Here is a 144,179-nt window from a genome sequence, read left to right on the forward strand (position 1 = left end):
ATCTTGGGACATCATTGGGTCCAGTAAGGAGGAATTCTTTTAAGCATGACGTATTCTGGGGTTGTTAGCCAGAGCCTTTGGCTTGGCTGAGCACTTTCTCATGTAGCTTTATAGCTTTACTTCTTTTTATGGTCCCCAAATATTATCAATTCCCAGAGATCAGAACTTCTAGAAAGAGCTATGATTATTTAAGCAAAGACTAATTTTCAAATTTAGGGGCATTGGTGGAACAAAAGCAACGGTTATTGCATAGAAAACTGAAGAGCACTGATGGCCATAGGTCATCACTGCTAGCAGGTGGTCAAGAAAAACTTTGATGATATGAGCTCTCTTATAAGGAAACTAACAAAATTGGGTATTGGTTCAGAGAAAAGTGCTGTATTATAATTATTACTCAAGTTCTTGCTATTCCTTCTAACTGGTATGCTCTGGAGGCAATGAGAGTCTATTTCCATCCTCTTCCTCCTTCTCTCTCTTCTTTCAAAATGCATATTTGTACTTTGCATTATCTCTTTGCACATGCCTTAACCCCATTCCCTCCCACCTGAATCTGATCTTTTTAAATGCCCTATTATTAGTTGAAAGTAACAGGCATCTTGATAAAGTAAATAGGTTTACCCCAAAAGACACATTCCTTGATAGTTTGAAAAGATAAATTCATTAATATCTTCTAATTTACTTTCCTTCATTGTGATGTATTTTGGGACTTGGGTTCATGCTAATTTTTATAGCCACACTAGGAGGCACTGTTGAGTTATAAACGCTCTCAACAGCGTTTGCCTGTTTTATATTAATGCTGAACTTGCAGCTCCTTTCATTTATGTCAGTATTTCACCTTCTGTGCTAACAGTAGGATATGAGAAAGATGTGTGGATCTGCTTCCAGTGCAGAAAAAAATAATGATGACTTAAAACAGTGCTTGTTGAAAGTTAGGGAAAGAAAAAATGCATCTTTGTAAAGGAGTAGTGATTTTTTTTTCTTTTGGCATTTTTGGGTTATAAATTCACATTAGTGATACAGCCAATATACAAACCACAGTTGTAGCAACCAGAGAAAGAAACAGGATATGACCCCTTTTGTAAGATGCTCATAATATTCCCAAGGAGGCAGGAGAAAACTCCATTCATCTGTAGTTTATTCAGAATGTTCTTTTCTGTTGCTTGTCATTTTGGAATGGATTTAACTGTTGCTAAAAAGTTGCAAGAACAGCAGCCTCATAGCTAGAAATCATCTGTTTCTTCACAAAACAAGTTCACCCCAGATCAGCCATGTGACCTGCCCCAGCAGTGCCCAGCCCTCTGACCTAAGTCTTGCTGGGACAGCCTCTCTTTTGGGACTGAGAAAGAATTTATGTTCTCAGTCCTTCCTGCTATTTCTCTCAAGTTTGGTGCCTGCTGTGTTGGAGAGTCCTTTTTCCTTTTAAACCAGATACTGAAAAGGAAACCTAAAAGCCCAAATTCATTCAACAGAGAATTAATTGTGCAGATTTGAGATAAAATAAGCTGCAAATATTTGACCACTATCATGATATACCATTGCAAAAATTTTTAAAAATTAATTAGGATGATTTGAGTTTTCTCATTGGTAACACTAACATAGCATTTAAACTGTTTTCTACATTATTTAAGCTGCACCTCAAAAGATTCTTACATTTATTTTTCATCATTTGTGTTAATAGGATCAGATCTAAGTCCGGTTTTTCCCCTCTACACTTAATACAATCATATCATTTTACAAATATTTTAGGAATGATGTGCCCTCATCAACTTCCATTAAAAAGTATTTATTAAAAGCACACATTTGTTTATATAGTTGTTGTGCACAACTAGTTATCTGTGATTCTTGTTGGCCTGACATCCACTGTCCACTAAGGCACCAAATATGCCTGGGTTTGCATCCCAGCCCAGCAGGTTGCTCGCTGAGCCTCAGATTGGTGAGGATAATAGTATCTTCATCATAGTGGCTTTGTATGAATTAAATGATGCATTAGTGTAAAGTGGCCACGTTGGCAAAGTATTCAATGGAATCTCCCTTTTGCATCCACTTAAGACCAACAATGATGTAATAAAAACAATGAGTCTAAACTGCTGCATTGTCCTGTGTTCCCACGTGATCCTGCAAAGAAAATACTAAAAAGGGGATTCACATTTCTTGCATTATGGTGTCAAAGGAAAACAATATCTACAGTCCAAAACCTAGAATAAATTTGAGCTATTTGTAATATAAGCTGTACTCTAGAATATTTTAATCAAAGTTTTGTGTATGACTTTGGATCAAAGATATGAATCAAATAATCAACAGAAGTACAGCCTACATTTCTTTAGTGTTTCATGTTCATACTTAGAATATGATTGTGAAGTTCCTCAAAAAACTAAAAATAGAATTACCATATGATCCAGTAATTCCACTTCTGGGTATATATCCAAAGGAATTGGAATTAGTATGTTGAAGAGATATCTGCACTCCCATGTTCACTGCAACATTATTCACGATGGCCAAGATATGGAAACAACTAAAATGTCCATTAACTGATGAGTGGATAAGGAAAAGGTGGTACATATATATACACAATGGAATGATATGTGGCCTTTAAAAAGAAGGAAACTCTGTCATTTGGACAACATGGATGAACCTAGAGGATGTTATTTTAAGTAAAACAAGGTAGGCACAGAGTGACAAATACTGCATGATCTCACTTAAATGTAGAACCTAAAAAAATTGAACTCGTAGAAATAATGAGTTCAGTAATAATTACCAAAAACTAAAAAATAAAAAAGGGAGGGAGACGGGGAAAGGGGAGAGCTTGGCCAAAGGGTACACATTTCACTTAGAAGGAATAAGTTCTGGTGATCTATTGCACAACATGGTCTATCGTTAATGTATATTTCAAAATATCTAAAAGAGAGGAATTTAAATGTCTTCACCACAAAGAAATGATAAATACTTGAAGTGATGGATATGTTAAATGGCCTAGTTTGATCATCCCACAGTGTACACAGGTATTGAAACAATACGTTGTACCCCAAAAATATATACAATAAAAAAATAAGAAAAAAATGGTTTAAATTTCTATTTTCATTAATTATCATGAAGGGAAATTTAAAAAAGGAAATTGTAATATAAATAAATTTTCTTAATTAAAAATTATATGAAAAATAAATTTTGAGAAGGTTTTAGGGCTTAAAGTTTAAAAGGTACAAATGAACATACTGTAAATGGACATAAGGGAAATAGTTTCCCTTTCTTCCTTGTACCCCACCATTCATTGCCCTTCTCGGAGGCAGCCTTTGCTACATTCTTGGACAGATTTGGATTGATAGTGCATAGATAGACAAACCGATGGATGTAGATATAGATGTAGATATAATCTTTTTAAACATGTGTGATATATCTTTAGGATAAATTACTAGAAATTATTGATTGAAGACTTTGTGCATTTATAATGGTTACATGGCTACATTACCCTCTGGCTATTTAGACATATAATCATTATAAATATGTATATATCTGTGTATATTTCAGTATAGCTTCAATGAGTACTTCCATTATGAGTGATAGTAATCAGCTTTTAAGAGTCATTTTCACTTTTTTTCTGTGAGCTGTCTTTTCATATCCTTTATTTTTTATTTGCATGAATTTAAGGGATACAAGTGCAGTTCTGTTGCATGGATATATTGCATAGTGGTGAAATCTGGGCTTTAAGTTCCTTTATTCATTTTTTATTGGACTCAGTCTTTTTCTTACTGATATTTCAATATATTAGGAAAATAAGACCTTTTCCTATAATCTCAGTTATATATTTTTTTCAGTTTTCTATTTACTTTTTGGCTTTTTTATATGAATTTTAATATGCAGGCATTGAAAATTGTTTTGTAACCAAATCATTCTAAGATTATAAAAACATAGAATTTTCTACATACAAACGTCGTATGTGTATTTTGATGGGTTTAGTGTTTAGAACATTGCATTTTAAGAGAATTTTTTCTTCTTTTCTACTGGAATTATTATCTTTTATGGTAAAGGCATATAATAAAAATATCTCTACAAGGGTGAGGGGAAGACCAGTATGAATTATAGAAATGGATTGTGTTAAAGAACACACAATCTCTAAGACTTGAGTAAGGCTCGATGAATAGAGATACATGATTTGAATGAGCATGTTAATTGTATTCCTGTAAATGGAGGCTTCTAAAGAGCCTAAAATTAGTCCTTCTTTTGATTGTTTTCTTTTAAAGACAATCTTAGTTTAGGGGGAACCTGTGTGAGGTATTCTGGCACTGGCTTTAGAAGTATCCCATTCACATAGCCAATTGCTTTTTAGCATTCCTGGGCATATCTGTTATATATGACAGGTGTATCTTGCCCTGCCCAACAGCACCAAGTTACACTCTTAATGTAAGTTTAGGGAAATGTTTTATTAATGACCTTATTTGCATTATTGATATGAGTTATCATGTGGATACATACAGACACATGCACTGTCACGCACATATATATTTTTCTCTAAACGACAATGCTGAACATCAGTGATTTCTAAAATATTTCTTAAAAACAAGCAGAGTGCAACCCGATGAGGTTTCTCTACATTACTTGCAGAACTTCAAACTACTATGTATTATATTTGTAAATATTTAAACAACGTCCTTGGGAGAAGTTTTGGTTTATGAAAAGTTGTAGAAATGTGCTTGAAAAACATTTACATGATTGTAAAAAGAGTTTCTCAGTGATTAAAAATGGTTAAAGAAAGGTGAGGGGTTGGTTCTCTTTTCTGGCTTCTTCTCAGCTCCTCTCAGAAGTGTCTGGTTTGTCTTACTAAGTGGCTACCTACAGCTTTATTCAACACATGTAACTTAAGACTGTCAGGGCTGGTTTCTTTGAGTGAAGGCTGCTGAACTGCTCTTTTCCCAGTAAATATAGAATCTAATTTTTTTTATGTTAAGCAGACAAAGATTCCCTTTGAGACATGTAGTCTGAGCACCAAACACTGGATCCATTGTCTCTGAAACAATAAGTGCCACATTCAGTCATGAGAAATGGTGACCAATTTGCTTGTATTCAAGAACCATAGAAATTTTACACATCTACAAAAGTGTTGCACAGTGAGTTTTCAATAATGCTAACACTGCATGTACGAGTGTGACTCAACACTGTGATGGGTACAGTATTGTACCCTGACAGTTATTTGCCTGCCACTCACGGATCAGCTTTGGACTGCTCACGACATGTGAGCATTTATTGCTTATAATAATAAACCAATTTTATTATAATAAACTTTCATTGACTTCAAATGAAAGTAGAAAGGATTTCTGTGCATGTTTAGTTTTGCATATGAGTGTATAGAATTAGGTATATCTGCCATACACATTCTGAATGTAGCGTGATATTCAAAATTAGGAATTGCATTGTGTGAGTTTCTCTAGAAGCAGACACTGAATCGAGGATTTATGTGCAAATGATGTTAGTGAATTGCTCCCAGGGTCCGGTACCAATAGTTGTTTGCTGCAGGGATTATTGATTAATTCTAATGAAATGCTTTTTAATAATTAAAATAATTTTTTAGTGATTCTGATACATTTTCTTTTTAAAAGAATCCTTAATAGGTAAATGATTCTGATCAGATAGTCACTTAGTCAGGGGCTACACTATAGGAAATCTTACTCCATACCTATTTCTTAAATACACCACACATGCTTCTGTTTCAGAGACTTCATATTCATTTTTTCTGCCAAGTTCTAACCCCACAGATTGATTTTTGGTTAAAAGCATAACTTTGCAATTGAGGGATTTGGCTGTTTCACCTGGATCCAGTCTTGCCATCGTTGACTAGATGTTGTGTAGCTCTTAATGTGATGCACAGTGAAGTACACAATATCCTCACGAAGTATTCTTGCCCAGAATGATTTAAACAGAATCTGACCAGACATTTCCCTAACTTCCGGTTGATAGTGCACGTATTGTTTTAGGCAGTCGATGTTCCTTTGGAACATTGAGTCAACCCACGCATTTACCACTTGCTTTGCTCATCATCCCTCCTTGCATCTCAGCTCTTCCATTTGGAATCATTTTCCTTCTAACTGAAGTATATGCTTTAGCATGGTGCTGACCTATAGGGTGACTGCTAGTCCCGAGGATACTGAGCACATGAAATATTACTAGTCTGAATGGAGATTTACTGCAGTATAAAGTACATCCTGGGTTTCAAAGACTTAGTACAAAAGCTTAGTACAAAAAATATAAAATATCTCATTAATGATTTTATATTCATTATATGTTGAAATGATAGTATTTTGAATATACTGGATTAAATAGACTTATTAAAATTAATTTTACCTGGGGTTTTTTTTGGCTTTAAAAAATGTGGCTATTAGAATATTGAAATTTGCATATTTTTCCTATTATATTTCTATCAGACAACTCTGTCTTGGAATTTTCTTTAATAATGGCAAATTCTCATATTTTGTTTTGTCTGAAATGTCTTTATTCTGTAGTTGCTGTTGAAGTCTTTTTTCATTGGGTAAACTGCACTAGATTGAGCTATTTTCTCTCATCATATTGAGGGTACTATTTTACTGTTTTTCACTTCCATTTTTGCTGATAAGACATTAGTTAACATTGTCACTTCTCTGACATTACTTTGTCTTTCTACTCTGAAAATCTACTCCTGTTCTTTAATATTCTGATATTTCCTTATGAGGAATCTAGGTATGCTGTTATTATTATATGTACTGTTTTCAAGTCACTGGAACTGTATATTGATTTCTTCTGTCAGTTTTAGGAAATTACAGTCATTATTTCTTCAGATATTACCTCTTCTCCATTCTATTTCTCTCCTCTGTGTGAAACTCCAATTGCATGTATGTTAGACTCTTACTTTATCTTCTGTGTCTTAACTTCCCTTTCATGTTTTTTGCGTTTTTTTTTTTTTTTTTTGGTCTCTCTAAGGGGCAGGCTGAATTAATTCTTCATAACTATCTAACATTTTGTTAATACTTTTATCTGTGTCTCATCTTCTGTTTCAATTTCTTCATGGAATTTGTTTCATTTCAATGACTTTATTTTATTTTTGTTACTAGGAGCACAGTTTGGTTCTTTTTCAAATCTGCTTATTTTTACAACCTCTTGTTCATTAATAAAATTTTAAATATTTCATCAAATATTTTAAACCAATATACTTTTTCATATTCTATGTCTAATAATCCTAACATCTGAACTCTTTGCAGGTCTGATTTTGTTGTCTATTATTATTGTGGGGTTTCTCATATGCTAACTTCTTTCCTTGCATATTTTGAGATTGTTTTTGACTGTAAGCTGTTCAGAGTCTTCAGAAATTCTTTTGGTAGGAATTCTTTTGAGGACTGTGTTAAGGGTTGGTTCATTGAAAAAGAATTTACATTTGCTTCTTCCAGAAGCCTAGGGGCACTGAAAACCCAAGAGGACAACTTGAAACTAAATTCTCAGCTTCAGGTTTGTTGGATCGTCTAGTTAGTGAAAATTTCAAAGTCCTGAGAAGGTCAGTTTGTGGAATAAATTTGCATACTTTCTGTATTCATCTTCAAAGTTTCAAACAGGCAATTTTCTCTGCTGTCCGCTTGGTGTGTGAGGTGAGTTCAGTTCTGCTCATCTTACATTGATGTCTCTGTAGCCCTTTGGGAACCTATTTGTTATTCAGGCAGTCTTCCCTGAGACTGCCCTCTTAGGTGAGCTCTGCCTTCTGTCCTCTGCACCCTGTGAGACTGGGAAAACGGCAGTCAGGGTCACCTGGATTCAGAAAATGCCTCAAAATGAAGCCAGATTGAGTTAACCACTTATTCTTTCAGGTTTTTTGTTCTCTTTAGTTTTTGTTTTCCAAAGTTTGTTCATTTTGTTGTCAGTTTTTTGAGTATTTAACAATAAATTTTAAGAAATACATATTTTATCTAGTATTTTTAGTCATTTTCACCAGGAGGGTCAATCATGGTTTTTAGTCCAAAGAATGGAAAAACAAGCATCACATGTACTCACCAGAAAACTGGTTTCCCTGATCATCACCTAAATGTACATCGGGGAAGGATACCAATTGGATATCAGACTGGGATGGGTGTACGCCTACATGATGAGTGCGTTGCACACCCTCTGCGGAATGGTCATGCGTGAAGGTGCAGACCCGGGGAGGTGGGGGGGGAGGGGATGGAGGTATGACTACATGATGAGTGCCAGGCGCACTGTCTGGAGAATGAGAATGGACGCGCTTGGGACTCTGACTCGGGGGGATGAGCGGGACATGGACAATGTATATGACCTGAACTTATGTACCCCCATGATGAGCTGAAATAAAAAAAAAAAAAAAAAAGATACCACAAATGGTGGTCTAATGTTTGCTTTGAATGAAATTTTAAAATTATTAATATCTTTACAACGGGTTTTGTAGTTATTTTCTTTCTTTCTTTTTTTTTTTTTTGAGACAGAGTCTCACTCTGTTGCCCAGGCTAGAGTGAGTGCCGTGGCGTCAGCCTAGCTCACAGCAACCTCAGACTCCTGGGCTTAAGCGATCCTCCTGCCTCAGCCTCCCGGGTAGCTGGGACTACAGGCATGCGCCACCATGCCCGGCTAATTTTTTCTATATATATTTTAGTTGGCCAGATAATTTCTTTCTATTTTTAGTAGAGATGGGGTCTCGCTCTTGCTCAGGCTGGTCTGGAACTCCTGACCTCGAGCGATCCACCCGCCTCGGCCTCCCAGAGTGCTAGGATTACAGGCATGAGCCACCGCGCCCGGCCTGTAGTTATTTTCTATGCTATTTTCCATGTTATGTTATGCATACTGATACCAGTGCCTTTCTATCTTGAGTTTTGACTTCTTGAATCCTCTTTCAACTACTTTAGCTGTAGAATGTAGTTCAGAACTTTTCGACCAAGGCTACATTGGTGGCGTTCTGGCTCTATCCTTGCATGAGAAGTTTTTTCAGTTGCTTTTATTTGTGAACAAAAAGTTGACTAAGTTTAGAATTTTGGTTCTCTACGTTTTTTCCCCTCAAAATATTGTATATATGCCTCCATTTTCTTGTTGAATTTATACATGTAATGAAGCTTGGATGTTTTCATTTCTTTCTCTCTCTATGTGCATGTGTATATATTTCTTCTTGTATCTTATAGTATTTTTCTTTATCCACATAATGAAAATAGTTTGTCCTTTGTGTTGAAGTGGTTTTTATTTCAATAATTTTTTCTGGAACATGGTAATCCCTGTTTTTGAATAGACTCATGACTCTGAATATTTTAATTCCAGAAAAATTTTCTTCTTTCTTTTTTGTTTATGTTGTTTTTAAGTCCTAATATTTCTGACACCTTTTTTTGAAGCACTGTAATTCTTAGATTGGATACTTTATACCCTGTCCTTAAAAAATATTTTTCCTGTCACAATTTAACTTTGTTCCCATGTGCTCTCTGTGCAGTGATAGCATCCCGAGTATGTCTTCAATATCACTGAAGTTCGAGTTTTATTCAATGTCACTTCTGCTCTTTACCTCCTTCAATGAAGATTTTAATTTTGTTATGATATATTATATTTTCTTGTACTTTTTTCATATTTCAGCTAGTTCCTTCTGCATGTCTTTTTTCATTTAGCCATATTCCTCATTAAAGATTGCAGTTTCTGTTTTACAGTGGTCATATTCTCCTTATATCTTTGGGAACATCAGTCAACTAGTTGCCAGAATTTTCTTGTGATTCTTCTGGAAGTCACTTTTATTATTTTTTAGAGTCTACTTTTCCTCTGAGTTTTCATGCCTTATGGTTGGCACCCTTCTTTGTTGCAGTATTTAGTGGATTCTATATTGACTTATTTATTGTTCATTTAATTTGGAATATTTAGATCTATCTAGGCATGGCATAGTCTACAAATCAGGATAGAAGTTATCTACCTATCTACATATATATGTGTGTGTATATATGGTATTTAAAGAATTCAGATTTTTTTGCACAAGTGTTTTTTAGATTTCTGGAAAGGTCCTACTGGGCAGCCTCAGGGATCAGGAATGAACAGAGGCCCACCTATCTGAGTTCTTTTACCCTGAAAATAGAGGTACTCCATTCTTACCTGTTTTATACATCAAACTTTTGCATTACAACTTATTTGAAGAAAGGAGCTAGCTGTTTAAGACATTTCTGAAAACTATTCTTCTGATCTATGAGTAATACCTTAGGTTAAGTTTGTCACTTTTGGAAACTTCACTATTTCAGGATATTAGAGTAGCAAAAAGTATGAAAGCTGAAGGAAATAGGTCCCAAGAGAAAGCAATGGACTAATACCACCTAAAAGGACTTAAATGGTGTAATAAGAGGAAATGGATGTAAATCACTTTAACAAAAATGAGCCAGCTACCATGAAGAAGTGCTTAACTAAAATGAAATATGATTTGTATCTGAACTCTGAGATGATGAATGGGTCTGCTTAGAGGTTGATGAAGTTTCAGCTCGTTGGCTTCTACTCATTCCTTGTAACAGTGTCTAAAATACTACTGTTCCTCCACTGAATGCTCAAGGATGCTGGTAATTTCTGTAAAGGGAAACTTTCTGTAAAGGGCACTGATTGGCTTGAAGGAGGGCAGACAACTTGAGAATGTTGACAGTGGGAACATTGAGGGCATATGTGGGATTGAAGTCCCAAGATGAAATTTTAAACTTAAGGAACATCCAGTTCCACTAAGAAAGAAGATTTTCATATCACACATATTTTTATAAGTGTGTTTATGTGATGGGGATTGAGCAGATTAAAAGTACAAGATAAAATTTGAGTTAGGAACTAGAATGAACACTAGTAAAGGATTTGGACACATGGTAGAAGGTGGAGATGGATGTAGTTTTGGGAGCATGATAATTTTCTGTTTGGCTCTTGTCATTGATTTCTGCTGGGATCAGTTACATGTTGGGAGTAAAAAGCACATACTGCTTCTCTTCCCCCTTCTCTGTTTTCTTCTGTCTTGTTACCTAATATTTTATCTTATAGATAATCACATGGTATTTTCTTATATAAGGAATCACATGCTATCTTACATAATCACATGTTTTTGTTGAAGACCTTCCCTTTCTATGCAAAGGACTGATTTTTTAAAAAAGGAATGAATAATCTAACATATCACTTTTAGACTATATCTGTAGACACTACTTATCTGTAGTTAGTTTATGGATTCTGAGATATGTTGTGACTAAGTGACAAGAAATGATTGAGCCACCTTGAAGGAGTTGACTGAAGGTTGCTTTGAGGCATAGAAGAACCTCTGCTATCCAAGACGACCCTGGCCCCTGTGTTGATGCATTCCAAACCTCCCAGCCTGAAGCAATTGAGGCCTGGTGAGAAGAATCATCAAAGCGCCTAGAGATGTGGGCTTCCCTCTTTGAGATTATTTGACTTCTCTATAGGAGTCTGTGAAGCCAGCCAGGCCCTCTGTCTCTCAGGCTGTATCATCATCAGGAGAAAAGTGAAGCTGCCCCATCTTGAGCAACCACTATCTCAGGTGAATACCCTGCCAATGTCTCCAGAGGTGGCTCAGGATGCCAGAGGGTCCTGCTCAGCTGGAGTGGTTTGCACCCTTTGGCAAGCCACATTGGCCCAGGCAAAATTGCACCACAGTTTTTGATGGGTTTTAGTGGCCTTCTCTGATATAGCACCAGCTAGAACAACGTGCTCAAACTGTGGCTGCACTTAAGGATTGCCTGGGGAGACTATTAAAAACATGACTCCTGGGCCTCACCACAGACCTGCTAAATCAGGATTTCCAGAGACAAGATTTAGGAATTTGTACTTTTGATAAGTACTCTGGCTGATTCTGATGTGGAGACCAGCACTCATTCAAAAGAGGTAGTTTGGGAACCACTGATTTGGCACATAGGCAACTGTGATATTGCATCTGCAGAAAGGACAGCCTAGAGCCTTCATGGGGTTTGCCCCAGTTTTGGATTTATGATTTTGGCACATTTCCTATCTAGCGTGCTGCAGTGAGCTTGTAAAATTCAGGCACAGACAATGGCTCCTGTCTCAGGTGTTTGCTTACGACTATTCATTGCTTGACTTTTGACACTTGTTCCCAATTCTCTGACTTTCATACTCAAGCTCTAGAATTGGCTCCTGGTCATCCCCTGTTTGGGTGACCCATTCAGACTCCCTTTCTCTGGTTTCCTGATCCCACTGTCCTGCTCTTGTGTCTGGGTGCTTGACTGCAGTTCTGGGTTAGGAAACTTCTCTTGGCTCCTTAGGACATCCACTACTCAGACCTCTATCAACAAGTGGCATTTAGATGTTGAAACTGCTTTGGGGAAGTAATGTATCCTCCATATTCCTGGTTTTCTTAAGAGAGGTTTTTCCTAAACACTCTCTTGGATTCTTTCCTCTGACCTTTCTCACACAGTCGGGGGTGGAGTGAATTACCTGATTTGAGATTTTGGGAAGGAACTGGGCATGCATAGCTCAGCCTTTTATTCCCTCCCTTTTCTTAGGAGCAAACTGCTTGAAGGAAGCCCATATACTGGTGAGCTCCTCCACGCTGGACACTTCACAAGCACAGGCCCCCAGGTAGAAAGGTTTTAGATGTTCTAGTTGGCCTGTGGTGCATAGTCAAGTCTGCCTAATTCTGGGGTACATATTATATTAGCAAGCCCACCCAGCTAGTAGACCTCAAGCCATGCGCCTGCATTTGGGCTTTATCAAAAATAAGGGAGGTATTTTGGCCTCAATCTGCTCATTTCTTTGTCTCTCTCAGTGGGTTCAGAATTCAGGTGGGAAAAGAGGGATGCCACTTATTTGTGTTCCCTCAACCTACCCCAAATCTTTCTTCCCCAAAGAAACTTAAGTGTAAACAGCACTTTAATACTTAATAGTTGAGTGACCTTAGACATTTTACTTAAACTTCAGAGCTTCAGTTTATTTCTTCTTAAAATGAGAATAATAATACCTACCTCTTAGACTGTAGTGAGTGATATTAAACAGTATACTTGAAAGACCTGACATGTGGAAGGAGATCACAAAGTCTAAATTTCCTCCTCCTTTTTTGTGGATCTAAAAAAATAGATCTCCTAAGTTTCACTGTAACTACACTATACTGAATTTAAATTTTTTCTAAATAATATTCTACCAAGTTCAGTGAGAAGTTTGTGATATTCTGTTTCACCCCCATTGTATTACAGAAACTACTCCCCTGAATGTGTTTTTTTGTTTTTGTTTCAAATGATTTCCCAAGGTGAAGGAGTAAAAGATATTCATTCATCTGCCAAGCAACTTAGCTGAATACTATTGTTGTCCTCTGTGCACGGCAAATTTTATGAGTGAATTTGCAAAAATAGATTAAAACTATGAAATGCAAAAAAGTTTCTTTAAATTGATCTAAAATAAGTTGGACTTAGCTGTGTTTCTTCATATGCCAGGAGTTTATAGACTTTTCAAGTTTGTAATGCCATTTTTTTCCCACTTCAGACTGAAAGTTGTATTGTAGGTATCTATCAGTGAAAAGAATCACTATGCCATATTGATTTACAGACTCTGCATAAAATTTGCAGTCCTCCACGATTTCAAGTCTCTCAGATTGGAAAATACTGTCTTTGGGCAGACAATTGGGGTTGAAAGAAACTTATTTAGGTCAGAAAATTCAAATCCTTTCCTTGTTTTTATGCTGATTTATTTTTCAGGACGTGGAGCTTTCTCCCATTCCAGATGAATCCTTTACATCTGGGTAATGGGCACCAGTTTCAGCACCCTGCAGCTTCAGCATTCAGTTGAGGTCAGATGGAAGGGCATTTTCACATCCTCATTTTTTTTTTCTATCACCATCTATGATGAGCAACTTCTCCCAGATGTGTTGGCCAGACAATGGGACTACAATTTGCTGTTTCCTTTAGTAAAAAGGTGAGTACAGCGTTACGAATGTCAGGTCAAAGTAATGACTTATACTGTGTGTATGTGTGTGTGTGTGTGAGAGAGATAGAGAGAGAGAGAGAGAGAGAGAGGATGTTGGAGGGGCTGTACTTTGTGCTTTGTCTAATTTTGGCCCTATGGTAATAGTGACAGTGTAAAAGTGTTTTTCTTTTTGTTATAACCCAAATGTTGGCACTCATCTGAAAAATCTATACATTTAAAAATCAATGCATGATACAAGTTTAACTCAAAAATATTAAAGATGATGTTGATTTTCATTTTTTTTTTTTGTGGAGATGGGGGAAGGGGTTTCAATGCCTGCCTCGGAATAAAACTTCCTAAACATTCTCTTTAAGCATCTTTCTTTCCTAAAGTTAGTGTCACTCCATGTGGCAGCTGCTATATTTCTCTTCTTTTCTGTTTCTCTTTCCCACCCTTTGCCTGAAGCTCCTCATCTCTTTTCTTGTGCCTCCACAAAATTCTACCAGTGTACCTATTTAGACATTCATCAAGAAAAAGGCCAGCCAAAGGCAGTCAGCCAGACGAGAACCCTGTCTTTGGCCACAGCCCCGACCATCCTTGTCCCTGAAGCATGCCCACTGAGGGCCCCCATCCATCTTACCAGTCTATTATGGGACAGCACAGTGGAATGGAAAAAGCACTGAATTAGGACTCAGAAGACTTCTGCTAACAAGAAGTGTTGTGGCTTCGGTGAGCTTATTTAATGCGAGCCCCAACTCCCTTGATCTAAAATGGGGCTAGTAATACCTACCTTACCCAGCCTGAGCAAGAGCGAGACCCTGTCTCTACTAAAAATAGAAATAATTAGCCGGTCAACTAAAAATAGAGATTAAAAAAATTAGCCGGGCATGGTGGCTCACGCCTATAGTCCCAGCTACTCGGGAGGCTGAGGCAGAAGGATTGCTTGAGCCCAGGAGTTTGAGGTTGCTGTGAGCTAGGCTGACACCACGGCACTCACTCTAGCCCGGGCAACAAAGCAAGACTCTATCTCAAAAAAAAAAAAAAAACCTACCTTACCCAACCATTTTGGCTGTAAGAAGGCCAAATTCAATGATGCAGGTGGTGGAAAGTACTTTAAGAGGTGAAAACCACTTTGATACTACTGTTTTAGAATAAGAGTGTGATAGCTGGCGGGGGTATTAGAGTTATCTAGTCCTACTCTTCACTTTAACAATGGAAAATTTACATCCCATAAAGTGTTTTAACTCACTCCAGGCCATATAGGCAGGGTAGAAGCAAAATCAGGTTAGAGCTAGTTTTCCCAATATAATAGGCTAAGTTAGAATCAGTTTTCAACTGTTCAATAATGAAGCAAACACAAATTGATACAAATGGCTTTCAGTGTTGGAAATGATGCTAGCAGGTCAAGGCTGAAATGGAGGAACAGAGTCAGGGAGATTGCTGATAGTGGGCAGTGAGGGAAAACAACATGAGACCGTGTTCCCGTGCGGAAGAGTGATGAGTTGTTAGTTAAGGACATAGAAAGTCTGCAGCATTTGTTATCCTACCTATTCTAAAATGCTACACAAAGATGCGTTTTGTTTGGAGTCTTTATTTTGAATGATTAGTTATAGGCTATCTACTCAAATGGAACTCCCTAATTTCCAGTTTTAAGTATGGCTATACAACAGCTCTAGATATGTGTCAGGAATTCATTTACAGGAATGAGAAAATTTCCCTTACCCATGAGTCATGACTGTGCTTGCCACTGGAGTTTTATTTTAATGAAGCCAATGATTAAGCAACTGGTAAGTTATTTGGTTCATGATGTCCAAATTCTCACAATCTGCCTACACGTGCTGCTTATCTTTTAGTTTTGGGTTTTCTACCACTTGGGTGAATAAACCTCAGATAAGGCAAATGGCCCGAACATTCTCTCCCCGTGCCTAGCAATGTCATGAGAGACCTGATGGCCAGATGGTGGCTAGGCGAGGAGCTGGCATTCTCCAGGTATCAGATTGGTATGCATTAGACATGAAGTTGGCTAGTTTGCTCTGTCTTTGCTTTTGTGTTTTTCCGCATTTACATGTCACATGATGTGTGCTCTTAAAGATTACTGTTACCAAGTGTAACTATTTTTCTCAAGCAATTTCTTCAAGGGAAGTTTCATTACCTCTTTTTTTTTAAATGATACCCTCCATCTGTTTTTGTTGGCAACATAAGGAGCAATTTCCAGTACCCAATTAAAGTTATGCAGGCTGACTTTTATTAATATGTTGCCCAATATTTCTAGCTATTGTGTATTAGGGAATAAAAAAATCAAGGTCCTATCATGGTCACTTTCTGAACTTTCTAGAGCTTCCATGTGTTCTTCTGAGTCTCCTTTTTGGAGGTACTAATGCTTCTTTCTTGCTATGGAGACAGCAGTTTTTAATGTGAGGGACAATTCCTTGAAGAGCTCTGCTTAATGCTCATTCAGGTTCTTACCATGTGCAGTGGACCAGAGTATGTGTACATTGCTGTAGTAAAAGTATGTAGCTTTAATATGCACTCACAGTTTTGATTATCTTCTTGTACAATATTGAAATTCTCGTGTCTCAAAGCAAGTTTTATCTCATCACATCTCAAACTCTTGAATCTATTCTCAGGATGGACTTGAGTACATATATGAATTTATCTGCTTATTGCTATATTTCCAACTCAACACAATTAATTTCATTTGAAACAAAATAGATTCTGAAAGGGATTTTTAAAAAATTATAACATAGTTGGATATTTCCTATAAAAAATTGCCATTCACACGGAAGATAGAAAGAGGGGACAGGTTTTGAGAATGGGAAGAAATGGTATATTCTGCTCTTAGGCTGGTGGGGGGCAGGAGAAGAAGGAGAGAGGGAGGGATGGCAGTAGAGAGAGAGAAAGAGAGGGAGAGAGAGTGAATCTGAATCTTACACAGCAAGTGCTGAGATCTGAAACCCCCTTGGATCTAGTCATTCTGGTGCTGAGTATGTATGTCTTGGGGAAAATGACTGCTTGTGGGTATGTATAAGGCCAAAGTAAGTGAGGCACAGAGTGGAGTCTGGGCTGTTGGTTGAGAGGTCTAGGAGCCTGTGAGCCCATGTGATATGGATCAAGATAGCATAGCATGTGGCTGTGTTTCCTTTTATCTCTTTGCCCCTGGAGTTTTATTTTAATGAAGTTGGTGATTGAGTATGTGGTAAGTTATTTGGTTTATGATGTCCAGAGTCTCACACTCTGTCTACCTGTGTTGCTTATCTTTTAGTCTCGAGTTCTCTATTAGCTGGGTGAATAAACTTCAGGTGAGGTCTGTTTCCATTAGTAGGAAAGCCTAAACTGAGGGGTCTATGGCTGGTAGTGGACACAGGTATCACAAAACTGATGGGTTGCAAGATTTTGGTGGAGGTGTGGACCCATTTTGCCATAAATCAGCAGGAAAAAAGCTGGTTCATGCCCAGGTTACTGAACCATCTGGGCTTCAGCAGTGGACCTCATATGGCAGTGTCAGCACCAGTGGGAGTAGAGAATGGAGCCGCCTGGTGGGCAAAATTTTCTCTTTAAAAGGCACTTATAACCGGGAATGAAGCCTTGAACTGAACAGTCAACTCTTGGGGTTGGTGAACTTGTCTTGGAGGTGGTGGTGGTATGTTAAAAAGGAAGAGTAAAAGACATTTATTATAGAGAGATGAAGGTTTTAAAAAATGTTACTTTGCTTTATATCCTAAACTACTACAGCAGGAAATTTCCATTGCATGATATTAATTCTATGAGATTTTCCTTATATTTGATCTATAATATATAAAAATCTCATACATGGGTGCAATACCACTATTCAGATGACAGAGGTCATGCTATTACGCAAAAGTGGTGAATCCTAGAAGCCTTTAGGTAGATCTTCTCTCTCCCACTTGGGAGAAAGAGCACATTCTAACAGTCTCTGGTCAGTGTTCTTTATCTGAAAGCTGAATTTTGACTTGTTTTGAATGAAACACATATATCTAGGACACACTTTGGTAGAAAGAAACAAAATTAACCATGCTAGGGGCTTGGTATTTCCATGGTATTTGTCTAATTAGAACCTCATTTCACTTCACATATTCCCAAACTAACATATAATTCTTTTTTTTAAAGCCATAAAAATTATACATCATATTATAATTATACATTATACTTGGGGATGATTCAGCTTTTTTCCTGCTGATTTATGGCAAAATGGGCCCACACCTCCGCCAAAACATAAATTCTGAATATAAGACTTGCAGAGGAAATATGAGTTTTATGACCTTTGAATTCTTTCATGTGACTTACCCTGAAGCTCACTGGTGAAGAAGAGCATCATGGGAAGACCATGACTTTGAAACATTCTGACCAGGGTTTGTGTTGCTGCTCTAGCATTTACTAGCAGCGTGACCTTTAGCCTCAGTTTCCTTATCTATAAAATCTATTTAGTTATAAGGATAAGAAATCTTTTAAACAAAGTTTCTGGCACCTAGTAGTTGCTCATTCAATGGTAACTATTATTACTATGCATGTTTTTTATTCATGAATTGTACTTTTATGTGTATACATTCACATAAAATGTATACATAATTTTTTTAGGTTCTTACATATTTTGTCATCTTGTTCAGAAATAGCATGTATCATATTAGTAAACATCGACAATTGATTATATCAGTAATAAAATCCCCCTTGTCCAATAAGACAGTATAAGATGATAAAAACTATAACTTATTTTATGCATTGTTTATATAGATATCATTTCACACTCATTTATAACTTATGATTCCTTTTCTATTTGGATGCAAAGTTTAAAAATTGTATTCAGAGTTATCTGAAACCTGAATTAGAGAGGGCAGAGTTAAATAGACTTTTAAGGGGCAAAGGAAATAAGATAATTTCAGAAGATAATGAAGTTAAATAAATGTGAAAAAAAATCTCCAATGGAAATCAAGGAAAAGGAAACAATAAGATGCCACTCCCCACTTAAGGAAATAGTGACAGAAAGAAGGAAAATGATACACTAGAAGTTGAAATTTTTAAAATGATAATACCCCAAATTGGAAGAGAAAACGATGATAATTTTTGGTTTTTATTTTTGGTAAGAGTATACTTTACAGGAAAAAAATCAAATTGGAAAGCTAATTTGCTTATGTACAATCTATTGAGCATCAAAATTGTTTATGCACTTTGACACAATATCTAACCCCTTCTGGGAATTTAAAATGCTTTGAGTCAGGAAAAGGCTATTGATGATACATTTTCCTAACAATATTAGAAATAGCTTAAGTGTTTAAGTTTTGAGGATAGTTCAACAAATCTCAGCATATTCACTTAATGGAATATTATGAAGCCAGTGGAAAATTATGATGACTATGAAGTACATGAAAAATTGCTAATGGTAAACATTTAAAGAGAGAGGAAAAACATAAAAATTTAACACACTTAAGATAACAAGTACATTATCTATCTATCTATTATTTATTTATTTTGAGATAGGGTTTTGCTATATTGCCCAGGCTGGTCTTGAACTCCTAGGCTCAAGTGATCCTCCTACCTCAGCCTCCAGAGTAGCTGAGACTAAGGTGTGTGCCGCCTTGCTTGGCGACAAGGACATTTTTTTAATGGCCCTGCTTTTCTGTCCTGAGAGGAGGCTGGTCTGGCTTATTTCTCAAGTCACTGGCATTCCCAGATCTAGTGAGGGATGTTCTCCGACTCCCAAAGAGTTGGGAGTCCTCTTTCCCTACTCCCAAAGCCAGCTTGCTGCTTACAGAAAATGCCTTTTGCCCTCTCTCCCATTTCTTTGACCCACACTTCATCACACAGGCTAAATTCTTTAAAGAGCAACTCTGCCTTGTGCCTCAGTGTCCTCAGAGATCTCTGGATCCAGTCCTTTCCTGTTTACCATTTACTGTCCACCAGGCTCCAGCACATGCCCTTAGGGGAAAGGGATCATGCTGGAGAAAAATCTGAGTGGTGTATACAACAATATACTCAAAATGACGCCTTCCTTCTGGTCCTGAGCACTGTGCTTTGTCGAAGCATGTGGGCCACATGTTCCCTTTTCTGATGATGGATTTTTTGGGGAGGTGGGTGAAGGAACTTACGAAAGGCATTTTATAATAATTAAAATTTCCATCCACCAGGAAACTATAACAACCTTATGGATTTTTTTATTGTTGTTGGAGTTTTTTGGTAAGAACTGGAAAATCTGGTAGACAAATTCTAAAGAAGTTGTAACACTAACTTTATGTTTTATTGTAACTCATAGTATTTCTTCAAAACATACAAAGCAGACATTGAAAGAACTATGCGAAGTAGAGATTTTTAGAAACATAGATCGCTTAATAACAGTGGAAAACAAAAGTTAATGGGTTTTCACAAGATTTGAACAACAGAATTAATAAATTGACCTGGCCGAGTGTGGCAGCTCACACCTATAATTCCAGCACCTTGGGAGCCTAGGCCAGAGGATGCTTGAGCCTAGGAGTTCAAGACCAGCCTGGGCAACATAGTAAGACCCTGTCTGTACAAAAAATAAAAAAATTAGCCGGGCGCAGTGGTGTGTGCCTATAGCCCCGGCTACTCGGGAGGCTGAGGCAGCAAGATCTCTTGAGCCCAGGAGTTCAAGGCTGCAGTAAGCTATGATCGCACCACTGTATTCCAGCCTGTGCAACAGAGAAAGACCCTGTCTAAAAAATAAAGTAAAATAATAAAATAAAATAGTAAGCTGCTTATAAGGCAGTAAGAATAAGCTTATAAGATTAAGTTACTTATAAGGCAGCCTGAGATAGCTGCTACTGTCAGATCTGGTAATGCACTGTATTTTTAGTTTGTTTTCTAATCTGTCATATATTGTTTCCATCCATCCATCCATCCATCCATTTCATATTGAATCTCACAACTTGCTAGTTAGATGTGAGTAAGATTCAATTTCTGTTTTCAATGAACTTCCTTGCCTAACAAAGGAAGCCAAAAATGTAAAGGAGTAATGTACTGTTTAATGTGATAAATATAACAATATAATCACGTACAAAACAAAAGGGGCAGCATGTTGGAGAGAGCAATTAACTCCAGAAAAGATTTCAGAGCGAAGATGATATTTGGCTAGGTTTTAAAGAAGCAAAACATTTTTTCCTCTATGGTGATAAGGAAGTACAGAGAAATTCCAGGAAGAGGAAATAGTATGTGTATGAGCACAGATAGGTTAGGGCCATAATGAAAAATCAGCTCAGTGAACAGAGGTTGCATCATTAAGAGCTTTGAGAATCTTTTTTTTTTTTTTTGAAACAGAGTCTCGCTTTGTTGCCCGGGCTAGAGTGAGTGCCCTGGCATCAGCCTAGCTCACAGCAACCTCAGACTCCTCGGCTTAAGCGATCCTCCTGCCTCAGCCTCCCGAGTAGCTGGGACTACAGGCATGCGCCACTATGCCCGGCTAGTTTTTTCTATATAGATTTTTAGTTGGCCAGATAATTTCTTTCTATTTTTAGTAGAGACAGGGTCTCTCTGTTGCTCAGGCTGGTCTCGAACTCCTGACCTCGAGCGATCCACGCGCCTTGGCCTCCCAGAGTGCTAGGATTACAGGCGTGAGCCACCGCGCCCAGCCAAGAGCTTTGAGAATCTTGATAAAGAGATTGGATTTGATCCTTCAGAGAATGTGGAGTCGTTGAAGAGTTTCAAACAGAGGGAAATGTGATCCAGTTTGTGCCATGGAAGGATGGATTGGCTGTAGGCAAGCCTAGAAGGCATGAAGAAAGCTATGAAGATGTCTAAGCACGAGAAGATGGATATGGTTAGTTGGGCTAAGAACAAAGACAGACTAAAAATATTTAGGAGGTAAAATTGATATTTTTGATATTGGGAGTGAAGAAGAGAAAGATGTCAGGAATGACTTATTGGTTCTGTCTTGGTAGACTCTGTGACTTTTATGGTCATAGTTTGGAGGCACGGGAGAGGCAAGGACCTTGCATTATTAGTTAGGGTTCCTGGTTAAAGAACTCAAAATACAGTTGCTTAGAAAAAAAGATAACATTTATTTTTTAGTCCTCTAGATGTCAGAATACGTGGCTTAGGCAAGGTTAAACTTTTGAAGACACAGGCTCCTTCTATTTTGCTTTTCTGTCATTCTCAATATGCAGTTTCCATGTCAAGATCCAAGGTGACTACTCCAGCCCTGGCCACCATAGACACCTACTGCTCACACACCTTTCCTTTAGGGATATGATCCAGAGGCTGGACTCATTATTTCTGCTTACATCCAGCCTGCTCACATTCATTGACCAATCTTTTTTTTTTTGAGACAGAGTCTTGCTCTGTTGCCCGGGCTAGAGTGAGTGCCGTGGCATCAGCCTAGCTCACAGCAACCTCAAACTCCTGGGCTTAAGCTGATCCTACTGCCTCAGCCTCCCAAGTAGCTGGGACTACAGGCATGCACCACCATGCCCAGCTAATTTTTTCTTTTTCTTTTTTTTTTTTTGAGACAGAGTCTCGCTCTGTTGCCTGGGCTAGAGTGAGTGCCGTGGCATCAGCCTAGCTCACAGCAACCTCAAACTCCTGGGCTCAAGCGATCCTACTGTCTCAGCCTCCCGAGTAGCTGGGACTACAGGCATGCGCCACCATGCCCGACTAATTTTTTCTATATATATTTAGTTGTCCATATAATTTCTTTCTATTTTTAGTAGAGATGGGGTCTCGCTCTTGCTCAGGCTGGTCTCGAACTCCTGAGCTCAAACGATCCACCCGCCTCAGCCTCCCAAGTGCTAGGATTACAAGCGTGAGCCACCGCGCCCGGCCCCAGCTAATTTTTTCTATATATATTTTTAGTTGGCCAGATAATTTCTTTCTATTTTTAGTAGAGACGGGGTCTCGCTCTTGCTCAGGCTGGTCTCGAACTCCTGACCTCGAGCGATCCACCCGCCTTGGCCTCCCAGAGTGCTAGGATTACAGGCGTGAGCCACCGCGCCCGGCCCATTGACCAATCTTAATCACAAGGTCATAACCGGATGTAAGGGAGGCTGGAAATGTTTTCATTTGGGCAGCGATGTACCATTTAAAATTCTGGTTTTCCATTATTAAAGAAATATGGGGAGATTGAATACTGGAGGACATAGCAGTGTTTTCACATGTATGCTGGGTTTCAAGTGCCTGTTGGATATTCAAGTGGAAACATCCTGTGTGTATTTGGAATATATAGGCCTAGAGATCAGGAGTGAGGTCTGAATTGAAGGAAAGGAATTTGCATTCAGGGCATTAACTCTCTTCCTTCTCCCACCATGGTGGAGACTGTCAGCGCTCCCGAAATATCCATTCTCTCCATCTTCCTATTAGCAACAGGAGTGGTAGACGGGCGAGTGACTGCTTAGCTACAGGCTGTACTTACCAGCTTCTCTTGCAGATGGGTGTTGCCATGTGATGAAGGAACGAACTTTTTAATGAAAATCATTAAAAAAATTTTTTTTTCTGAGATTCTAAATGAACCAGGAAGAGAGAGCTTAGGTCAGCACAATGGAACAATAGAGGGGAGAGAGTATTGACAACTCGAGGCCTTGCACAGTTTGGCCCAATGCCCCCAACCTTCACATTTAAATTACTTTTCTTGAACTTTCTTAGTTCTTTTTCCAATTTTCAAACTGAGAAGGTCTTAGAGTCACAGAGTTACATTATTCCCTATTCCCTCTCTTAACCAAGAGCAGTGCTTTTTTTTTTCTTTCTTTTTTTTTTTTTTAGTATAAAAACAGTTCTTTAATGTAACTCACTTAAAAAAGTACCAGGAAAATAATTCTAGCTTCCATTTCCTTCTGCTTTGTTCTGTAGTTATGTATGTGACAATTTCCACCACAAAATTGCAAGCCTTAGAGCACATCTTATTTATTTGTCATTGTACCTTTATGTTTATCATGTTGTAGACTCTGTATAAATGTATCTTGAAGCGAATAAAACCAACACGATCCCTGGCTCAATCGGCTGGTCAAAATAGCGGCTCTCCTAGTCCACTTGTCCTCTCTTTTCCACCTCCATTGCTGTCATAAGATCATCTGTGGAAAAAGGCAAAGTGGAGATAGATATCTAAAAGACCGAGAGAAAATGCAGAAAGCTGCTTAAGAAATTGCTTTGAGTCTGCAGGAGGGAAGAATAAGGGAGGTGAGATAATGAGTTTATACACTGCATGGTAGGTGTAATAAACTCCAGGCTGGGAGGACAGCAAGGGCACTCTGTGTGGGTTAATTGGTGCTCTGCCTACAGTTGAGAGAGAATAAATTTTCAACCACATCAAAGTCTTCTCCAGGAAAAAAAAAAAAGCTCATTAAAAATGCCATTTCTAGGAACCCTGGCAGCCAGACAATAAGAAGGCTGAAAAAAATCACCTCTATTTAGCCTGCTGCTCCCTCAAACTTTGAACTATTCCCCTTGAGAAGAACAAAGAAAGTATGTAAGTAATATATTTAAATTCGACTTCTTAGAAAGTGGAGTGATTTAACTAGAGTTGGCTTCGATCAATCTGAGACCTCCCAAAGCCTCAAAATTTATTATCTAGGAATGTGTAAAAATTCACCCTTGGATAGCCTTACATCCCATTCTCATGAAATGCTTACAGTGTAATAAATAGAGGTATGCAAAATTGTACTACTCATGATGGGGAAAAATGCTGAGAAAAAGCAGATTGGTTTTTGCATTTACTGCTGATGGAAGATTCTGTGGTTCATAGATTTTTTTCCTCCATCTACCTCATTTATCCCGAGACTGTGGATCATTGTGAGATCGTTGATGGTAGCAAACATATTTTACATACTTTTAAAAACTTTTTTATTTTGGAATAATTTTAGGTCTCTAGAAGACTTGCAAAGATATTACAGAGAATCCCATATATCTTTTACCTAACTTCCCTTAGGTTATAATTTTACATAGCTATGCAACCTTTGTCAAAACTAAGAAATTATATTGGTACAATGCTATTAACTAAGTACAGACTTTATCCAGATTTCACCAGTTTTTCCACTAACATCCTTTCACTGTTCCAGAATTTAAGCCAGGAGACCACATTGCATTTATTTAGACCTTACTCACTTTTACATTGCTGGTCCCAGAACAGTGATTGACAGGTGCTCAACACATGTTTGTTGAGAGAATGAACTGGAGAACACAAATAGGATTTAACAGTCGGATAGGAGAGGACTGAGGTGGGAGCCATGCAGGCAGCAGACCTGGATCTGGCACTTGGCAGGTCACGGCAGACTTCTGTCTCGACAGCTTCAATAGGGTGGTGGGAGCAGCACACAGCTTCAGGGGCTGAAGAGTGAGTGGGAGGGAAGAGGAGACAGTGAGTGTACAGAACTTGTAAAGCAGTTTGTTGATGAAGGCAAAGGCAGCAAACGTGCAGTCACTGAGGGAGAGTGAAGGTCATGAAAACAGTTGTAGAAAAGGGAATGGTTAGCTGGTTTGTAGTCTGAGAAAAAGGGAAACTGGCAAAGGTGGGGGTGGGTGAGGAATGAAGACCTGATAAAGAAGAGATGATTGCTGAAGAAGTGCCCAGGAAAAAGCAGGGGGAAGTATGATTTGGAGTCTGGGTGGAAATGAGGGCTTGCAGAGCTGGATAAAAATTGTTGGAATATCTGCTATGGGGTAAGGAAAATGGAATCAACTGAAAATGCAAGAAAAGAATGACATCATTATTGAGGGCCCAGAGATAATCAGGCCATTACATTTCGGGTCTGGAGCTAATGACACATTGGTGTCATTCTTAGGCTGCCAGACTCCCTGAGGACATGCTAGCCTTTTAATATTCACTTTTCCATTTCTGTTCGTATTATTACATCATTGGTCAAATTATTTACCTTGTCCTCGGATTCAGTAACAGGCTTCATTGAACTAATAATGAATAACTTTTGTGTTGAGATTCCACAGATTAACCTGGATATATTAACAATGGACATTTTATACTTTATAGAAAATCATTCTAGTAATATTTATTCTAATAAAATAATCACATTAATTAGAATGTTTTAAGCATCTATTATATTATAGAAATGTAGTAGGCATTGTACATATGACTGCAAGACATCTTAGTTTCAAATGTGTCCACTGAGTCTTAGAGAGATTCATTCTTTCAGCAAATATTCATGAAGCACCTTCCATGTGTCAGGTTCCATTTGAGGCAATTGGGATACACCAATGAGTAAACAGGACAAAGATCTCTGACCTGTGACCTCACATTTTAGCAGGAAGTTCAAGTGGGTAAGTTAGTTTCCTAAATTAACAAACATAATAAGTAGCTGCAATGACCTTTACTAATTTTTAGCTGCTTTGTATCCATGCCACCTTCTTTTGGTAATCTTTTGGGGGGGAATTTGATACTTTTCCTACTTGATACAGTTATTTAGGACTGTTAGTCAAGGTATCCTATTTTCTCTAGTCAAGACTAGGTATATGACTAGGCCAACTAACTAGGCCAATTGAATGCTTTTTTCCCCCTGAACTCTGAATCCTGTGTGTGTGTGTGTGTGTGTATATATATATATATATGAAAATACTGAGAATCATTGAACCTCATCCATCCTTCTGGTTTTCTGAAGATGTTTTTTAAAGTGATATCCCCTGGTGTGTTCATGGCTTTTGTCTTTTCCAAGTTTGATGGCCTAGACTTCCTTTCAGTTCTGAGAGCTCCCCCATAGCATTTCTTCATCATCATCATCATGATTATTTTTGCCCAAGTTAGCTTTAGTTGTTTTCTGTTGCTTTCTATCTAGGAACCTAGATTTTTCTGATTCCAGAACCAATCCCTTAATCACTCTAAGCTTTACTAGTATACATTCCACAACACATAGAATTCCTGAGAGATTGTTCTGAAGATTTTTTTGTTACCATACATATTCTGATTTGAAGGTTTCCTGTCTGTGGACAGAGCTATACACTGACTTATCTGTGTTTGTTGATTTTGAGCATGATGTGGAAAGGACAAGCCTCGCTTCATTTCTCTTGGGCTATGGACCAGGCTAGACAGAATACCAAATTAGCTCTTACCCAATTGGTCCTCCTACCATTGTGAAGTACTTTGAGGATGTGGACATGGACTCATGGCAATTATGTGAGGTTGGTGACATTATTCAAGCCCCACGGGCCCAGTCAACAGCTCCCATCACCCCGAGGCTTACATTGCTAGAGTCCTATACTACCGGCTCTGCCCATCAGTGTTCAGCAGATATGAGCACAGGAGGAAGAGCTGACATTTTTGCCACTTGCAGGGGTCATCCTATATTTTCAGAAACATGAAATGTTGTTCCTAGCCTCCCTGCAGGGCTGCAGCATTGTATAAACACCAGGGCACCATCCACATACTAAGTCTCATGAATTGCATTCCTGGAGTCAGAAAAAGAAGCAACCCTGACTCCTATTGTGGAATTGGCATCTTGCCTGTTTTATCCTGCGTGGTGTGTAGTCCTGGATGCTGGCCCAGACTTATTTCTTAGGACTCTCTTCATGTCTGTTTCCTCATGCCTTCTCTAGGAGTTGCAGACTCAGAACTTAGCTCTACACTCTGGATTAATTTTTCTCGTCTGTTTTACCCAAGAGCTAATTCCTGGACATGCCCTGTGTAGGCAGAGACTCTTGCTACTCTTCCTCCCTTGCCTGCTGTTTCTCCTAGCTTTCCCTGGGGAGCACTCTGAAGACCTTCTTTACCATTAACAGCTCTCTGTGTGTGCGAGGTTAGGCTCACTCCTGAAATTGGTGGAGCCCAGTATAAGGATACAAATGAGTGCCCACATACTGTCTAAATATTTACAAGTTATACTTCAAACTAACATACTATTAAGTAAGATATCTTCTGTTCTCCTACCTTGACTAAGATATCTTCACAATGACATGGAAGATCAGGTTTCTTGGACTTCTAAAAGTTCTAGTCCTGCACATGGCAGTGGGGGGAACCTGTCCCCCAGTCCACATTCTGGCCCCACCTTCTCTTCTCACTCTGGCTCTGTCTTGTACAATGAGGGGTCTCATGTGCATGCGTGTGGATACCCTAGTGTAGCCCTATGTACAAGCTCCATCCATGTCCCCACAAATAGCCCTCCCTTGGCCATTCCTTGGGCCTAGGGATGTTCTCTTCATTGGTGTTGTCTGCCCTCAGGAGGAAAGGCCCAGGGAAAAGGCATTCTCTGACTCTAAAAATGGACTCAGGGTCACTTTGGCAGGGAATTCTGGGGTCCAGAATGGGTGCAGAGAGAGACACAGGCTGAAGGTGCGCACATACTGTTGCCTCCAGGAAGGTCTTGCTCTGTGAGAAGGAACATGGTTAGAGAAGGCCAGGGTCCTCTTCCCCCAGGGTTAAGGATGCGATGATAAAGGGTAGAGCCAGTCACACTCTTCTGTAATGCTGGGAGTATAAACCAGTTTAGCCATGCTCTTCCTCTTCATAAGAAACATTTGGGGCAATGGGGAGGCAATGGTTATTTTTATGCTAAAGATGGGTAAAAAGTGTAAAATATGATGTTCTGGCCTACTTCTCAGGAGGCGATGAACATGAAAGGCATCCCGTTGTCTTTGGTTCCTGAGGCAGGTGTGTAAGCTATATGACTAGCTGTTTTTGTATAGTATTATGGACTAAAATGGCAAGTCCAAATGAGAAAGAGTTCAAATAACATGTGCATGGGAGGAAGCTCCACACAGCCCAAACATCACTGGATGGTTCACTCTTAATTTCATGCAAGAACTAATGAAAACTTACTTTACAGCTACCTTGTCTTTATTGAATTCAATAAAGAGTTGTTGAACATCTATTACGGTTTGAATTCTGACTAGAAGGCTAGAGAAGAGGATAAAATTTGAGCTGCGCCTTGAGGGATAAGAAGGGCATTGCTGGGTGAGCAAATTGGGAGAATGTCTTTGAGAGGCAAGTTTCCTCATCTGTAAAATATGGGTAGTAATAGTGCTTACCTTACACATTCATAGCTTTTATGAAGATTAACAGAGTACAAAGGCCAGACACATAGCTCACACTTAATACATGTTGGCTATTCCTATTATTTTGTTCTGGGGAGAACAAGACAGGCATTGTAGAATGAGAACATACTGACCTGCTTGAGAAACTTAGTGCAGGTTGTGTTGTTAGAATATGGTATGCACAAGAGGAGTGACTGGAGATTGTCTAAAGAGCCAATTGAAACCATACCGTATTATCTGAAGAGGAGTTCACATATGTCCTACAGGCAAGGGGACACACTGAGTGTCCTGATGAGAGGGCTAATGTTGAGGAGGTTTATCATTTTAGAAAATTCATTTGTGTAGTGTCATAGAGGATGGTTAGAGATGGAAGAGACTGAAAACAGGATGATCTGCAATAAGTCAGATAATACATTGGACAGGCTTGCACTAGAGCTCTGGTCTTGGAATGCACAAGAGAGGACAAATATTAGCAGTCGAATCAGTGGTCCTTGGTACAAAAAGTTAGGAAGGTTAAATGACAGATACTTGAAAGTTTTTGGCTGTTGCAGCAGCATGGTTGGAGAGACTGTCAACTGAGGTAGAGATGACAGATTAGAGAAAGATTTGTGGTGAAACTTAAGAGTTTGAAACATATGAGACATGCAGTACAGATGGCCAGTTGGCTGTTGGTAACAGAGATTGGGGTGGAAATACAAATTTGGAGTCTTCTTCATTTGTATGATAGCTGGGGTCATGGGTAATGATCAGATATATCAGTGAGATTATAGAGTGATGTGTGAAGGAAGAGGGAGAATCAGAGAGAAAGTGGAGGAATAAGGAGAATGAGAAGAAGTGATGTGATAAGAGAGTTAAAGGAGTTACAAGAAGTAGGTTGGGCTGAGGTTGTAAAGTGCCACAGACGAGATGCTAAAATGAGGTAACAATTGGAAAGTGGCCATTGGGTTTGGCATTTGGGAGGTCATTGGTGATCTTAGGTTAAGAGTGGAACTGACAATAAGAGGAAACAGCTAGTTATATCTTCTTATTGTGAATTTTGGTGCATTTTTTTTTGCCAGATCTGAGCAGATATGATACTACTTTTATTTGAAAAACTTATATATGTATATACATGCATACATATATTTTTATATATTTGTACCTCATAGAGATGTGAAAAAAATAGTTTATGGTTAATAATGTTTGCTTGAAGAAAATGGGAATGGAAGAGTGGCGGAGAGATGTTTGTAATATTTTCTTCATAAGCTTTGTATGATTTCAATGTTTATGAGTATTTCTTTTGTAATAAAAATATTTTAAAAACTTTATAAAATTAAAATTAAATAAAATTTATTTAATTAAATAAAATTAAAAAATATGTAAAAATTTATTAATAGTTGGCAACTTGAAAAATTAGATTTGTGCCTACCAAAAATAAGACAAATATTAGTGATAATAGTAAAAATAAATCTACTGAGTATAAATAAACCACACAGGAAAATATAGTGAATATGTATGAAAACTCTGAAGTGTAGATGGCTTTCTAAGCTCAGAAAAAAAAAAAATAAAAGCTATCTGAAAGGAACATATTCGTTACAAGGGAAATATTACAAAATTGTAAATGTTAATTATAAAAAATCTCATAACCAAATGCAGATGGGGCAGTTGTAGATTGGGGAAACTGCAGCAAATATAATGGAAGTCTACTATCTTCGTTATAGAGTTAGGAACACGCAAGCTGTTATCAGATGAGTGAGGGCTTCCAGGGCGTTATGGTATACAATTTCTGCAACCCCTCTGTTTTCTTTCTCTCCTTTGAAAGCTGAGTGGGCAGGAGAGTGTGAGGAGTGACCCCCGAGTGTACTTCCTCTGCAGCAGGTTTTAGTACAAGAGAAGGATTGTCTTTTCTTACTGGATTCCTTCTCCTTCAGACCCAAAAGTGTTGTTTGCCTTGCAGTGTGCCAGGTTGGTCTCATTCCCTTTCTCAACCTCCAAGCATTTAAAAATAAAATGACTGTACTCAGAATCTTCTCAACTTTCTAAACCCCCTTGACTGGAAAATATTAAAACAAAAGGCTTGTTTCACTGAACAACCTCAAGCCACCTTTTAGGAGTTATTGACAAAGAGGTGATGCTGTCTCTTGGCTTAAGATGAGCCTTTCTTGCCTTTTTAGATAAAACAAATATTTTATCCTGGTCACTGAAATCATGCTAGAGAAGAACTTTCAAAACATTTTAAAAGGCAGAGAAACCAAGGAGTTGATGATTTCAAGGCTAAACATTCATAGCCAGACCAAGATTCAAAGAGACCTTCCAAGATGCCTTCCCTAAGGGTAATTGTTGACAGAGTGCTATAGACACTGCATTTGAGCTTACATCTGGGTTCAGAGTCAAGCAGAGTCCAAGTACCTATATATAATAATTTTTATGGGACTTTTAGAGGATGATGACTAAATTGTTGAGAATCCACTCTCTGAAATAAGAACTAAATGTTCTAAATTGAACACATCCACAGATAACTACTTGTAAAACATTAAGTGGGATTCTGATATCACTATGTGGTGATAACTCTTAACAGTCAAATAGTTTTGGTTCTCACGTAGCCTGGCGTCCCTTTCCTTGTGTTTCTCCACGTCTGCATTCAAAGTTCCCTCACTTATTTCATATGCCTTCTGAGGATTTGCACACCATTCTTATTTTTTGCATCTACAAATGCTCCAAAATCACTTTCAGTACAGAATTTTGATGGTTTACAATTTGTCCAGTAAAATGCTTACCGTATGCTTGATGTTAGCATTAGAGTAGGCATTAGTCTGTTTGCTGGGTCTCAAGTTCTGTTACCTGAGTTCTCCTTCCTGTTTTTAATTCTTTCTGTTGGCTCCACGTTCTCCAATACTCTACAAGTTTCTGAACCCTGGATGCCCATTAGAGTCATGTGGGGGAGATTTTAAAACAGACAGATGCCCAGGTTCCACCCCAGACTAATCAGAATCTCTAAGGGTGAGACTTGAGCATCAATATGTTTTTAAAGCTCCCCAGGTGATTCTAATGTGCAGACTGGTTTCAGAAATTTTACTCTAGGGTTACAAAGGTGGAGATTTTTATGCTATTTCTTTTGGTAGGAATTCACTTCCTTGTTGGATGCCAAAAGTCAATTAATCATCTGATTCTATAGTATAGTGATACTTCCTGTGAATATCTTTAAACATCTCCCTAGGAGCAGTAGCTCATGAAAGCATTTCATGTCTGATATTATACAGGCTGGTAGCTAGCATTAGGCATAGGGGAGGCTTCTTCAAGAATTGGGCTTCTGATTCTAGTTGCTTGTAAGCTGACATTCATGGGGTAGGTGGATGGTGGGATAGATGACTATCTGCCATCAACGTTAAGACGGAGAAGGACTGGTACACTTTTCTTTTTATTCTAGGGCTGAAACTTCTATGATTTTAGATCTACAGGGTTTCTGAGATATGGCAGCTTCTCTATTTTCTATTTTTCTAAACCTACATATAGGGATTTGAAGATGCTATGTCACCTACTGTCTTCATGCATGGTAATAGGTTAAAGCCTTGAGAATGAGTTGCTGTTTTAAATAACGCTTGATCACACTGTCCCATAGGGGAGGCTAGTTTGGGGTGTAGTATCTTTTTCTCATAGCTGTTGTGTATGGGGTCAGAGGCTGAATGCTGAAGGATAGTGCCTTATTTGAGATGAATAAGTGTGTCCAAGATTGGTTGTAAAAGCAAGAAAGGGGCATGAGGCTAGATTTAGAAGCCTAAAGCCCAACTCTGAGATTAACAGAGGTCAATAAGCTAGGGAAAATGAGAGATGCATAGATCTGAATGAGTGACTGTTGAGTGATTTTAAAGAATTCTGAGGATAGAGTTCAGTGATTCTAACTAACTTTTTACATTATCATACTGGGTATCTCTGTGGAGGAATATGATTTACTGGTGGTGGAGATGGATGGACTCTAAAATAAACATTCCCAGGGCTATTTTATTTGAATGACTTGGTACACTCCAGAAGTATTTCTACTGCTTTTGCAAATATAAATTTTGTTTCTGCCTGAGTTGTAACCCATTTCAAATTAATAGTAACGATAATTATGTTTCACTGAAGTTTACCAAGGCATAGTTTGTAACTCTTGTCAATATAAGTCTATTAATTCCTTCATTTCTTCATTCAGCAAACATTTATTTGGTGCCTATCATATGTTAGACTTATGATATAAAATTTATAGAATTCATTTTTGATGACTTTAAAAATATTTTCCAGCTATAATTAATATATCATAAAATTCACCCATCTAAAGTGTCCAACGTATGTGATTTTCCTATTCTGGAAATTTGCCTATAGATTTTTCTAGTCTGGACATTTGATGTAAATGGAATCACATAATAAGTGGCCTTCTGTGTCTAGTTTCTTTTACTTAGCATAATGTTTTCAAAGTTCATTCATATTGTAGCAGGTATCAGTAATTTATTATTTTTTTTGCCAAATAATATTCCATTATATGTACATATCATTTTTATTTATCTATTCATCAGTTGATGGACATTTGGATTATTTCTGTTTTTTGACTATTATGAATAATGCTGCTATGGACATTTGTGTACAAGTTTCTTTTGAGTATATACCTAGGAGTAGAATTTCTGGGTCATATGGTTACTCCATGATTAAGTCTATGTTGGGAAATTACCAAACTGCTTTTCAAAGTGGCTACATCACTTTACATTCCCACCAGCAATGTATAAGAGTTCTAATTTCTTCACATCCTCCCCAACACTTTAGTGTTGTGCCAAACACTCTGTCTTTTTGATTATAGACATTCTTGATTTTTCTACTTTTATTGATATGTGTATAGTGTTTACAATCTTTTGAATTTTCTTAATAGGGCTACACATAGCAGTAAAGAAAATTGTCTACTTTGAAATTGTACTGTTTCAATAGAATATTTTATCTTATAAAGTTTCAGTCTTTATAAAATATAATGTAGTATGGGAGTCCTTGCAGCAAAACAAAGTACACTGTGTGAGCTATATCAACTCTGAATGAACTCTATGAATGAAAATCACTTCGTACATGAACATGAAACCTCTGGCACAGCAAGCTCTCAGCATGCTGGGAACTGGGACTGTTTGGTGAAGCTTGAGCCAGATCCTGGTGGTTGTTTGCCTGGTCACTATGGGAGAATACAAGGGATCAACACAACCTTTCAAAAGGCTTCCTCTTGAAAAATGAAAAATACGATTGGCAGGAGTGAGGAAAAACACCAAGATCGAGAGCAGGACTGGCTCACTATTCTAAGACCGAATAATGACCTCTGGGTTAGGACATGGAAACAAGAGAGCTCTGTATTGCGACTGCTGGCTCTAACGGGCATGCTCTGTCCTAGGCTAATAATCTTTTACTGCAGGTAACAGCTGGAGGAAGGAACGGGAGACAAACCTGCTGACTTCAGCAAGCGGTTTACTGTCAGTCTGCCCAGAAACACACTGATAGCAGAGTTCTAATCCTGCCAGGCTTTTCATCCTTGCCAACCCTGGCCACCCTGCGAAATGCAAGCTCTTCTTGTCACCTAATCATTCCCATATTTGCTTGCATTCTTACATTGTTCTCTTCCTTGACCTAAATCCACACTACTTTCCGCTTTCCAAATGTTTCCTGTGTGCCCTTTGGAACATTCCTTTCATGGTAAACAAACTCTGTTATTTTTAATCTCTTCTCTGAACCATCCTTCCAGCTCCTGCCTCCACTGCAATGGTGCTCTCACTCGAGGACCCACTCTTCCCTACAGCCTTCTCAAGTGGAGGCTGTTCATTCATGCAAGTCTCAGGTACTATACAGATCAACATCCACCCTGATCCCATTGCACTTACAACCCTTCCTCTTCATGGTTCCCTCTTATGAAATTCATTCTATCCAGGCAAACCATCCTCTACGTCCAGATCACTGATGTTATCCATGACTGCTGGTCCTATGACCATATTCATGGACTGCTTTGGTACTTGGCCCAGTCTTCTATCCACCCAGACTCCTTGCATCATCTGAATAAATACCATGTCCATGGGACAATATCCCAAGACCCTATCCTCTCAGTTCTTTGACATTTTAAACTTTAATGACTCTCACTCACCCACTTTCAGGGCTACACTGTAGCCTCACCATCACACCAAATGTACCCATCTCTTAAATATATTCTGATAACTTGCTGTTTGCCATAATCTCCTATTCATTTTGCTCTCTGTCTTACTTGTTCTATATTCTTTGGCTTCATTCTGGATCTACTTTCTCTGATCTGAAAATGTGTACTAGTGGGAAAAAGTGAGGCTTTGGTTACATTTGGTTGGATTTAAGCCCACGTTTGTTGTTCATTAGCTGTCTTTATTTTAATCATCTCTTATTTGCTTGGAGTTCTTCTCTGAGTAATTTTTTTTTTTTTTTTTTGAAAGGTCTGTTTGGGGCCTTTGCATACCTGAGAATGCTTTTCTGTTACTTTCACATATGTCATGTTGCCTATAGACAGATTTCTTTTTATTGTCTTTCCCACCAAAAACCTCAAAATAACATTGCTGCACAGCACTTATGATTGTGGAGGGGTATCTGGGGCCAGACTGAGTTTTCTTCCTTTGTACCCAGAGAAGTCTTGTCACACTGCCTGCTTCCTGCTCAGCGAAATACCACCACAATGCCTAGAATCTCCCTAAATATTTGCTTGTGAATGTTGCTGACTGTCTTAGTCAGTTTGGGCCATTGTAACAAAGGACCATAGACTGGGTTACTTCTAAACAACAGAAATTTATTCTTCACAGTTCTGGAAACTGGGAAGTCCAAGATCGAGGTTCTGGCAGATTCAGTGTCTGGTGAGGGCCTGTTTCTTGGTTCACAGACTGCACCTTCTTGCCGTGTCCTCACACAGTGGAAGGGGCAAGGGATCTCTCTGGGACCCCTTTTATAAGGGCATTGATCCCATTCACGAGGCCTCCACCCTCGAGATCTAGTCACCACCCAAAGGCCCCACCTCCAAATACCATGACATTGGGAACTAGGTTTCAACATGAATTTTGGGGACACAGAGACATTCAGTTATAGCACTACCCACAGCTACAAGTACAATTCTCAGGAGTGCCTCCCTTTTATTCACTGCATCCTTACTCCTTCACCTTTGCGAGTTTTAGTGGGGTTCTGCCGGGATGTTGTCCACTTACTTTTTTCTCATTAGAGATGCATAAATGTTGTTTCTAGGCAACAATGTTGTTATCTTTCCATTTGGTTTCATCAAGATCATTCAGAACCTGTGCAAAAGAATCTTTCTCAATTTTTAGCATGGATGTGGGTTTTCTCCCATTTTTATGTTCCTTTTTCCCTTTCAGTGGGCTTTGGCAGGGACAGATGAAAGGTAGGCCCAGTTTTTCCAGGTATCTCAAGTCTGTCTCCTTCATTCCATCCCCACGGTTACTGTCTTATCTCATCTGCTCATATCTAATTCTTCTTTTCAAGAGTCTCCTACTGGCTCTTCTTGTCTCCTTTTCATCACTGCTCTCCTAGTGTTGGCATTCAACTAAATAATAGCTTGAGTACTAGGAGATATTTTATTGTATTATAATTATGTTCAATTTCAAGTCATCAAAAATGCTGCTACTGTAGTTGAAGCAGATAACAGGAAGTCTAGGGGTGGTCAATGTAGAACTGGTAGAGTGCCTCAATGATTCCATCAAATCCGGCTTCCTTCTGCCTTCTTGCCCTGCCATTTTCAGTGTTGTCTGCTGTACCTCCGGCTGTGCATGTGTTCCAGGTGAGAGGAAGAAGGAATGAAGGTAGCACCAAGAGATTTCTGCTTATGTTTCTTTGGCTAGGAATGTGTCTCATGGCCACTGCTAGCTGACAGGAATCAGAGAAATAAAGTCTTTTACAGACTCCATGGCAGAGGCAGGCAAGAAAGAAAAGGGTTGGAAAAGGAGGTGGGTCGGCTAAATTCCAGTGCCTGCCACCTTCTTTGTTCCCAACACCTGTTTGTCAGAGGGAAAAGCAGTGATAGGATGTGGCTACTCTCCCAGCTCCTCACTCAAGGCCTGAAATGTTGTTTTCATACAGAGGGAAAATAAGGGAAGAGGAGAGTGGCTCCAAGTGGATATTAATATTTCTCATTTTTTCCCTTTGCTACCTAGCTCCAAATCTGTCTCTCCAAATTAATGGATATAACGTTTCCCTCCAAATTTCCTCCACTTTATCCCATCACACTGCACAATTATTTCAAGGACAGTAATATGTGGATTCAATAGCTGCTGAGGTTGAAACATTTCCCTGGATTTATTTTTGAATAATTGAGTTTTCTTTTAAAAAAATTATAGTCTGGTTTAGGGAGGGGTGATTTGTAAATATGTATTTATGTCACCAGATTTCCCAGAAGTGTCCCTGATTTTAGATAAAGATGACTTTGTGGCCCTAGATCTTCAGGACTGTGCTGTCCTTGTTTCTAATAGGCCAGCAGCACCTTCTTATTTCTTTCTTGTTCTTTCCTTGTGTGCTCTGACTGCTCCTTGGCATTTTAGACCACTCCAGAACATCAAGTGGCTTTTTCCACTTCTTTTGTGCCTCTCAATGGCCACAGCAGGTTCACAGTTGCAGCACAACTGTGGAGAAGGTCAGAGAATGCTAATGGGACATTTAGCCAGCAGCAAGGGTTCTTGCTTGACTTTTTGTTGAAAATAAAATTGAATTGACGAGAAAATGCTATTCAAACTTAACATAGAAACAGTCTCAAGTTTGGGTTTTTATATTAGTTGTTGACAGATATAATTAAAGACATTATTTCACAAGAAATAAATATTATCACCCTCATCCTCACTCTAAAAGTGGCCTTATGGGTGAATGGTGGGTCATTACCGTGTGAGTCACCAGACACATTCCCTCCCGAGTCCTTCTTCTGTGACGTATTAGATAGATTTTGAATGTGCATAGTAAATAACCAGTAAAACGTGTACATTAGAATTATGTTGAAATTTGAACTTGAGAATAAATGGATAATTTGGGGATGTATACTGCTAAAATTATAATTCAAAAGACTTTTTATCCACTTACCTGTGGAAACATCATTCCCTGTAAGTATAGTATTATGTATTCTTGCTCTCTCCCTTAGGCATTTTGATAAACGCAAGTCCTGAATCTCACATTCACTAGCTATGTGAATTTAGATAAATCACTTGATTCCTGACTCTCAGTTTTATTATCTACAGAATAGTGGTAGTAGCTAGCATACTTCAAATAGTCGTTAGAAGTATTACATGGCAGGATGTAGTTTTGCAAATTGCAAAGCATTATATATGTGTAAGTATGTACTATTTTGTAAGCTGCTTTTTCATGCAACAGAGCTACAACACACTTTTTAAGTGGATGCATAATCCATTACATGGATGAATCAGACATTTAGGTTGTTTCATATACATGTATATATGAAACATGTATTATATACAGACCATCGTAAATACTGCTGCAGTGAACAGCCTTGTGGATAATCCTTTGCTCATATACATTATTTTTTAAAAGAAAATATTAGTTCATCCCAAACATTGCCATGGCTCTATATGTTGTAGATGTTAAGTGAGCCTTTATCTGATTGCTAAATATTCACAACCTAATGGTAACTCTGCCTTCTATTTTCTGATTGGTTAGATTACAATCTGTTTTAGTTCAGAAAACATGCCTATTCACTGTTTTACCTCCAGCATGCAGACGACTGAACAAATGACTGCATTAATTGTTGCTGTTATTATTTTTCTATCATGATTTTTCTCATTAAAAAAACTTCTTATGTCGAATGTTCTTTTCATTTACAGTCATGCATCACTTAAAGATGGGGATATATTCTTAGAAATGTGTGTCAGGTGATTTCACGATTGTGCTAATATCATACAGTGTACTTACTGAGAAAGAAAAGAAACTTTATCTGAGGAATGCCAGCCCCCTTTAATTATCAGGCCCAGAGAGGCATTGAAATGCAACAGCAGTTATGTCTCACTCCCTCCTTGAGCTAAATAATTACCTCTTGAAGCCAATTGCTATGTAGGCTCTAGACTAACTGACGCCAAGTAGCTATGAAATGCCATACGCTGGACACCATAACTCATACCCTATAGTTCAACAATGTTTAGCCAATCACTAACCAATGTTATTTCTGTAAAGCAGTGAGAATTCCCATCAAACAGCTTTGTCTTAGCCCGCACTTTGTTCCTTTTGCCTTTGAAAACCTGCTTGCAAAAAAGGCAGAATGGAGCACTACTCAAGGCAATTTGGAAGTGTGTCCCAGGCTGCAGCCCTCAACCTTGTCCCAAAGAAACTATATTAATTTTGCCTCAATTTCTTTCTTTAGGTTGACATTACACAAATCTAGATAGTTTACCTTACTACACACCTAGGCTATATGGTACTACCTATTGCTGCTTCTAGGCTACAAACCTGTACAGCATGTTACTGCACTGAATATTATAGGCAACTGTAACACAGTAGTATGTATTTTTGCATCTAAACATATGTAAACATAGGAAAAGTACAGTAAAAATATGGTATGCTAATCTTATGGGACCACTGTGGTATATGCAGTCTGTTGTTGACAAAAACATCGTTATGAGGCACATGATAGTATTTTTATTTTTCATTTAAAGCACTTATTTCTCTTACACATGTTATGGGGTAAACAGTTATTAGACAGAAACAATCTAGGTAAAAGTCTTGTTTGGTTTGTTGCACAAGCAAATTTTATTCTAAATATTCACAAGTTCTATATTAAGCGGCACCAAAAGTAGACACATCAGCTGTTTCTCTTATACTCTTAATTTCCCTTCCCATGATTTCAGCATCATTTCTATATTAATTTATTAATTATGGTTTCAACCACATTTTTATCCTTCTCATGGAGGATCGCACCAATATTCTCCAGTGTACTTACCTCACAAAGAGAAAACCTAATGCACATATATGAGCTTCAGTAGGGAGGGAAGCGTGAAGCCTTCAGTAGGTGTATGGAACCCTAGAGCTGTTTTTGTGCATCCTGTCATGAGAAGGTCATGCATCAGTGGAACATAGAACCAGAGTCAAGGTTTAATTCCCTGATAATTATTGAGAAATTTTGATACAAACTCATCTAAAGGTCTATTTAAAACATTCAAGTTAAAGTATATATAAAGATAACATATTTTCATTTATCTTTTCTAATAAGGACAAGTATATAAGTAAATTAATTTGCTTCCAAGTGCAGCTTTGGCTTCCTCTCTTACATTATTTTCCAAATAATTAGTATGGTAGCCCCCCCTTATTCACAAGGGAATGTTCTAAGATCCCCAGTGGATGCCCGAAACCGTGATTAGTACTGAACCCAATCACTGTCAATAGGAACATGTTTCTGTTCGTGTCTTTCACTCACAAATTTAATACCTTTTCCATCTTAACTAAGCACTTATCTTGTACTTTGGCCAAAGATTTTGCAGTTTGAGGTGCTACAGCAAAACTAGCATGAATTTCTTTTTCCTTCTTCACAATTTCATGGATAGAAGACTTGTTCTTATTGGATATCTTAGCGACCTCAGCAGATCATATTTTTTCTTTCCTTATTAAGTCAAGAACTTTCATCTTTTCACTTAAAGGAAGCATTTTATGGATTCTCTTTGGCATACCTGAATTACCAGCCTCACTACTCTTGTGCTTTGGGCTATTATTAAGTAAAATAAGGATTCCTTGAATACAAGCACTGTGATACTGCAACAGTTGATCTGATAATGGACAAGGCTACTAAGTGGCTAAGGAGCAGGTAGCATAGACAGCATGGATAAACCAGGCAAAGGGATGATTTATGTCCTGAGTGGGATGGAGCAGGACAGTGCAAGATTTCATCACACTACTCAGAACAGTGTGCAATTTAAAACTTATGAATTATTGTTTATTTATGGAATTTTCCATTTAATTGACCATGGTTGACCTCAGGTAACTAAAACTACAGAAAGCAAAACTGAGGCTATGGAGGGGAATGGTGGGGATGACTACTGTAAATGCTATTTTGATTTTGATTTTCTTTTTTTTTTTGTCTGATGCTTTTATTATGAAAAAAATGTTAACTCTTACAGAACATTTGAGAGTAACACAATGTAACAGATACTCTCTACCTAGGTTCAATAATTGATAACATTTTGCTACTTGCTTTAGCTATACATCTACATATATTTTTTGCTCAAGCACCCTGAAATACTTCAACATGCATCTTCTGAGAACGAGATAGTCTCCTAAATTACCACAATAACATTGACATGCCTGGGAAAATTCATAGTGATTTCATAATACAGTATTCTCTACTATCCAGTTGGTAATCAAGTTTGTCAAATTGTCTCCTCAAAATATTTTTTAAAATAGGATCCAATCAAGATTCAACATCACATTTGATCATTAGGTCTCCTTACTCTCATTAATCTAAATATTCTTTCCCCAGGACACTGACTTTTCAGTTCAGGGCAGTTGTCTTGCAGAATGGCCTACATTCTGGGGTTTTGTCATAGTTAAATACTTTTTGTCAGGAATACCTCAAAGGTTCTCCTGTGTTCTTTATATTTGCATCCCAGCAGGAGACATACAGACCATGTTGTTCCAGGATTAGTGATGCCACCTTCGGTTTTGTTCCTTGGTTAAGGTGGCGAATGCTGGATATCTCTATTATAAAGGTACATGTTTCCTATTGCAATTAATATGCAATATGTGGGGTGGTATTTATTTGGTGCCATGTCAATATCCTGTTTTCCAATCATCTTTCTTTGAATGGTTTTTAGCATCAAATGATGCTAACATGAATAAGTTATTATATTGATAGTTGGAAAAGGTGATTTTGTAATTCCATCACTCCTTTTACTTTTATTAGCTGGGATTCTTGTCCTTTTAAAAAAGAGCCTCTCTCTCTCAGTCTCTCTCAGCCCCTGCTTCTCTCTATCTCTTTTCTTCTCTCTCTCTCTGGCACTATCATCTGAACATGGAGTTTATTCTATACATTATGCTCAGTTACAGTAATATATATTTTGTTGCCCATACTGTCTCAAAATGGCCAGTGGGACCCCATTCAAATGAGCCCTGTGTGCTACTGAGCATGCCCCCATTGGCCCATGAGAACTTCTTTGCTTTCTAGCTCCTGTGTTCTCCCAACGCCAGACCTGGTCTTAGCCATTCTTCCAAGGAACTCTGGTTCCTTTTAGTATAGAATAATATTTAGAAACCAAAATTTGGGTGTTAATTGTATTCCTAGACTTTCGGGTGTCATCTGCTTCTAGGGTCTTTTAGTGTACAGACCTAGACCTCAGAAATATGCATCTTTTAAAAATCATGAGGTTATGTTGACATTTCCAATTCAAATTGTCATTATTGGCTTTTATCTTCACTTCCTTTACTTTACTTGTCTCTGCTCTTATACTATAAGTCTTCATTATTAATAGTAACATATTTACTTGTTTTCTACTATAATATACATCAGTTTTAAAATTAAAATAGAAATATTATTAGTAACAACAAACCTACTACATTTTTGTCCTTTGAATAGACTCCTCTAATAATATGCAGTCAGCATACTATGTTTAAACATTTTGAACATAATTCTTTATGTCATGATATAGCCAATTTGATAAATTAGGTTCATTTGTTTCCATTTGAGTACAAAGCAATTTTTTCTTGTAATTCAATTCAAGTTTTGATTATGTAAAACATTTACATGGTTCAAAATTCGAAACTATATAAAAAGGTATACTTGGAGAAATCTTATTTCCATCCCTGTCTTCTCCATCCCATACTTCCATAAGTACTTATTTTTAATATTAATAGTTTCCTGTTTCTTTCAACATTGTGACTGTATAGCACTCTAGTGTGTGCCTATACCATAGGTTAATCAGTCTCCTCTTGACAGGTGTATGCATTGATTCTAGACTTCTGCCATTATAAATAATGCTACACTGAATAACCTTGAGCAAAGTGTGAAGATATGTCTTTAAGGTGGATTTATGGATAAGAAGTTGCTAGATCAGAAGGTGAGTGCCTATGTAGTTTTGTTAGAAATCGCCCAAGTCCCCTCTAAAATGTTATTTTCATTTTATACTGTCATGATCCAATGAATGACAGTGCTTGTTTTTCTATTTCTTGTCATCAAAGACATTGTCACATTTTTTGATTTTTGCTAATCTGAAATTGTACAGTGTACAGTCATCCCTTGGTATCTGCAGGGTGTTGGTTTCAGGACATCCATGGACACCAAAATCCTCAGTTGCTCAAGTCTCTTATGAAAAATGACTTAGTATTTGCATATAACCTACACATATTCTCTTGTATACTTTAAATAATCTCTAGGTTAATTATAATACCTAATTCAATATAAATGTTATGTAAATAGTTGTACTGTATTATTTTAAATTTGTATTTTTTTATTATGATTTTTTGTTGTTTTTTTCCCAAATATTTTTAATCTGTGGTTGGTTGAATTTGCAAATGTGGAACCTGAGGTTATAGAAGGCCAAATGTATTTTTATTCACTTTTTTCTTACTATGAGTGATGTTGAACATCTTTTCATACATTTAAGGGACATCTTCCTTTCTTTTTCTGTGAGCTTCTGGCTTCCTGCATTGGACTGCCCATTCCCTCTATGAATGCCATTCTTACCCACTTGGTCTAATTATGGACATATTTTCAAAACAGTATTTTAATTTTAATTTTTTCCTTCCCACCAAATTATTTCCAACTATAATAAATATTAACCACCTGCTATGTGATCTTTGTCTCTCTATGCTCAAATAATCATATATATGTCCTTTCATTTTTAAAAAAGAAATAATATTACTTATTTTCAGTATCTCGACATTTCTTTTCTCTCTTGATGATGTATCATTGGCATTCCCTCCAAGTCAACCAGTATAGTTCAATGTGTCCTTTTTAATGGCCATATTATATTCCACAGTATGAATTCGTGATGCTTTGTTCAAACATTGGCCTGCAGATGTGCATTCCTTTTTTTTTTTAGTGTTTTGCTACTGCAGATTTTGCTACCATAAATATCCCGGTACCAAGTTGCTAGATTACCCAGTCCTTTAGATTAGCCAAGGACAGGTTCCATCCAAGCACTGGGGAAAGAAGGATCTATTGCTCCTTTTCCTCTGGTTCTGGAAGCAGTGCTTTTACCTGACACTTAGATTTGGGCTTGGAGGAAAGAAAAAGTGTTACTTAGGCCAATTTCAGGTAGAAAAGGGAGTCCCATATGAGATACATTCTTTGGAGAGCTACTTTGGATTTTGAGGCCCAAACCCTAAACTGTAATGGAATGTTGCCTTATCTAGCTTTGTCTACTTTCTACATTTATCTCCCCAAGATAGTTGTTTTCAACTGGGGGTGACTTTGGCCACCTGTCCCCAAGGGAATATTTGGCAATGTTTGGAGACGTTTTTACAACTGGGGGTTGGTACTGACACAGCAGGTAGGAATCAGGGATGCTGCTGTACGTATCACAATGCACAGGACAGCTCCCACCACAGAGAATTATCCAGTCCATATGTCAATAGGGTCATTTTTGAGAAACGCTGTCACAGTGAATTCACAGGGAAATTGAATGGTTGAGAATAGAATCAGAACATCATTGATCATCTTGGTTATAGCATCAAATACCAACTTAGTATCTCTCCATAATTGTACCCCAATTTAAGCTCTAGTATAATATACACCAACCCATCTCACAGCCTTAATTTCCAACAGAAAGGTCAATCAACAGTTTATTTAAAGACTCAGGATCAGTTGGGATTCCTTCTGGTAGTTAGCTGGAGGACTGGTTAAGATGTATATACCCTAGACTAATTTCCTGTGTTTCACAACATTCATTTTATGTGGCTCTGCTGGATTGAGGTATGTGTTTCTAATTCCATCAGCTCTTTCTTTGGTATCAAGAACCAAATGGGAAAACATTAAAAAGGACAATATTCTGCATGCATGACTTACAGCATTCTGTTTTGTCCTATGGTATTTTTATTGTTGTGACAACACCTTCCTGGATGTCATGCATAACCTACCTGCAGTTGTATAACTTTGAATGTAAGTTGTATGAGAAGGATGAAGATGGAGGGAAGGGAAAGAAATTGATTTATAGCTTCTTTAGAAAGCAATATGCATGCAGTATATGGAAGGCTACTTGGTTTTCTGATTGATTTAAACCCAGGGTCTCTGAACAAGAAGTGGTGAAATATCTACTTACAGTTTTTTGAGATGACAGACTTCCTTTTTCAAGCAGCAAATCATATGTCAGCATGAGCCATTATTTATAATTCTCATTTTAGCCCCATAAATCTTATAATTAATGGATATTTCTTCCTAATTTTGGCAAAAAAAGTTGTCTCTCAGATTTGATAGTCGTTGTTATTAGTTTTTGTCTCTTTCTAGATATTTTAATGGGAAATTAGAAGAGTCTGGGTTGGACCTCTGCTTAAAATATATCTTAATTAATGGTGACCTTAGCTAGAATAAATTGTTCTGAGTTAATTATAATAAAAATCTAACCATGCCTTGGCATGGTGGCTCATGCCTGTAATCCCAGCACTTTGGGAGGCTGAGGTGGTAGGATGGCTTGAGGTCAGGAGTTTGAGACCACCCTGAGCAACATAGCAGACCCTGTCTGTACAAAAGAAAAAAAAAAAAAGAAATCAAATTTGTTCAAAGCCTTCACTTGCCAAGATTGGAAAGAAGTACAAAGGAATCCAGCTATAACAGGGCACTAAGTCTCGTACATTTCGGGAAAAACAGGAAGAGGTCATCCACCTGCCTGTGGTTGCCTCTAACATTTCGCTATTTAAAACTGCATGTCAATTTAGGGGTAAGATAACAGTTGATATTAATAAAATTGAAAGCCAAAAATATTAGAAAGGGTAAATGAATCTAAAAAGTAGATAACCTCCTAGCATTTTTAAATGGTTAAGTAAGATGCGGAGAAGAATATGATTGTAAAACATTTGTAAATTTTGTAAAATGATCAATGGCTAAAACTCCTGCTATGTATGTATGTATAAATGTATATTTGTATTTGGATATGATTTTATGACCTTATAATTTTGAGGTGCCAAGAAAACAAGCAAATAAACAAAAACTAAAACTATCAAAGGAGCTTGGAAGAAAAACAAAGTACTACATTAAAAATGATCATGGGCCGGGCGCGGTGGCTCACGCCTGTAATCCTAGCCCTCTGGGAGGCCGAGGCAGGTGGATCGCTCGAGGTCAGGAGTTCGAGACCAGCCTGAGCGAGACCCCGTCTCTACTAAAAATAGAAAGAAATTATCTGGACAACTAAAAATATATATATAGAAAAAAAATTAGCTGGGGATGGTGGCACATGCCTGTAGTCCCAGCTACTCAGGAGGCTGAGGCAGTAGGATCCCTTCAGCCCAGGAGTTTGAGGTTGCTGTGAGCTAGGCTGATGCCACGGCACTCACTCTAGCCCGGGCAACAAAGTGAGACTCTGTCTCAAAAAAAAAAAAGAAAAAAAAAATGATCATGTGGGCCGGATGTGGTGGTTCACGCCTATAATCCTAGAACTTTGGGAGGCCAAGGAGGGAGGATTGCTTGAGCCCACGAGTTTGAGACTAGGGTGGGCAACAGCAAGACCCTGTCTCTAAAAAAAAATACAAATTAGGTGGGCATGGTGGCACACGCCTATAGTCCCAGATACTTGAGAGGCTGAGGCAGGAGGATTGCTTGAGCCCAGGAGTTTGAGGCTGCAGTGAGCCATGATTGCACCACTGCACTCCAGCCTGGGCAACAGAGTGAGACCCTGTCTCTAAAAAAAAAAAAAAAAATCATGTCTCAGTGTTTCCTATTTGGAAATTTTTTTATATATGAATATGTATTTATGGATAAAGTGGTACTAGAAAGAATAGTCACCAAAATATTAATGAATATTTATCTCCAGTTGGTGGTTTTTAGATGACTTTTACTTTTTCTATATAATTTTATGCTGTTCCAATTCTTTGTAATAATAACTTATTGTTTGTATAATCATGAAAAACTATTTTTGTTGTAAAACCTCACTCCCACTTCTGCAATGCAAAAAATATTACAAGTTAGATAAAAAGGCAAAAGACCAGTTGGCAATGCCCTTTTACAACATACATGCTAAATGGGTTAATTTCTTTAATACCCAAAGAGCTTTTAAATAAATCCACAAGAAAAGTTGAAAACTCCAATATAATTTAGGTGAAAAGCATGAATTGGTAGTTTATGGGGAAAAATACAAATGGTAAATATACAATATATGAAAAGATGCTAATTTTTATTTTTATTTTTTTGGAGACAGAGTCTCACACTGTTGCCCAGGCTAAAGTACTGTGGTGTCAGCCTAGCTCACTGTAACCTCAAACTCCTGGGCTCAAGCGATCCTCCTGCCTCAGCCTCCTGAGTAGCTGGGACTGCAGGCGCTCACCACCACACCTGGCTAATTTTTTATATTTTTAGTGCAGGCAGGGTCTTGCTCTTGCTCAAGCTGATCTTGAACTCCTGAGCTCAAATGATCCTCTCACCTCGGCCTCCCAGAGTGCTAGGATTACAAGCATGAGCCACTGCCCTGTCCTCTAATTTCTTTTAATTAAATAAATGAAATTAAAATTAGAGTTCATTTTTCCCACTTAGCATATTGGTAAAGATTAAAAAGTTTAACTATATTAAGCATCTTTGATGATGCAGGAAAACAGATACTCTATGGACTGTAAATTGGTGTGACTTTTTAGGAGTAATTTCATAATATCTTAAAACATTTCAATACAAATTTTGGCCTAGCTTTTTCACTTCTAAGATTTTATCCCATAAAAGTATTTAAATGAACATAAAAAGATAGTAGTATAGGAATGTTCATTGTAACATTTGTGCATATAACATATATGTCAGCAAGACAGTCAAACTAGAAACAACCTGCATAGCTTGTATATCTCTCAAGATGGCACTGATTAAATTATGTGTACTTGTCCCTTGTCATCCATGGGGGATTGGTTCCTGGACCCCCTGAGAATACCAAAAACCAAGGATGCTCAAGTCCTTTATATAAAATGGTGTAGTATTTCCATATAACATATGCACATCCTCCTGTAGACTTTAAATCATCTCTAGATTACTTATAATACCCGATAGAATGTAAGCGCTATATAAATAGTTATTATCTGTATCGTTTAAGGAATAATGACAAGGAAGAAAAAGTCTGTACATGTTCAGTACAGGTGCAACCATTCATGTTTTTTCCCAAATATTTTTGATCTGAGGTTGGTTGACTCCACAGATGCACAGAACACATAGACACAGACAGCCAACAGTATATTCATAAAATGAAATTTCATATAGCAACTAAAAAATGAGTCTGGTCTCTGCATACTGATTTGAAAAGAGTTTCCTGATATGTTGATAACTGAAAAAAAAAGTTTCAAGCTTGTTTTTATGCTTTTCTGCACTTAATAGAATGTATGTCATCAGGTAGAAAAAAATATATGTGCTTGTATATGTGAAGACAACTTCTGGAAAGATATAGAAGGAATTGTTGATAGTGATTATCTTCTGAGAATTAGACTTAAATAAAGTAAGTGAAGAGAGGGGAGAGGAGTTTACTTTTTACTCTATCCCTTCCATACTTTTGGAATCCCCCACCCTCAATATTTTATTATAAAAAACTTCAAACATCCAGAAAGCTTAAAAAATGTGTTTACCACCTAGATGCTATAATTAACATTTTGCATACTTGCTTTATCACTAAATTAAAAAAAAAAACAACAGACCAAGGATGATGAATTATTTTTACAATATACTGAGTAAGAAATGAAAGAGTTTAGCAAGAAGAGTGTATGAGAATAATTAAAGAGTAAAATAAAAAAGTACATACATCTGCTGAAAGAGAAGACTAAATAGGATAATGTGATAAATGTCAGCAGCTGTTGAGTACAAAGTCCAGTGTAACAGTTCTGGGCGAGGGCAGAGCAAAGGAGGCTCTGAACCCTAGGAGGGGTTTCCTGCCTGCAGTTCCTCAGGCCTGAGGTCAAGGGGAGATGTTCCTAGAACGGGAAACTTCAGGACAGGTAGCTTTTTGGCTCACAAGAGAGGTTTGTGGCTGAAACACGCACTCTGGTCTCTATCTAGACCTCTAAGCCTCTGCTTCTCAAACTTTAGCGTGTACTATTAATCACCAGGGATTTCAGGGGAATTTGCTGAAACTCATTTAACTCCCAGGAGCTCTTATCACGGCTCTCACAAAAGTGTTGCAAACCAGTTAGAATTTGGGTAAAGCCTAGAGGGCGGAGTTTGTTTTTGTTTTGTTTTGTTTATTTTAAACTTCCTAGTTATTTAACATGGAGTTATTCTTCTGTCTGTAAACCTTGATTTAATAGAAAAAACTTGGACTCCAGAAATCTAAATTTCTGAATTGTGAAATCTGAATTTTTAACAAGCACCCCTGTTGATTTCATTGCAGGTAGGTATTGCAAAATATGGTCGCTTTCTAAGGATGTGGTCTATTTAGCCCTCACGAAGATCCGGGTGCTCCAAGAATCTACAGCATTGCTTTGCCAGGAATGCCTTTCTTCTCAAATAGCTAGTACATATCTTCTAAAGGAGCTTAATTACTAAACTCCTCAGATAGTTGACCATAAAGAGCTTTATCTTGGTGTAGATAAATTATCTCACTCAAGTGCTGTAAACCGCTTTGGACTTGGGTGGGGCCTCGAGAGAGAAAATTCTAATATTTTTGATGCATAATATTTATACATATTTATGGGGTACATGTGAAATTTTGTTACATGCATAGAACGTGTAATGATCAAGTCAGGGTGTTTAGGGTATCCATCTCCTCCAGTATTTATCATTTCTATGTGTTGGGAACATTTCAAGTTCTCTCTTCTAGCTATTTTGAAATATATGATACATTGTTAACTATTATTAATATTATTTTTAACTTCCTAGTTATTTAACACTGGTGCTATGTGCCTTTCTGTAAACCTTCATAGGGGCATCTGATGCCATTTTCTTTAACCTCTAGTTCACTGTGGTCTTCTAAATACATGTATTTAATTCTTCACTTTTCTAAAGGAGAAAAGTCTACAAATCCTTTTTCCTGGTGTTTTTCTTGGGAAGCGTCTTCCTACTGCTATCTCAGAGTATTTGAATTCTCATCAATTTCCTTGTGACTTCTGTGGAATGTGCTGGTAGAACTGCAGCTGTTACTTCTTGTACTTAGAACAGGTTTTCCTCCCCTGAAGGATTAATAGAGAAGCAAACTATTTGCAGTTGCTTCTACCCCACCTCTGACAGTTCTTTAACCCCAAGAAAGAGCCATCTCAGAGTTTCTCATTCCTTCTCAGAGTGACAATTGTGAGTTCTTCTTGGCTATTCTTTTTACCTTCTCTTTTTCCATCTTAGCCTTTCAAATTGAGCTGAGGAATTTGTTTCTATGGTGGCCCAATAGCTAACCGAAAACATGCTGCACCAATCAATGACTAACTTAATGTTTATTAAGTGTAAAAGAATACAATAAGCATTTCTTGAGCTCCTTCTGTGCACTAGGCGTTGTGCTAAATGCGGGAGACATGAGTGAGAAAGCAAGGAAAGTGGCAGCCAAGTCTCCAAAGAGCCTTGACAAATCCAGGTTGAGAATGTCCCATCTGACAAGGAGCTGTATAAGTAAAAGCCTGGAAGTAAATTCGAAGAATGGAGACTATTCAGGTATGCTTGGGATCCAAGGTGCTTGGTGAGAAAGAAAAGCTTTGAGTGCTGCTGTTAAAAATCTGAATATTATCCAATAGGAAATTATTTCTTAACTTTTAAAAATTAAGATATGGAGAACTCATCATTCTAGTGTAGAAACACAATAAATAAAATAATGCTTCCATTTTCTTTTATAATTGGCTTGGGTTAGGAAAGTGTGAAAAGAGGTGAAAAGGGTGGAGATGATAAAAAGAAAAAAATTTCACACTGATTCATGGTCAGAAAATAAGAGGTATCAGCAAAGAGAAAGCTCCATAGAGAAAAAGGTTGACAGACACATATCCTAAGGGCCTAGAATAGTGCCTGGCTCATAGTAGGTGCTTATGAAATACAGTCACACATGGTAAACAATGGACTGAGTATATGACAGTGGTCCCATAAGATTATAATGGAGCTGAAAAATTCCTATTGCCTAGTGATATCATAGCCATAATAATATGTAGGCCTAGGCTAATGTGTGTGTTTTTGTCTTAGTTTTCAACAAAAAAGTTTAAAAAGTAAAAAAAAAAAAAATTGAACATAGAAAAAAGCTTATAGAATACGGATACAGAGAAAAATATTTTTGTACCTCTGTACAATGTGTTTGTTTTAAGCTAAGTGTTATTACAAGAGTCAAAAGTATTAAAAAAATTTAAGTTTAGAAAATAAAAAATGTACAGTAAGCAAAGGTTAATTTACTATTGAAGAAAGAAAAATTTAAAAAATAAATTCAGTGTAGTATAAGTGTACAGTGTTTATAAAGTCTACAGTAGTGTAGAGTAATGCCCTAGGGCTTCGCATTCGCTCGCCACTCTCTGACTCACCCAGAGCAACTTCCAGTCCTGCAAGCTCCTCTCATGGTAAGTGCCCTGTACAGGTGTACTATTTTTTATCTTTTATACCATATTTTTACTATACCTTTTCTAAGTTTAGATAAAATATTTATCATTGTGTTACAGTTGCCTACAGTATTCAGTACAGTAACACGCTGTCCGTGTTTGTAGTCTAGGAGCAATAAGCTATGCCATACAGCCTAGGTGTGTAGCAGGCTGTACCATTTGGGTTTGTGTAAGTCCACTCTATTATGTTCCCACAGTGAAGAAATTGCCTAATGATGCATTTTTCAGAACGAATCTGCATGACTGTAGTTATTAAATGAAATAAAAAATCATATGAGAAAGATTATAAAAGGAAAATAGGGAGATGCACATGCAAAGATGTAGAAAGCAAGAAAAATATTGAGAGAGGCAACTAATGCAGATAGAAATACCCGTATTCACAGGAAGCAGGTTGGAAGGGACATAGGGAAAGAAGTAAGGGATTGGGACTCAGAGAGGCTTATACATTTATGCCAAGTTCTAATGAGCAAATGACTCTTTGTATGTACTGTGTCTTAGACACCATGCTGGATATGTGATGTGGTCTTGGGGGGTAAGTCACTCAACCTTTTTGTGTTTAACCTGTTAAAAAAAAAACTAATAGTGCTGAAAGGAAATGGAATCAAATATAGTATGGTAAAATGTTAAGATCTGATGGAGTTAGGTGGTGGATACATGGAATTTTTGCTGTACTAGTCTCTAAGTGTATGTTTGAAACTTTTCATAATAAAATCTAAAAAAATAATAGAATGTTTAATAATTGATCATGGGCCCATCTAGGTCCCCCACCCCTACACAAGATCCTTAGGGTTAGGATTGCCAGAGCACAACAACAGATTGGATATGGGAGGCAAATAGGAGGAGAAGGTCTTATTCTCTCCAAGGCCTGGTGCCCTGCTGATTAAGAGGATCATTGTGCCTAAGGGAATTGCAGGTTTGGGAAAGAAGCTAAGTTTGTTTTCTATTCATGCTGGGGGAATGCTCAAGGGAATATCTTTAGACCAAAGGAAGTTTGTTTCTTGTAGAATTGGGGTTTCACAAGGCACAGGAAGGAAGGAAAGGCTCAAAGCGGGGGAGAAATAGAGGTGAGGAGAAGAGAGGGGCCTTGCTGGAGTTGGGGGATGAGAAGAGAGGAGGCAGGGGTGGCAAGAGACAGGGCTGGGGGGTCTTGGCTTCTAGTTTTGACAGTGAAGGAGGAGGAGGAAGCCCAGGAGGCTTGGATGGAAGCCCAGATCAAGGGTGTGGCAAGGATAACAGCTGAATTGCTTGAGTTATCCGGCTACAGCATTCCTGGTGGAATGTTGACTTGTTGGCTTCTGCAAGGTTCTTTTGCCTCCCAGGTGCTGGGCACAGTTGCTCAGAGCAGGGTAGGTCAAAGGGTCACGAAGGAAGGAGGTTAGAGGAGAGAGCTGGAGATATCAGCCCATGAAAAATGCACTTATTTTTCTTGGCATTTGACAGGTGGACTGGATGGAATCTAGCTGAGAACTGAGCCGGTCACAGAGTCCCTCCACTGGTCTCACCATCCCATAACCTCCTCCTTTGTTTAAGGCATCTCTTGTCCACATTTTTTTTTTTTTCACCTTTGGTGGACATTCTACTTCAGTGTTTGTTTGTTAAATGACAGTTTAAGGGAATAAGTGTAATAACCCACTCAACTAAAGTTGTTTTTGAAATGACAAAGCAGCTTACTTAATCAAAAAAATTGTTATCATGAATTCCAAAATCTTAACACTATTTTTTAGGTTGTGGAGGTGCCCAACTCATTAATGAAATTAGAGAAAGATTTTTTTGATGTCTGAGATTATAAAAAAAATTTTTAGTTTTGTCCGCATGAAGGAAGATTCCTAATGCAATGATTACTGATTTGTTTTAGAAATCACAAATGCTCTCTATAACATGTTTATGGCAAGCAAATACTATATCATCATGGAGTCCAAGCAAAAATTGGCATGTGCTAAAAAAGCACCAGCTGTTTAGAGCATCGTAGAGGGGGATGAGAGAATTCAAGCTTAATTATTTTTTTTTTGGTTAGAAAACAAAATCCTTAAACAAAGAGAACATTATATCTATAAGGCACTAGCATTTCTAAGATTCTACCCACAGTAAGGCCAGCAAACATAAAGCCAAGTCTTTCACTGGTTTTTAAATCACTTGTATAAACTTGGAAAATTACAACAGAGAGGAACTAAGAGATTTTGTCTAGATAGCTGAAGTCAAAAGACTGGTCTGCTTCCTTTTCTCTTTTTTACCACCAGAGCATGCCAACCAGTGGTCTCATCTTTTATTCTTTTGCATTCAGATTGTCATCAAATCTGATTTCTTAAAAATACCATCTATTTCTTATGATTCTTCAATATCAATTGCAATCAAACTTCAAAACTTGTTTATTAGTAATAGGATGAACAGTTTAACAGTAAGAGTGAAACTTTATTGAATACCGGAAGCTATCCTAAGCATTGTGCACACAGTATCCTTTTTCATCCTTATAACAACCCTCCAACAAGGTACTATTATTATTATCATCATTGCAGTTTTACAGATGAGGAAACTAGGGCTTAGAGCAGTGGTTCACAGCTGTGGCTGCCCATTAAAATTGTCTGGGGAACTCTTAAAACTATCAATGCTCAGGCCATCATTCACCTGGACCAATTAAATCAGAACCTCTGGAGGTGGGACCTGGGCTTTAGTAGTTTTTAAAGCTCCCCGGGTGATTACAAAGTGCAGTGAAGGATAGAATCACTGGCTTTTAGGGCAATTAATTAACCAGCACAAGGTCACAGGGCTGATTGAGTGATGGAGTTGGGTTGGAATCCAGGTTGGTTAGACTTCAGAGCCTCATTTTAACCTCTCTGCTATATTGCTTCTCAAGATATATTTGTTTTAAAACAAAAAACAAGGCAATTATTAATATTTGTATTTTCATATTTTATATAAGTATGGAAAAGGGCATAAAGGGTATATAGAGCTATGAGTGATAGTAAAATATACAGCAGTATAAAAACTACACAAATTTCAAAATAGAATACTGCCCTGTATACTCTTCCATGATCATAATTTTCTGTCTTCTTTCTTTAGGAATCTTGTATCCTGACTTTTATGATATTTGTTTTTTGCTTCTCTTTATGCTTTACCACTTATCTATGCTTCTAAAAACAATGCTGTGAAGTTTGCCTGGTTTTGCACTTTACATGTAAAGATTCATACCATATGTATTATTTTGTGTCCAGCTTTTTTTATGCTTGTGAGATTCATCTATGACATTATGGTTATTGTTGCTCATGTTCGTTGTGATGTGGTATTTCATTGCATGGATGTATTATAATTTGTCCACTTTATTGATGACAGATATTTGGGTTGATTGCAATTTGGGGCAATGGTAGCAAATTTCCTGTTGCACGTGCACATGAGATTCTCTAGAAGCTGATTTGTTATAGGTTATGCCTATAGGCTGGTTCGCATTTATTTAAATTGACAAGTAAAGATTGTATATATTTATGGTGTACATGTCTGATATATGTATAAATTGTGGACTGGATAATTTATGCTTTTGAACATATGCATTACCTCACATACTTGTCATTTTTTTGTGGTGAGAAAATCTGTCCTAGCAATTTTCAAATATACAGTATATTATTAACTGTAGTCACCATGATGTGCAATAGATCCCTTGAACTGATTCTTCCTGTCTAATTAAAATTTAGTGTCCTTTGATTAACATTTCCCCAATTCTCCCACCCACGGTGTGCCTACTTTTAAATTGATAGGTAATGCTGATCAAATTTCCAAAGTGGCTTATACTAATTTACCTTCACCAACAGTGTATCAAATTTCCTAATGCTCCATTTTCTAAGCAACACATGGTAGTGTCAGACTTTAATGTTTGCCAGTGATGTGGTTCTGAAATTATAACTCTTGGAATTTTTAATTTATATTTTTCTGACTACCAGTGAGGTCTAAAATCTTTTCATATGTTTATTATCTATTTGGATTTCCTCTTTTGTGAAGTGCCTATTTGAAAGTTTTGCCTAGTTTTCTATAGGTTGTCTGTGTTCTTATTGATTTGTAGGTGTTCTTTTTTTTAAAGTATTATCAGCATAGAAATTTATTTGAATTCAAAATTGTAGGTGTTCTTTATATACTCAGGAGTTTAGTACTTTCTCAGTAATATTGTTGCAAATATTTCTGAAATATAAGATAAGTGCTTAATTTTAATAAAGTTTAATTTTTCCTTTAGGGTTAATGCTTATATGTTTAAGAGATTCTTACCCTGGACTAATCATTTTCCTATATTTTAAAAACTTCATAGTTTTGCTTATCTTATTTAGATTTTCAATTCACATGGAATTATTTTTTGTGTACATGGGAGAGAAAAGACTACTTTTATTTTTCCCCATATGGGAAAAATGGTCCCAGCACCATATTTTTAACAGTATGTTCTTTCCCTTATGAGCTATAGTGTTGTTCTGTCATATATTAAGTATCTATTTGTGCATGAATCTGTTCTGGCTTCTCTATTCTGCTGCATTCATCTATTTGTCTATTCCTGAGTAAATACTATATTATCTTAATTATTATAGATTTATAAGAAGTCTTGATATCTGGTAAAGCAAGTTTTTCTAACTTTTTCAAGAATATTTTGGGTATTCTTAGGTCTCTGCATTTCCATAAATTCCTACACAAAGAAACCTGCTGGATTTTGATTGGGATTGCAATGTTAGTCTGTCAGTCAATTTGGGTGTAATTTATATCTTTAAAATTTTGAGGTTTCAAATCATAACATGGTATGACTCTCCATTTTTTTTTTACAGATTTTTATTAATGGCTCTTTTAAATTGTATAATTTTCTCTGTATAGGTTTTCAACATCTTTTATTTGAGTTAATCATATGTCCTTATAGATAAATTGTCATCTGTTTAACATAGACATGAGGACCAACACTTTGACAGGGATACTAAAAGAATAAAAAATTACAGATCATCTTACCCATGATTATAGGTGTAAAAATCCTAGAACATTTAGGTAATCAAATTGCACACTGTATAAAATAACTAATGTATCATGATCAGTTTGAATTCCTTCCAGGAATGCCAGGTTACTCTAATAATTCTAATATTAGAACCTTCATTTATTGTAATTCACCACACTGACAAATAAAGGGAGGAAAAAATATCATTTCAAGAGTACAAAAAAGTTTTTATGAAATCAAATATCCATTCATAATTTGCAAATAATAGAAGAAAACTAGCTTAAAATCTAAAAAAGGTTACCTTTAAAAAGCACAGAGCAAACTTACCCTTAGTGGTTAAAGGAGATGTTTTCTATGTTTGAGATGATTCTAAGAATGCTTTCTATTTAACATTGAAATAAAAACCCTTGCTAGATCAATTTGGTAAGAAAAAGAAAAAAAAGGCATAATGATTTGAAGAGAAGAAACAAAGCCACTATTTTACTCACAAACAGTATTATTTTCATTGACATTTCAAAAGAATTTATAGATAAATTAGAATTAATAAAGGAATTTGGTAAGTTTGCTTCATATAAAAATCAATATATACAAATCAGTTGTATTGCTCTATTTCTGCATCCAACAGTTAATGTAATTCTGAATTACCTAGGAATAAATGTAACAAATATTTGCAAAACTTTTAAGGGCAAAATTAGAGTATTTTATTAAAATAACTTTAAAGTCCATATCATGCCCATGGATTGGAAGTCTCAAAATCATAAAAATTGCAAAGCTTCATCAATTGATCTGTAAATTTGATATAATTTAAGTCAAAATATTGACCTGTTTATTTTGGGGGAACTTGCCAATCTGGGTCTAGTGTTTACATGGAAAAGCAAATATTAATAGTTTGCTCATTCCTGAAGAAGAACAAGGGAGGTAGATTGGCCTTACCAGGCAGCATGAATTATTATAAAGCAATAGTATAATAGTCTGATATCTGCAGAGGCAGAGATGCACAGACAAATGAAATAGCAGTAAATTCAAAACCAGAACCATATATATATTTATGTACATATATATATGAACTTGATTTATAGCAGAGCTTGCATTGAAGATAGACTTTACAATAAATAGAGCTACAAATCTGGTTCCTCATGTAAAAAGATGAAATTGGATTCTTATTTACATCACATCCTCCTCCTAATAATGCCACACGTGTGAAAAATTTAAATATAAGGGTAGAACTATATAACCTTTATAGGAAATTATCTTTATAAATTCAGAATAAGTTTCTTAAAGAAGACACACACACATATACATCTCAATCATAAGTGATTTGTAAAGTTGGCTACCCTACAATTATAAACTTATATTTACCAAGTACCACTATAAAGAAAATGAAAAGACAAACATGGAAGAAGATATTTGCAACACATACAACTGCCAAAAGAATAGTAAGCAGAATAAAGGAAAAAAACCCTACATATAAATAAGGAAAATAAATAAGCAGCTGAATAGAAAGACATACAAAAGTCCTGAATGGCACCTCACAACAAAGAATTAACTGAATAGCCAGTAAACACATGGGAAGATCTACAACTTCTTTAGTTAATTAGATAAATGAAAATTAAAACACTCTAAGATACCATTTCATACACTGCACAGGGAAAAAAATTTAAGCATGGGAGTCATGTATAAGAATATGTATAGCAGCCATTTTTGTAATAAGCAATATCTAGAAACAAACTGAAGTGTTCAACAATGGTAGAATGGATAAGTAAATTATGGTATGTACAATATAGCAGTCAAAATGGAACGCACTACAACTTTGCATAACAACATGAATGAAATTCAGAAACATAATTTTGAATGAAAAAATCAGGTTCTAGAAAAAAACATGTTTTCACTTATTCACAATCATAAAGCCATATAATTTTATATTTGGTCATATAATCATATTTGGGGAAACTTTCAAAGAAAAGCAAGGGAATGATGAAGCAGAAATTTAGGGAAGATGTTTGGTCATGAGAGGTATACCTATAGAGCTTCAAATGTAATGTTGTATTTCTTAAACTTGGTGGTAGGTACACAGTTTTTTAAACTTTATTTTCATAAGTATTTGTTTTAATATTCTTTATACCTTATACATATTTTATAAACATTCTCTTTATATTGATAAAATATGTTAAAAGATTATAGAAAAGAAGCACTATAAAGTACTTTTTTGGCAAAAAGATAAAAAAGCTAAACCAAAAACCAAAAAGTCTCATCAAAAAAACATACATTGAGTGATAATCATTCCACAGTATTTATGCACATAGACATAAAGGACAGATAGGTAGGAAAGAAACTATTAGGATTGTCTCAGTTACCTAGTATGCCACCCCAAAACTTAGTGATTTATAACAACAAAACTAGTTATTCATGATTCTGCAACTGAGCAGAGCTTGGTGGAATATCTCTATTTCATGTATTGGCTGCAGTTACATAGTTGCGTTCAGCTGGAAACTCATTCAGTTGAAACATTTCAGATAGCTTTACCTGCCCGTTTGCAACATTTGCTGAGCTGGCTGTGGGCCTACTGGCCAGGCTTCTGTTTTTCATAGTTTCTTATCATTCAGTGATCTCAAGAAAGGGAAAGCAGAAGCTACAAGAACTTTTAAGGTCTGGGCATCAGTGCTCTTAAATATAATACCAGAGAAGTAAGATAAGAACATCACTTCCACGCATTCTATTGGTCAAAGCAAGCCATAAGGCCAGCCCAGACTCAAGGCAAAGGAAACAACTTCTACCTTTTGATGGGCAGAGATGTGTGCCTACAGGAATAGAAGGACTTATTGGAGGTCATCTCAGGAAATGATTTACCACTGGAATCATAATATTTATGCAGCTTCCATAGTCTATTGGCAGAAAGCTGGTTTTGCCCAGTTCCTTGAATAACTTCATTTGACAATTATTACTAAATATCTACTATGTTCCAGGGACTGTTTTAGCCATGCTAAGAGTAATGAACCAAGAAACAAAAACTCCTTTCACCATGGAGCCTACATTTGAATGATTCAGACAATCATTCAGATCACATGCCATTTTATACCAGAAACCAATAAAATTTGACAAAAGAGAGAACACTTGGTTGATTTAAATAAAAGAATAAGAACATGTGGCCTGGCGCGGTGGCTCACGCCTGTAATCCTAGCACTCTGGGAGGCCGAGGCGGGCTGATTGTTTGAGCTCAGGAGTTCGAGACCAGCCTGAGCAAGAGCGAGACCCTGTCTCTACTAAAAATAGAAAGAAATTATACGGACAGCTAAAAATATATATATAGAAAAAATTAGCCAGGCATGGTGGTACATGCCTGTAGTCCCAGCTACTTGGGAGGCTGAGGCAGGAGGATTGCTCAAGCCCAGGAGTTTGAGGTTGCTGTGAGCTAGGCTGACGCTATGGCACTCTAGCCTGGGGGACAGAGCGAGACTCTGTCTCAAAAAAAAAAAAAAAAAAAAAAAAAAAACCCAAAAAACAAAGAACATGCAACAGCTGCTGGCCTTACTCAATGGTCCACCTGAATCAGAAAGAACTAATAGAACAAAAGGTGCCAGAAATATAAATCTGCTTGAGAATCCATTCAAATGAATCCAGCAAATACCTACTATATGCAAAGATCTTTGCTAGCCTACTGGAGTGGGAAATTATTTTGGAAGCATTTGATTTTATTCAATTAGAATTTGTTGGATGTATTTTTGAATTGTCAAAGGAGATTAAAAAAATTAAAAACACAGGATTCCTGTCTTCATGGTAGCAACAATGTTGAGTGCTCTTAAATGTAATACCAGGGAAGTAAGATAAGTGCCATAAGTTGATATAAATGAAGTGCTAGGGGTTTCATAGAAGCCAATATTTTGTTCATTTGGGGAATCATTGTGTCTTAATGAACTAAGTAGCATTTGAGATGGTCCTTAAAGATTGACCGAGGCTCAAAGGAAGACAGAACAGCTTGATGTGCCCTGTACCATCAGCTCAGGTGGTAGGTGCATCTTTCCTCCTCATTTCCAGTTGAAGCAAGCTGGTGTGGACATTAGTGGTACTTCAGTGATTTCCATTTTCTACTTGAATTCCTTGTTTAAATGACCTATTTACATTACTAGTCTGGGTGACGCCTATGCCTAGAGATATCTGCTAGTTGAAAATGAACAAACAGCAGCTAGATATTTCTTATCTCTAATGGATGTGCTGCAAATCCCTTAGCTTTAGCATTTTGTGTGCAATGAATTTTTAAAAAATGAATAAAAGGAATGAAAATGATGGACACACACATCCAGGTGCTCTGTGTAAACATCATGTTACTCTTTCTGTCAAGGTGACTCTAAACATAGGATATGCAGTTAGAATGTGGTTGACACAGAATTGTGTAGGCCTTTTCTCTTACTCTCCCGTTTGTGAAAAACAGACTTGTGTTTGGGAAGACAAACACTTGGGGTTTCTCACCTCTTAAGGTACTGATGTCATCAGGATACCTTTATACAAAAGGCTAAAGTGAGTCTGAATGGGCAACTATGGTCATGTCTTCTCTTCTGGTGTTCTGTATTCTCAGAATATTATCTCTACTGTATCACAAACATCTTTCTCTTTCTCCCTCCCTCCGATAAACATTCATCCATTCATTTGACAAATAAACATTAACTTATATATCAGCCACTATTCTATGGACTTGGGATATATTTATGAAGAAAACACAAACAAAATTCATACTCTATTGGAGCTTATATTCTAGAAAATAAATAATAAACTCAATAAGTAAGAAACTTATATAGTATGTTAAAAGGTGGTAAGTGCTATGCAAAACCTGAGCAGGGCTGGGTGTGAGTGTGTAAGTTACAACTGTATAGAGACTTTTCAAGCCACTTGAAGCTCCAACTTGGGTGGAGCATAGACAATATATATAACCTAAACATTTGTACCCCCGTAATATGCTGAAATTAAAAAAAAGATGATCTTCATTAAGAAGTAAGTTAGCACTTGATCTTGTGAGTGTAAAAGCCTTCTGGGCAAAGGGAGCCACCTGGGTTTAGACTCCCATTAGTGGGAGCTTGTCCAGGATCTTCTAGGAATAGCCCATAAGTTAGTGTTATTGGTGCACAATGAGCAAAAGGGAGAATAGTAGGAAGGAGGTGAGAGAGGTAACAGGGACAGATTGCTTGGTGACTCATAGGACTTCGTAAGGACTTTGGCATTTACCCTTAGTGGAATGGGTTAAGAGCCACTAGAAGTGACCTTCTCCTTCCCTTGTGGTATTGTTGTCATATGTTCACCTCTCCAAATGTTGTAACAAAGTATTTTGTTATTTTTGCCTTGAACACGTGTAACTGTTTTGGAGGGATAACTTTTGGATTATTATTTGCATGATATATCTTTTCCCATCATTTTACTTTCAACATATGCTGTTATATTTAAAGTGAGTTTCTTGTAGACATCATATTAATGGTTCATATTTTTAATTCACTGTGCCAATCTTGCTCTTTTAATTGGTGTGTTTATTTACATTTAAGGTAATTCTTGATATGTTGGGGCTTAAATCTTCATTTTTTTTTTGTTTTCTGTTGGTTTCCTCTATTTCTTATTCCTCTGTTTCTCATTTTTTAAACTTCCTATGGGTTACTTGAACATTTTAAAATATTCCATCTTGATTTATTTATAGTGTTTTTTTTTATATCACTTTGTATAGTTTTCTTAGTGGTTGTTTGGAAGTAACCTTTTATTTTGATATTATTTCAAACAAAAAATAGTTGCTTAGTAGTACAAAGAATTTACTTTTCCTCTACTCTGATTCAGCAATATTTTACATCTTGCCCTATTTGCTTTTTTGCATTCTCTCTGATTCTCTCTATGGTATGTGTGTAAATTTTTTTGAACTACTTGAAAGTAAAGTATAAGATGTCTTGCTTCTTTACTTCTAAATACTTCAGTATATATTTCCCAAGAGTAAGGACATTCTTTTGTAGAACAATTATCAAAATCAAGAAATTTAGCACTGATACAATAGTATCATTTACTCCACAGTCCATATTCAAATTTTGTCAGTTGTTCCAACAATGTCTTACATGACCATTTACCACTTAGTCTCTTTATTCTCCTTTAATCTGGTGCAGTTTTTCATTTTTTCTTGTTTCTTTACCTTGACTTTTTAAAAGAGTAAAGGCAATTATTTTTTAGAGTGTTCTTCAATTTGGGTTTATCTGATGTTTTCTAAGGAAATATTCACATTATTTATTTATAATAGAGGACATTTGAAAACAATCTACACCTGACATCTTAGGTGTTTGGTTAAATAAATTAAGATATACTATGAGATATTATGCAGATATAAAAATCATGGTATAGATATAATATTTAAATATTGACATAAATTGTTGTCCTAACCTTAAGAGCAAAAGACAATGTACAAAGCGCTCTGTATAAATAACCCAATTTTTGTAAGTAAATATATAGTTATTTACATGTGCAAATTTGCACAGAAAATAGTCTAGAAGGAAATACACCATGTTAACGGTGATTTTCTTTGGGTATCGTTGCTACCTGAGTGATAACCTAGAGATTTTTTCCCTCAGTTTTCCTTTTCAAGTTAATTATACCTCCTGTTTTTCTACAATGAAGATTTCCTGTGACATTTTAAAAAGAAGAAAATTCTTTCCTATAATCCCATTTTTTGTTATAGGGAAATAGTTGTGCACATTGCCATTGTATTTCAGCATGCTCTTAATAAACAGAAACATCTGTCAGGTTCCATTGCCAGAACTGGTTAAGTGAGTTGCTGAGAAGCTGCTTTATTTTTATTTTGTAGGCATTTAGTGTTGTGTCACTGTCTTTTCTTTAGCTCAAAAATAGGTTAGAGTTGAAGCTGTGAGCCATTCCTACCAATGTAAATCACACTTTATGGCTTAACGTTTTGGGTACTGAACTTTTCTTAACATCTTATTTTTTTTCTGACTTTAGTTTCTCTTTTCTTGTACCTCACCTTAATTTTCTCACTCATTTAAAAAAAATCCTCTTTATTCTCCCTATTCATTTCACTTTGAAATCCTCTTGTGAATAAAGTGTGATATAAAAAAATAAAATGAACTACTTGTTAAATGACAAATTAGGATAAATTTATATCCATTTATAGACATTTTCTTATGAATCCTCACAACCATCCCATATGATTGGTCCTATTATTTCTTACAGTTTTCAGATAAGGAACTCAACCCTTTGTTTTTCCATTTCTGCATCATTTTCTTTCTTTCTTATGTGATCAGTTATTTCTTAACTTTGAAAGTGTGGAAATTTCTCCTTTACTCTTTAGAAATTTCTGATTTGCCATATTTTAGGAAATAGAAATAAGAAAAAGCTGATAGTGTGTATGGACACCAAAGGTATAAGCAGACGCTCCTGGGTTCATAGAGGTTAAATAACTTGCCTATGATCATAGTCAGCAAGAAAAAGAACTATAGAGTATCAACTACATGAAAGAAAAATATGTTGCATAAGAAAAAATACTTAAGAAAATACATCAAGCTGTTAAACTGTTAAGTAGTCACCACTAAAGTGGCGATTTGTGAGTGTGATTGCTATTTTTCTATATTTTCTAAAATTTTTACAAATATGTTAATTTTCATCAGAAGGAAAACAGTTTAAATGTGAACATGCTAACCTGACCATCTTAAAATAAGAACATTTTGATAATTTCACATTGATAATGTTGGATCACTGAATGCTGATCTATTCAATTATTTGCAATTATATGTATCCTTCTCCTTTTTGTCTACCCTCTCACCCCTGACCATTTCCCCCTGAGTACTCCAGCAATCTACAGCTGTATATTATAGAAATTTCACTTCTGCAATGGCTTCTTCCAGTGAGTCCTTAGCTTAATGATCAATTCAAACCAGATGGGGGATCAATTTTTCCTGCTTAGATAGACAAGGATGAACATTATCAGTGAGGTGGTGAGATGGGGAAGATGTGTCCAGACAGTGCAAGAGGGTAGGACTATTCTGTGTGCATGCTGGTGAAGCCACACCAACAACCCTACAGTTGTGCAGCCAAATGTTGGTACATGAATAGCAACAAACTTAACTGCCACCACAAATTATTGGGGGTATTTTGAAAAGCCAACATCCTCTTCAATGTTTAAAACAGGAGCTCCTTGACTTTCCCAAAAGAGTGGGGCCAGGAGAGAAAGAGAAAGAGAGAGAGGTACAGAAAGGCATTATGGTGTAATAGAAAATACACTGAACTGAGATCAAGAGAAAATATCACCATTTATGATTTGTAAGATCTTGGTCAAGAGCCTTATGATTTTTGAGCCTCAGTATCCTCATCTGTAAAAGGATTATGACAAAACTTTCCTATTTGATTGACAGAGTCATTTTGAGGATTAAAATGAGATAATGTATGTTGTATAATAGCTCTTTGTAGTCTTTAAAAGCAAATACCAATACCAACAAAAGGCACTCTTATTTTTCACTGAAATTATTCCCAGATCATTGCATACCAGAGGTGAAGTTTTCCAGAAGTTACTTATAGGGAAAAAACAAAAACAAAAACAAACTTTTAGACACTTGAACTTCATCCTTGAAAGTGAGCAGTGTTACTAATCTTTTCATCTAGTGGAATAGAGAGAGCGGTAAGAAGAATTAGCAAGTTAATCATTGTAACCCTGACCAAGATTTTTCCCTGTCCTGAGCTCAAATCATTTGTTTTGAGCTTCAATTTTTTTTCACTTATTATGCAACTGGTTATTTCTTGTTTTGAAAGAGTACAGAAAATTCTTCTTTTTTCTTTCTTTAAACATTTTTTCCTCCTTTTTTTCTTTAGAGATTTCTGATTTGTAATGTCCTAGGAAACAGAAATAAGAAAAAGCTGTTAATGAATGTGCAGTGACACTCAGATGCTTCTGGGGTCTCAGAGTTTCTGAGAAGAAATAGTACAACCCATTTCTGGGATGGAAATGCCTCATTGCCTTTTGCTCCTCCTGACACCTACGGCTGTAGTGCAGAAGGGGTATCAGGGGCTAAGGAGAGACAGCAGCAGTGATGGATGGAGTGGCTTTTAAACAGATCTTTGGCAACAGCAGAGAGACTTATGGAGCCTTCCAGGAATTTTGCTGGAAGCCAAAATAGCTGGGGGAAGAGGAGGTGGGAAGAAGCAGGAATGAAGCTCCAGCAACTAGTCTTGTAAGATCACAGACATTGGTTTGGGTTGTGCTTATTTGTTCAGGTCCAGTGTTTTGTCCTGTCTTAGGTTGGTGGTCTGTTATGCCACAATTTTGTTGTGCATGCTTTTGTTGTGACCTTAGATAAATATTTAAGAAATAATGGTTGTTCACATAATGGGGTTTGGAGGCCAAGTTGGCCTTTTACATCCTATATGTGGATATTTATCATGTTGTGCAGAGTTCATTGGAAAAAATTTCACAACGGCAATGCAAAAGAAACCATTGTAAGCCCACAATACACAGAATTGGGGGTCACTGTGTTACCATAATAATGTTCAGCTGTTTTTTTTTTTTAAATTACAGCTCAAAAATGTGCCCCTAATGCAATCTAAACAGTTTATGTTGTATCATTGTAAACTACTTTGCAAAGCAATATATTATAAAAACAAAGGTTTTTTTTCCTTTAAAGTCAAAGGCTGCAGGAAAATTAAATCTTCAAGGCTCCTCTTAAAGATCTTCATTTTATTTCTTATAAATTTAATAGAAGGGAGGGAGGGAGGCCGGGAGATAAAAGAAAATACAGAAGAAGAAAATATATAATCAAGTAAAGCAATTGGGTCTATTTATTAAAAACATGGTAGACTTACCTCTATTATAGTCAAAGAGCTGTCTTTGCTGATTACCTTTTGATTACTTAGGCCATTGGTGTCTATCCTAATCTTAGGATATTCTGATAATTTTGATGATTCCAATGTGTATGGAGAGGTCTATCCTCAGCATATAAGTTTGAAAGGTGAGTCAGGCTTGGGGTAAACACATGTTTAGGTTTTTTCCACATGTATTTTCTTTTGGTGAGTAATCCTTCATATTATGCCAATATCATGAGATAATTTTTGATGGAATTAAATACAAACAGCTCAAATTGATATAGTTGATTGCACCCTCCATAGAATTGGATAGGAAGCAGTTAAATGGCAATATCAGTGGCTACTTCTGGAAAATGATGAATAGGGTTACAAAAGGAGTATCATGATATCTTAGGGGGGCACATGAGGAGGAACTCAAAGGAGCATCTTGATTCTTTTTTCTGTTGCCACTAAGGATGATCAGTGGGTTAGAAAGAACAGGGTTGCCTATGAAAAAAGCTATGGGTAACAGTTCAGGATGGAGACACAGGGAGCTACAGCATCACATAGCCTCACCCTGCATTGCACAGTGAATCTTGAAAGCAAACAAAATCTACCATAAGCATCAAATAAATTGCAAAAATAATCACTAAGAATTAGAAATATGTTCCACAAAATGAGAAATAAATATCCCAGCATAGAACAAATGGAACGAAGTCCGGAGTGGAACATACCAAGGAAGAAAGGAACAGTTATTCAAACTGGTTAAAGATTATTTAAAGTAACCATTGCCTGGCATACCAAGGAACAATTTATTACTGAGGAAAATGTGGAGGGTAGAATCAGAATGTCCTAAGAATAATGGATTGGAACGAGGAGACAAAGAGAGGATGGATTAAAAATACATGTCCCCTATGACCCAGCAATTCCACATCTAGGTGTGGAATCTAGGTATTTATCCAAAAGAAATAAAAAGATGTGGCCATAAGAACTTTATCATGAATATTCATGTCAGCTTTACTTGTACTGTCCCCAGATTAAGCTGGGAAGGAGCACATGGGAACTTTCTGGGGTAACAGAAATTTTCTGTATCTCAGTTGGGATAGTGATTGCATGGTTATATGCATTTATCGAAACTTATTGAATTTTACACTTAAAAACAATGCACTTAGTGTAAATTAAACCTCATTAAAGCTAATTTTAAAAAGAGATGGAAGAGATTGGGGGTGGGCATACCTTCAAAGTGTGGCACAGAACCAGCAGGAAAATTCTCTTGCCTCCCAATGTAGCAAGTAGGTGGTAGCATCTCCAGATCAGAAGAGGCTTTGTGTTCTTGGGCCAATAACCCAAACTTCTTTATAGTTTGTGTATATAACTATGTTCAAGTAGATCAGGTGCAGTGGATAGAGTCTCAGACTATAACTGAACCATTCAAGATACCCATCCTTATTTATTTTGACACAAAATTATAAAAGGTTGAAAATGTAGAACAAATAGATATTTTTTGTCTGAACCACTTAAGAGAAATTTGCTGCCCTGATGCTACATTACCCCCAAATACTTTAGTGGGTGTAATAGGCAGAATAACAGCCCCCAAGATGTCAGGTCTTGGGGGAAACTCCAAGTTAGTAAGAAGCCCATCTCTTCTTTGGTTCCTGGACCACCCAGGCCAGTATCGAAAGCCCTTGTCTCTGCTCACGTAGCCTCTTCTGACCGGAAGACCACAGCTTAATTGCTATGTTGGGAACAGCATGGTTCTCTCTGCTGATTCTAGGCCCTACTTTGGAGGTTTGCCCCATATAGCTCTTCTTCATTCTTTTGCTCATCACTGCAATCCAGGGGAACATCCTGCTGGTATTGGGTAGGGAAGCCCCACACTCTCCTACCTGCTGTTCCCAAGCGTTTAATTTATCCCTCAATCTTTTAAGTTCTCTCTAAGTGCTTGAAATTTTGGAGCATGAAAGCTAGAGTGAATCACACACTGTTTATCCTTTCTGTTATTGCCAGTTTCATGAAATTCCAAGGTGAACAACTCTCCAGAATGATTATAGATAAGTACCTGGGCCTGGCAGACAGTGCTTAAGTATTGGAGTGAAAATTCTGATGTTCAGAGTTGGTACATCCCATAGAATGGATCCCTTCAAGAATTCTGTTTTTTTTTGTATCTCATAAATACATTCAGTTTTGGTTAGAATTATTAACTGACCCAAACAGTCACTAACTTTCTATTTAAATATCTATTTATCTGTTAAATCTGTTCAACTGCTGTTAAAAAATATCCCACAAACACTTGTGGAAATTTGAATATGGACTGTGTATTAGATGATATTAGGGAAGTTTTGTTAATTTTGTTATATATGACAACGGTATCATGGTTTGTAGTTGAATTTCCTTAATTTTAAAAGATCTATGCTGAAATCTTTACTGGTGACATGGTATGAAGTCTACAACTTACTTTCAAATGGGTCAGCAAAAATACGTGTGTGTTCTCGTTCGAGTTGGTGTCAAAAAAATATGTGTGTGAGTTGTGTGGTATGTATGGAGGAATATGTGTGTCTCTTGCTCTCTCTTCTCTACCCTTTTCTACCTCAAAAATGAGCAGATGCCTAGAGAGGGAGGCAGAGAGGTAAAGCACATGTGAAAAAATATGAACGATTGTAATTGTTATGGATCTAAGTAAATCTAAGTAAAAGGTCATGGATGTTCACTGTAATATTGTTTCAACTTCTGAAAATTAAAAAAATTTTAAAAATCAGGAAAACCTTGGGACCAAGCAAAGTAGCTAGAATTCTGACTTTGCCACTTACCAGCTGAATATCCTTGAGAAAATTATTTAATCTCTCAAAGCCTCACTTTCTTCTTCTGTAAAATAGTAATAAGAAAAGGATTATCAAAATGTATGGGGTTCTTGTGAAATAAAGCAAGATAAGGTAATGAACTACTTAGCATATGATAGGGTATGCTTAAAATTCATCACATTGGCTATTTCATTATCATTATTGTTGTGCCCTCAGGCCCCTTGTGGGTCACAGGATTTTAGGGAATGATCTAGGTTGCTCTGGGACCATTGAGCGCTGAAAGTGAGAGGAATTTTCGAAGTCTAGAATTGTGGGAATTTTTTGAAAGCTTTCATCGCATAGAGGTAGGCTAATTATTTCTCAACATTATTTAAAATTGGAGCAGCTGTGAGTCTCCTACAGACTTTCCAGATTTATGAAAATCCTAGGTTAATAAGAGGTTGGGAAAAAGGAAAGTTCTGGGATCCTGCCATGGCTCTTTTGCCTTGGGACACACACTAGGAGAGACCCCAGGTTATAAGGAGCCAATGGTGTGGATTTTGTGCCTTCCTATAACAAAAATACAAGATTTTTTTCCATTGAGATTTGACATACATAACAAGTAGGAAAGGGAATGATTTTTTCCCCATTATTGACTATGCAGTCTGGGTATTATTCATTTATTCAATCATTTATTCATCCAGATAATATTTGAGAACCTATGTGTAAAGGTGCCACTAGATGTTACTTTACTAAGTCCTGCTTCATCTTCCCCAGCCTTTTCTTCCTCAACACACAGAACAGATGCCTGGAGAGAAATGAGGTCCCAAGTGTATTTTAATGCTTCACAAGTACCAGAATAAATTTAAGATACTCACCTCCCCCCGAATGAGTGGACCCTTAGTTCTGTCCTCATCAACTCAAGTACCCAAGCAGGAAGATCGCTTGAGCCTAGGTAGGAGTCTGAGGTTGCAGTGAGCTAGGAGGATGCCACTGTACTCTAGCCCAGGCAACAGAGTGAGACCCTGCCTCAAAAAAATCCCACATACTTATCTATATTTTTTAAACTTCTTATCTTAAATATTCCAATTATGGTTAAGTATGAACCTATCCTGATAATGTAAATAAAGCAAGTTTTCCACTGAGAGCGTGTTAGGCTCTTCTAAACTAATTTTCCTTTGTGAAAAGTGTACCTTAGAGACAAAGTAAAGGAGATGTATCGGAAAAATAATTATTCTTGATATTTGAATGGCATGGTTAAATATATCCAGAATTTAAGATATCTGTATGCTAACAAGAACCATATTTTGAATTTGAAATGTGAGAAATTGAAATAAATTCTTCCCTCCTTTTTCCTACCTCAATAACCAATAATTCTAATTACTTGGCATGATACATAGCAAGTAACACATGTTCATTAAGTGCATACTGAATACAATAAACATCAACCTAAGATGAAGGTTAAAGAAAGACTTAACCAATTGCCTGAGAATTCAGTTGTCACTTTGGTAAAATTTTTGTTCTGCGTAGGTAGTAGAATGCCCCATGATTCAATGAAAAGATGAAGGGGATGGTATCATTAAAACAGAGAAAGAAAGCAAAAAACAGGGTAGAAAAGCAAGGAGCATTTCAAGTTTATAGTTTTTGTTATTTCTTAGTTTGATGAGGTGCAAAGCCAGATGGTACAGTTAATGATGGTTCAAAAATACATCTGTGATTCTCTGACACTCCTCACATTGAGAGATGTGGTCAATATCCTTTTCCTCTTGAATCTGGGCTTACCTTTATGACTTGTAATTAATGGAATGTAGCGGAAGTGATGTTATTTGACTTCCACGGCTAGGTCAGACGCCATGTGGCTGCCAAGTTTGTCTGTTGAGATTCTCACTCTGGCAGAAGCCAGCCACCCTGTAAGAAGCACGACTACCCTAAGAGTGCTGTGCTGGAGAGGGCGCGTGTAGGCGTCTGCCCAGGCCAATGGTCAGCAGAACTGCTGGCTGCACGATAGTGCCACCGTGGACACCTAGCCAGGCAAGCTTTAGCTGACTGCAGCCCCAGCGGACATCTGAAGGCAACCACGTGAGAGACCCTGAATGAGAGCTGCATAGCAGAGCCTTTCCCACATCCCTGACCCTCAAAAATGGGAGCAAAGTAAAACAGTTGTAGTTTATACCACTAAATTGTGGAATAATTTTTATACAGCAAGAATGACCAGAACAATCATATGTTTTAAGGAAAAGTAAAAGCAAACATTTCAAGTGTCACTATCTCGCTATGAGAATCCCAGAGTAGGCACGTCCTTTGCCAGGATCCAGTCTTCCATTTCACGTATCACCTCCCCTCCCATCCTGTCCCTTGGCAAAGACCTACAGCCCTGCACCAGCCCCAAATCTTTCAAGCCACTGTGATTCAGGTTTTTTCTAAACCTGCTCATGATTCTGGTGGTCTCTCGCTCTGTAAAATCTGCTGTGTGAGGAATTATTGTCCAAAACTAGCAGGGGAAAAGAATCTGTGTTTTACTCAAAGCCACTGATTGGATTTTGAATTATTTTGCTTCTCCCTGACGTTCCCAGAACAAGATGCTTGTTTTTCCAAGATTCTTTCCTGCTGAATAACAGACTACAAATCATGGTGTAACAGACTTTTGTTGTGAACTGGCCACGTGGGCTCAAACTTCATTTTCCCTTCTCCCTTTTTGATTTTGCATAGACTTCTCCTTCTCAGGTTACCATTGAGGCAAGAGGAGCACAAAGGGAGCAAGATTTTCTTGATGCATATGTAGACTTTTCACATCTTGCTTCATTGCGGTGACTTATATTGTTCTGTCCCAAATTAAAAAAAAAAATCTAATGCATGGTTTAGGGAAAATTTTATGGACCAATAACAGAGAACTTTCACAATTTAATGGCTATTTGAGAGGCAATCCTTCCTTCCTTCCACTTTTCCTCCCTCCCTCCCTTTTAAATTTCTTTCTTTAGGCAAGAGAGAATTTATCATCTCTGGTATTTTTCTTCCCCCTCCTTCCAGAAACAAAAGTCATTTTTTCTTATTCATTTATTCATTCAACAGTATTCATTGAGCACTTACCATGTTCTTCCCACTTTTCTAGCTATGGGAATATGTGGGTAAACAACACAAAGTCCATGGGCTAGTGAAATTTGCACAAATTAGTTGGTGTTAATGGCCATGGAGGAGAACAAAGTGAGATTGATGGGGTTGGGATGGGGCAGAAGCTGTTCCTAATTTTATTTAGGGCTGTCATCATTTTTGATAAAGTAGTGTTTGAGCAAAGATCTAAAGGAAATTGTGGTAGATAGAATAATGCTCCTTTCTGAAGATTTCCATGTCTTAATGCCTGAAACCTGTGCATGTCTTACCTAACATGCAAAAGGGACTTTGCAGATGCAACTAAATTAAGGATCTTGAGATGGAAGGATTATTCTGGATTATCCCAAGAAGACAGGCCCAATGTAATCACAAGGGTCCTTGTAAGAGGGAGGCAGAAGGGACAGAGTCAGAGAAGGAGATGTGACATTGGAAGCAGAGTCAGGGAGATTTAAAGATGCTGTGATGCTGCTTTGAAAATGGAGGAAGGGGCTATGAACCAAAGAATGCTGACAGCCTCTAGAGGTTAAAAAGGGCATGGAAACAGATTTTCCCCTAGAGCCTCCAGAAGGAGCACAGCTATGCTGGCACCTTGATTTTAGGACTTCAGGCCTCTGGAACTGTTAAGATAATAACTTTGTGTTGTTTTAAGCCACTAAGCTTGTGGTAATTTGTTATAGCAGCAATAGGCAACTAATACAGAACTGTAGAAGCAAGATGTGCTGGCGACTGGGGAAAGACAACCCAAAGGAAAGCACAGCAAGGACAGAGGCCTCACTTGAGGTGGGAGCATGTAGGATGGTTGAAGAGAGGAAAGGGTCCATATGGCCATGAGCCAAGTGAGTTGGGGCGAGGGGTATAAAGGTAGCAAGAGATGAGTCCAGAGAGCTGGAGGATATATAGAGTTAGACCTTTTCTCTGAGTGAGCTGGGAACCCCCCAAAACAGCATTCATTACAACTGAAGTAAATCACCCCATTTGTTATTTGCTTCTTGTTTTCCTTAATGTGTTAAAGGTTTTAATTATTATGCTATCTGTTAAAATTTTCCCTTAAGGATTCCTCCATTGTTTAATTACTTATTAATAGAAATTCCTTTCATACCTCAAGATCAATTAAATAACCAGTTGTAATCACTTCCAATTTTTAATGGTCCCATATCTACATTGAACTTTTTAACCCATCTTGTTAATTTTTGTACTTGGTATTAGGTAAGGATCTAACTTTATCATTCTTGACATATTTTTTTTTCCCACCAGAAGCTAATGTTTCCAACTATATTTGTCAGATAGTTCATTACCTTCCCACTGGTGTGTGATACCTCTTTATACATTAAATTCTTATATGTTCTAAAATCTGACTTCTGGCTACATAGTCTGTTTCACTGATCTGTTTGTTCTGGACCAGGCCCTTCAGATTTTTAACAAAGTGCCTAAAAATATATATCAGTATATATATATTTTTGAACAACTTGGCAAAGGTCTGGAGGTAAGATGGAGTTTAGTTCATTTGGAAAACTAAAATCAATCACTCCTATAGTTGGAGCACAGGGGAAAGGAGGAGCGAGGGTAATGGGAGGGGGCCGTGTCTGGAGATGAGGCTGGAGGCATAGGAAAGACTTGTAAGTCAAGCTGAGTAGTTATACTGTATTACATGGGCAATGGAAAATTATTTATTAAAAGCTTTTAGGCAGAGAAGTGACAGGATCAGACACAGCATGCCAAGGCAATCATATTCAAGATAAACTGTGGAGAGCTGGAGCTCAAAGCAAGAAATGGCCATTAAGAATTAAAATCCCTTAGGAATATGCAAGATCTTGGGAGGAGGACATTTGACTTCCCCAGCGCTGATTCTAGGGTAAGCCCAAATGACATTTGGGTTACAGAGACTGGTTAAATAAATGGTAGAACATCTATAATTTATTGTTTTCCATACTGAAATAAACTCTAATCTCTAACCCTACCATTACTAATCACACTGTAGGAGAATTTATAATGGCAAACACAATAATTTCTGACAGATTATTAAACTAGACTGGGAGGCTATCTCTGAGTGGATAACCCAGAGATTTATGGGTGTTTATAATCTTTTCTGTTGCTCACTTAACAGACTTTTTATCTATTCATTTATTTATTAAGACAAGGTATTGCTCTGTTGCTGGGGGTGAGTGCAGTGGCATCATCATAGCTCACTACAACCTCAAACTCCTGGGCTCAAGAGATCCTCCTGCCTCAGCCTCCCAAATAGCTGGGACTAGGTGCACACCACCATGCTTGGCTAATTTTTAAAAATTTTTTGTAGAGATGGGGTCTTGCTATATTGCTCAGGATGGCCTCAAACTCCAGGCCTCAAGCCATCTTCCTGCCTTGGCCTTCCAAAGTGCAAGGCTTACAGGCTTGAGCCACCACACCTGGCTTGAATATTCTTTTTATAATAAACTTGTTATATATTTGGTAATTAAAAAGAAGTAAATTGCTATCAGGAAAAAAGGACATTTGTATTCTCTATTCAGTTCTTGTATATCTGGGATGATTATTTTTTCTTTCATATAGGAATAACTACTTATGTGGGAATAATATTCTTGTGTTATATATTTACCCCCAGAAAATCCTATAGACTTTTCTCTATTTTCTTTTTTTTTTTTTTTGCCTTTTTTTAATTGGAGAGAATTTTGAGGCCAGCACAATGTCTTTTTTTTGTTTATTTCCTTTGTAGGTGTAATGGTTAATTTTATATGTCAACTTAACTGGGCTAATAATGCCCAGATAGCTAGGAAAATATTATTTCTGGGTGGATCTGTGAGGGTGTTTTGGGAAGAGATTAGCATTTGCATTGATAGACTTGTTTTGAAACAGCCCATAGCCATTGAGACTTTTCATTCATTTTGAAATAATATCCCTAAGGAAGGAAGGAAGCATTTCTATCTCTGTAGACAATGGATTGTTGGGGGCTTACAGATAGACATACAAGCATTCTTGACTGTATGTTTTCTGGCCCAGATCTGACTCTTTGCAAATTCTCTGTTCCTTATGTTATGCTGCCTCAGTATCACCAAATAGTCTTGTCCCAATAATAAGGATGATCTCTCTACCACAATTTGCAGACACACAGTGTACTGTGATAATTATACTTAATGGCAAATATTTTTAGTGCTGTCACAGTTTCCATAAAATCTTATTCTATCCAAATTATGAAAAGTATAATAAATGTTCAGAAAATTTCAAGATTAAGGGAGATTTCCATACAGTTCTAAACAGTAGAAAATAATCTCCTTTTCCCAGAATTGTTCAAGAATATGAAAGGGTATAGATTAATTCTTTAGACATATGTGTTGCACACACCATCAGGCACTGTCTCTATATATAAATAAATAAGAGGAGTGAATAATTTCTTCTACTTTTATAAATATTTATTCTGAAATAAACAATGGATTTGGCTGGTGCACGTCGATATGACTGTTACAACTCTCAGTGAAAATTGTTCAAGAAGTTGATGTTCTAGGTTCATGTATTGCTCGAGTATATGTAACAAATGGAGTTAATCTTTGCCATCAAACATATTTTTGGTTCTATTTTGCTTAATAAATGTTCACAGTGTTTAGTTCGGGTCCTCTTTGTGTTCCTGGTCTCTTGTTTTTTTTATAGAGAAGGCCTGTTAATGCTCAGCCAGAAAGCTTTGTCACAGAAAAAGGTGGTAGACCACTGGAATTTCCCTCTAATAAGCCAAAATAGAATTTGTACTATTCTTTAGCTCCTTCCAAAAAGCTAAGTGATTAAGGAAGTTGAAACACCCCATAGACCTAAAGACCATATTTTACTTTGAAATAATGTTACTAAGAAGAGAAAGGGAGAGGGAGAGAGTGAGAGAGAGAGAAAGATTGTTGGCACAAACTACAACTTACAGAAGGATAATTTTAGAATGTGGTTGATTTGAAACGGTAACTTATCTAATTACCTGATTAAACAGATTATCAAGCCATTTAAATTTTTTGTCTCCTTTATTTTCATGACGAATATGCCTATATTCCCATCTTGTGCCCTAGACTTCTCATCAGTTTTTTCTGCCAATGAATGTGCATTCTCCCTTCTGTTAGAGTATTATTATACACATCATACAAGAGGTGGTAAAGAGTATTGTTCTGGTCTGTGTTGACACTATATACTATGGATGACAAGAGACCTTAAAGAACCAATAGATCAAAGAGGGAGCATTCAGATTAAACACAAGAGGTCATAAAAAATGCCAGCAGGAGCAAATAAAGCAGTTATTCACAGAAACATAAAGATTCTTCCCGTATCTCTCGGTACAATAGATTTTACTAAGTTCACATATCTTACTGGGGTAGTACACAGTAGTGGCTGAAAGTCTGGAATCAGACTGTCTAGGTTCAAATTCCAGCTTTACATTTCCTAGCTGCATGATCTTGGGCAAGTTGCTTAACCTCTTTTATTGGTAATGGCAGTGAAGTCTTCCAGATTGGTGTTTCAGTGTCACCTTCTCTGGGGTTAGACTGCTCAGCCTTCTCTACTTCCTGCCCATTTCCCAAACCTGCTCTCCTAAACTTCCCAGCAATTTTAATAATTCTGTCACTTACAATTATTGGCTCTCAATGTGCCCAGCCATCTAAAAGTAGCATTATCATACATGCTCATACCTGTTAGTTCGTTTCTACCACCTAACTTGCTTTATATATATCACTCGTTTGGACAACATATATAATCTGACACGTAACATTCCAGCACAGTGGTGCCATGCCATCATATTTGCAGCGTCGTCTGCTTTGTCTATAAAATAGCAGTAAGAAATTATTTGAATATTTCTTTCACCCATTCTCCTAGCAAGTATTGATTGAATAAATACCCATGCTAGGTCTATGCTAGGCATTACAGTTGTATTATTTTTCCTTTTAAATGAATTTTTATTACACACATAATATGGTAATATATTATTTTCATTAAAAATAAGAACATTACAGATTAAAGACAAGTCCCCTTTGACTACTCTGTTTCTATTCCTCTCCACACCTTCCAAAGTATAACAATAATTTCAAGTTTAGAGTAACTTTCCTGATACCTTTTTCTACACATAAAAACCAATAGAAACTATATGGAAAATAGAAAAACCACTCTATTTGTTCTGTGTATAAGGATTTAATATGAATATCTGGGATATACACAATCATTAGACCACAAAAAGAACTAGGAGAATGAAGGCTGTGCTAGTTCTAAATAGCTTTATCAGTTAGAGGGATTAGTTGTATGCAACGTAAATGGACTGTGGCTGGTTGAAGCAGAAAAATACTTTATTAAGATTGTTCAGAGGATTGAAGTAATAGGAAGATCCTCTGGATACCTCTACTGAGCCAAGGACTGTTCAGAAATGTACACTAACTAACTCAGGTCTGGGAAGTTCATCTACAGCAGAGGAACAGCCTGTCTCCCTGCCTGACACGTTACCTACTCAGGTGGGCAAATGGGCTTGTGCTGCCTGCATCTCTGTGGAGTTGTGGTGGGGTTGCCAGTCTTACAACCTTAGGATTCCTGGTGCCTGTGTCCATGCAAATCCACCTCATCCTTTGCTACTCCTTCATATGTTCCACCAAAACCTCACTTGCCATGTCTGGTTTAATTCAGTTATGCAAGACCAGTTCTAGAGATCTAATGTACAGGGGTGATAATTAAAATTACTATATTGTGTAACTTGTGAAAAACGAAAACAAAAACAAAACAAAGACTTCACTTTCCATTTGGCATTCCTGTGACAGAGAATAGAGAAAGGACACAAAAGAAATCCTAGAATCATGATGATGTACTGGGATGAATGCAGCGGTTGACAGAACAGTTCTGGGACCTTAGAAATATACTGTGTAATTAATATATCTCATGTCATGTGTAGTCTCTACTGAGTGCATTAAGTAATCAGTGGACACTTGTGTGCCATTGCTCTGGCGAACTTTCTGGTCTCTGCCTCATGAACCCCACTGGACCATTCTTGGTTTTTTTCCTTTTAAAAATGTTATTAAAACATTATTTCCAACCTTGAGCAGCATAATATTTAACAGTGAAAACAGTGAAACAGGATAAGAACAAAAATTGTTGATACCACCATTAATATACCTTGTTGTACAGAAGTTCCTGCCAATGCAATAATATCCAAGCTGTCTGGGAGCCCTTGGGATCTCTTCCCCTTCATCTCTTCTTGATTGCCTATAAAATATAAATGATTCATCTCAGCCTCCCTGGGAATGCCCTGGTTCATAATTGTCCCAGTGCAATTATCAGCAGTGTCCCAGTTTGGATGATAAATCATATAATCACCCTGTTTATAAAAGTTATCCTCCCTCTGGGTATCTTATCCCAGTAAATCTCTATAGATGTCCAAATCCCTAACTAGTTTAAGGTATATTCCCTAATGCTTGGGGCAGATGTTTTTCTGATTTTTTTTGTTTGTTTGTTTTCCACTCATGCCTTTTGATGCAATACTTTGGGTTACCTATTGCTTTTCAAGCATGTGTCATCTGGGACGCCAGCTTTGGTTACCTTTTCCTCCATGAACACATCAGCAGGCAGGGCCTATGTTATTTTCCTCTATTCCATGATTAGAATCATGGCCTATACCCAAAATTACAACCTTGGCATGTTGTAGAAATTTGTAATGGTTAGGAGGAAATTCATGATGTAATGTTAAGTAAAAGAAGAAGGTTATAAAATAAAACTATTTCCATGTGTGGTACTAATTATGATTTTTTAATAGCTGTGACTGGAAACATGGTAATTTGAATTGGTAACAGTTCTTATCACCTCATGGGGAGACTATGAAACAAATGTTATTTTGCCTTTTATTCATACAAATTTGTTTTTATTTCATGTTTCATCATATTTTATAATCAGAAAAATGTTTTTAAAAATAATTCAATGGTGTTCATTGTCCCTTTGCCTTAAGAAGCGTAGTGTTCAGAAAGTTCTAGAGGGACTCCAGCAATCCTATAGTAGGTAGACTTTAGATCAGAGACAGACCCCTCCACTTTCCCGTATTTACATGTGGAAAGAGACTCTTAGAGACAGGTTTTCAGGGCCTCTCTATAGAGACTTTGAGGGGCTTCACCAGAAGAATTAGAGTTAAGGTCTCCTTTGGTTATTTGGAAGGCCCCTCATTGGGGGCTTTCACGGTCTAAATTTGTCAAGCTTTGCATTAACCAGTTCACAATGAACCCAAGGGAAATTTGGGGGCTTATGCATCACTCGAACCTAATCGATGGTGGTTCTGGGTCCATTGATATTTCCTCAAATATTCTAAACACAGGTAATGGTATCTAATCCAGACGTACAACAACTGTTGTAAGCATTGTGGATAATTTCTGAGTAACTTGACCTGCCAACATGTCCCCATGAGATTTTTTGTCTTTTCAGAGGAAGCCAACATGATATTGTGAAAAGAACATGACTTTTCAAGTCAGGTTGACCTGGGTTTGAATCTTTTAATCCACCACTTATTAACTTTGTGTATTTGTTTTTATTTTATTTTATTTTTTGCCCTGGATATGCTAAGAGGAAGCTTTGTGTCTTTGGACAACCTTTTTTTTTTTTTTCTTTTCTTTAACCCTGTGACTGTTTCCTTACAATAATCACAACTTCTCATTGATTACTGGAAACATTTGAAAACGATCTGATTTGTAACAAGTACTTAGTAATTGTTAGGCAAATGGTCTGCTCTAGCAGCTGGGAATATAAAGATTGGCTAGTGTCTTAATTTTCAGTTAATTTTCCGTGAATGCAGGGGCATACTCAGTTCAGGGCATGTCAGTCTTACTTCCACGTGGAGAGAGAAGACGGGCAAGTTGAGTCAATCCATTGGCACCATCGCTCTTGGTTTCATGTTGCTATGGTGAAGCTGGTCGTGCTGAGCTGATGGGTGCCTATCTGCTGTTGAGGAAATGCTCCTGACGGTTTGGGTTGCTGTCAGCACTACAGTGCTTCCTGGCTGGGCTACTACATTCTGTGCCTGCTCACTGTTCTTCCAAAAGCTCAACACTATGCCAGAGTGTCTGAGCCTCAGCTTTTCCCCCCCTAAAACTTAGGCTTGTTTTGAGTTTGCAGCACCCACTCAAGAAAAAACAATCTTTTTCCCCCATCAATTTCTCCTTTAGTGTGTTCGTTGCCATTTTCTTCCAGCATCTCTTGCTCAATAGGACCATGGCTTATCCCAGATTTCCCTAGCCTTGGATTTTGAGGGAGTAGGAGATGCACTCTTCTCTTTGAGGATTCTGAGCTTCTTATGCAGATTGATATACTCCCTACTTTGAGCTTTGGGGAGGAAGGGCAATCTTTCTTCCAGGTAAAAAGTGATAGCTGGCTTTCTATGTGCATAATCAAGAGAACCTACACAAGTGAGCTTTCCCAGAGCACAGACCAGCTTCTAGGCAACTTTCTTTCTATGTTTCTTCTTAAACTGAGAAGCCACTCCAGAATAAAAGCCAAATAAAGCAAAACAAAGCAAATAAAACCCCTCTGCTGCATTAGTCACCCCATTAGAGTTACTATATTTTGTAAATTCTAAGTCAACATTGACAGTGAATTCAGCATTCTTTCATGTCCCACTAAGGAAAATACAAAACTAAGCAGACAGAGAATAAACAAAACATTTGCCATCTACAAAGCATCATTGATTATAAGACCCATCACAATTTCAGAGTTGTTAAAATATGAGAACAAAATAAAAACAGAAAACCAAACCTGAGTCTTAGAGTTGATGAAAAAACAACAACAGAGGACTTCCCCATCAGTAGGAATAAGAGAATCCCGCCTTCAGTTAGTGGTTGGGAGACTAACCAGACCAGACAGCATCCTGCAGATTCAGAGGGAGGTTAAAAGGTTTGGGGTAAGGAAGCGAGGAGGAAGAAATAATGAGGTGGCTTTGCTCTGTCTGCATTAAGTCCAAACATGCTAAATTCATGAGTGAGAAACCCCCTGCTTTAAGTCTTTGTTTCATATACACACACACACACACACACACACACACACACACACGCACACACACATTTCTCCCTTCTTTCCATCTGGACTTTGTTGAAAATCTCAGGTCAAGTCAGCCTGAAAAAAAAAAAAAAATACAGTGGAGCTACCTTCTACAGTATGACATCATGTCTCCTCTGTTTCTCATTATTAAGTTGAGTTTCAGATGTTAAAATCATATTCTCCTTACCCTTTGCTGCTTTTTTTCTTACCCTCCCCCACACAATCCCAACTTGATGGAGTGCCATTGTTTTTACAGTTGAACCGCAGTGCCAGACACACAAAATTACTAACCTGACGTTGGGAAAACACATCGTATGAATAAAAGCTGAGCTTTGATAATTTTTAACTCTGCCATTTTTAGTGTATTTCTTCACCAGCTGCAGGTCTACAACTTATTTTTAACTTTTTAGTTTTGCCCTACATACAAAGAAGATATATTTTATAAAATAAAAAACTTTGGATTTGTTAAAAAAAGTACATAATTTGCATAATTTCTGAGACACATGTAATATTGTGACATGAGTTATAAATTAATTTGTGTAATTTTATTTTAGAAATTTATAAAATAAATAGTGACATAATTTAAAAATTTTAAAAATAGTGACAGCATGCCAGAATAATGCCTGTTCTTTCCACTGGAAAATATGGAAAGAACATATAAGAATTTTGGCTATAGCATACAGTAATTTTTAAAATCTTAATGTAAAACAACCAAATTATTAAAATTAAGTTAAAATTTTAAAGAAGGATTTATAGTGAAACTACAACTTGAAATATAGCCCAAGTTGTTATTAGTATTATTTTAGTAATTATAGTGCCTAATGTTTTATTGAAGAGGCACATTTGTGCAAGGTACTTAATAATATTAGTGAAAAAAACCAAGCTAGTTATTTCTAAAATAAATTACATTTCTGCAGAATGATGTCAATGAGATATGTGAAGCTGTCATCTTCTACCCCTCTGCCATCTCTTTTTTTTTCTGCCCTTTGGGAACAAACTGGAACGCTTTGCCATCTCTAAGCAGCTATTCAGAGAGAAGTTATAGAAAACTGGAAAGAGAGAGTAGCAGGATTGTTGACCCTGGGAACGTAATTCGCAGATAAAGTGCTTTAGGTTGGAATAGAGAGGTAGAAACCAGATGGGAGATGTGATTTAAAAATACATATAAAATTTTGTACTCCACAAAGAAAACATATTCTTTTTCAATCTCTAAGGATATTTAAAACATATATAATTATGTATTAAGGTACAAAAATTGTCAATGCATTTAAAAATAGAAATAATCCAAATGCCATTGTTTGATCCACTGAAAAAATATTAGAAATTAAAAATAAAAATTTAAAATAAATCAACTAATTGAAAATATTTTTAAAACTCTCTATAGCAGGTACTGATAGTTATTTACTGCTAGTCTGTTTTCCCATTTTATATAGTAATCAAGTTTTTAATTGGGTGTATGGTCAACCAGTGAAAGACTACATTTCTCTGTATTCCTTGACTCTAGAAGTGGACATGTAACTAAATTCCGGTCAACAAGGTGTGAGTGGCAGTGGATTTTTTTTTTTTTTTAAGACTAGTCATCTATAATAGTGAGAGCAGTGATTTTGGCAACTTATATTTTACAAATTCTTTTCTTCTCCTTTATGCTTGTTCTAATGGGGTAGAATGTGGTGATGGGTGATGATGCTAAGAGCTATAAGAGTGATCTGAAATGATGACATAAAACTGCCTACTGTGGAAACTGGTGGTATAGCAAGATAGAAAAAGACTAAGCTGTCCTCAGCCCTATGTGGACATTTACCTTATTTTAGCTACTATAATTTAGGGCCTCTCATTTACAGCAATCAAACCTGATTTCTAACTAATATTTCTCTTTTCTTGAGTTAAAAAGGAAAAAAAATTCAAAGCTGAGTTTATTGAAAATGATGATAAGGACACTGGATATCAGATCTTATATGCTGGAAACTGAAAATATATCCAGAATGCATTTCATCAGTGCATTTTGTATTAAATGAGGAAGAATTAAAAATAAGCTAACACTTATCAAAAAGGTGAAAAATAATCAAATTAATCTAAGGGAATCAAAAGAAAAAAATGAAGAGCAGAAATTAATCAAGACAGATAAAACAGAGAACTGCCAGTAAAGTTAAACAATATAGGGTGAAAACAAAATACACAATGTTATGAATTAAAATGGATAGAACATTAAATAATGGAGTTATAAAAAATCTATGAGAGAATGACATTTAATATAACAAGTATGAAAACTGGCAGTTTTGTAGGAAAATACATATTGCTAAAATTAAGTCAGGATAATCCCAGAGTTTTGGGAGGCTGAGGTGGGAGGATTGCTTGAGGCCAGGAGTTTGAGACCAGCCTGGGCAACATAGTGAGACCCCCATCTCTACAAAAAATATTAGCTGGGCATGGTGGTATGTACCTGTAGTCCTAGCTACTCAAGAGGCTAAGTAAGGCAGGAGGATCACTTGAGCCCAGGAGTTCGAGGTTATAGTAAGCTAAGATTGTGCCACTGTACTCTAGCCTGGGCGACCGAGTGAAACTCCATCTCTACAAAAAAGAAAAAAATATTAAGTCAGGATTAAAAAAACCCAAAACTTGAATAGATCAATAGCCTTTGAAGAAACTGAAAATGTTGCAAAAAAAAATTATCTCCAAGATGAGAACAGACCTGAGTCATTTTCATGGGTGAGTTTTTTCAAACCTTCTGATAACTGGTAATTGTCATGACACGTGGAATATTCCAGAGTACACGAAAGAAAGAAAGTTTCCTGATTTATCATACAATACTTAATACCAAAAAATCTGATACCTAATATCAAAATCTGACTAAACATACAGACAAAAATAAAACTCTATATTCATGATCAGTGAGGCAAAACTTCCTAAAGTGGTAGTGTCATGTTTCCATGTTTGTTTCATGCTTCTTGTGGCCTTACATTGATGTCTACACATTTTCTGTAGCGGTTGCCTCCTCCAGACTTTACAGACTAGCTTTAGTGGGAGTAGACTTCCATCTGTGGGTGGGTGTGAGGTGCAGGTTGGGTGGGGCTCAGCAGCTTTGGTTCCAGAGGGGGTGTGGTGGTGTAGCCTACATGCAGCTCCGTCAGCCGTGGTCAGGATCAGTGAAGACTGTGGGAGCCTTGATGGCCAAGATTGCAGCAATGGCAGTGTGGGCTGCTGAGGTCCTCAGTGGCTAAAGTTGCTGTGGTCCTTCTGTTTGCCTGTTCCTCTCAGGGGAGAGTCCTAGCTGAGGGGATCCCTCTTGATGCTGGGTATGGTGTGGCCCTCAGGCAGCTACAGCAGTGCCAGGTCAGGGCATAGGTGCTCAGAACAGCTGTGGTGCCTGGCTCTTGTGGTACAAGTATACTTGTATAGATCACCCAGAGAGCCAGGGTCTGGGACTCTGGGCTGTGCCCCAGCAGCTCAAGTCTGGGGAGATGGGATATAGCAGTAGCTCAGACTGTGGGGGACAGGGTATAGCAGCAGCATGGCCTCAGGTATAAAGGGGTGTTGTGGTGGCTCAGGCTCCAGGGTATGGGGCAGTGCAGCAATGACTTCAATTTCTGGGAAAGCAGGGTGTTGCAGCAGCTCAGGCAGTGGGGGAATGGGGTGCTATGGAAATAAGACCCCAGGAACGGTGGGGCACAACAGTGACCCAGGCCCCAAGGTGTGGGATGCAGGAGTGACCTGGGCCCAGGGAGATGGAGTGGCTTTGTAACAGCTTGGCCTCAGTGGAGGGCAAGGTACAACAACAACTTGGGCCTAGGGGTGCGGTGCCAGGTGACCTAGTCTTCAGGCAGTATGACACTCTGGCAGCAAAGCCCTAGGGCTGAAGTGCTGTGGCTACTCAGACAGCCAGTGGTTGGGCACAGCAACGGCTCCTTCTCTGGGGGAGTATAGTGGCATAGACTCTGGGCAGCTCCCTCAGTTGGGCTCAGCACCGGTGAAAACTACAGGGATCCTCAGGGTTGAAGCCTATAGGTTTCTGTAGTAGTGATAAGAACTGCTGGGGTCATCCTGCTCACTGTTTCCCCTCAGGAAAAAATCCCTCTTGGCTCTGAGCTGATCCTGACTGGGGAATAGGGTGGTGTGAGCAAGGTGTTTTCTACACTTTTCTGTGCAGCCATCCTTGGTGTTTGCACTCCACTGGGTTTCTACTACTCCTTTGCTATACTCTGCAGCTCTCCCTTAGCTACTTCATTGGCACGGAGTTGTTTGTTGTTTTTGTGTGGGAGACAAGAGCATTGGAAGCTTTCTAGTCTGCCATCTTGCTGATGTCACCCTCTAATAGACCATATATATATATATATATTTTTTTTTTTTTTTGAGACAGAGTCTCGCTCTGTCACCTCTGCTAGAGTGCAGTGTCATCTTCATAGCTCACTGCAATCTCAAACTCCTGGGCTCAGGTGATCCTCCTGCCTCAGCCTCCTGAGTAGTTGGAACTACAGGCCAGTGCCACCACGCCCAGCTGATTTTTTGTATTTTTAGTAGAGATGGGGTCTCGCTATTGCTCATGCTGGTCTCGAATTCCTGACCTCAAGCAATCCTTCCCTCTCAGCCTCCCAGAATGCTAGGATTACAGGCATGTGCCATTACGCCCAGCTTCTAACAGGCTTTTAAGTGATAATTTTAAAATGAGTTAAAAATTAGTCAAAGAGTGAAATGCCTACAATGAATATTTTCAAGTCTTTCAAATAACCAAGTCTTAGTTGCAATGAATGTAGACAAATGGGCACCTAAGCTCCCAATCCACTCCTTATATGTTATGTCCAGATGTGCATGAATCTCCTTAAGGATCATCTACAATACCCAATGACGTATTCATAGGTTGAGTTAAGGATGAATGATGCTCCATTCCTTTATCTCTTTCTGAAAATTTCCTTCACAGGTGGTGGGAACTCTCTGCTTCAACACTGACTGTACTGCTAATACTTGTTTGACCTCAGCTAAACCATTTTGCTCACAGCCTTCATTTTCTTTCTTCCTATGATAAGTCAGTATTTTTACCTATGTTCCAGGGACACAGTGAAAGCAGAACCGACTGACTATAGTGAAGCAAGTGGCAGAGAAGCCCAAAATGGGCATAGTGAAAATCTCAAGACTCTAAACCAATGAATCGAGTAAAGAGGTAAAAACCTCCACAGGAAAGAAGACTGACCTTCTGAGCTTTGGTCCCTTAGGGAATATTAGTTTTACCTTTTCTACTAAAATCATGGCAACCAGGCTGAGAACTTAGGCTAGATTATTTATTCAACGTGACAGCCCCTCCTCCCCTTTCTTTCTCTTTCTCTCTAACACTTTACCCATGACCTTTCCAGACTCTTCAAGTTTTTTTAAAATAAACATCATCAAAGAATCAGAATTAGGTGAATAGGCATTGAAAATCTGAGTTACCTTTTGTTTCTCTTTGTCTCAAAAGAAAAAAAAAAGTTTAAACATTTCCCAGATGATCTTTACCTATTGAAATTAATGGCAGCAATTCAAGCCTTTTAGAGTTAAATTATCTCACTGGTGCTCAGAAAAAGCAGAAGTTCTGTAGTTCCAACTGCCTGTGTGTAGAAAGAAAAATGAATTCTTGAAAAAAGACCTGTTGATTGCAACTTTCTCTTGTTAAAAGAGCAATTGCTCAATGGGAAATGGAAGATCACAAATCTTCCACTTTTGGAACTAAATGATAATAGAGTTTTAATACTCTAACAAAAATAAAACCTCCTCAGTGAGCTACTCAAACACTGCATTGCTTGAATAATGTGCTGAGTTAAGTAGGGAGGCCTGCAATGTAGTAATTACTCTAAGGAGGCTGCAGGGAAAGGAAAGTACATTCCAGACACCTAATCATTTACAATTGAGTTTAATGAGGTAGTAATTTACAGCTTTGGGGGTGGAAGTATGGAAAGGTCCCTGCCAGGAACTGGGCAGACTCTTTAAAATCCTGGAGTTTAATGAAGGCATTGGAGGGTGGTTTCATAGGCCCGAACTGTGTAATTCCATCTGCTCAGTGCTTGGACAGGAAGTAAATGACAAGGCACTTGGGACCTACATCTGGAAACAACATGTTTCAAAGGATTTTATAAATCCTGCAGTAAAAGAAGGAAAAGAAGAAAGAAAAAAACAGAGGTGAAAGGGCGTAATTATGGGAGATGAGGAAGTACAACAAAGAAGGGGCTTTACAGGGTTTTTTTTTTAGCTTGAAGAAATGACATTTTCTAATGTCAAGGTTAGTCATTGATAATAATTGACAGAGCACACTTGTCAAGGCTGATATGAAAACAGAAGGTACTGGAGCTTCTTTTTTGGACAGGATTTGGGTGAAAACTATAAACTAGTTCAGTATCCATTGAACTTACCTAAAGACCCCTTTTCAGTCTTCCGGTAATGTTGTTGTTACCTTCTTTGTTGTTATCATTTCTTAGTTTGTAATATACTGGGTTAATTTTGCTTTCTATTCATTGTTGCTTTATAAATACAGCTAGCACATGAAGGGACTTTGTCTTAGAGAGGCAAAAGGCTCAAGGCACAATTATGTACCGTAGGGGCAAAAAGGACCTACTAGACTAGCTTCTCATTGTATCCTGCCAACGACTGACATAAATCAGGGTTTGTTGCTTCTCACTTTGCTTGAGTGTTCTTCATATTTTATTTTATGTTACTCCTATTTCAACTCTCCCAAGAGTAAGTTTTGTGCCCCTCAATTTCCAAATCCTTAAACACGTTCTCCTGCTGGTAACCAAGTTTCCTTATTTTTTCCTTTTCTAATTGTTTCTGAAAGTTGGGAAGAGATGAGGTTAGATCAAAGGGAATAGAGAGGAGCCATTACATTTCTTGTCTTTGAAGAACATAGATCCGGGATAAAACTCACCCCTTCATCAGGCTATTATAAAATATTTCAGAAGTAAATACTGTGTGACTGTGGGCCAGGCAGGCAAGTGGTGCTGGCAAAAGAAATCAGACCCATTTATAACAAGAATGTGGTCACAGTCACGTTCACAATCGTAATCACTGATAACAGTGCTGGAGCATTTACTCTGTGCTGGGTGCTTTACATGCATTATCTCACTTAATTCTTTCAGTAACCCTGTGAAACAGGTTATTCTCTTATCTCATTTTGCAGATGAGAAAACTGAAGCTCATAGAAGTTAATAGCTCAAAGTCACTGGGATAGTAGACAGAATGGAGAATTCAAACCCAAGTCTGTTTGACTCTAGAGCCTACGATCTTAACTCTTACAATATATTACTTTGAATTCCATTTGTTTGGATGTCATATCATAGGGATTTTTAAAAGAGTAATAGTCCTAATGACATCAGGGAAACACTTCCATTCCCCTAAAAAGCAAAAATACTTTAAAGATAAAAGTATTTCATATGATATTTGGACTACTGAGTAAAGAAAAAAGGATTATTTTTTTTTTTCCCTGTGTAATACTTTTTTACCATAGACCTTAGAATCTGGCTCAAGGAAAAAGAGAAATTGGTTTTTCAAATGCTTTATATTACCGTTTTTCAGAGAATAAACTGTTTTCTATGTCTCAATTTTGAACATATTCTTTTGCTGATTAAAAATCATAAACAAGTTTTTTAGTTTCTCAAGACCTGCAGTCTATCTTTTGAAAGTCTAGGCAAAATCTCTACACTGGAATAATAATTATCGTTTGGAAAGCTATGTATGCCTATCCACAATAAGAAACATGTGACAAGGTATTTAGTTATGGTTTCAATCCACACGAACTGGGAAGGACTTTCAAGTTAAATAAATCTTCACATGTGTGACAAAAACAAGCTCTAATATACTATCGGTAAAGCCAGCAGGGAAATCTGAGACCAGAAGTGCTAATGAAGGTGGAAAAAATTTGAAAATTTTAATACTAAGCTCTTATTTCTTTCTCTTTCTGGTCTGCAGAGTTAGCCTGATTATTGGAATTTCCTTTGGTACAGCTAGTTTATTTCCAATTTTGAGACTATTACACTGCCAATCTTAGAAAAACCAATCTCTAACTTGGAAGAAATATACTTAGTTACTCACAAAACTGTTTGCTTTCTTTAGGAGACCACAGAACTAATAAAGTAAGTAATCTCCCATCCCCTGAACCAGCAAATACCAGCTTGGGTTAGATGGTTGATGTTGCTTTCATGATGCTAGAGTTGTGATGTGTATTATCTCTTGAATACCTTTGACATGAGTCAAACACAAAAATTATGTCCATTTATTGATTTTTTTATTCTTTGGAGAAATACACTAGTGCCACATTTATCCAGCATGGTCGGGGGTTGAGCTCTTCCATTTAATAGATATTCTTCCAGAAATTTTACCTCTTTAAATGCCAGCTCTAAAAACTTGCATAGAAAGATGCTATGGATATCTTTCTATGTGAGTTATCTGTCTGCCTTCTTAAGAAGATACTACATTGATTTAGTTTTATCTTTACGACCTCAGATCCTTGTTCTGAATAATCATGGTCTCGTGATAGCCTGTGTTCTGCTGTGTTGTAGGAGAATTACTGCTAAGGCATGAAAAGCTATTGAGATCTGAAGGGCTGTGCTAAGGCTGAATGAAACTAGACCAGGTCATTTGAGTTCTTGCAAAAGCTTTTGGACATTACGTGCATATATGTGTGGGGGCGTGCTCCCTCTTGTACCATTCTCATAGTTGCTTCTAAGTTTCTATGGCTGGAATACCTCACCCTCAACTTGTGGCTCTGAGAGAAGCTGCTAAGCTCCTTGTGTGTAAACTCCAGCTTTGTGACATCTGCTTAGGTCATTTAGAGGCTGTGGTTGTTCCATTTCTCATTCTGGATTGTATACTGGATATCCAAGACTGCCAGATTACTCACCTCTGAGTAAACAGGCAATTTCTCTAATGCTATGCTTATTTTGCAAAATACTAAACAATTTCACAACTCTCCATCCCAACTCTTTTTTTCTGTTGTAGACCTTCCTTTACTAATGATACCACCATCTCTTCCAATCACTCTGGTCAGAGGCCCAGTTGTAGCATGGAGCTTTGGGGAAGATGATTTTAAAGTTAGGGTTATCTGGGTTTGAATCTCTTTTTCCTAACTTGATAATTGCATGATCTTGGGCATGTTAATTAATTTCTCCCACCCATCCATTTAACAAACATTATTGGGTACCTGTTAAATGCTAGGCAATGCTCTGGGCCCTTGGGATAGTGTGCTTAGAGTGGACAGCCTAGTTTGGGTAGATAGACAACAAATGAGCAAGTAAATGTATGGTATGTCAAATGGTGGTAGTGCAAGGGGTGTGTGGGATAGAGGCTGTGAAGTGGAGGAGATAGGTTGAAGTTGTTTATGAAAGCTGCTTCAGCAGAGTGGTCGGGAGGAATGCCTGATCGGACTGCATTCAAGAGAGGATGGCAAGAGTAGAATTGGAGCCACCATGGACAGGCAACCTTCCATGGAAGTTTTGTAATAAAGGATGGCAGAGTTGTGTTATCATCACTGGGAAGAAATATGGGGCCAAGTGAAGGTTTTATTTTAAGATCTTCTAGCATTTTTTGTATGCTAATGTGAATGATTCAATAGAGAGAGGGAAATGGAAGATCCAGGAGGGAGAGGGAATAATTGGTGAAGCAATGTTGTTCTTGAGTTGGCACGAGGGATGAGACCTTCTGCACAGTGGGGGGTGTGGCCTCCATAGCCACATTCAGCAGTGAATAAGAGCATACATATCAGTATGTCAGTAGACATGGCGGTTGGTGCATGTCAACGCCTTTTTTGATGCCTCTGTTTTCTCAGTGGAAAAGGAAGCAGGGTCATTGTCTGAGAGAGAAGATTGGGAGGACACATGGGATATTTGAGGAGAGAGAAAAAGGTGCAAACTGGTCATCTTAGAGAGTAGGTGAGCGAATGAGCTGCAGAAATACAGCTGACTTGCCAAGAGGCTCTAAGGGCTCATTTGAGACTAGCGGTTGTCAATGTAAAACTATATCAGTGAGTTTCTTTTTATGGAATATACTTCCCTGGTTTTTCTGCCTTTTCAAAAGGATTTTAATAATGTCATTGCCTCTGAGAAGCACTGGGTATTTCGGCTTCCATCCTCCCTTTCTGTTCACCCTTCACAATTTCCTTCCCTGTTCCTACACTCCTCAGAAAGAAATTAGTGGCTTTCTCTTGAATTTCCAGAACATCTTACAAACACCTTTATTATAACACTCTTAAATAAACTGTAGTCATTTCTTTACATTTCTGCTTTTATCCTTACCCTGAATATGCATGGATTTCTATTCCCAGCCCCTAGTACGATGTCTTCATATTATAGATTTTTAGGTAAATGTTTACTGAATCAGAAATAAAAGTTCCATCTCTTATTTCTGTATATACAGTTCTTACAGATGGCCCATTTCTGGTATTCAATAATTAAAAATCAAATCACCCTTCACTTTATGTCTCTAGAGATTGATTAACTGATTTTTTTCCTTTGGATTTATTTTGGAAATTCCATTTATTTTCTAAATACTTGTTATTTTTTTTCTGGTATGTGTCTAAATGATGAAGACTATTTCTTGGCACCACTTTAACAAGACAAAGTCAAGAAAGATTTATTTTCTAACAACTGTTTCCCTTCCAGATAATGGCAAATTACATAAAACATTTCTAGGTCAACCAAGGCAACTGAGAAATTTTGATTTTGACCACAGCTGAGGCAATTTGCTGTGGGGACGGCTGGAGGCACAGAGGTTCCTGAAGCCAATTGGGGGCCTGTAATTGATTTCAGATGTGCCTGAATAACACTGAGGATAAATGTCCCAGAGGTAGTTTATTGGCGAGCTCTTTGGCTTGTTTCTAATAAAATTTTCTTAAAAATTCCAAGGTTTTTTTCCTATAGATGCATATAATAATTCTAGCATAAATTCAGGGGCCTCAATGAAAACTGCATGTTTGTGAGTGATTTTCCATCTCCCCCTAATTATGAAAGAAATACATAGTTGAAAAAAATAGAAAAATACAGATAACTGTAAAGAACAAAAATAATCACTGTAATTTTACATACATATATTTATCTAGTTGAGATCATAGAGAACATAGTTTTGCATATTAATTTTGATGTGATAGCCTGAGTTTTTGCCCTCATGATTGCAAATTTTTCAAAGTCTGAATTCAATAGTCTTATAATATTACATAGCAGTGGCTTTTTTTCATAGCTTCCCATGTTGTCTTGGGGATTCGTAGAGATAAGTGTCTTGGGGAACATGTGTTAAAGTGGTGCCAAGGTCTTGGAGAAAGCGGGAATTGAAAGCAAGGTCATTGAGCTGATTGGTTACAGGTTACCCTTGGACTTTTCAAACAGAGCAGCACCATATTTAACTAATTTTTATATTGGGCTTCTACACAAAATTCTCCTTCAAGAAGGGTTCCCAAGCATAACAAAATTTGAAAACATTATTGGTGAGTCGTAAGTTCACATTTGTTGCATATCTAGTGTTTCTATAGTTTAATGTCACAGGCAACTTTGTACATGCATATAATTATTTCTCTAGGATATATAAATAGGTATAGCATTACTCAGTCAAGCAATAGATACAATAGATACTATTAAATTATGCTAGATAAATATTGCCTGGAGAATGCTTCTGCAGCTTCAAATCCTAATAGCAGTGTATGAAAGAACCTGTCTCATAGTACACAAATTATATTTTCTTGGTTGTTATTTGCTGTTTATAGTTGAAAAGTAACACATCATTGCTATTTTAATAAGCAATTATTTTATTATGGTGAGGCTAAACTTTTATTCTCATGTTTAGTAGTGACATTTTCTTGCATGAATTTTTTATTTGCTTGTATTTCTTTGCTAATATTTCTAAGAGAGCATTAGTGTTTTTCCAGTGGGTTTTAAGATTTACAGTTGACCCTTGAACAATATGGGTTTGAACTGCGTGGGTCCACCTATAGGTGGATTTTTTCGACCAAATGTGCAGATCAAAAATACAGTATGCATGGGATGCAAAACCTGCATAAATAGAGGGCCGACTTTTCACATACACAAGGTTTCCATGGAGCCAACTGTGGGACTTGAGTACGGGCTGATTTGGGTATATGCAGAGATCCTGGAACGGATCCCCTGCATATACTGAGGGATGAGGGTGTAAGTGTGCTTTGTATAATATATTAAGGGTTATTAACCCTTTGTCTTATTTGTGGCTATTTTCCAGCCAGTGTTATGACATTTTAATATCATTTAATGTATTTCAGGGAGTCTAATTTATCAATTATTTGCTTTATGACTCCTTCCATGGCTTTTACATTTGGGAAATCTCTTTCCACTTACCTAAAATTCACCCATGGTTTCTAATAGTCCAATAATTTCATTTAAAAAATTAACATGAATTTTCAACAATTTATTTGAATTTTTTCAGAATAATTTCAGAATATTATGGGGGTACAAATATTTTGGTTACACCAAACTGTTTGCACCACCCAAGCCAAAGATTTACTTTTAATATATAATAGCTAATTATTGTTATCATTTTTTGAATGATCCGTACAACTTCACTGGATTATTAATGTATGGCAAGGCAATTGATTTTATATAGTAACCCTTATCCAACAATCTTCCTAACTGTATTGTTTGCTCTGGTAGTTTATTTGAAGAGTTTCTTGGAATTTCTAAGAGGAAAAAAATATTGTCGGGAAACACTATTGTTTTTTGTTTCTTTCTTTCCAACCTGTATGCCACTTATCTTTTTTTCTTTCCTTAACCCTCTGGCAAGGGCTCCTGGGACAATGTTGAATAGAAGTATTGTGGGTATCTTTATCATGTTCCTGTTTTCAAAGGGAATGCTGTAACTTCTTGCCATTTGGGGTGACTGTTAAAAGCTTTCAGTAGATTCTGTTTATCAGGTTTAGGAAGTTCATTTTTATTTTGAGTTCTTTAAAATCATGAATTATTTTTGAATAATAAAAAATTCATTTTCCCCCATCCATTGAAATGTTCGTTTTTTTCTCCCACTTATTTTGTTAAGGTGGTTGAATTATACTAATTAGGTTTTCTGATATGAGCTCATCTGACATTGGACTCAATGTATTATTTATTTTACATATCACTGATTCAATTTAATAATATTTAGGTACTTTTAAATTTACGTTTTAAAATAAGTCTAGCTTATTTTCCTTGCAGTACTTTAGTATGATTTTTGGAATTGTTATGTAGCATCATAAAATGAGTTGGAAAGCACTCCTTATTTTTCTATTCGCTGAAAGGGAATATTTGGTGTGATTAATCTGCAAAACCAACTGGGACTGGAGATGTGTAGGTGTGTCTGTCATTATGACAACAAACTTTATTCTGGTAGGTTGTCTGCAGACGTGGACATGAGCGATTCCTCCCATCCTTGTATGCACATGAAACTCCTCCAATCAAGAGCCTACTTGCCTTTTCCTTGAATCTGGGCTGATGTGACTTGCTTTGTCCAATAGAATGCAGTTATAGTTGTGCCATGCTGCTTGTGGGCTGGGGAGCTTCTGTTTTAGTTCTCTTGGGACAGCTATTATATAAGAAACTAACACTAGATTACTGAATGATGAGAGTCCATTAAAGGTTGGAGGGGAGAGAGATAGAGAGAGACAAAGAGGTTCAGCCACTCCCATCTAATCCAGCCACTTCAGCTAAGGCACCAGATGTGATCAAAGCTACCTTGGAACTTCCAGCCCCAGTTCAGCTGCTGTAGTCAACACAGTGTAAGAGAGATATAAGCTGTCTATTCTGAGCCCTATCAAAATTTCACAATTATGAGATTTTTGTACTAAATTCTGATGTATAGAAATGGGGTATACAAATGGGGTCAGATGGATCTGTTTCCGTCTCTTATTTAGTGTGATTTTATTATTTGTCTTTTCTGCCCACAGCACATATTATGCTTAATATTTTTTCATTACATTTTCAAATCTGGCTATGCAATTCCCCAAGCTTGTTCAAAATATTGTAGCTGTTACTGTCTGTTTTTTCTTTCAGAGGAACTTGAGACTATTTTTGTCAATTTCCTAAAGCTTTTGGAACTTTGATTAGAATTGCATTAAATTCGTGGGTTATTTTGGGAAGAAGATTTGCAAGATTATCTTTACAACCTGTATCACAATTGGTCTTTTCCTATCTTCAACTATTGTTACCTTCGTTAGTAACTTTGGTAGTCTTTATATATTTTATTTATTCATTCATTTACTCATTTGTTATTAATTCAGAGGACACAGTTCTTATTAAGCTCAAATTTGTAGCCCACTGCTATCAAGTGTACAGGATTTTATAGAACATGCTTTGTATATTAATCCTCTTATCTGATACTATTTTATTCTTTACCTTTATTTATTTCATATCCTTTTTCTATTTTTTAAAACTTTATTTTAGTACCTGGAATCATACTGTGTACATTGATGGCCAAGCCTTTATATGCCCATCTTCCTTGGTCATTGAATAACCAATTCTCAGGCCATCCTAAGAAAGAGAAGACCCTGGGCAAAGACTCTCTAGGCCACTGAGGCTGGCCCTGAAGGAGCTGCCATTTGGAGGCTCTCGCTGAGGACCACATTCCCTGTAGCTGGGCAGCAAGTCCTTTCTTGAAAGGGGTCATGGGCCATGCATCGCTGTGTTCACCCCCGCCTGGTTCTGAGAAATTTTGGAAAGTCACGTCCCTGGCCATGCCACATGGGGTGGATGAGGTGGTTCTCTATAATATCTCCTGCTTCTCATTGTTCCAAACACTCTGCTTGTTTCACAACCACAGCTTTTCCTCTTTTCCCTGATGGGTGTTTATTTAACTTGCTTTAAAGTCACTGGAGTAGCTCGACTTACAGCTTTGATGTAAAGAGTGACTGCAAGACCCTCAGCATGTAGCTGTTCACACATAAGCCACAGCAAGGCACAGCTCTGACAGAGCAAGAGGCCTCATTTCTGGCCCTGGAAGGAAATCCCAATTAAATTGCACTCATGGCCTTATATTTAATTGAAACCTTTTGGCATGCTGCTGCCATTGTTTCATCTTTCTCCGGTGTTTTTAGTGGCTTGCAGATTTGCATGCAGTTCCAACTTCCAAGCTTTCTTTAGGTTAAATAAACCTACAATTTTATTAATATATCATTGGCTGACATTTCCATTTGTCTACATCTAGAAGATGATGTCTCTGCTATTTTCAATGAACTTTTCTGTTCTTGAAGCAAAGTAATCTAATTCAGCTGGTGTCACCATTAACAAAAAGCCCATAAGCAAAACAAAATGATTTTTCTCTTTTTATATTACTTATTTCTCAAATCATCTCAATTAAGTTCTCCTCAGGACCAACTGTCTAGTGAAATGAAGACAAATTCAGAAATGGATATGAGAGTAGCAGAACTCCAAATAGGTTTTTATGAAAAGAAATTATGTAATTAAACAAAGTGATATATATGCATTGAATTTCCAAAGGAATGTAAAAATCTATTTACAATCAGATACTCTCAGCAACTAATTTAAAACAGTAATCTGTGGTCAAAATGTTTCAAACACTCCTAGGTAATGGCAACTGTTTATTTTAACAACACCTACTTAGAGTTGGTGAATTTGCTTGTAAAACTCAGTGTATGATATGCTTTCCCCAGTATTCCATTAGGGTATTGATGGTATATGAACCTAATTAAATAAAGACCCTAAAAATAAAGGTCCTGAAAACTAGGGATAATAGGATGTCACCTTTCAGAGAACAGAAGGAAATTCTACCAGCTGCAATGAAACGGAGGCTGGATTGAAACTAAAAGACCATGACTATACACACTTCCCTACTAACTACACAGAGCATGGCAGGCTGGAAAATAAAGCAGAGAGAGATTTTGACTTTCCACCACCTGGCCTTAGCTCTGAGAAACAGAAGATTCAGTGGACAGAACAGGGCAGTTTCCCTCCTCACTTCATGTATGTGAATTCTTTTGAAATAAGAGGGTCAAATATACTTTCCTCCTTGTCAAACTTTTATTCCCCATAAGATACCTTCTTTTTTTCACCTAGTGACAGCAACTTGACAGTTACATGGATTAAAGGAGAGTACAGTGATGGGTTATTGCCCAACATGTGCATTTGCTTCAAGCAAAGAGGTTATATGTGAGGAGAGAAATAAAAAGAATATGGAGGGTGCAGGGAACCCTTCCACGGTGGTACGTCTGAGCAAAATAAATCTTTACGCTGCATCCAGTTTCCTATTATAGTCCAAGATCTGGAGCCACACTATAAGGCTGGGCACGTGAGTGTTTCTGAGATGGAGATTCCTTCAGGATGCAAATGAGTAGAAGAAGAATGAAGATAAGCTACACATTCTCACTGTAAACAAAAATAAGGTCTCAATGGATATCTCCATTTTTAAGCATGAGAAACAAAATAACAAGGCCTATGAAATATTCTTAAATTTGTATTTTAATACCATTATAACAAGCATTTTTTATGTTATTAGAAACTTACTTTAAACATATTTTAATGACTATGTGTTATACTGAATGGATGTACTATTTTCTTAGTTATTCCCTGTTGCCAGATAATTATATTATTTTTCACTAACATAAACATATAATAACTTTATCCATGATAAAGACTCTATTATCTAAACTTTGTTAAAAAATAATCCTAGAACTGGAATTATTGGTGACTATTAGTTTTTAAATGATCTTACTACATACTATCAAGTTACTTTCTAAAATACTATGGCACTTTTCACTGCTACCGCAGTGGATGAGAGTGCTTATTTCACTGGATACTTGCCATTAGAGGGCTTCTCATGTTTGTTTTCCTTTAATAAAATAATAGTTAAAAATTATATATTATCATTATATTATATATTGTCATGATAATTTATCATAATTTATGAATTATGACAATTTATATTAACTCTACTATTTCCTTAATATGAAGGTTTACATTCATAATTACTGGAAGCAATGATTATAGTTTTTGTGAAATTCTTGATCATGTATTTTCATTTATCCTATTAGTAAAATGGTATTAGGAAAGACTTTCATGGTCCAATTTTCTATCCAGGTAAAGAGGGAAGACAGTGTCAGTGGAATGATGTCGTTTCCCTAAATTAAATCATGAAAGCCATAGCATCTTGAGTATTTTTGAAGGCCTCTTTTCATTATTTAAATATTCATAATCTAATATTAATATATATAGTAATATATGCTAGGTACTACTTATTATTTTTCCCTATTTGTGTTTTAAGTATTAAATGAAAACAAATTTTAGGGTAAGAACTATATTTTGTTTTGGTAATAGACAGGAAAATAGAAACTTAGAGAGGCAGAGCTAGAATTCAAATAAAATCTACATGACTCCAAAACCCAGATTCCCATTCATTGGAGCACAGTCCTTTAGCAAATTCACATCTGTGAGTCCTTTTCAGAGGCATTAGACTCTTTGTTTAGCTCTCAGCATTCTGTACATTTTGGCTTGTTTTCTTTTAAATACAATACTGCTTTTTAAGAATGGAAACATAATCTTGTAACTAATCACTATCCTAGAAAATTAATAGATTTTGCTGGGTGAATAATTAAAATAATTATTATAATGGCAATGATATGAAACATTTGCAAGATATTCCACATTTTGCAACCTGTTTTTCACATGTCCACGTTTGCAACATATTGTGAAATAAAAATGAAATTTACAAAATAACATGTTATCTCTGATCCTTGTATGTTTTCACAAATATATCCAAATACATGCATAGTCAAAAGACAAGTTTTCCAAAATTCACACTATGGTGAGATTATGGGTAATTTTTTAATTTTTTGGAGTTTTTCTTTATTTAAAACCAAAATATATATGTATCCTTTTTATAATCATTACACTTAATCTTCTGTATATTTTTAAAGCAACCTAAAGAGATTACAGGCAAACACTAGACTTAAAATTTAAAACAAGTGGTCAATATTTAATATGTATATATATAGCACTTATGTAATTTTATCAGAAACATACTAAATGCCAGTAGTTGAATGGCCAAAAGTTTTAACATTTAACCCTCGTAATAATCTAAAGTAGATAGTATAGATTTTTTAAATAGATGAAGAAACTACAATTTAGAAAAGTTTGAATGATTTTCCCAAACTCAAACAATAATTTATGAAGCCAGAACTAGAATAAACATTTTCTGAATACAAATAGGCAGCTGTAGACTCTTAACCCAATTAATGTTCCATATTGAAGGACAAACATAGCCAAATAAAGCAGATACGGTCCCCTGGTGACCAGAAAAATGAGGAGAATATGCCCTGGAGAAAAATGAAGTCAGAGCTTGGAAAATGAAGTGGTGATGGGAACCTCCCAGGTTGCTATCTGCCTGTGGGTGTGCCCTTTCACAATGGAGCCGGTGGTGTGAGGACAGGGGTGTGGTACCCATGAAAAGAACAATTCCAGCTGGCCTCTGGTCTCCCATGCTGGAGGGCCAGTTCTTGCTGGGTGTGCTCCAAATTCCCCTGAGAGGCAACAGCAACAACTGTGCTAGTGTGTCAGCCTTAGAGCCAGACTTTCTCCTGACTCGCATGAGCACGGTCCCAACGTGCAGCTCCAGGGCCAAGTCTCTGTTCCCTGTTTAAAAATTGTAGATGAAATGGTTAGTTCATTCAAATCCAGTTGCTTAAAATGGCTTGCCCTGCTTTACGTATGTTCGTTACTCTCCTGTGTCTAGGTAGCAGCTCTCTTAAGAAGCAGTCATCCTAGAGCACTTGTTAAGAACTGCTATTTTAGAGACAGTGATACTAGGGAGGGTCAGGCTGGTTCCCTGGGCTTGCTCAGGTTCGGATATAAACAGTTGGATCTAAGTCTCATCTTCTTTAACATCCAGAAAACTTCCCTCAGAAAATAGACCCAAAGATACAAAGTGATCTAGGTTTAGGTGGTTTCCAGGATGTGAACTAGGGAAGTATTAAATCCTTAGTCATCACTGGTAGTAGGTTGGAGGGATTAAGCTTCTTTGTGAAATATTGGATCCTGGGGCTGAGAAGGGGAGCAGACAGAACCTAGGAAATTTTGGTGGAAATATTAAAATGGTCACAAGACAAAGTCGGAATGACAAACAAGAGAGGCAGGTGAATTGAAAATCAGAGTGGCATTTAGCAAGTCAATAAAGAATGTAAGTACACTGTAGTCTTTTGTTTTTAGGCTGTAGCACCTGAATTTCCATTTAGAAATGATCTTTTACCATTGAATATAGTCTAATGGTCAAGGAAGGCCAGTTGGAAAATCTCTGGCTGAAATTCAGACTATGAGCAGAATGACAAAAGTCTGTTAATTATTGGAGTTCTTTCATGACAGCATCAGTCTCTGGGGCAATGCTATACTTCCTGCTACTAAACTCTCTGGAGCAGTCTGGTTTCTGTATGTTCTGTGCCTGGTTTCCAAGCCTTCTTTCAATCCTGTGGGTCCTGCAGGCTTCTCTATGTCCTTCCCATAAATTCCCCATTTGCTTAAGTTAGAGTCAGTTTCTGGTGATCACAACCAAAGAACCTTAATTATTAGTAACACTCTCCTACTCCATCCAACGAGGCAAAGTAATTGAAGTTGAACCTTGTGATGTTCACAGGATTAGCAGTACACTGAAACAATATAGGCAATTGTATTTTTGGGAGAATTAAGTTGTAACTCCAAATACTTAAAATGATCAGGAGTGGAAGAGGTCATTGGAGGCTGATGTAGCAATGTAATATAGTTACTTCATAATTTATTTGGAGCAGGCCCTGAGAATGTGAATTAATTTCTTTTTCCCTCTAGCATTTTATTATCTAGAATGTTTAAACATCCAGCTAAGTTGAATAACTTTTACATTGAACACCCCTATGCCCGCTATGTATATTCTGTTATTAACATTTTACTATGTTTGCTTTGTTACATACCTACTCAACTCTCTTACCATCCATTAATCCATCTTCTTTTCATTGATGCAATTCGAAGAAAATTATAGACTTTAATATGTAATATATACAGAATCACTATTCTATATAATGTATACCATCAACAAGTTAAATATTAGTTTATAATTTTTCTTTTGATATAACATTTATATACAACAAAATACACAAATCTTAAGTGTTAATTCCCTGAGTTTTAACAAACACATCCCATGTGTAGCCCAAGCCCCTATTATGATATAGTGCATATTTCCACCCAGAAAGATTCCTTGTGCTCCTTCCTAGGCAACCTTTCCCCTTACTTCAAAATCAACCACTCTGATTTTTTCCATGGAGCTTACTTCCTTTAATGAGGAAATAGGCAACCCAACAAGACAGCTACCTGGGTCTCTAATCATAGGGGTGCTAGAGCATTACTAGGAATGTAACTAGATGGGCAAAATTGTATTTACCACTCCTATCAGGGAGAGTTCTGTAGGTGGTTAGGAGAGTTTTGCTCAGATAAGCACCTGGGATGGGAGAAAGAGGCTTCTAAGAGCATGCTGAAGTCACAGTTGGTGGGTCTCTGGTTCTGGGACAGTGCAGAAGAGGCTGAGGACTGTGGCCATGGTCCTCCTGCGGCAGCATTCAGTCAGCCTCTCTTTTAAGTAAAGGTTGCACACATACCTAACAATATCTGTTTGAAGGTACACCAGTGATTAGCCTACCTGTGGCATCAAATTATTGGCCTATACAGGTCCGCAGATGTCTCTGGGCCTGAAGTAAAATCCAAATGTGTGCTGAATAAACATATGTTTAATCTGCTCATGTCACTTTAATTACTAGCAGGGAGACATGTATGACATCTTAACTCATCCATTTGTTGCAGAACACTTGACTGGGAAGATTGGAAATGGGGAGGAAGAGAGGGTGGAGTTCTGAATGCACACACGGTAGATGCTGGAGAGTGTAAGGGGTGGGCTGGAATCTGGGGAAGGCAGAATATCCACCCCTTTTCTGTTCTTTTTGCCCAGGGAAGGCTCCATGAGGATCTGTGGTTATCACAAAATGGTGAAACTTCAGATTCTGGTATTTTCTGTCTACTTCTCTGCTACTTTCTGCCATAGACAGAGGGGTGACCTGTCTACTTAGCATAATTCTGTTTTAAGCTTGCCTCCACAGAGACGGGGGGCTCCTTAGTTTTTTCAAAGGGCAATCTTTACCTGGAAATAAAAATATATGTAGTTCAATATTAGAGCATCACTCTTTTTCTTCTGGAGGCTTGTTATTCATCTGTTCCACAAGAGCATTCTCTTTTTGGTGTTCCTCCTTTAAAACATTTATATGGCTAAATCAAGATGGTAACAGGTCTAGGGATTTGAGCCCTTTGGGAGCACCCGCTGGAAAGGCTGAAAATGGACTCCGTGGGTACCTGGCTGCAACATAGCCCTAAACACCTTGAAGATTTGGGGTATGCCCCCCAAAAACCATAAAACCAAACAAGAGACTTCACATATATTTTCACATACAATTTTTCTTATTAAAAGTAACTTCACCCTACCAAAAAAAGAAAAAAATCCATAACCTGTTACCATAACAATTCTTATTAGCATTTTGCTGTATTAGCTCTCGGTGTGTTTTATAAATTGGACCTATGCTCATTACATTTGTATATTTTATGTTGTTTTACCTTTATTAGTCAATTGTAAGAATTTTCTCAGGTTGCACTTTTAAAATCACAGTTGTCTAAGGGTTCCAAAGCATGTCCCTCAAGTAATGTGTGATAGGATGTTTACCTGTTTTCTCCACTCCTGGTCATTTTAGGTTTTCTTCATTTTTGCTGGTATAAATCACACTATGATGGACAATTTGTTTGCACATAACGTTTCCATGCTTTGGTACGTATGTACAAGTACAAAAGGCAGCTACTACTAAGGGCTATTAATGTTTGCTAAGGAAGATGTAAGCCCTACTCTCGACATAAGTATAGATAGTGAAGCGTAAGTAAGAAATAAAGGATAGTGAAGAGTGTCCCACTGCCTGTACAATGGTCGGCTACTCTCCATTCTACCAAGAACTTTAAGCCAAAGGAGCCTGTTTTGCAGATAATATACTATTGTCCTTTTGCAATTTCATATTGTAAATATTTAAATACTTTTAATGGCTTAAAATATTATTTGTTGTTTTACACTCAGGTTTATGCCTATTTTACTCATCTCTCCAGTTTTATGCGATTCCAAAACTTTTATGTCAATGGTGTAAATAACATACATTTCTCCTTATCACTATTAATCAGTGTTATCCTTATTAATCGATAAATACTTTTTTGTTTTTCATCCCAGAGTTTTAAGACATTTTTGATTACCCAAATTTACTTTATTTTTTACCCCTTTTTGTGTTTTCCCCTATATTTTTTGATTATTTTAAGATGTTTCCATTGAGTAGAATTACTTAGGTTTAATTACACAAATATTTTGTGGCTATTTATACATATTACTATATAGAAAAATGTTGCATTTCTTATACCTTCATCTATATTGAGTGTTTTCTAAAACAAAATTACTGGTTAGAGCTTTAGAACAGTAATCACAGGAGAGTACAGCAGGAAGACATGAAAGCATCTGGAAAAGTAGATTCTATCTCACTGACTACCTACTAAAGGAATTTATTGGTTTGTAACCCAGAGGTAGCTGACCTCTATGGTTGTCAGAAGCAGTGCTTCCCCTTGCTTCTAAGTGAAGAGATCTATTCCTTCATTATGCTTGACCACAGTCCTAAGGCCTCTGGGACTCCCTGTAGAATACTCACGTGTTCCGAAGGTCAGTCCTGGTTTTCACTGTGTGTGTGCCTGAGCCAGCAGCCTCCCCCTGGCCTATGTCTCTGATCTTTGGATAATAATGTCCCATGGCTGCTCTCCCTGTACAGTTTCATTCCAAATGTGGGCATATGCCCATCAGTTAATACCCAGTGCTCAGCTGAGATCAGGCTGTAACAATTAACCAAACTCTACTGACAATACCTGATAACAAAAGGAGATTCAACGTAGAAAAGAAAATCCTGGATATTAGATATGAATATTTTTAGGGTTGACAAACCAAAACCTATTCCTCATCCCCAGGACCCTCCAGGACATCTGTCTTGTTACCCGCCCCCCCATTACCAAGTTGTAGGAACTTGTTCGCATCCCCCAATGCTTTTGACCTTGTACCCTGCAAAGGAGCCCAGGCCCCTCAATTTCTCCATAACCCAGCAAAGGGAAAAATCAGTTTTGCCTTAGTTTTAGCCCAACATCCCAATTTAAAAACTAACAAATATATGTAGGTGAGCACCTTTATCTGTAATAAAGCTCCATAAATTTGAAAGGACAGATGGTAAAAGACACAGATTGATTTTTAAAAATATATTAATCAAAGCACCCATCCTTATGGAAATTTTTAAAAATATGAAATGAATATTGATTCAAAGTACTATATTGAAGTGAGTATTGGTTCAAAGTTGAAATGTAGCTACTAAAAGTGAATATGAGAATAATAATAATATGTGATCAAATATAACAGTATTATTTAAAGTATCATAAGTCACAGTCATTGTGGATGTTTAACAAGAAAACTCTAAAGCATAAATCTAAAAATTACTAGAATTAATAAAACAGTTAAGTAAAAGGCCTGAATTAAAGAAAAATATGTGCATAATTAAGTTGTTTTAATTACTTACCGTAATAGGTAATTAGAGGGTATAATGAAAGTTTTACACAAAGGAAATACTTAATGATAAGAAATATGAGAATCCAATGCATAAAAGTATCAAATACACGAAGTAGTTAAAAAATTCATGTCAAGGTAGAATCCTATTATTTATACATTTTATTCTTTAATTCCACAATTATCTTTGCATATCTATGCTCCAGGGACAATATTTTCCTCTGGGAATATATATTGGTGCACAAGACTTGTATAGTCTCTGCCCTCATGAAGGTCGCTCTCTATGTGAGGAGACATATTTTAAAAATTTATACTTTAGATAACTAAATGACTAATTGAAACTATGATCATTGCAGTACCTAATGTAAGGCCTACCTACACATGTGAAAACCATGAGGTAGGACAGTGGTACATTTGGGGAATTCAAAGGTGGTCATGGTTGCACAGGGAACTGGGAAAGAATGAGGTGGAGGGAGGGAGGCTCTAAATCCTTTGGTGCCTTGTTGACTGTGTTAAAGATTTTGACCTTATTCTAAGAGCAATAGGAAGGCATTGAGGGATTTTATGAGCGTTGGGAAAATATTAATGACAGGAAACAACCTATATACCCAACAGAAGGGGGGAGGTATATATGTAATTGAGTACCACTCAGCCATAAAAAAGGAGCGACTGTGATATACCTAGGTTTGATTTTGATTTTCTTTTAGTTTGTGCTACTTGGGTTTTCTGGGCTTCTTGGATCTGTAGGTTTCTGTTTATTGTCAACTTTAGGAATTTATAGCCATTGTGTCTTCACATATTTTTTTCCATTTGCTATCCTTATTCTTAAGGTTTGACATTTACTAAAGGTTCTGGTCCTTGTTCCTAAGACATGACATTTCTGAAGTCTCAACTTAATGTCCAGGATTCTCAACAAGGCCTCTCTACACAGGCTGAATAATATTCCATTGTATAGGCATACCAGATTTTATTTATCCATTCATCAGCTGATAGACTTTGGATAGTATCCACTTTTTGGCTATTATGAGAAACCCAACATCTCATCCCTGTGTGACCTTTCTTATCTCTAATCAGGTCTCAGTCCTGCATCAGCTACTCTTTCCTGGACCTTGTGGAGTCTCACTCCGTGTATATGCAGCTGAGCCTTTGGTCAATAACCAACTGTACACCTCCATGCAGACTTCTGGACCCCTCCTTTGTGCAGCTGCTGCTTCTCTCAAACCAGGATGTACAAACTCCAGCTACTTCAGTAGTTCCAAGCCCTGCCTCCTGCCTCATTAGCTCAGAGAGGCTGCTGTGTTCACCTTGGGCTTCACCTCCTACTCAGTCATCTGGAAATTGCCCTCAGGCAACAATCCAGAGAAAATGTGAAATTCATCTTACACATTTTCCTTCTCTTGAGAATCATGGTCTTGTGTTGCTTGTGGTCCAATACCTGAAAGCATTTGCCTTACATATTTTGCCCAGTTTTAAGAGTTGTTTAGAGTTGTTACACCACCATGGGCAGAAATGGAACCTGACTTCTCTTGTTAAATGGTTTATTTAGAGTATGCAAAATACAGAGTTAGATACATCTAGTTTAAATGAGGCTCTCAAATTTAGATGCCCACAGGACTAATCAAGTAACATTAAAAACCAGCAAGGTGGTCTAGGTATAACTTCTCTAACTGCCCAGCCATATAAATTTCCTTTGAAAACATGTAGGCCAAACAAAACTTTCATGAACATTATAGTTCATGACCACTGGTGGCAACCTCTGTTAAACTTTAGATCCTGGCTTAGCAGCCTTAGTCTCTCTAAGCCTCAATTTCACTTAAACCTTACAATAGCCTTATGAGTTAGTGTCATTACAATTTTACAAATAAGGAAATTGAGGCTTAGAGAGCAGTATTAATAGTTCTAGAGAGAAAAACAAAGAGTTTTGTAGGCAAGGAAATATACAGTGGCTAGTTCAAGAGTAAGGAAGCAACAAACATGATGGGGATTTCATTGCTGCTTTGACTGATTAAGAGGAAATAAGAATCTTCCTTATTTGTAAAATTGGAATGACACTAACTCATAAGGCTATTGTAAGGTTTAAATGAAATAAATACTTGACATGTAATACTCATTCAATAAATAGAAGATCATCTGATAGCTAGTTTTATCTACAGTTTCTGGATCATCATCAGCTTAGTCAAGTAATTTAAGTCTTCTGGCTCCTGGGACCGAAGACTACCTTCCTCAAAAAGACTGCTGAGATCAAATCTGCTCTATAGACAATGACACCTATCCCCACATTTTCAACCTGTTGCCTGAGTGCTCTCTCTCTGCTTCCTTGCCTTAAATGAAATCTGGCTCTTTCCTGAGAAGACCTGATGCTCTCTGAAGTGACTGTGGCTGTTTACTTTCATAAACTCTGTTTACCTTGGGACCAGAAGGTAGGACTGGTGTCCCTTGTAGCTCACAATTGCTACTTCTGTTTCTTCACTGTCTTGTAAAAACCCTCTCCACCGAGGCTTGTTCCATTAAGTTTCATTACCCTTTTCCCTATTGCTTGCTGTCGTATTCCAACTTTCCCAACCATTTCTTCTACGATTCATTCTAAAATGTTGGTACCTGGCTAGTCGTCTTCATCTTGATTCCTCTCATCTTTCCACAATACCTGTGAATGATGATGGCATAGATGACCCAGTTCTATGCCATTAACTCTGAGCTCCTAGATCTCCTAATCAGGATCCCCCTCACGATCTCCTCCTCCTCTCTGCTTCTGCCATACACTTGAATGTTAATCATTAGCACTTCTAATTGATCCACTTAGAAATCACTAATTCATATGTCATTATCTGTGACCACCATCTCCTTTCCTTACAGTTGCTTATTCAACGCTCCTGCTAGAATTTCCTTCAACCTTTTTTTAACACATAATCTAAGAACTCTTCTAGCATCTTTTTTCTTCATTTCCTTTTTCGTCTCCAGTTTAGAATCTAGAATTCAGGATTTCAAAAACACTCCTTCCTGTAGTCAAAATTCTCTTTTACCTCTGTTTTATTCATCACCTTGGTCTGGCAAATCCCTGATCCCAGTGGAATTCACTTATCTGTTCCTTCCACATCTGTCTACACCAAATGCTGTTGGAGGAAGTCACACAATAGGTCACAGCAGTTCAGCTATAAACTCAGTGCTCTGTCTCTGCTTCCTTGCCTTAAATGAAGCACCATTCTCTACAATGGCTATTTCAGCCCCCCTACATTCCTTCTTCCCACTCTGAAGTTTTGGTCAACTAGAGTAAAGCAATCTGCTCCCTATATCATGTGAGGTATAGATAGAGGATTCTGGTCCAAGGCTAGGGACAAATGGGTGGAGATCCTCCAATCCTAGTGCATTCATAAACAGCACATTCCCAGTGCTCAGTTTTACAGGGTGAACCCAATTCTGACTCAGCATAGCATTTGAGTCTTATGGTTTCAGCTTCCTTCAACATAGGACACTAAAATCCTAGTCCCAAGGACCTATGTCTTGTCTGGGTCCTCTATGGGCTTCCTCCTTCAACTTTCACTAAACATTATGGGTTCCTTCTGTTTCTCATACCTTAAGACCTCTCTCTTTCAAGATCTGTATTTTTAAATATTTTCCTATATAATTTTTATGTAGCATTTATATTCATTTGGAATGAGAAGGAATGATTTGTAGTGTATGCATTTTTCCACCTGAAACTAGAAATCTAAACCTCTCTTTTGCAGCAGGTGTAATTTTACTCGTGACAGATGTAATTTTATATTTGTTTGTGTGATTATTTGATTAATGTCTGTGTCCCCCAATGGACTCCAAGCTTCATTAGGGCAGAGAACATATCTACTTTTCCTCGCAGTGTGTCCTCAGGACAGGGCATAATTCTGGTATTTTATAGGCATTCAAGAGTTGATTATATGAATAAATTATATTTATTATTACATATGTAAAAATGTATTTTAGTATCCTAGACTATTGCTGTTCCTAGACTGTTCCTCTTACCCTATCAATCCAAAACTTTCCCCTAAGACTCATGCTGTTTGGATCAGCCCATTCTCGAATCTTCTGCTTGTTATCTTCAGATTTTACTTCATACTAGTTAACTTACAGTTGTAAAAATATTCTGTCATCATCTGAAAGCAACCTTGAATCACTTAGGATGCCTATGGCTGTAATTAATAGAGAACCCCAGTTTAATTTACCTAAAAGATAAAGGAGTCTATAACTCACATAATAAGAAATTCATACATAAAGCAGCTTCAGGTATATCCATCAGGGCTCTGATTTTGTTTCTCTGCAATCCCCTTGGGCTCTGTCCTCTTCTCTATATTGGCTTTATCCTTAAGTTGGTAGCAAGATAGCTGCAATAGTTTCAGGCAAAACGCCAAGATACTGTAGCATCTGAATAAAGAATGGGAGCTGAGTTTTTTCCTGTGCCTCCTTTTTATAGTAAGCAAAAACAATTTTCTTAGAAGCTCCCCAGACTTGCCCTCATAACACTAAGATTTTTATAGATTATAGACCTAGTCCTAAATCAGTCTTTAGTAGTGAGACAGGGATTACCAAGCTTAGTTTAGTCTAATCACTTGGGATGGGTTGGAAGCTGTGGGAGTCAGCCATCTTGACTTCCATAACTCTACATTTAAAATCTCATTTGGATTTCCAATTCTGATTGTACTTACTATTCTTTCATCTTTTTCACTTCTTGATCTCCATTCAGTCTTTCCTTTGTCTTTATTGAATACTGTTGTCTATCAGTCCAGCTTCATTTTTCTACTAAATCAGAACTCAACTGGTGGCACTCTTCTCCTATTCCTAATCTAACATTCATTTCCACAGGACTCTTCACTGCATTCAATTAGTTCTTTTGCTACCACTGTTCTTTAACCATAACCACCATATCTGTCCTCAGTCAGTCCTGGGAGAACTCAACAATTGATTGTCTTCATTCCTTTTCTTGAGTAGCTAAGCCTTGCTGGAAAAAATGGCATAGTTCTACAAATTTGTGTCACTGTAAATTCATAGATGTTAAACTAAACATGGCCCTTAGTGCCATGCAGCAGTTCTTTACTTCTTTCTAGTTAATTCCTTTTACAGATAGTGGGTTGTAACTTGATTCTACAATTCACTAGGCTGTGTGACCTTGGGCAAATCATTTAACCTCTCTGAACCTCAATTGCTTAATCTCTGGAATAAGGACCAATAGCATATACATCAAAGGATTGTTTTAAGAATTAAAAAGGCAGGCTGGGCATGGTGGCTCACATCTGTAATCCTAGCACTTTGAGAGGCTGAGGAAGAGATGATGATTTGAGCCCAAAAGTTTGAGACCAGTCTGGGCAGCATAGTGAGACTCTGTAAAAAAATTAGCCAGGCATGGTGGTGTGCATTTGTAGTCCCAGCTACTCAGGAGGCTGAGGTAGGAGGATTGCTTGAGCCCAGAAGTTCAGGCTACAGTGAGCTATGGTCAGGCTGCTGTACTCTAGACTGGGAGACAGAGTGAGACCCTGTCTCTAAACTCTCTCTCTAAAAAAAAAAAAAAAAAAAAGGATTAAAAAGGAAATGTATGTGAAGCAATTTGTTCACTGATCAATTAATGCTAGCCTTTATTTTAATGGGAAATCCTAAACTTTGCTCTTTTCCTTATGTCCTTTCTCTGCCGTGAATCTGCTTTTCTTCCCCATTGCCCTCTACTCTTAATTTTTTAAACTTATTTTTATTTATTTATTTTTGAGACAGGGTCTCACTCTGTTGCCTTGGCTAGAGTACAGTGGCATCAACATAGCACACTGCAACCCCAAACTCCTGGACTCAAGCAATCCTCCTTCCTCAGCCTACCAAGTAGCTGGGACTACAAGTGCATGCCACCACGCTTGGCTAACTTTTCTATGTTTTGTAGAGGCTGGGTCTTTCTATTGCCCAGGCTGGTCTTGAACTCCTGGACTCAAGCGATCCTCCCACCTCAGCCTCCCAAAGTGCTAGGCTTACAGACATGAGCCACCGTGCCCAGCTTGCCCTCTACTATTAACACGGTCTTGACTTTATGGGAAAATAGAGGCCAACCTTTGTGGATCTTGGTTTCCTTTCATATGCAAACACACCAGAACTTATTTATTTTTATATCCCAAATCACTAGCACAGTACCTGGCACATGAAAATATTTAATGTTTGTTCCATTGAATTTAAAATGTCCTTATTTTTAAAGTTGATTCTGTGAGATTAGTGAAAGATAAGTGGGCAGGAATCGCAATGCAATAGTTTGGAAATTGGATTAAATATTTGCTTGTGATGGTTAGTGAAAAATAAATCCTCTGGTATTCAAAACCTGTCAGAAGGGGACTTGGGACTCGAGATGTCTAAATGCAAAGACTCACTCAACTCTGATAGTTAGAAACATAATCAAAACACAGATGAATAACTTGACTTTATTTGTAAATAACTATTTATAGTCCAAATAATTTTCCCTCTGTGACAGAGACTTCCCTATTCAATATTGCAACATCTCTCAGATACAAACAGTAAAACCAAGTGGCTCATACGATAATCAATGTGTTTTATGATAGCAACAGAGAGGAAGAACAAACATTCTCCTACTAACTAAAGACAATAAACCGAGCAAAATCATTTTAACCTTTCTTGGGGCAGGATCAGAGTATAATATATATGTTTCTTAGCATATACTCAAACTGCATTTCTATGGCCAATTCTTACATTAAATTTATTTCCTTAAAGTAAGCTGGGATTTAAGAGAGAATATTAGAATGATGTTATTTTCTTGAGAATATTTATTCTAGTAGATAAATGTTTTAAGCTAAGACCTTGGTACAGAAATTTGAGATTGGGAATTTTAGAAAAGGAAGTTTGTGCATGTGTCTTTTTGATGAAAATTCTTCTTTTCCTTTGGGTAGATAACCAATAGTGGGATTGCTGGATCAAATGGTAGGTCTACTTTTAGTTCTTTGAGGAATCTCCATACTGTTTTCAATAAGGGTTGTACTCTCCTAAGTGAAGTATCTCAAGAATGGAAAAACAAACACCACATGTACTCACTATTAAATTGGAACTAACCAGTGAGTGTACACACAGAGGGAAGTAAAACTCAGTGGAAATCAACCGGAGGGTGGGGAGGAGAAGAGGGACAGAAACCTACCTAGTGGGTACAATGAACACTACTTGGGTGATGGACACCTATAGCCAGGACTGAAGCATTACAAAAATGACCCATGTAACCCAAAATGTTGGTACCCCCTTAATATTTTGAAATATTTAATTAAAAAAAGAAATGGAAGCTTACGAATTCAAACTCCTTTGAAAAGTCATTTTCTCAACAACCTTCCCCTCCCCCAAGAACATACATTTTTATTTCTGTTCCACCAGTGGTGAATATATCTACTTTTTAAAGCCATTGGTCTTCATGGAGTTTTGAGACATTAGACTCCGATGTTAACTTATGAAATATGAGTACATCAGCAAAGCAAAATCAAACTGGTTGTGAGTCAAACACCCTACCATTTAAAAAAGTCTACAAGAAATTATCCACTTTCCACATAGAATTTCATGTACATATTGCAGTGATCTATTCCTAGAACTGCCTAACAGATGTAATAGTGTTCTCTGCTTTTGTAGAAGAAAACTATACCCGACCGGCTCCCCAGTTTCTTTTCTCTGGCTCTTCTCTATTCAGCCAATACATGCCATGTCTTTTGATTTGCATTAATTTCACATAGTTTCCAAAAAAGAATCACTTAAAACTGATAAGGAAACATTGATACAAGTTTGAACTGCAGTGATATAGCAATGTATAAAGTTATGTTGACTCTAACTGTGCATTCATAATGATGATCTATTGTTTTAGATTGTAAGTAACAGAAACAAAACTCTAATTAAACTTAAGCAAAATGGATGAATTTATTTAAAAGATTCTAGGGAATCTCATTCTAGAGATGCAAGGACAATATGATACTGTGTTTCAGGAATAGTCTGAAACACATGTTCATTCTCTGTTTTTCCCCATGCGATCACTGCACATCTGCTTTATTCTTTACCTTACTGTGTACTGACTTACTCAGCTCCTCAGACCACGTGGATGGGCTGGTAAAGGAGGGTGGAATTCTCAGAAAAGGTATTAGGTTGTGTCGGCTAAATAGTAGCTGTTCATTACAAATCATTATAAATAAGCCATTTGTAGAAATATCTTCATGCAATAAATGCTTCATATTTTGCATAGATCATCTAGTTTAGTCCTTGTTACCCCAAAGCAGGGTCATAAAACTTTTTCTCTTCATGCATTTTTGTGCTGATCATAGTCTGTTTGTCTCCTCTCCCTTACATTCATCACTTACCCTTCCCTGCACTGTTGTTTATGCTGGAAAACCTACCTCTTCCCACTGTATCACCAAGACATCTTTGCTCCTTAACTTCTGGCTGAGTTTAGCTGAGAAGGTGAGATGAGAGAGAGATCAGAATATTTACTCCTTAATTCTCCTTGCTTCAAAGCTACATCTCTAGCAATAGCTGTGACTGCCTGTGAATACCGTTCCCCACTGGTGACTCACTTCTCACTGGCCTCCAGTAACCCGATTTCCTCCCCTTGTCTCTCAGGCCCAATAGCTCCCTGTTAATGCTAATCTCTGGGGACTTCAAAATCCATTAATATTTCCCGTATATTTATAAGTAGTTATTTAATTGAAATTCTTAATTTTAGCTACTGCAAAGCCAAAGAAACTATCATGAGAGCAAGCAGACAACCTACAGAATGGGACAAAATATTCGCATGCTACACATCTGATAAAGGGCTGTTAACTAGAATCTATATAGAACTCAGGAAAATCAGCAAGAAAATAATCAAACAACCCCATTAAAAAGTGGGCAAAGGACTTGAACAGAAACTTTTCAAAAGAAGACAGACTAATGGCCAACAAGCACATGAAAAAATGCTCATCATCTGTAATCAGCAGGGAAGTGCAAATCAAAACCACAATGAGGTATCACTGAACTCCAGTGAGAATGGCCTATGTCAAAAAGTCCCAAAACAATAAATGTTGGCATGGATGTGGAGAGATAGGAACACTCATACACTGTTGGTGGGACTGCAAACTAGTACAACGTCTGTGGAAAGCAATATGGAGATACCTCAAATTGCTAAAAGTAGAGCTACCATTTGATCCAGGAATCCCATTACTGGGCATCTACCCAAAGGAACAAAAGACATTCTATAAAAAAGACATCTGCACTTGAATGTTTATAGCAGCTGAATTCACAATTGCAAAGATATGGAAACAACTCAAGTGCTCATCAATACATGAGTGGATTAATAAAATGTGGTATATGTATACCATGGAGTTCTACTCAGCCACAAAAAACAATGGTGAACTATCATCTCTTGTATTATCCTGGATAGAGCGGGAACCCATTCTACTAAGTTGAAGTATCACAAGAATGGAAAAACAAGCACCACATGTACTCACCATCAAATTGGTATTAATTGATCAAGACTTAAGTGCACATATAGTAGTAACATTCATTGGGTGTCGGACAGATGTGGGGGGAGGAGAGAATGGGTATATTCATACCTAATGGGTGCGGTGTGCACCATCTGGGGGATGGACATGCTTGAAGGTCTGACTCTGGTGGGGCAAAGGCAATATATGTAACCTAAACATTTGTACCCCTGTTATATGCTGAAATAAAAAAAAATTGTAAGATTGAAGACAAAAATCCTGTGTGTTTCTAGGCAAATAAAAGAGATCATCTAAATTAGAAGATACTATGATTTAGTTTTGGATTGTTATCAGTTTTTATTTTATTTTTCCCTGTTTCTTCATAGTCTTTATAGTAAGAAGTGGACAAGCTAAATGTGAAACTGCTAGGCAGGTGTCATAATCTAGAAGTATTTTGCAGAATTTTTTAAAAAACTGGAGCAAAGTTTGGTTGTTATGAGTGACATTAACTGCCCAAGATACAGCTCTTACTCCTTGCAATTGGAGATTACTGGCCAGCAAATGACATTGGTGTCCTTTTACTGTCTCAGTCTGTCCTGTGGCATGTACTTGTTTTATTACAGAGATTCCAAATTCAAATTAGAAACTTAGGGCACTAAATTCTAATTGGATGAGACTCAAACTCCATTTGTAACATTGAACAATCAGCTATGAACAAGGAGAAAAAGAAAAAAAAACATTTTTCCATGATTTTTATATAATTTCTCAAATTCTTGTATACTCTTGAATACACAGACCTGAATTGGTATCATGTATATTGGTCTTCTCAAGTCAAACTGTTGTCATAAGGATTTTGTACACAGCTCGGCATTTTGGTCATAGGTTGATTGTTTTAAAGTCTTGGTCTTTACAGGGCCTAGGTACTGAGTATCTCATGGAATAGTCATGTTCCCTTGAAATTTGAAATGTATTTCGTTGGATGGATGAGTAGCTCTGCTACTCATCATCAGGGACTCAGAGAAGACATTTGCTGTGGTTTGAATGTGTCCCCCAAGGTTCATGTTTAGGAAACTTGATCCCTAAGGTGGCATTGTTGGGAGGCGTGGCCTAATGGGAAGTGTTTGGGTCACAGGGGTACCATATCATGAATAGATTAATGCCTTTATTGCAGGAGTGGGTGTGCTATTGAGGGTGTGGGTCCCTTATAAAAGGACGAATTTGGCCTCTCTTTCTCTTGCCCTATCTTGTCCTCTGCCTTTCACCATGGGCTATTGCAGAGAGAAGGCCCTCAACAGATGCCAGCCCCCCAATCATAGCCTTCCCAGCCTCCAGAACTGTAAGACAAATAAATTTCTGTTCACTGTAAATTACCCCATCTGTGGTATTCTGTTATAGCAGCACAAAATGGACTAAGGCAAACCCCTGCTGGCAAAAACAAGCAAATAAACAAAAAGTCGTCTCAACCTCTGCGCTATCTCATCTCTGTGTGCACATTAGCTAACAAGTCATTAAGGGGCATGGAGAACATAATGTTGGTAGGTGGAGAGTCACACTTTATTATCTCCTCCTACAATGCTTTAATACTAGGAAATGCTTTGAAGTTTCCAACAGTATGATATAGCCTAAGTGTGATAGGAATCCCTTGCAAACCCTGCTGGGATGCTACCCTAAGAAAGGAGTTGTGGCTCAGAGGCAATAAATTATTGAATGTACTCTGGTCTGGAATCAGAGCACCTGGGTCTAAATCCTGCTCCAAAATAGCTGCATGTACAGATTCACTTCTCCTTTTTCTATCTCTGTTTCTTTATCTCTGAAACAAAATGGCCAAGCTTTGTTGTTATAAGGATAAATGTGAAGGGGCAAAGCATATACAGTCATGGTTGGTATCCATGGAGGATTCGTTCCAGGACCCCTGCAGATACCAAAGTCTATGGATATAAAATGGCATAGTATTTGCATATAACCTACATGCATCCATCTGTACACTTTAAATCATCTCTAGGTTACTGATAATACCACATACAATGTAAATGCTGTGTAAATAATTGCTATACTGTATTGTTTTTATTGTGGAACCTGTGAATGTGGAGCGGCAGCTGTGCAATGATTAGCTGTAACAGATACTCAACGAATGTAACTAGAACTCCCTCCTTGGTTCAACCTTAAGGCAAACAGTCAGAATGAGGATGCTCTTCGCTAATTATGGGAGCAGTTAAAAAACGATTTCCTATAGATTAGACTTTACTATTTGTTTTATAGGAATGAACGTGTCCTGATTCAACAGCTAATTGTCGGGCAATCTGAAGAAGAAAGATGTATGCCCGTAACTTATGTTGATGGAGTGACCTTAAAGGAGAAATAATCCTTTGTGCTGATCAGAATTAGGTCCCAAGAGGGAATACTTCTGTAGAATAATGAAAAAGTATGGATTTAAGAATGAAATGAAACCTAGCTTTGAAGTCTAGTTCTCCTACTTACTAGCTGTGTAACCTTGGGTAACTTTTGCCTGTGAGTTAGTAAGAGACAATGTCTGTGAAAGCAATGATGAATTTTCCTCTCCTGCTCACTTCTGGGTTCCATTGATTTCCTCATTTTTCCCCTACAAAATTAATAATATTTTAAGGAAAGTTTTTCCAAGTTACTGCATTTCAATATATAGCTTGTTTCATTTTTCCATAGTCTTATTTTAACTCTTCTCTGTATTCAGATTCCTTATTTATTCATTTATTTACTTATTTTTTAGACACAGGGTCTTACTCTGTCATGCAGACTAGCGTCCAGTGGCGCAGTCATAGTTTACTGTAACTTCAAAATCCTAGGCTCAAGCAATTCTCCCGCCTCAGCCTCCTGAATAGCTAGGACCACAGGTGAGCCCCACCACGCTCAGCTAAATTTAAAAAAAACATTTTTTTTTGTAAAGATGGGGTCTTGCTGTATTGCCCAAGCTGGTCTCAAACTCCTGGCCTCAAGTGATCCTCCCTGCTTGGCCCTCCCCAAATTCTGATATTACAGGCGTGAACCACTGTGCCCAGCTCCCAGATTCCTTATTATATAATCTTTTATTTACAATAGCACCTCACTGCTTCAATTACTTTTAAAGTGTTTCCCTTGGGAATATGTTTGTTGGCACTTTAAAAGATACATTTCAATAGATCTGGAAGTCAATTTAGAAGTGAATTTTAAGTCTTTACCTATCTATTGGTAGGTTGATCATTCTATAGAGATTATGCAAGGATCAGACAATAGTTTTACATTCTGCATGTATAGCTACATAATACTCCTCATAATCTGCAAAGTACATATTATTGAACTTCTTTTACAAATGGAGATATCAAGGCTCAGAGAGATTCAATAGCTTGTCCTAGCTTGTATCTAGAAAGTGTCATAGCTGGCAATTCAAAGCCAGGTCTTTTTCACTGTACCATGATGCCTTTTGTCTTATGATATTCATTCTTTTCATATTTTATACCTTTACAGTTCATGCAAATTTAACATCAGCTTTATTCCTAAGCTTTTTGTGACTGTCCAAATGGCCTCTACATCCTATACCAGATTTAATAGATGTTATACCATGTCATACTTGCTTCAGAGATTTCTTTTTCTGTTAAAGAAATGAAATGTTCCTGTTGCAGCTGAAGCTCATCTTTTCTTTTTCCTCCCTCCCAGGAGTTAGGCAGTAGTGTCCTGAAGTTCTCATGCACACCTTAAGTCTTCTACCACAAATGTGTGTATCTATAAATGTAGTATTCTAAATATGAATAATATAATCATTTCCTTACATATTATGTATTTTCATGTTTAAAAGAATCAGACATCATTTCATCTGGAATTCAAGATGAACCAGTAAGCAGATGTATTACTTAACAAAAATGTGGGAGGAAAATCTACCAAGAGTGTTATATTTAAAACAGATGCTCTAGTGTCTGAACTGATTCAAAGAGAAGAAAATTTTAAATCATGGAATGAAAAAGGAAAAATGGTCACTTTTAAAAAACATTTGTGTGTTACTTTATACTTCAGAAGGGAGATATGTTAAAATATTTTCTTTGGTTAAAACTAATCAAGTATGGAAAAAATTGCTACTAAATGAGGAAATGGAAAAAAAAAGAAACCCAAGAAGGCTTTTATACACTCTGCTTCCTGAGGACTATAAAATTTCCTGGCATATTAGTTCAAGACTCTATAATTGGAGAAATTTCTGATGAAACAAATTAGTATAGGGCATTTCTCCTTTGTCTAATTAAACTTCCTGAATCATGGAATTTAAATTATACCTGGTGATGCTCTGTCAAAATGGGCCCTCCTATTTCCCAAGCAATTGAAGGCCACTGGATGTTAGGCCCTAACCCGCAACATCTGGGAAACTTCCATCTTTTTTTTTTTTTTTTAAGTATATAGACACATAAAAGCAAATATCTCTAATCTCCCAGGTAGATGTCATATTTGCCTTATTCAACATTTTGTGGAATCTTAATTTGTTGCTAAAACTGTCATAGACATACCAAAATAAAATTAAATTGGGGGAACACAGTTTAAGCTTGTCTATGATTCTTGTATATTTATCTGGGCTGTATGTTTATCATGTCAGCTCTATGCTAAGCGCATGGCATTTCAGGGTTATTTAATTGGGGTTTAGGATTCTTTTGTGGAATGCAGCCTCTGAATTATAGCCCCTGGGAGTCAGGAAAGATAAGGATGGAACTCAGGAAATGGAGACATCCCTGTGCTGTTAGTCCTCGGAAGCTTCCTGAACCCCTGTGACTGCCCCTCCAAGATAGGTCTCAGACCTGACTTTCCGCAATTCTTTTTAGCTTGTCAGTTCTTTCTTTTGAAGGGAGGTAGAAGCTATAATTAAAATTGCAAGCTATTAGGGATATTAAAATTTACAGGACTATAAATGTTTTGATCCTTCTTTAAAAATATCCATAGAATTTACACAAAAAGTAACTAACTCTGTATAATTATTAAGCTATAAAGCACTGATTTTCAAATACCTCAATGTGTTTGAAATAATTTAGAACAATCTTATAACCATCTCAGAATACCTAGGCAAAAAGGAAAGTAAATTAATAGTTAAATTCTTAATCCATAGTTAAATTGGGATGTGCACAACAGGTATGTTTGAAATCACTGTTGATAAAATATGATTTTAGGAATTGTTTCTAAAATGATTGATTTTTAAAAAAATTTTCATTAAACAACAGAAGACTAGTTTTTAAAAAAGTTCCCCTGCACAATTGGTAGACTTTTTAGCAGTGTAAACAGAACCCAAGTTTTGAAGTCTAACATAAAAACTAAAAATACATCAGAAAAAGAATTACTGATTTTTAAGCCCTATATCATGAAAGAAAAAGAAAGACATCAGAAGAAGGAAAAATATTCAACAACATTTTAAAAACTCAAATTTTATACATCATCTTTCTTTTTATACTTAACATTAATTAGTCCCTAGAGGAATATTTGTATATTAGGACCAGGTGTCCCCAACACAGACAGAATTTCCAAAGTCTCTCTGCAAAATTCATATCCTTCATTGGTCTGTCATTGCTATATCACTCTTCCCAGAGCTATTAAACTTTCTGCCTGAAATTATCATTATTTAAAATGTTTTTGGTGAATTAGACAATTGATGGGAATACATTAGATTCAAAATACCTCATATTTGACTAAACCATTTAGTATTTCAAAACTTTTTCACCATAATCTTAGGATGAATTCTTGCCTTCTCATTCTTAAAATCCCAACTGGGGGTGGAATCTATGTTTTCAGAACAAAATTTCAAATTATGTATTAATGCATTTAAAAATAATTATAATAAACTTAGTACATGTTAACATAACAATTTAAAATATTTTCTAAGACAAACATTTAATGAGAAGAAGTGCTTTGTGTTACATTTTTGCAAATGTAGCATCTAGCTTTATAGATGACAGCTAGATTCTCACATTTACTCTTGTATTCAATCCACTGTGATATGATGTTTTGGTTGAGATGTATAATATGAGGACATTCCAGCCTCATGAAGATAAGTAGTTGGAAAAGTGAGGAGTGATTTAGTAGCCATTTCAGAAAAGTTTAGATATTCTTCTTTGGTATTACACCAAATGACAAGAGGTAGTTTCCGTTTCCCCTTCTTCCCCTTCTTCCCCTTCTTCCCCTTCCCCAACAGGATCTCATTCTGTCACCCAGGCTGGAGTGCAGTGGCGTCAATCATAGTTCACTGCAGCCTCAAACCCCCTGGGCTCAAGGGATTCTCCTGCCTCAGCCTCCCTAGTAGTTAGCCCAGAGCAGGCTTCTTTTTCATTGTCTCCACGGTTGGGGTGGGGTGCGGAGGGAAGGGCTTCTGCTAGTTCATACAAAGATGCTAGGATAGAGGCTAGCAGTTTCCCTGTCAGGACCTACCTGGGCCCACCCTGGGTGCTGTGGGTGATGTTTTCCTTCCTGGTCTGCCCATTTGTGTCCTACTTAGAAAGACTATCTTTAAGGCCTTCCAGATACAAATTCACTTGTCTATTTGCTTCTTGCCAAACTGGCACCCACACAGGGTCCAGGAGGAGTGAGCCAAGAGCTGTAATTCCTCTCTGATGGATAACTAGATTATCCTCCTTCCACCAAGTTCTAGAAACTCGATTCTTTCACCAACTAGTCTTTTTTTCTGTGTCTACATCTAACACATACCCTCTTCCTCAGCAAAAAGAAGATATCTGTTGTGTGAGAATCTAGGAAAGGGGGTCTGATAAGCCAGAGACCAATAAACAGCCTACAGGCACCAAGTACCCCTTGGGGAAGCCCACGTGAGTGAGGACAGAAATATGGTTTTGCTCTCACCACCACCAGCTGACCCAGGCTGTGACAAAGTCATGCACAGTCCTGGAAGTGACTACTGCTGCTGCTTCCTGTTGGTGAACCCTTGATCCAGAGCTGCCGCTCACAACCAGAGTCTGATACAGATCTTTCTTTCCTCTGCATTTTCAGGTCACAGGGTGCTGTTAGCTTCCTTTGGGTTCATTTCATTGTAGTCGATGTAAATAGTTCCCTCATTATAAGGTCTTCAAAAATCCCACCTGAGAGTATGGTTGGTTTCCTGTCAGGCCTCTGGCTGGTACTCACATCATTATGAAATTATAAAACCCTGGGGACAACAAGAGAAGATCCGATAAGCTTGGAGGTAGAGGTGAAGGGTTAGGGGACGATACTGGCAGAAAATGATTTTGGATTTCTCAACAGCAGCAGAGGTGGCTAGAAATCCATGGATCATTTTCTTAAAAATACTGAGTGAAAATTATTTTCAACCTACAATTCTATTCCCAGTCAGATTATTATAGTTAAGTATGAAATAGACTGAAGACATTTTCAGACTTTCAGAGTCTCTAGGAATTTACCCTCCAAACATGCTTTCTTGGGAAGCTACTGGAGGAGATGTTTTACCCCAAAGAAGGAGTAAACCAAAAGGAAGACGTGATCTGGGAAACCACAGATCCTGTGTGAGACAGAGGTCAAGGGAACCCTCAGGATGGGGCCAAGGAGGATCCCAGGATGGCAGCTGCTTAGCAGGCATGGGGTGGGGGGCGACCTGACAGTGAAAACAGGTCAGCAAAGCCCCAGGAGATGGTGCCAAAAGAAGACATTAGTAGAATGGAGGAATATTGAAAGGAGATTTAGACAATAGGGAAGAATTTGAAGATGCAATGGTGATAAATGTATAGAAAACAAAGCAAAAATATAAAGCATTTATTAATACTGTAGAAAGCAAAAGTCCTGGCTCAACTGGAGATAAAGTAAATAACACAATTAATATATAAATATGCTGGGAATATAAGGGGATAGGATGTATGCATGCATGTATCTGTGTATGTACATGTGTGCAAGTATATACATGAATGTGTGAGTTTATGCATGTACACATGTGTATCTGTATGTGGGTATATGCACGCATGTATGAGTGTGTATATGTGTATGGATGTGTGTGAGTATACATGTGAATGTATATATTGTGTGTGTTTGGTGATGGTGGAAGTGCAGAAGAGACAAAGAAGCAGTCTAGGCAGAGGAGCCAGCCAGTTAATACATAATGTCTAAAACTGACAAACCAAGAAATATCACTATAAACATGCTACTGAGATATACAGAAGTAAATACTTTAAAAATCAGCTGAAAGAATTAAAAGTGGTTGTCTTTGGGTAGCAAGAAACGGGAGGGAGCTATAGTGCAAAGGATTGCGGTTTGGTTTTTTGTTTTGTGATTTATTTTTCTTTATATACATTCAGCCTTTTCAATATCTGCAAAATTTTTATACAGGTATAATCTTGAAAATGTAGAAACTAAATTTAAAATACATTAGATACAATATTTAGAGAGAGTACATTAATACAAAGGAAATAATTTTGATTTTATGTTGTAAGACAAAAGCAGGATACTAATTGTATACCCCGTATAAGCTCACTCATTTCAAAAAAACCAGATCTAAATATGGGAAGAAAGATGTGAGAGTAATTGGATTTATGTAATTTTTTTTCTTTTCTAGAATTTGCCTTATTAATAAATAATCTTTCATGGGACAAAAACAAAAAATATTGCTGAGTGGATCTGAAACAAGAGAGCTGGGCAGAAAACATTGTTCCTGTGCTACCCCGGGTTGGCCCGAGGGCTGTTGCCAGGTGGCAGGCTCAACACCCACACAGTTTTGATCTCTGAACTGTGTCAAAGGCAAACAGAAAACCTATTTTCTTCCCAAGCATGTTTATCTCTCCTTACCCCTTGGCCTCCCTTACTCTTGACAGGTATGGTAGGTTCAACTGTGTTCCCCTAGAAAGATATGGCCAAGTCTAAACCCCAGGTAGCTGTGAGCGTAACTTCATTTGGAAACAGGGACTTGGCAGTCATAACTGAGTTAAGGGCCTCTAGATGAGATCTCAAGATAAGATCATCCTGGTTTTAGGGTGTGTCCCAAGTCCCATGACTGGTGTCCTTATTATAAGAGAAAAGAAAGGGAAATTTGAGTCACACAGACACAGAAGGAAACAGGGAAGAAGGCCAAGTGAAGATGGTGGCAGAGACTGGAGTGATGCAGCCACAAGCCAAGGAACACCACTAGCCACCAGAACCTAGAAGAGGCAAGGAAGGATTCGCCCCTAGAATTTTGGGAGGGAGCACAACCCTGCCAACACCCTGATTCCAGATTTCCAGGCTCCAGATCTGTGAGAATAAATGTCTGTTGTTTTAATCATCAAAACCAGCCATAGGAAATTAACACGTGCAACAGGCTGATGCTGACAGAGGAGACTCAAGCCTGAGAGCTAGTGTGTATTTTCCAGGCACTCTTCTCATGAAAGGGACAGTTACTGAGCACCTGCTGTTTGGGAAGCCACGTGCTGGGCCTCAGGGCTGGTGATGAGAAGGCGAAGGTAGGATCAGCTCAACACAGGCACTGTGGGCCCTGTGAAAGCGTTTGGGCTTCATCCCACGCACCAGCATGGGCCACTAAAGGACTGTAGTGAAGACTTCTGTGCGTTAGAAAAGAGCTCAGGAGCAGGGTGTAGGAGGGAGAATGGATTATAATGGGGGAAACATGAGAAATGTCACCTGGGACAGGGAGTTTCAACTGGGGAGTGTTTGGGCCCCCTTATCAAGTACCTCAAAATCTTCGGTAGGAGAAGCCTGCAATGTTTGAACAAGAAAATCCAACATGTCTGTTGTTTTCATGATACAGATTAGGAGGAAGTTAAACATAGGAAACTCTTGGCCAGGGGAATTATGCAGAACAGAGCATGATAAAACATGGTAGGGTGATGAATTTTTAAAAGATGAATATTAACAACACAATACTTTCTGAGGATTTTACTGTGTATGATGCAAAATGCTATTTGTTATTTCATATAAATCTCCAACAGCACCATGAAGGACTATTATTACCTCTGTTTTACTCATGAAGATTTTGAGGCTTAGATTGGAGTGAGGGCACACATTTAGTAAGTGACAGAACTGGGACTCTGACTTGAGCAACTGTGCTCCACAACTATTACACAATACTGCCTTCCCTCTGAATGGGCTAGAAATTTTAAGGGTTTGAATGAGGGCAGTGGTAGTCAGTATTGGTGGGGAGAAACAGATGTGAGAGTTATTTCAAAAGTTGTATCTATGGGAGTTGGTGACAAGTTGAATGGGAAAAGGAGAGTTTAAAATGACACAAGAATGGCCGGGCACGGTGGCTCACGCCTGTAATCCTAGCACTCTGGGAGGCCGAGGTGGGTGGATTGTTCGAGGTCAGGAGTTCGAGACCAGCCTGAGCGAGACCCTGTCTCTACTAAAAATAGAAATAAATTATCTTGACAACTAAAAATATATATATAAAAAAAAATCAGCCGGGCATGGTGGCGCATGCCTGTAGTCCCAGCTACTCAGGAGGCTGAGACAGTAGGATCGCTTGAGCCCAGGAGTCTGAGGTTGCTGTGAGCTAGGCTGATGCCACGGCACTCACTCTAGCCCGGGCAACAAAGTAAGACTCTGTCTCAAAAAAAAAGTAAAAAAATAAAAAAATAAAATGACACAAGAAGAGACATTACCCACAATTTTTTTCTTTCTGCTTTTTAAATATCATAGACTATTTAGCATTTTGTGTTACAAATATTAGGAGTCTTGTCAGATTTAACTCAATGCAACCTGCCTAAAGCAGTTCACTCTATCTTGAAAACAACAGGAAAGGACCAAATCTCAGCTAAGCCACAGAATGGCTATAATTCCACGGAACCCTATTCATCAATGAATTCTGAAGCAAAGACAATATGTAAATCAAGTAACCACACACCAGCCTCTCTCATGGGTGGTTAGATTCCTAGAGAACTGGTAAATAGATTGATACATTTTATACAACACAATTCATTGCAAAAAATGACTTATTTTTTAAAACTTTAACTTTATCTTGGGGAATTACTGGTGCATATTTTATTCCACATTCAACAATTGCCTATATTTGGTTTACTGGGGCTACTATAACAAAGTACCACAGACTGGATGGCTAAAACAACAGAAATTTATTTTCTCATAGTTCTGGAGGCTGAAAGTCCAAGATCAAGGTGTCATTAGGTTTGGTTTCTTCCAAGGCCTCTTTTCTTGACTTGTACAGGGCCGCCTTCCAGCTGTGTTCTCCCATGGTCTTTCCTCTGGGCATACATGTCTATGTCCAAATCTCCTGATACATGGATTAGGGCCCACCCTAAAGACATCACTTTAACTTAATCACCTCTTTAAAGACCTTATCTCCAAGTATAATTACATTCTAAGCTGGGCGGGGGTGGGTGTTAGGATTTCTGCATATGGACTTTCAGAGTGGAGGGAAAACAACTCAGTCCCTAACATTGCCCAAGGTCACAAAGGTCAGAACAATCACACTGTACTAAACTGTTCCTTCATGAGATGATGGGATCCAGTCAGGCCATTTATATAATCAGAACAGAGCCAGAAATGACTTCACTGTGGGACACTTAAAAAAAGTTACCACCCTCTTCCTTATTATGTGGCCTGTTTCCCGGGGCTAAATAGAGATTTCAGTCATTCTTTGGCTTTATTGTGGGCCATGAGGACATCTCCATCTGATATTTGAAAGGGATGAGAACATGGGTGGGTAGAAGTTGAGACCATTGTTTGTTTAGACACAAGTACATGGAGAGGCTGAATGAAATGGTGTGATCTCAGAGGGTGGACTGGAACTGGCAGGAAACTTTGAAGGCCAGTCCTATGAGGCTGTAGGACTGTGCCCTTTTCCCCTAGGGCAGCTCTTCCTATGAACTGATGAAACACATTCATCAGTTTGACATCACGGAAGAAAGGTTTCTTCAAACCCTACATATGGTTCAGTCTACTTATTAGGGAAAAATATTTTGGGAGTATGTGTATATGTCCTAATAAAACAAAGTGAGGGGAATTTTTTTGCTACATTTTATTTGATTAAAATATGTATTTCTAACTAATAGCTGTCTAATAAAACACTAAAATAACCTTCTATTGTTTAAAAATTCTTTCTTCTCCTCAGTCTGCTTCCCTTGTCGATAAATGGCTTTCTTTTTTTGCCTCACCTGTGGCTTACACAGTAATGATTCCCAAATCTGTATCTACTGCTAGAATTTTCTCCTGAGCTTCAGGTGTGTCTAGTACTAGTTTCCTCTAGGTCTTTCCACCTGACAGCTCCATAGACTCCTCATGTGCTAAAAGTGCAAAACTGAGCTTCTTAGTGTCCCGCAGAAACCTGCGTATCCTCCTACATGCTCTGTCTTGGTTCATGAAACTCTTAATCACTCAGTTCCTCAAATAAAGAATTTAGAGTTACACCTGCTTTCTTTGTACCCCTTATTCCTCACATCCAGATGCCAAATCCTCCCGAGTGTGTGTCTTACACATTCCTGGCTGTGCTTTCCTCTTTATTCTCTTCACTTCCAATCCCAACCATCTTTCACCTAGCCTGTTGTATTTGCCTCCCCAGAAGTCACGCTGTCTCCCGTCCCACCTCTTTCTTCTTTCATTGGCACCCCAAACCTGCAGGATAAATGTCAACCTCCTTAGCCTAGATAGGACCAACATCTTTTCTTGAAACGCATCCTTTGCTACAACTATTTGCAAACAACTTGCTGTTGCTTTAATGTAGCCTGATGTTTCCTGACTCAAGGTCATGAGCTCATCTGCAGTTTGTCTTTCTGGCCACCTCTCATGTCTCTTGCAAGCATCACATCCTTGGGATGCCTCCTTCGATCCCTGCAGCCTAAAGTTGGTGCTCCTTTTCTGGGGCTTTGGGAATATTGTGTGTTCTTCACTTATCTTCTGAATTGGACTGATTTCCTTGTCTGTCTCACACATTAGATTTCTGGTTCCTTATACCTAGGGATAGTTTTATTCACCTTTATGCGCAGCATCTAGTCAGTGGATGCCACATAGTAGTCTCTATAAGTACATGAAATAAATAAATAAGTATCAAAATGCTTTGACAAGTTTTAAATTTGATGGAAGTATTGGGGATTTCTTTTTTTTTCTTCTTCTTCTTCTTTTTTTTTTTTTTTTTTTTTTAACAAACAGTACCCCTTAAACATCTATAGAGAGCTATTGTTTTATTGGAAGAAGAGCAGTGGAATCAGAGTTAGAAGCTTCAAGTGCCAGTATATTGCCTATCTGTACTGGTTAATTTCCTCAGCTGTAAAGTGGGATAGTAATTCTATCTAAGCTAGTTGCAAGAATCAATTGTGATAACGTGGGCAAAATTTATCTCTAAACAATAAGTACTTTTCTATGAAAATATGAATTAACATCGACTGTGCTCAAGTCTTTCTAACACTGGATACACACACACACATATACAAATATATGACTGTTTTGTACTTTCATCTTGCTTGACTATTTACATTAGATCACCACCATCTTGTGCCATGTTCCCCCAAATGGTGAGAGAGTGATTTCCTCATTTTAAAGGGAGAGCTTGGCCGGGTGTGGTGGCTCATGTCTGTAATCCTAGCACTCTGGGAGGCTGAGGCGGGTGGATTGTTTGAGCTCAGGAGTTCAAGACCAGCCTGAGCAAGAGTGAGACCCTGTCTTTACTAAAAATAGAAAGAAATTATATGGACAACTAAAAATATATTAGAAAAAATTAGCCGGGCATGGTGGCACATGCCTGTAGTCCCAGCTACTCGGGAGGCTGAGGCAGGAGGATTGCTTGAGCCCAGGAGTTTGAGGTTGCTGTGAACTAGGTTGATGCCATGACACTCTAGCTTGGGCAACAGAGTGAGACTCTGTCTCAAAAAAAAAAAAAAAAAAACAAAGAGGAGAGCAATTTTTTGAGTAAGATTAGATCTCAATGACATGCTCATCATCAATGCAATTAAATATAGAATTGCCTCTCAAAATTCAACTTGTTCTCGAAAAAACCCCCCAAAACAAAATATAAAACAAAACAACACAAAACAGAAAACAAAAAGAAAGCAAAACAAAACAAAAACACAGAGAAGAAAGTGAATCCTGTTTAGGTAGAGAGAATTGCTCCAAGCCAGAAAAAATCAGTGGTTGAATGACCCAAGCACATATATGTGTATTTTTTCACGTCAGACGGGTAATGTGCTGACTTGCTAACAAAGTTTGAGTGAGGCATATCTCACACACACTTATGAACTACAAAAGGATCTGTGCACACATTTTTACCTCACCTGAAAGAACCAACAGGCTCACAAAACCTTTTGGTATTTTGAGAGCAGGTGGGAGTTAGCACTGGTTTTGGGCCGAGGATTGAAGAACAGCTCCTCTATCCACCCCCGCCCCCCGCCACATTTTCTGTTTTTACACAAGACAGTGTAGTTCCTGGTACATAGAAGGTGTTCAGTAATTAGAAAATCATACCTCCCATTTTGTTCAGAACAGTCCTGATATGAGTCTATTGTCTTGGTGGAATTAGTAAGGCACCCCTTTCACTCTCTAAATTGTCTCTGGATAATAAATTGTATGTTCATCTTAACCCTAGTACATACTGAATGAATGAATTCCTAGCTTAATCCAGCAAGAGGGAAAAAAAAAAAGATAAATATCTCAGCTGTAGCACTCTGCATTACATTAGCCAATAGAAATTTGGCTAACAGTGTTTACCCAGAAGCATAATACAGCGTAGAAATAAAGAGGCAGGCTGGGCGCGGTGACTCATGCCTGTAATCCTGGCACTCTGGGAGACGGAGGCAGGAGACTCACTTGAGGTGGGTGGGGAGTTTGAGACCAGCCTGAGCAAGAGCAAGACCTTATCTCTACAAAGAAATAGAAAAATTAGCCAGGTGTGGTGGCGTGTGTCTGTCGTCCCAGCTCCTCAGGAGGCTGAGGCAGGAGGATCACTTGAGCCCAGGAGTTTGAGGTTGCTGTGAGCTATGAAGGCACCGCTGCACTCTAGCCCGGGCAACAGAGTGAGACCCTATCTCAAAAAAAAATTTTTTTTTAATTCAGTTTTCTTAATATAATAGTAAGAAGATTTTTCTTCTCTCCCCACTTCTCTTTACCTTAACTTTTTCCATTTTCTGCTTTAAAAAATTAACATAGTGATCAGACCAGAGCTCTATGATGTTAGGGTTCAGGGGAGCAAAAGGTTGTTGTGATAGAAACAGGCCTTCCAATCACCAGATTTTGGTGTTATTTTCTTACGTGGGATTTTAACTTTACCCTGGTGGTGAGATTTATAACATTTATCTCTGAAATTAACATTGGCTCCATGTGATCAGGAATTTGAGTTGCCTTAATCTCAGTTTCAAAAATGAGATTAATATTATAGTTACAGGTTTATTCTGTTTGTCCTTTGACCTCCCCATTTCAGAACACCTAGAAATCATGGGACAATGAGTCCTTTAATGTGCATCAAATAAACAACTGCTGATCCCTTAGGGGACTTGCGAGGAAGACATGCACATTTGTAGAACTTCTTTGAGCACTCTAGCTAGAGCTCCAGGAAGGTAGAGCAGCATTGCTGAAATTCTCTCCTCCGGGCAGAAAGTGTGACAGGAGCACTCCAATTAGCAGGAGCTGTCAGGCAAGGGGCCCTGCCTTGTGCTGCAAATGGCCCTCTGAAGCTATGGGTAATTGCTTCCAGGTATTTACTTAACACCTGTGAGCTGGGGCAAAGGAAAGTTTATGAGGTAGGATCCTGCTAAGGGAACAAATGCCTCAGGGAATGGAGGAAGCTAATTAAGGGGGGAAATCAGAAGCCTGGTGGGATTTCATTTCCTTAAGTGCTCCAGACAATTGTGGGCCGGGTTTACTATGCTCTGCTGGTGTCGTCTTGGAGTCCTACTCTGGGTGCAAATCCCCACCAAATGTCAGCATGTATAATGGGGCCTCCAATCTGAAGCTGGGGACTGCAGAAAATACAGATAGAGCACCAGGCTAAGAATGAAGGGAGAAAGTCCTACCCTACGATTGTCAGCTAGATCAGAGATAACCTAAGTATACGTGAACATAGCATAGCACACACAGGGAGGTGTTCCAGGGTGTCCAAGAGCATGCAGTAAAATCCAGAGCCAAAACATACTACTACATAGTGTCTGAAGGTCCCAGTAGTCATAGCATAGCCTCTAGGAGTCTTGGGGAAATGGGGAGTGTAGTGGGGGTGAAATTGGGACAGTCAGGATCAGGGTTAAGGTGAAGAACAACAGAGCACTTGTCCTGCACATGCCCTCATGGAGGAAGTACTGGGGCAAAGTCTGAAGGGTCCCGGTCCGCAGGCAGTTACGCTGTGCCAAGTAAGGGTGAAGAGAAAGACTCAAGCATGAGCTCAAGTTGGTAGGAAAGGGGCTCAGACTCTTAATGGAGGCTCCCAGTTGGGAAGTAATTATCATCTAGCTCTGCATGACATCCCAAATCATCATTTAAAATGTTACTTCAGAGGGTGAGAGGGGGTGAGGGAAGAAAAATTATCTATGGGGTACAATGAACACTATTCAGGTGATGGCTACACTAAAAGCCCAGACTTTACCACTACACAATATATACATATAACTAAATTCAACTTGTAGCCTCTAAATCTATTAAAATAAAAGAAAGAAAGAAAGAAAGAAAACCCACAAAGTAAATGTTACTTTATAAATGAAAAGGTAAATCAGGCTCATGTGAATTGAGATGTGTCCTGAGCTCTTCAATGAATTTCTAATATCTTCCTAATTTCTTGCTTGGAACTTGTCTCTTAAGCAAAAGGGCTTTATTTTCTGTGATCTGAGATTGTTTCAAGTGGTAGAAGTCTCATTTTAACGTGCCTGAGTGTTACCTTATAAATGGCTTGTCTGAGCTTATTATTTTTCTTTTTAAAAATTATTATGGGTACATAATAACTGTATATCTTTATAGGGTGCATGTGATGTTTGTTTTCATATAGGCATACAATGTGAATTAATCCAATCAGGGTAACTGGGGTATCTGACACCTCAGGCATTTAACATTTCATTGTGTGTCTGTGCTTATTTTGATAATGAGGCCAAGAGAGCATTTGCTGGGGCAGTAATGACTAAGGAAGGGGAACATAGAGTGGTTACAACCTGGGCTTTGGATACAGACAGAAACAGATTTAAGGAACTGCTTTGCCACTTCTAGACCTTTTCTCATCAGTAAATTGAAGCTAATAACAATGAGGGATTAAATGAGATTTAAGCCTGTGTCTTGGCATAGTAAGCCCTCATTAAAGGAGACCAAATGGGCTTGTGAATGGATTTGTTAGAAAAAAAAAAAATCACTGCTGCTTTTTACAAATGCTGGAGACTGGGGCCTGGACCTCCCTGTTTTTCACTCACTCCAACCTTCTCTAGGGAATTATCATTTGGTCAATCATTGACAGATTGTGGCTTTGCCTGACAATGTTCCCATCTGCAAGCTTTTTTTTTTTTTTTTTTTTAAGAGATGAGGTTTCACTCTGATGCTCAGGCTGGAGTGCAGTGGCACGATTACAGCTCATTGTAGTAGCCTCAAACTCCTGGGCTCAAGGGAACCTCCCATCTCAGCCTCCCGAGTAGCTAGGACTACAAGCACATGCCACCATCCTTGGCTAATTTTTTTTTTTTGTAGAGATAGGGTTTTGCTTTATTGCCCAGGCTGATCTGGAACTCTTGGCCTCAAGGGATCCTCCCACCTTGGCCTCCCAAAGTGCTGGGATTACAGGCGTGAGCCACTATACCCAGCCTCTGTAAGCTCTTTTATAATAGACATAAATCTCATTATGTCTCCTAGGGCTGGTTATGATGCGTGAGGTGGGCAGGTAGAGACAGATAACCCTCCCTGTCTTCCTATATCTAGGCTTGCACAAATTCCATTATCATAATAAAAATAATATCAGAGCACAGAGAATTTGGGGGGCAGTGAATATTGTGTGATACTATAAGGGTGGATACATATCATTATATATTTGTCTAAACCCATAGACAACACCAAGAGTGAACCCGAATGTAAATTATGGACATTGTGTGATTACGATGTGTAGGTTCATCAGTTGTAACAAAGGTACCACTTTGGTGGAGATAATCAGGGAAGCTAAGCATGTGTGGGGGTTGGGAGTGTACGGAAAATCTCTTACTTTCCTCTCAATTTTGCTGTGAACCTAAAATTGCTCTTTAAAAAAGTCTTTTCAAAAATCTAACATTTTTTGAATATTTCTTATATGCCACGGACTGTCTTAATGCTTTAAATGCATTTTCTCATTTAATCCAGTAATGACTCCATAAACGGTCAATATTAAATATGTGTCCCTCATTAATAAAACTCAGATACACAGCAATTATCAGGGGATTATTTCAAATTGCAAGCTGCTTTCCTTTCTGTAGTCATTAAAAATATCATTTGATTTACCAAAATTCTATGTACAATTTTTCTACATACACCTTTTCTATAGGGCAAGGCTCATTTATACATTTTGGATTTTGGATAGTGTTCTTTCAAGTTATGTTCTTCTGTTTCTTCTAATTCTTAATCTGACAGGTCAAGAGGTAAAAAAAGAAGGCTGGACTGATGGTAGTAAGTTATCAGAACTTATTAACATTAGTGTCACTAGAGTTGGTATATAACCCCCCACTGCTAAATTTGACTGGCTTAAAAAAAGGGGGGGGAGGAAAAACTGCAGGAGCCCCAGAAGTAGCAATTAAAATCCTAAAAGGTCTCTCTCTCTCTCTCTTTCCCTCTCTCTCTCTCCTTCCCAGATGGTGCTTACAGAGGTTAGGCAACTGCTGTTCCTTGGGCAACTTGGAGTTGATCAGACAGGAAGTAGCCTGGTACATACAGAGCCTTATCTTTACTGCTTGTTCTTAAGAATTGTGCCGGATAGCTTCATCTTTCTCTCAGCCCCCTTTGGAACTCCATGTTTTGCTTCACCTACATCACTTCTCTCACACACTCTGAGACCTTACACTGTGCTTTTTCTCCCTGTGCTCATCAAAGCCTACTTTCCTTTTCTTCTGTCATGCTAAAGCAGTGAGTTTCAAAATGTGGCACAAGAACCATGTACATCAGAATTCCAAGCGGGGCTTATGAAATACAGATTCTGAGCCCCATTCCAGACTCCCCGAAGGAAACTCTGAAGGTGCACTGGGAATCTGCATTTTTAATAAGCCACTCAGTTGTAGCTTTTGCACGTTAAAGTTTGATAACCAATGCAGAAAAATGGACCAGAGTGTTATCTCTCCCAGGGAGGCTAGCTATTCAACAGAAATGGCCACTTTATACCAAAGGCTATTAAATGAAAAGAGGAAAAGCATCTTTTCTATAGTAGCGGTTCTCAGCCCTGAGTTTATATTAAAATCCCCTGGGGTGCTTTAAGAAATGTTTGAAAAGCCATGCCTGGGCCACACTCAAGACCGATTAAATCAGAATCTCTGGAGAGAGGGGCCAGGCATCAACATTTTTGAAAGGGTCTCTAGGTGATTCTAATGTACAGCCACAGTTAAGAACTACGTAATGTTCTGCAGAATGGAACGAGGCTACACAAAATTAGAGCAATGCTTCTCAAACTTAATGTGTGTATGAATCACTTGGGGATCTTATTAAAACGAAGATTATGATTCTGTGGGTCCAGATGTTGCCTGAGAATTTGTATTCCTAACAAGCTTCCAGGTCTTCAGAACACACTTTGAGTTAAAAAGCATGAGAGCCCTTGTTCTCAGACCTGAGTGCATATTAGGATCAGAAGGGGAGCTTTACAATAGGTTGATGGCCAGGCTGCAGTCTAGACCAATTAAATCAGGATTTGGGGGAGTGGGACCCAGGCATCAGTAGTTTTTTTTAAGCTTCCCAGGAGATTCCAATGTACAGCAAGGGCTGGGAACCAGTGCAGAAGAGGGGTAGTAGATTCATACTAAGTCCCAGAAAAGATCGGAGCTCTTAACTATGTTGAAACCCAAAAGATCAGAGGAGGTTGATCCCTTAATTAATGAAGTCAAAATTGGCATCACTGAATTTTTAAATCTTAATTTGTTTCGCTTGGTTTATGGGAAAATTATTGTGTTTGCCCTTAAGATTCCCCCCCCCCAACACCCCTCCCTTGTTACATCCTCACAGTGGGTGAGTATGCATGTGTTTCTGTAATTTCCTGGTCCCAGGCATGCTGGGAAGAGCTTCATGCCCAGTTAGCCTGTCATATCACATGACTTTGCTCAGACATGGGCTAAGCTGACTTTCCTAATAAGACATGAAGTCCAGAAAATTTAAAAACATGTGAAGGTCATAGGAAATCTGTTTAAAACCCACACTTTGGTGCTCATGAAAACAAGAAGCTTAACAATGTTGTCTAAGAAAGCTGTCTGGAACGACTTCCCAGTGCTTTCAAATGGCTCTTGGTTGTTGGAAGCATCCTAACTGGCTGGAAGTACCTCAGTTTGATGACATGTTTGATAGACAGAAGGATTTTAGAATTTTCTTCCATGTTTAACTCCCCAGGGACAGATATTTGACGTTTCTCTGTAATCTAACAGAGAATATTATTTTTCAAACAAAAGGTCCTAAATTAAATTCATACCAGTGCTCTTTTATTTGACCTTCGTTTTTTCTCAGTGTGTGCTAAGATGGGTCTCCTGTAAGTTCCTTAAATGAACCCTATTGCTTTTCTCCCGAGGTTATGTCAGCATATGACATAACCAGGCAAGCCTTACCTAGTGAGTTTTGTGTTTCCTGTAGGATGTGACACGCAAGCTTCCTGACTTCCCTGCCCATCTGAGTCCTCTGGGTTCTGTCTTGGGATAAAGGTCTTAGCACTATATTCGCCATATTTCATGCTCGCCCCCTCACAGAAACAAGCTGACAAAGACAGCATGCTCTCAGTAGGTCCTCCTGAGAGAAGATGGACATGAGGTGGTACAGAAAATGCTAATTGAAAGAATAATGTACTATTCTTGAAACCTATGAGCAACTTTCTTCATGTTGAGAAATGTCAGAGGAAGAATTTAAAGATTCAAAGAATCTGACTTTGTTTACCTTAGAAAATTGTACTGTATCCGTTCTGCTAAGACACCTGAGAAAAGGGTCTTTTGCCACAATTCCCAGTAAGTGTGTGTCCTACTTTAGTTGCAATAGGCCAGCTTCCCCCATTCAGGCTGAGCCACTGATGAGGGTTTTGGTTGTGGCTAGAACCCTGTCCGTGCAGACTCTCCTGGCTTCTCCTGATGTTATCATCCTTTTCCCTTTCTCTAACTCTAGTTCTTTGGAGACTATACTCTTTGGGTTCTTATTTTCTTGTTTTCTTGATTTCTTGATTGATTGAGACAGGGTCTCACTCTGTTGCCCAGGCTGGAGTGCGGGGGTGCGATCATAGCTCACTGTAGCCTCAAACTCCTGGGCTCAAGCAATCCTCTTGCCTCAGCCTCCCGAGTAGCTGGGACTACAGGCGCAAGACACCATGCGCGGCTTGGTTTCTTATTTTTGAGAACCCAGAATACTCCCTCCCTTTTAGGGAAGTCAGATAGGAACTCTGGATATATTCCGCACCCTGATTGTCAAAGATGCAGGGAAGGGGTACCGGTTACTCCATCATGGCCAGGAATGGAAATATAAAGTTTCTTTTTAGGTACTATATCATAAGTGCCAGAAAGCTTCTTGCCTAAAGCTCTAATTCACTTGCAAACCTCGTCAGAGTAGGGTAATAAATCTGCTTATATCTGAACCAATTTCATTGGTTTTCAGACCATGGTAACTGTAAATCAGTCACTCTGGCAAGGTAGATGATATTCCCTGATTTGCTCAGTCTGATCAAGGCTCACCCTTGAAACTGAAGGTAGAGTCAGGTGACCTAATGTATTTGAACTCCACAGTGGAGGAGTAGCTACCTGCACTAAAATTGTAAATAACTTTAGGATGACAAAAGGAGGACGTGGATTTTGGGGTAGGTAACAAATATCCACCACACTCCTTTTATAAATGAAACTGGAAGCACAAAGAAGTTAGGTGAGCTGCTCAACATCTCAGAGTTGATGACTGAATCAGGGCTTAAACTCTGACCCATTTGACTCCAAAGCCAATGAAGATGATGGAACAATATTTGAACAGAACTTTGAAAATTATAAAACACTTTATGGAACCTTCTGTTGTTTTAATTCTTTCATGAATCCAGTGGTTTAAACAAGACAGACATTGGTGCCATTTCACAGTTGAGGAAACTGTATCTCAGGGAAGTAAAGTGACTAATTTGAGAATATATAGCTTGTGCAGAATTGGGACCCAAACCCTAAAGTCCTATCGATGCAATACAATCATTCCAATATTCTTTTAGTTACTTAGCCCAGTTTTTGGTCTTTTCCCTTTCTCTTACCTGTTAAAAAGGGTAGCTTCCAGAACTACTTTGTGAACTATTTGGTTTTTGTTTCTTAATTTTACAGTTGAGTTCCTTTTACTGAGAGTCACAAACCACATAACGAAAAATAAAATAATGTGTTTGTTTTATTCCTTTTCTTGGTGAAAGGTCATGGCTCATGGGATAAGTTAGCTTCGCTTGGCAATTTGAGACCATCAGAAATTGATTACTTTAATCATTTAATCTCTTTATCATTTTAATCCTTTCATGAAGAATTAAAGATGGTCATAAGTCATAGACTACAGGCAAAAGAGTTGCAATACGTGTTTTCTTTTCTAAAAGCAAAAACACAATTAGACGACAGTATCTTGGAAAGCAGAAAGGCTTTAGAGTCTGAGAGATCTGAATTAAATCCCAGCCCAGATGCTTAGTCACCTAACTATTTTAAGCTTCAGTTTTCTCAGTTATAATATGGGAACAATTATAAGCTTTTGGCAGGGTTATTGTAAGAATTAAATGAAATAATATAAGGAAAGTTCCTAGTATAGCACCTTCAAGTAGTTGATGCTCAAAAGCAACTATTATTATTATTACTTTAATACTGTGGAGAATTCTGGTACTCTGGAACAATGCACTAACATTTTTATCTTTGTCAGATCTTTTCTCCTGGGCTCCTTAAAATGTATCAGGAAGAGAATCAGGGTCCCTAATGTAGAAAAGCTGGTTAGGTGAGATGGCCATCTTCTCTTGGCCTCGGAGCCTAAGAGCCTGACCCCCGAGTATAAGAACGATGTTAGGAACAGGTGCTGGAGCCATATTGTCTGAGACCCTCCCTGGCTGTGAGAACTTGGGCTTCTTTCTAAGCTTCAGTTTCTTAATTCATTTCTCTCTTCCTTCCTCCCTCCCTCCCTCCCTTCCTTCCTTCTTTCCTTTTTCTTTTTATTTATTTATTTATTTCAAAATATTAAGGGGATACAAATATTTTTGTTACATGGCTTGAGTCAGGGGTATAAATGTGCCATCACCCAAATAGTGTTCACTGTTCCCATTAGGTGGGTTTTTGCCTCTTCCTTCTTTTCTGCTCCCCCTTGCTTGATTTCCAATGACTTTTACTTCCTTCTGTGCACTTGTGTGCCCATCGGTTAGTTCCAATTTATTAGAGAGTGCATGTGGTGTTTGTTTTCATTCTTGAGATACTTTACTTAGGATAATGGTCTCCAGTTCCTTTCAACATCTATAAAATACGGATGATGATAAATGTATCTACTTACATAATTAGTTGTAAAATTAGTATGTAAAATACTCAGTGACTAACACATAGTAAAAACTCAAAAAGTGCTGCCTTATATTGCTCAAGTTGGAGAAGAACCTAGAATGAACTGGAAAAGGAAGATGATTCCTAGTTCTCCATGAACTCTACATTTAACTCCTAACATGTAGGCTTTCCCTACCTGATTGAGCTACTTATTAGCTTCCCCTAAATGCTTAAACCATATTTTTCTTTATTTTCTTAAATCTCTCAAGATCCAGACTATCTCCTTCACTGGAAATTGAACTATAGAGAAGGCCACTGAAGTCATAATAGGTACATGCAGGAGGAAATACTCTGCAGGGCAGAGTGACTCTGGGCAGAGGCCAGAATCCCCCAAAAGAGGATGAAAAAGTTTACTGAGTTAGAAAATTCTGCCAGCAGAGGAGGCTGGGGGATGTGGAGTGGAGGCCAGAAGGAACTTGTGGAAATGATGTTCAATGTTGTGGTGGGAGCAAGAGTTTGAAGAGACTGTGAGGGCAAAGATGCATTTTAGGGGAGGAGGAACAGGAGATTTCTAGGTCTGAGAATGCAGAAGTGAGTAAAAGGAGCTGAGGAGGTCAGATAATAAATCCAGCTAGTGGCAGCCCAGTGGGATGCCAGGTGGGAAACAGACGAGTCACAAAGGTTCTGCCACCCAAGATCTCAGAAGGAAACTACATTTAGCTCTTATATGCCAGTTAGTGTCACATTTACACTGTGGGGCAGGTATTATTATCAAATCCATTTGGAATTAATAGAAATGCATTTTGTTTTTTGAGACAGGATCTCACATTGTCACCCAGGCTGGAGTGTAGTGGCACGATCATTGTTTATTGCAGCCTTGAACTGGCCTCAAGCAATCCTCTAGCCTCAGCCTCCCAAAGTGCTGGGGTTACAGGCATGAGCCACAACGCCTGGCCAGAAATGCATTTTAAATGGTAACTTTTCCAAGGTCCTATAACTAGTCAGTATTAGAACTAGCCATCTTATTCCATCCACTTTAACATAGTTACCTTGCCTTTCTGAAAACCCTATGAAATAATTCTATTTATTTTATTTTAATTTCTCATTGATATATAATAGATATACATATTTACAGGCTACATGTGATATTTTGATACATTCATATAATGTGTAATAATCAAATCAGGGCTATTGGGATATCCATCATCTGAAACATTTACCTTTTCTTAATGCCAGGAAACATTCAAATTATTCTCTACTAGCTATTTTGAAATGTACAATAGATTATTATTTATATACTATAGTCACACTACTGATTTGTCAAACACTAGGTCTTATTTCTTCTATCTAACTTGATTTTTGTGCCTATTAATCAACCTCTTTTCATCTCCCCCTTCCCCGTACCTTTCCTGGCTTGCAAAATAATTTTATTGGAGATGACAACAAATTTATACAGGCAAAATTTAGATAGCCACATTATTGCTAAATAACAGGTCACTAAGAGAAACAAAGAAATGGAAAGTAAATCTGGTATAACGAGAACAATTATTGATAAGCCAGGAGTCATATGCACTGTAAATGCCAATTTAGAAACAATCTAAAAGTATTTGTTCAAATGAGTACTACATGCATTGAAATAGTTTTTAAAATAAAATTTACCACTGTTCCCCAACAGGAAAGTAGTCGGTAATATTTAGGTTATTAAATATGAAATGTCTGATTTTGAATCAAAGGTGTAGTTTATTATATCTCAAACAAGAAGCGGTACAACTAATCAAAATATGCACCTAAACTATCGACATAGTTTTACCATCTTAAATGTAGCTCATTTGTGCCAGCAGCGAAGAAGCCAGGAGAGTGAGTGGTGATGAAATCGCGAAAGGTGTTTTCCACATCTTGTTGAGAATTTAATATTTTTCCTTCAAAGAAGTGGTCCAAAGCCTGGAAGAAGTGGTAGTTAGTTGGTTCAAGGTCTGGTGAATATGGTGGATAATAGAGAGTTTCCAAGTCCAGCTTCTGGAGTGTGAACAGCATTGTTTGTGCAACATGTGCTTGAGTGTTGTTTTGCAAGAGGATTGGCTTGTCTCTATTGACCAATCTCGGCTGCTTAAACACAAGCATCTTCATCATTTCCTCCAACTGGTTGCAGTAAACATCCACTGTGCTTGACTGACCAGGTTTCATGAAGCTGTAGTGGATAATACCAGCTCTGCACCACCAAACAGATACCATTAGCTTTTTTGGATGAATATTTGGTTTTGGACTGTATTTTGGCACTTTATCTTTATCCAACCATTGTGCCCAATGCTTGTGATTATCAAAAATAATCCATTTTCATCACATGTAACAATACAGTGTAGAAATGGTTCACCTTTATGTTGTGACAGTGAAGAAAGGCAAGCTTCCAGATGATTTCTCTTCTGATGCTCATTAAATTCATGCGGAACCCATCTATCTAGCTTCTTGACCTTGCCGATTTGTTTCAAATGGTCCAATATTGTTGGAATAGTAATGTTAGACCTTGCTGCTAATTCATGCATAGGTTGAGATGGATTTGCTTTCACTACAGCTTTCAGCTCATCATTATGCACCTTGGTCTCAGGTGGCCCACATGGCTCATTTTCAAGATTAAAATCACCAGAATGAAACTTCACCACTCATCAATGCACTGTGCATTCATTAGCCACATCCTTCCCATACACTTTGATGATATATTGAGCTATCTACACTGCATTGGTTCCACGATGGAAATCAAATTTGACAATGACATGCATTTTTGACTTATCCATGGTTTCACAAAAATTGCTCTTAAAAAATTTTAAAAGATAGTCACAAGTCAAAATGTGCATATAAAAGACTGAGGATGTACCTTCACAATAAAAATAAGAAGTGTCAAAGTGAAATGTCAGAGATATCAACTGTCAGACTTATAATAGTAATTAAGGAAATTGGACATTTCATACTTAATCACCTAATATATCTGGATTCCTAGGAATCCAGTCCTAAGGTGTTCTTCCCAGAACTATTCAGGAAACCATATGGTTCCAGGAGCACATGCCAGAATTCTTCCACCAAAACCCAAGTAGTTCTTGCTCATCACATATGGTGGCCTCTATGAGCTCAGTCTCTTCCCTCCATTTTAATCAACAGCAGGCCATAGGGTATTTACAAATACAAATTACAAAATACAAAATTCAGATATTTGGCTTGCCTTGGATCAACTCCTTCCTCCACAAATCCAGCCCCATGAGAGAGATCTGAGCCAAGATGTTTAGGTTCCCTGCCTCCATATGCTCTAGGAAGTTGGGGGGATCCCGTGCCCCTAAGCCTTTCTTTTTAACTGGCTCCTTCTCTAAATGACGTCAGACTTGGCCCTAGGTCAGCAGAATATCCTCCCATGAGCAGAATTCAGCTCTCTAAATCATCACCCTCTGTCATCACCCTCTCGAAAGAGGTCACATAGAACCTTCTGAGGATCTCTGTAGATCCGTGGGGGAAGCATTTTTTATCTGATCTCATAAAATTCTTATCAATGAGATCAACTGTGCCTCTTCGTTTTTCTAGAAGCCACAGGCAATGTACTATCAGCTCTTTTGAAAGCTGCCCTGCCCTACAACCAAGTTGACATTATTCATTTCTATGGCATTTGCCCTTTGCCTGGGTCATTTTCCACAGCCATGCTCTAATGAAATTAGATATTTCTTTAGCTTTTCCATGTTTCTCTGTAAATGCTTTAATCAATAGGTAACTAACTGCTCTCTTAAGAGTAAAGATTCCCCTTTGAGATGGGTTTCTACAGCTACATCATTTATTTCAGGATGACAACACATTTCTCAGTTATTCCTTTCTACCAGCCAAACCCAAATAGGGTTTTCTTGTTATTCACAGCCCTGGACCTTCTCTGTGGTTCTTTTCACTTCTTACTTCTTCCTTGGACAAGGGCAGGGGTGGGGAACATTTTCATATTGGAAGGCCGCATTAATTTAGCTATAATCAAGGTGGCGTTCGAGAAACTTCAATTAGATATACTTAAAAATGTACATTATTTTGTAAAAATCTAACTACTATGTACTAAATAATTTCAAAAAATGAAAACCATTTGTTAATTTTAAAGTTAACTAACCTTTTAATGACTTTGTTGCATCTGCTTTTTGTTGGAAGCATTTGAATATTTGGTTGCAGCATGGAGGTCCACAGCTTCAGTTGATCCTTTAGATGGGTATCATAATGGCATCTTGATTTGGGTTAGGTAGGAGAATGTAAATTTGCAGCAATAAGTGGTTGAAAAACAAGAAAACATTTTTTGGGCATGTTGCCAAAGGTATGGGTAGTCTACAGCATTTTGTTCATACTTCAATTGGATCTTAGCATCAAACGATGACTTTAAAATGTCATCTACTGAGAGCTCAATCAATTTCATCTGTAGTTCTTTAGGTGCTTTGGTGATATCAACTAGGTAAGGCTGAAATGCTAATTTGAGTGTGATGTCATGATTCTCAAAGTCAGTGAAACTTTCATTATATTCTCCAATTAATAGACCTATAACTGCTGTGTATTCTTCAAATGATTTGCATATATCATTCTGTTCATCAATGGCCTTTGCTAACTGGGGAAAATGTTCACTGAAATTTCCTTTTGAAGAAGTGTTTTGAAAAAAGATAGCATTTTTCAAAATGCTTGGATTTTTTGCCACATATCATATACAGACTTAGTTTTACCTTGAAAAGAAATAATTTATTGTTTTTATTTCACATGATATCATGCAGAGATGCTGTATTTCTATAGAAATCTTCTTTCAATAGCTCACATTGCTGATTCTGCTCTTCATAAACTTTAATTATCTGTTCTCGCAGAGATAAAATTTTGGTTAACACCTGTCCCTGTGATAGCCAACACAATTTAGAATGATACAGCAAATTCACACCTCATCCTTCTGCTTTAGCAACCTGACCATGCCATGTTGCATTTGCACAAATATAGTTAACAATACTTATAGCTTTTTGCAAAGTGTCACTTAAAGTAGTAGCTTTAGCACAGAGATTTTGCTGATGCAAGATACAATGAAAAGAAATGAGAGCATCTGGATCTGTTAATACTTTTTTTAATCTGTGCAGTAAACCCTTCATGTTTTCCTGTCATGGAAGGTGCACTGGCTATACATGCACTCACTAAATTTACCAAATTCAGTCCAACTTCATGACATTTATCTTGAAAGTTGTGGAAGATATCTATTCCCTGTGTTCTGTTCACAAGAATGCCCAAAGTGAGTAACTTTTTGTAGCAAAGGAAATCTTCTGTTATGACCCGAATGAAGTATAAAATCTACACCAAGTCAGTACTATCAGTTGACTCATCCAAAACGATTGAATAATATATATTTTACTTTTGAAGTATTGCATGAAGTTGTTCTGTTCAGGTGAAGGCTAACTCATGCTGCCGATTAGTTCTGGTTCTCCTTGAAAGAGGCAGTTGTTTGTACTTTGAAAAGTTATCAAGGTCTAAGCATCCTACATCTTCCATGGTGCTGCATTCTTTCACAATTTCTACACCACTGAATGACTTCCTTTTTCCGCCTGAGTATATAAGCTACTTTATAAGTTGCTTCAGTGGCATTATTCCAGGTCTTATTGCTGCTTGAAAGGATTGTCTTTGCTTTTGCTTTTCATCTGTTAATTTCTGCAATGACCTTTCATGCCTCTCCCTCTAATTTAAAATATTTGTGGTCCTTATAAGTGTTATAATGCTGATGAGCATTGAATTTCTTTAATGTTGATATTGCAGTATCACAAAGCAAGCAAATCATCTTATCTTTAGCATAAACAAGATAATATTGCAATTCTCAATCCTCATTAAAAAATCTGTGTTTTTCCTTCAGTGTGCTCTTGGTCTTCTTTGACATGATGGGCTGTTAAGAAGACAGAATTAAAAAATACTGTTGAGGTATGCCACTATTTGGAAATTCCACTTAAAACAGAAAGACAGTGCACTGTTGTCAAATGCTGATAACAGAGTGGTGTACTTGACTCCCATAAACTCTCGACAACCAACCTCATGCGGTAGTGGTACCATTTAGGCAGGGGAAGTTAGAACTAAATCATGAGCATAGCAGCCATCAATTTAGCCCTTATGGCTTACTAATGTTCTAATTGTGCCAGTCAATCTGGGAGGATTATTTCATTGAAATTTATTTTATTCTTTAGTATTTTAAATATGTTCATTTTAAAAATAAAAATATAAAGGATGAACAAAAATGTATTAATAAAAATAGTACAATTTGTTCTATAAAATTTGGATTCAGTCAAAAGGCCAGAGGTTCCCCACTCCTGGACAAGAGTATTAATTTTCATAATATCCCACCCTCTGCCAAAGTGCTTGTGCAAGGGGAAATATGGGATAGAAAGAGTGTTGCAGTTCCTGCCTGGGTAGGATAATATTGGTCACATTCTTGAATAAATTTTTCCCTGACACCTAGCTCATCTGAAGCTGGAAAATATCCAGAGAATCAGCTGCCACACAATGTCTCTTCATGGTGGGGTTTTGATGTATCCTCATTTTCCACCCTGGAGCAGAGGAAGACTGTCTTTCA

The 144,179-nt window shown here is 37.7% G+C and overlaps 1 pseudogene; it reads right to left on the reverse strand.

Annotated features, from left to right (window-relative positions):
• Window positions 1-128,156: 128,156 nt before the first annotated feature.
• On the reverse strand, window positions 128,157-128,237 carry LOC123646816 (annotated as a pseudogene).
• Between the last annotated feature and the right edge of the window lie 15,942 nt (window positions 128,238-144,179).

The sequence above is a fragment of the Lemur catta genome, chromosome 10, assembly GCF_020740605.2.
Source record: "Lemur catta isolate mLemCat1 chromosome 10, mLemCat1.pri, whole genome shotgun sequence".
Classification (NCBI taxonomy): Eukaryota; Metazoa; Chordata; class Mammalia; order Primates; family Lemuridae; genus Lemur; species Lemur catta.